Source organism: Salvelinus namaycush, chromosome 41, assembly GCF_016432855.1.
Source record: "Salvelinus namaycush isolate Seneca chromosome 41, SaNama_1.0, whole genome shotgun sequence".
Classification (NCBI taxonomy): domain Eukaryota; kingdom Metazoa; phylum Chordata; class Actinopteri; order Salmoniformes; family Salmonidae; genus Salvelinus; species Salvelinus namaycush.
In genome coordinates, this window is record NC_052347.1 from 1,245,507 (window position 1) to 1,389,685 (window position 144,179).

The following is a 144,179-nucleotide window of genomic DNA, read 5'->3' on the forward strand; positions in this document are numbered from 1 at the left end:
TGGAATGCATTTCAATTAACAGGTGTGACTTGTTAAAAGTTAATTTGGGGAATTTCTTCCCTTCTTAATGTGTTTGAGCCAATCAGTTGTGTTGTGACAAGGTAGGGGTGATATACAGAAGATATTCCATATTATGGCAAGAACAGCTCAAATAAGCAAAGAGAAACGACAGTCCATCATTACTTTAAAACGTGAAGGTCAGTCAACCCAGGAACATTTCAAGAACTTTGAAAGTTCCTTCAAGTGCAGTCGTAAAAACTATCAAGCGCTATGATGAACTGGCTCTCATGAAGACCGCCACAGGAAAGGAAGACCCAGGGTTACCTCTGCTGCAGAGGATACGTTCATTAGAGTTACCAGCCTCAGAAATTGCAGCCCAAATAAATGCTTCAAAGAGTTCAAGTAACAGACACATCTCAACATCAACTGTTCAGAGGAGACTGCTTGAATCAGGCGTACATGGTCGATTTGCTGCAAAGAAACCACTGCTAAAGGACACCAATAATAAGAAGAGACTTGCTTGGGCCAAGAAACACAAGCAATGGACATTAGACCGGTGGAAATCTGTCCTTTGGTCTGATAAGTCCAAATTTGAGATTTCTGGTTCCAACCGCCGCGTATTTGTGAGACGCGTAGTAGGTGAACGGATGATCTCCGCATGTGTGGTTCCCACCGTGAAGCATTGAGGAGGAGGTGTGATGGTGAGGGGTTTCTTTGACACTGTCGATGATTTATTTAGGATTCAAGGCACACTTAACCAGCATGGCTACCACAGCTTTCTGCAGCAAAACCCCATCCCGCTTAGTGGGACTATCATTTGTTTTTCAAGAGAAAAATGACCCAACAAACTCCAGGCTGTGTAAGGGCTATTTGATCAAGAAGGAGAGTGATGGAGTGCTGCATCAGATGACCTGGCCTCCACAATCACCCGACCTCAACCCAATTCAGATGGTTTGGGTCGAGTTGGACCGCAGAGTGAAGGAAAAGCAGCCACGAGTGCTCAGCATATGTGGGAACTCCTTTAAGACTGTTGGAAAAACATTCCAGGTAACTACCTCATGAAGCTAGTTGAGCGAATGCCATGAGTGTGCAAAGCTGTCATCAAGGCAAAAGGTGGCTACTTTGAAGAATCTCAAATATAACATATATTTTGATTTGTTTAACACTTTTTTGCTTGCTACGTGATTCCATGTGTTATTTTATAGTTTTGATGTCTTCGCTATTATTCTACAATGTAGAAAATAGTAAAAATAAATAAAAACCCTTGAATGAGTAGGTGTGTCCAAACTTTCGACTGGTACTGAATATATACAAAAAATTGCAGAATATATATACAATTCTTGAGCAAGTTTTGCCTTGAAAAAACCCCCACTCAGTTACACATACATGGATCATTACAAACATTTGGAAACAGAAATCACTAAGGTCTTCAGCTGTTGGCATAGAGATAACACGTCTGAAATCAACTGCTGGAATTCTAGTGCTAAGTCAAATGAGAGGCTTCCGAGCTCACTTTGGGAGAATCTCAATTGCATACTCCTCGCGTCCTCTCTCATCACCTCCTTCGCTTTAAGCCACTGGATGAAAAAAAACAGAGATCCCACACCTCTGACTACAATAGAATTTGAGGACGATAGGAGAGAGGACAGGAGTATGCAATTGACACTCTCGCTTTGATTTTAAGGACATACACAATGTCAGTTACTAGTGTCAAGCCAGTGTTGGTCACATTTTGGTTGGCAGTCAACGTTGGTGCATGGGGGTTGGTTATTGGCGGAAAAAGACTTGGCTTTTAAGTTGGTTATGTACACTGGTCTTCTTTATTAAGTGCGTACACGTCATAATTATAGAATTTGGTGCCTGCTGATGGAATGCTTAAGAATTTGATGAAATGTTTACGGATTTATCTAGTTCGAGAATTTTCTGCCGTGAACAGTTGAGGACAATATCTGAGTTTGCGCTGGTGATGACGCAGCACATCTGCAACAGCTCAATTTGTGTTCCTGTGGCGTGTCTATAGTTGTGCTTTACCGTTAGTTGTTCGGTTCCTGTATGTCATACCCTGTCCTTTGGCCTGTATGATGGGATAACCCTTCAGATTTAGCACCGTTAACAGTGGGTTTGGCTTGCGTGTTAATTTGGCATAGATATGGCCAAGAGTAGACACCAAACAGTGCCCTTTTACATTTGCCAAACAAAGAAAGCTAAACTGGCAGAAAAGGGATGGCAAGCAGGTCCTAGGTCATTGTGCAATGACCAGGCTATAGTGTTGAGGCCCACAAAACACAGTGGTGTTTCGTAGGACTTGTGTTGTTCAGGTCTCATCACCTACATCATCAGGTGACTATCTAGTCCCTTTGTTTGCCAGAAAGTAGTTTTGCACACCAATTGCATTCCTAACGTTCCTTCTTTAATTTGTGTTGATATATGTGCTATTATAGGTGTGTACGAGTTCCAAGACTGTATCCCAACTCCCCACCTTTCTCCCAAAGTGTGCACTTGCACACTCCCCATCAAGGGTTGGTGGAAACTCCTTCCAGCCAATGCTTACACCAATCCCATTTTTTCCATGATGGGGAGTATGCAAGTGCACACTTTTGGATAAGGGTGGACAACTGGGACACACATAAGTGAATTAAGGCTGCAGAGAATAACCCTCTTCTGGTTAGAACTCTGTCTGATCCCATGGAGGTGGCCAACCAACACTGCACCCCCCACACTAAATGCAAACCGCTTCCGGACACCGACACACACACCGACCATGGTCTCTGAGAAGACTCTCGCTCTCCCCCATACCCTGCCTCCACCTTCCCAGCAATGTTGTAGCACTCTCAGACTCACACACACAGTGATTGCCAACCCTTGGTCCTGTCCCACCCTGTTAGCCACCCAAAGTCCCTGTCTGGTATTCAAGTCTCAGATCTGTTAGTGCTATCTTGCCAACTCCTACAGTGCATTCAGAAAGTATTCAAAGCCCTCAAATGATTCCACATATTGTTGTGAACGGCCTGAATTCAAAATTGATTAAATGTATTTTATCTACACACAATACTTCATAATGACAAAGGGAAAACATGTTTTTTCTTTTTTTTTGGCAAATGTATTGAAAATAAAATACAGAAATATTTAATTGACATAAGTATTCACACCCCTGAGTCAATACATGTTAGTCTCCTTTGGCAGCGATTACAGCTATGAGGTCTTTAAGAGCTTTGCACGCCTGAATTGTACAATATTTGCACATTATTCTTTTTTAAATTCTTCAAGCTCTGTCCAGTTGGTTGTTGATCATTGCTAGACAGCCTTTTCAAGTCTTGCCATAGATTTTCAAGCAGACTGAACCAGGTTCTTCTCTAATATTTTGCCCGTGCTTAGCTCTATTCCATTTCTTTTTATCCTAAAAAAGTCCCTAGTCTTGCCGATGACAAGCATACCCATAACATGATGCAGACACCACCGTGCTTGAAAATATGAAAAATGCAGTGGTCAGTGATGTTCTGTGTTGGATTTGCCCCTAACATAACACTTTGTATACAGGACATAAAGTTAATTTCTTTGCCACATTTTTTGCCGTTTTACTTTAGTGCCTTATTGCAAACAGGAATATTTTTATTCTGTACATGCCTCCTTCTGTTCACTCTATCATTTAGGTTAGTATTGTGGAGTGCCTACAATGTTGTTGATCCATTCTCAGTTTTCCCCTATCACAGCCATTAAACTCTGTAAATGTTTTAGTCACCATTGGCCTCGTGGTGAAATGTCTGAGGAGTTTCCTTGAGTTAGTTAGGATGCCTGTATCTTTGTAGTGACTAGGCGTTGCATGTATCAATACACCCAATTAATAACTTCACCATGCTCAAACTAAGCACATTTTTACTCCTGAACTTAAGCTTGACATTAAAAAAAATAGGGTTGAATACTCATTTCAGATTTTCATTTTTTTTATAAATATGTAAACATTTCTAAAAACATAATTCCACTTTGACATTAGGCCACTGACACAAAATCTAAATTGTATCCATTTGAAATTCAGGCTGTAACACAACAAAATGTGGAAAAAGTCAAAGGGTTTGAATACTTTCTGAAGGCCCTGTATTTCATCATCACCGCTAACACAAACAGATCTGGGACTTGGCTACTTTTAAGACACCCCATGTCCCCATAAACCACAAAAATATCCCCTTAAAACACCCCTGATGCTGAGTAAGCCCATTCCTGGCCCTTCTCTTCCTCCATTTGCCCTCTGGCTCAGTACTCCTGGCCCTGGTAGCCAGCGGAGCCGTCAAAGGCTGGCTCTGTGCTGGCCGCGGGGTCAATGTCGGCGGCGTAGCTCGTGTAGTCAGTGCCCATGGGGGACGCGGCGTTGGGGTCGGCGGTGGGGTCAACATACTCCTGGGAGAAGAGGGCCGAGTCAGCCCCCAGCTTGTACTTCTGAAAGCCCAGGAAGGCCTGCACCGCCTTCAGAGTAGAGAGGGTGTTATGCGGCGGGCGAACAATTGAAAAGGGAATGGGTAATAATATAGAGGCGATAGCAAAATAATGTATGCGTGGAGAAGGGAAGAGGGAGCCCAGACCATAGGGGGCAGCGAGCGATTGGAAAGGGGATGGGCAACAACATGAAAGCAAAAGCAAAAAAATATGTTGTGGGTGAGGGGGATAAACAAGAAAAGTGGAGACATGGGGTTGTGTGGGTGGGATTTGAATATGACAGATGAGCAGAATGAGATGACACAATAGATGCAACCAATGGTAGTGGGGGAGGGGGGTATATCAGGTAACATGCCATTGATTAAAAAAGGTACGAAGTAAGGTTAGGAGGATGAATGGTAGTTAGAAAAGAGTGGGATAACGAGAGAAAAAGAAGGGGAGAAAGAAGGAAGAGGGGAGGAGGGTTAAGTCTGTTAGTCGGTTTTAAGTGGGGAGTGTCAAAACAGATACAGTCAGTGGTCTTGGAGTGAAGTGAGTAACCTTTCACCTGATCAGGCACTGTCTTTGACTTATTTCATTTTAATACAACAATAACAATTTATCATGAATAATAAACATTCACAAATCATCCCAGTGTCATATATAAAGCAAAAATACCCCCCCCCCCCCCAAAAATGTATTTTAATCCTAACTCATAATACAATATAACAGACAGATTCACATAGTGGTTGCAGCCAGCTGGACCTGGTAACACTAAATGCATGTCATTAAGCTGTAGTAGTTAGCTACAGCTGTGGGATGTGTGTATGGGGAAGCATAAGGCTAGATTAGGGAGAGGAGGTGAAAAGAGGTCATAGCTTTTCCTTCACAGATTTGTAGTGTTGGCATTGAAATAAAATGTGAACAATTACTACATATCTAAGATACAATCTAACAAGGTTTGGGGTCAAATTGGTATGAACTCTGTACATTTTTATCACTTTCTAATAATTTCCTGATTGATCCCAACCATGCAAAGTGGCCCTACAGAAAATGTTCAATCTAAATTGAACGGTACCATGAAATCAAATGATTTTATCAAAATAATACTTTACATTAAAATGAATTGAGACAACCAGCAAAGGTGAACATAGCTAAAATGGCGGATTACTATGCCAGGCAATGAGAACCTGATATGTCAACAGTAGAGTACCACTGTTTTAACCCCACAAAGACACTCATTTTTGGCAATGGTTTGATATCAAGGCACGTTGGAAGGGCAATCTGAATCTATCAAGCGGATCCTAGCTGTAAACACTAGCCAATCATGGTAAACAAACACAAGGTACTCCTTTCAATGTGTTTGGCCATCTAAGGAGGACATCATTCAGACACAGCCTGGATGGGAAGTTGGTGTGAGCGAAATAAAGAAAGTGAGGGTCAGGATATCTATCATTAGGCGGTGCGGTGGTGTGGGCTACGGAATGAACAGTTTGTCGTACTCTTCTTCGAACGACACTCTCTTTATCCTCTCCAGGGACAGCATTGTCAGAGCACCCTAGAGAGAGACAGACAGGTCAGTTATGGGATAGAAAGGGTGGTGAGGGTGGTGAGGATGATCCCAATATTCACCAGATACAATCCTTCCATAAAGTTCTGTATCATAACAACCTTTTTAAGCTTTTTCTAGACTGAGACGGAAGCAAAGATTAAATTGGCGAAGAGGTAGAAACTTAGATCTGAACAAACTAAAAACAGAGATGAAGCATTATTGTATACAAAAATACAGCATAGACAAAGATTCAAATTGAGAAAATTAGGAATCTAAACAGACCCAGAGAAGATAAAATTGGGAGAGAAAAATGTACATCCGGGTTACAAAACTGCAGAAAAACAGAAGACAGTAGACACTTCTAAATATGAAGAAAAAGCAGTGTTAAACAGAGCTAAGTTAAGACTGACAAAGAGGAGCAGAATGTTATGACCCAGCTTCAGACGGAGCAGAATTAGAGCCTGATGAAGAAGGCAGAGGTGATATGTAACCAATTTAATTGAAAACTTTGATATGAATACATTTTGCGTAATATACATATTTTCTATTTTGTAGATGCTTAAATGGCCATTACGCCAGACAGGAAGGCTGATGAAATGGAGGGCTGTTGTACTGTACGTACCCAGGTGAAGATGGAGAAGAAGGCAAAGGTAATGGCGGCTCGGGCTGCGTCCGCACCCTCCCTTAGAGGGTTGTCCTCCTCCTTGGCAACCTGCCACTGGTTGGCCAGGAAACAGAACCCCACAAACCAGACAAACGACCAGAATGCTACAGGAAGGATGGGGAAGGAGAGAGAGAAAAAGGGAGGGAGAATTACAAACGAAAACCATTAATACTATGGGTGGTAAAACTAAAGACAAAAATCTGTTCTTGAAATGTAATATCATACTCAGTAATACCACATTACAAATGTCATGCCAATAACAGACTGACATGAGTATGTTTGTGCATTATGAGCAACACCACAAATGTCATGCAACAATATAAAAAAACATATCAACTACTGATACACAACATATTTTGCAACCATTTTTACAAGCCTCAATAGCCTCACAGTAATCAAAGCCGAGCCTCAAAGGTCATAATGAGTTTGTTAGGGTTCATCAGCCACACCACAACTAACCAGAAGGGGGCACCTGTGCACATACAAAATGGCTCCTATAGAACTCAAGTCCGCCAATGTCTTAGAGCTGTGATTCAAATTCCAGGGCTCTGTTCCAATACTATTAATATGCATTCTTCTTTAATCCTTTCCTTGAAGTAATCACCCATCTGATATAATATAATTGGTGAGAGCAATGCAGTGAAAAGCTTGCTTCTATGCCAATCCAGTCACGTTGGAGTGATTACGTCAAGGAAAGGAGGAAGTAGGGATTATACATTTTAAGAGTATACAAACAGGGCCCAGTATGCCTAATGGCTATTGAAGAAACAAGACCTTTATCAATGTCCATGTATTGATCAGTGTTTCCTAAGAGTTTAGAAAGGCTAAAGACAAAGGCCACATCCACCTCCCCACCCCTGAACCGAGTCTTCACAGAGCACCCAGAACCGTGTGCCTCCAAACACACTCCAAACTCGTATCATGACCAACTTCTCAACTAAAACAACCCCTTTCTTTGCTGTTAACGAACACACAATCACCTGCCGCGCATCCCCCAGTCAAACTCACACCAACAAGCCAAAACAACATTCTTCCTGTGTGGGGTGAAGTTGTCCGTAGACGCTGATCTGTGGTCAGTTTTGCATTTCCCCCAGTAATGGTTAAGGTTCGGATTGGGGGAGGAAAAGCTGTTCCTAGATTGGTGCCTAGGAGAAACTACACCCCAGAGCTTACCAGACACTCCAATGTCAGCAAGCACAGCCTTCTTGCGGTCCTTGACGCTGCTGATCTGGGGGAAGTAGACGTCCAGGACCAGGAAGGCAGCACAGCTTAGGAAAGCCAGGGTTCCCATCCCCACTGCGTAGTTACAGGCATTCTGGTTCCTGTTGAAGATGCAGAACTCCTCAATCTCGTCAGGCCGGTTCACATAGCCCTCGTTGGCTATACAGCCAAAGATCACGATGGAGAAGAGCTGGGGGAAGAAGAGAGGGAGGGTGTGACAAAGAAGTTGATTGAGGAGAGAGGGTAGAGTAGGGAGAAAAGGAGAAATGCATAGGAGCAAAAGCCTGCAAAATCAGTAGCTCCAGGAGGACAGTTGGCAACTGCTGATCTACAGCATATGGTAGTAAAATCAATGTGGATGGTACATCATTTGCACAAGCTGATCCTTTTTGCATCCTATGTAAATCTGTTACAGGCATTTGGAAAGTATTGTCATGACATGACAATCATTAATTCAATGACTTATCTTATCAAATCAATTAACTATGTTTAATTAATTACATGATTAAATTAATCATGTAACAACTCAGTAACTTGGGGCACCACGGTAAACGTATTTAAAGAGTTATTATCTCCCGAATTAAACTCTTATAAGATAATATATCTATAGATAAGTCACTTATAAATGTATTTTTTACCTCATATCAGTCTCATTCTGAACGTCATAATATTCTATAAATCTGCACGAACCCTAGTCTACATGATGACTCAGCTTACACAAATTGGCTTAATTATTTATTTACTAACTAACTAAATAATTACACAGAAATACACACAGTATAGGTTGAATTGATTACTAACATAATGCATTGAAAAGTTCCCAGTGCACTAACCCGATATGACGGCTGGTTACACAATGAAAGGGGCGGGGAAAGAAAGAATGGGAGAAGAAGAGACAAAGGAATTCAACTATCGTACATAGTTGAATAATACGCTCATCGTAAAAATTGATATTTAGCATCCTAACAACCGCTCATTCGGACTTAGAAATGCAATGCAAATATTGACGCTTGTTTGTCTGTCATCTTGCTCTGTTGAAATCGCCCGATCCGTCTGTGACGAATAGTTCGACAGAAAGTCTCTGGTATTCCACCAGAGATCACCATGCCCTTAGTAGTTGTAGTAGTAGCTTTCTTCATTCTGGAAGTGTTCTTTAGACTGGATACATCAGACATTCCAATGATCGTTTGTTAAGATCTTCCTTGTGTCTTTGGTCAAAGTTCTAGACTACTTTACATGCAGAGCGGCAGGCGGTGCATGTCTTAGTCTTCTTCTCTCGTCGAGTCTCAGGAGGGTCTTGTAATTTTAGACCATTTGTCACATATAAAGCTTGCGCTGCATACTGGTCTAGTAGTTTTAAACCATTTTACACGTCAGTAGCAATCAGGCAATGTAGCTGTGTAGCCACCGCTCCATGCTGTCTGGTCTAATCTACATTTTGTTAGGAGTCCTTTAGAAGTACTCTGGAAAAAGGGTCGTTCCATCCTTTTGGCATAATGTCTGTGCTCATGTAGGCGTGGTTACCGACTGGCAAAAGTTTAGGTAGAAACAATTCTCATTTAGAAGGCTAAAATCACATTTACTCTTCCCACAAACAGTTTCATATTTAAATCATGAGCTTAACAACATTTTACAACCTGACAACTGGGACGTATACATTTGTAGAGTTACTGTTATTTAGTTATACCGTTCTTAATGAAATCACAAAACAACAACTGATTTGACATGATTATTGTTTGGAGCCCCAACAATCATTTCCCACATTATTTGCGTTAGAAATATTGTTTTAAATGTCCAACCTTTTGATGTTAAAGTTTTGGGGGTAGAGTATCTCTCTACACACAAATAATTTTTGACTTCTCCATACTGCAGTGCATGAGACAGGAAGTTTACGACCGGTCGTTAAAGTCCTAGAACCAGCCCCACTTCCCCCACTTCATATCTGGTGGGAGAGAGAGGGGGGACTCTTTGATCCTCACCCAGGAGGGAAAGTCATGAGAGTATTCAGACCCCTTGACTTTTTCCACGGTTTGTTACGTTACAGCCTTGTTCTAAAACGTACAAAAAAAATGCCTCATCAATCTACACACAATACCCCATAATGACAACTCAAGGACATTCAGAGACTTGTCCTGACACCACTCCTGCGTTGTCTTGGCTGTGTGCTTAGGGTTGTTGCCCTGTTGGAAGGTGAACCTTTGCCCAAGTCGGAGGTCCTGAGCGCTCTGGAGCCGGTTTTCATCAAGGATCTCTCTGTACTTTGCCCCGTTCAGCTTTCCCTCGATCCTGACTAGTCTCCCAGTCCCTGCCGCTGAAAAACATCCCCACAGCAGGGTGCTGCCGCCACCATGCTTCACCGTAGGGATGGTGCCAGGTTTCCTCCAGATGTGACACTTGGCATTCAGACTAAAGACTTCAATCTTGGTTTCAGACCAGAGAATCTTGTTTTTCATGATCTGAGAGTCCTTTTAGATGCCTTTTGGCAAACTTCCAGCAGGCAGTCATGTGCCTTTTACAGAGGACTGGCTTCCGTCTGGCCACTCTACCATAAAGGCCTGATCGGTAGAGTGCTGCAGAGATGGTTGTCCTTCTGGAAGGTTCTCCCATATCCTCAGAGGTCACCTCCCTGACCAAGGCCCTTCTCTCCCGATTACTCAATTTTGCCAGGCGGCCAGCTCTAGGAAGAGTTTAGGTGGTTCCAAACTTCTTCCATTTAAGAATTATGGAGGCCACTGTGTTCTTGGGGACCTTCAATACTGCAGACATTTTTTGGTACCCTTCCCCAGATCTGTGCCTCGACACAATCCGGACCTCATGACTTGGTTTTTGCTCTGACATGCACTTTCAACTGTGGAACCTTATATAGACAGGTGTGTGCCTTTCCAAATAATGTCCAATCAATTGAATGTACCACAGGTAGGCTCCAATCAAGTTGTAGAAACATCTCAAGGATAATCAACGGAAACAGGGTGCACCCGAGCTCAATTTCAAGTCTCATAGCAAAGGGTCTGAATACTTATGTAAATAAGGTATTTCTGTTTTCGCTTCATCATTATAGGGTATTGTGTGTAGATTGATGAAGAAAAATATTTATTTAATACATTTTAGCACAAGGCTGCAACATAACAAAATGTGGAAAAAGTCAAGGGGTCTGAATACACTGTAGTAATGTATGGCGTCATGCAGAGAAGTCACAACATGATCACATCATCACACTTTGGGGTAAAATGAATCCAGAACCTACAAATCCACAGTCACATTTTCACCCAGTTGTCTACATTCAGATACATGTATGGCAGTACCTGATCTGACACGAGTGTAGATGAAGGAAGATCCTAATGACACATCATGTGAAACAGTAAACAAAGTCAAAACTGGCCCATCTTGCACCAATGCCAGTAACTACATCATAAAACCATCTAGCATTATAGCAGCATTAAAAACTTCTACTAATTTAATTCACATACAGGAGAAATATTATCAAATACTGGAGTACATCCCAACTGCTTTAATCCAGGTTCAGGCCAGGATTGATGTTTGTTTTGTTGATGATGAGATGGGATGATATTAGGGGGCTTGTGTATACTACTGCATCTATTGCGCTCAGGCACGTGCACAGTTGAGTCAACCTGTGCCCAGCGTATGCCCCTTTGAACACCCATTCGACAAGTGCCCTTTTGCGTGGTACTATAACTATTATTTTATGTATAAGGTTTTTTCGTTGTTGTTCTGAACCCATTGCCCGCAAGTCGTTGTGACGTTGTCAAGTTCGCCACCCCCCAACCCGTCTGTTGGTTGCACCTGATGGTCTGCCCTGTACTGAGATTGCACACGCCCGGTATCCAAACATGTCACCGGTCGAGTGTGTGTAGCAAGTCAACTCGTTTAAATATCAACAGTGCTGCCTCAGTAGATAACATTTGATGCACTTCTCTAGGGTACGTGAGACGGTAGCGTCCCATCTCTTCAACAGCCAGTGAAACTGCAGGGCGCCAAATTCAAATACAGAAATACTCATTATAAAAATTCAGAAAACAAAACATATTTTACATAGGTTTAAAGATTAACTTCTTGTGAATCCAACCACGGTGTCAGATTTAAAAAATGCTTTACGGCGAAAGCATACCTTACGATTATTTGAGAACATAGCCCAGCAGACAAATCATTACAAACAGTAACCAGCCAAGTAGAAGAGTTACACAAGTCAGAAATAGAGATAAGATTAATCCCTTACCTTTGTTGATCTTCATACGGTTGCACTCAGACATTCATTTACTCAATAAATGTTCCTTTTGTTCGATAAAGTCTCTTTATATCCAAAAACCTCCGTTTTGTTTGCGCGTTTTCTTCAGTAATCCACAGGCTCAAACGCAGTCAAAACAGGCAGACAAAAAATCTAAATTGTATCCGTAAAGTTCATAGAAACATGTCAAACGATGTTTATATTCAAGCCTCAGGTTATTTTTAGCCTAAATAATCGATAATATTTCAACCGGACAATAACGTCGTCAATATAAAAAGGTAAACAAGAAAGGCACTCTCTCGGTCGCGCGCATGAAAAAGCTTTGTGACACTTTAGGGTCCACTCATTCAGACTGCTCTTACTTCCTCATTTTTCAGAATATAAGCCTGAAACAATTTCAAAGACTGTTGACATCTAGTGGAAGGCATAGGAACTGCAATTTGAGTCCTAAGTCAATGGATACTGTAATGGCATTGAATAGAAAACTACAAAACCCCAAAAAATACTACTTCCTGAAAAGATTTTCTCAGGTTTTCACCTGCCAAATCAGTTCTGTTATACTCACAGACACTATTTTAACAGTTTTGGAAACTTTATAGTGTTTTCTATCCAAATCTACCAGTTATATGCATATCATATCTTCTGGGCCCGAGTAGCAGGCAATTTAATTTGGGCATGCTTTTCATCCAAAATTCCAAATGCTGCCCCCTACCCTAGAGAAGTTAACACTTGATTTACATAATTATTAATATTTGGTCTGGTTGGCTGATACACGAAGCAGAGAAAGGCAGGAGAGGAGCAGCTGCATCAACGACCCAACTCCATCCCTTCCTCAGTCGTCAGCAGCAACCCAGGTAGTCTAGACAAGCTAACCACCCTGTACTAAAATATCCACACAAGACACCATATAGCCATATATCTAGAGTTAGAAGATTATGAATATTATATTATGAAATGATCTTTAAGTGCATTTAAGATAGCTAAATCACAAATTAGCAACAAAGAAAAACCAGCTAGTAAACAAGCAGATTTATATCAATCATCAAAATCAAATGATCAATTGATAGGCCTCCCTCTTTTTCCAATGTCAGTTTAAGCACCTGCCCACTGAATGATCTGTGCACGGCCCTGACTCCACTTGTGGTGTGTGTATAATGTGTGTGTGTATTGTGTTCCCCACCACAGGCAACCCCATCCAGCATAAGGCATGTGAGGAGGTAGCGTGGGGGCCGTCCTGGCAAAGTCCTGCGGTTTTAACAGCTGGCCTCTTTAGACTGTGTGTGCGCGCGCAATCATATATGTGTGTATGTGGGAGAAAGAGAGAGCATGCATGAGGGAGTGGGGTGGTGGTATGACAGAGCGTCTCTGATGTAATACTGTATGTGTTGGTGAGCAGCGAGTGAGAATACAAGTGTGTGTGGCTGGCAAGCAACCAGATGAGTGGATAAAAACACAATATGTAAGAGAGAAAGAGGAGAGCAGAGAGAGAAGAAGAAGGCTAGAGTAATGGCCTTTAGCCTTCTTTCAATGTGCATCTTTCCCAACTATCATTAGCTGTGCTGAAGCTGGCCCACCTTGGTTGGCAGGAACTCCCCCAACACCTCAGGCTCATAACCTACTGAGTGCTGTACGTTCACTGCTCTTTGCCTAAACTAATATTCACATTCAATTTGAATATGCTACTGTCGACACATACACAATATACACTGCTCAAAAAAATAAAGGGAACACTTAAACAACACAATGTAATTCCAAGTCAATCACACTTCTGTGAAATCAAACTGTCCACTTAGGAAGCAACACTGATTGACAATAACTTTCACATGCTGTTGTGCAAATGGAATAGACAAAAGGTGGAAATTATAGGCAATTAGCAAGACACCCCCAATAAAGGAGTGGTTCTGCAGGTGGTGACCACAGACCACTTCTCAGTTCCTATGCTTCCTGGCTGATGTTTTGGTCACTTTTGAATGCTGGCGGTGCTTTCACTCTAGTGGTAGCATGAGACTGAGTCTACAACCCACACAAGTGGCTCAGGTAGTGCAGCTCATCCAGGATGGCACATCAATGCGAGCTGTGGCAAGAAGGTTTGCTGTGTCTGTCAGCGTAGTGTCCAGAGCATGGAGGCACTACCAGGAGACAGGCCAGTACATCAGGAGACGTGGAGGAGGCCGTAGGAGGGCAACAACCCAGCAACAGGACCGCTACCTCCGCCTTTGTGTAAGGAGGAGGAGGAGGAGCACTGCCAGAGCCCTGCAAAATGACCTCCAGCAGGCCACAAATGTGCATGTGTCTGCTCAAACGGTCAGAAACAGACTCCATGAGGGTGGTATGAGGGCCCGACGTCCACAGGTGGGGGTTGTGCTTACAGCCCAACACCGTGCAGGACGTTTGGCATTTGCCAGAGAACACCAAGATTGGCAAATTCGCCACTGGCGCCCTGTGCTCTTCACAGATGAAAGCAGGTTCACACTGAGCACATGAGCACATGTGACAGACGTGACAGAGTCTGGAGACGCCGTGGAGAACGTTCTGCTGCCTGCAACATCCTCCAGCATGACGGGTTTGGCGGTGGGTCAGTCATGGTGTGGGGTGGCATTTCTTTGGGGGGCCGCACAGCCCTCCATGTGTTCGCCAGAGGTAGCCTGACTGCCATTAGGTACCGAGATGAGATCCTCAGACCCCTTGTGAGACCATATGCTGGTGCGGTTGGGTTCCTCCTAATGCAAGACAATGCTAGACCTCATGTGGCTGGAGTGTGTCAGCAGTTCCTGCAAGAGGAAGGCATTGATGCTATGGACTGGCCCGCCCGTTCCCCAGACCTGAATCCAATTGAGCACATCTGGGACATCATGTCTCGCTCCATCCACCAACGCCACGTTGCACCACAGCCTGTCCAGGAGTTGGCGGATGCTTTAGTCCAGGTCTGGGAGGAGATCCCTCAGGAGACCATCCGCCACCTCATCAGGAGCATGCCCAGGCGTTGTAGGGAGGTCATACAGGCACGTGGAGGCCACACACACTACTGAGCCTCATTTTGACTTTTTTAAGGACATTACATCAAAGTTGGATCAGCCTGTAGTGTGGTTTTCCACTTTAATTTTGAGTGTGACTCCAAATCCAGACCTCCATGGGTTGATAAATTTGATTTCCATTGATAATTTTTGTGTGATTTTGTTGTCAGCACAGTCAACTATGTAAAGAAAAAAAGTATTTAATAAGAATATTTCATTCATTCAGATCTAGGATGTGTTATTTTAGTGTTCCCTTTATTTTTTTGAGCAGTGTATATTGTATATACGAACAATATATATACACAATATGTCAAAGTTACAAGGTGAACTGAAAGCTGGATACTACTGTATATAACCAGATCCCTTGACAGAAGAGAAAGCAAGGGGGCACTTCATGTTATTACATTCTCAATGCTTTAAGTGCTCACATGCTTTGTTAGCATCTCTTCACAATGCCAAGTTCCAACCGTCCAGTATTAACAGTTGAAGTCGGAAGTTTACATACACCTTAGCCAAATACATTTAAACTCAGTTTCACAATTCCTGACATTTAATCCGAGTAAAAAAATCCCTGTCTTAGGTCAGTTAGGATCACCACTTTATTTGAAGAATGTGACATGTCAGAATAATAGTAGAGAATTACTTATTTCAGCTTTTATTTCTTTCATCACATTCCCAGTGGGTCAGAAGTTTACATACACTCAATTAGTATTTGGTAGCATTTCCTTTAAATTGTTTAACTTGGGTCAAACATTTCAGGTAGCCTTCCACAAGCTTCCCACAATAAGTTGGGTAATTTTGTCCCATTCCTCCTGACAGAGCTGGTGTAACTGAGTCAGGTTTGTAGGCCTCCTTGCTCGCACAAGCTTTTTCAGTTCTGCCCACACATGTTCTATAGGATTGAGGTCAGGGCTTTGTGATGGCCACTCCAATACCTTGACTTTGTTGTCCGTAAGCCATTTTGCCACAACTTTGGAAGTATGCTTGGGGACATTGTCCATTTGGAAGACCCATTTGCGACCAAGCTTTAACTTCCTGACTGATGTCTTGAGATGGTGCTTCAATATATCGACATCATTTTCCTTCCTTATGACACCATCTATTTTGTGAAGTGCACCAGTCCCTCCTGCAGCAAAGCACCCCCACAACATGATGCTGCCACCACTGGGGATGGTGTTCTTCGGCTTGCAAGCATCTCCCCTTTTCCTCCAAACATAACGATGGTCATGATGGCCAAACAGTTCTATTTTTATTTCATCAGACCAGAGGACATTTCTCCAAAAAGTACAATCTTTGTCCTCATGTGCAGTTGAAAAACATAGTCTGGCTTTTTCCTTGCTGAGCGGCCTTTCAGGTTATGTCGATGTAGGACTCGTTTTACTGTGGATATAGATACTTTTGTACATGTTTCTTTCAGCAATTTCACAAGGTACTTTGCTGTTGTTCTGGGATGGATTTGCACTTTTCGCACCAAAGTACGTTCATCTCTCGGAGACACAATGCGTCTCCTTCCTAAGCGGTATGACGGCTGCGTGGTCCCGTGGTGTTTATACTTGCGTACTATTGTTTGCACAGATGAACGCGGTACCTTCAGGCATTTGGAAATAACTCCCAAGGATGAACCAGACTTGTGAAATTTGTGGAGTGGTTGAAAAACGAGTTTTAAATGACTCCAACCTAAGTGTATGTAAACTTCCGACTTCAACTGTATATGAAGATTACATCTTTGTCTCCTTTCCTCCAAGTTCTGAAATACAAGAGTGCTGCCATCTGCTCCATAGTTTCCTGCTTGTTTCCACCCCATTATTTGATATTTGCTGTCATTTTTCATCCCAAACTCCTCTTAACCATGCTTTATAGCTCATAATGTAAGCATTTCATTGAACAGTTTACACTGTATCCTGTGCGGATGACAAACGTTGGTTTGAAAATGCAAAGCGGATAGAGATTTGTTTGTGGACATGATCTTTGGTCAGGATCTGGTTGTAAATCTGTGAGTTCGCTACTCTCTAGTTGTCTGCTGGCGTGGTCTCCCTCCTGGTCCATTCGCCTACTCAGATATACAATTACCAGGCTAGCAGCACAGCTCTAGTCCTGTCTGGATCACAAGGCCCCAGCACCTCATAGACGTATGAAAGCAGACATTGTGATTGGCACCACGTGGGGTCCTGATCTTGTGATCATCAGCAGCCTTTCATGCTCCATATTAAGCCTGAGGGAATTTAGTGTTTGTGTGTGTGTGTGTGTGTGTGTATGTTTATCATGTGATAAAAAAAAAAAAAAAAAAACTTATGCATGACTTTCTCAAGATGAGCAGCACTGGCTTTCTGTTACATTTTCACTGCTGCACAACTACCACAGCCTAACAATTAAATGCATCCAATAGATACATGCTGGATTACTGTCAGAGTCCCAGTGTGTGCCTATTAGTGTGCAGGATGTCTTTCAGGCAGGCCTACCAGTCAATAAATCAATCAGGCTTTGCACACCATTACAGCTAGAGCCCCTTAGCTTTGCTGCAAGCTACAACCGAGGTCTACAGAGGCACTATGCTCTTGCGGTCATAGCAATACTGTGAGCAGACTGCACTGGATGCCCCCTCTCTCTCTCTCTGAATCTGCTTGTGCTAGTCTCCCTCAGTTAGTGTATTCTCCTCCATCATGGAGTACCACTGATACAGATGTTGATTGAGATGTACACAAAGGAGTCCTTGACAAACAAACATGAACACACACACACACACACACACACACAGCTTGCTGGCCGAGCACCACATTTCTGCCCTCCCCCACAATAATTTCATTTTAATCTCTGTGACCTTGTGTTCACACACACAGAGAGACAGAGAGAGAGAGAGAGAGAGAGAGTGAAAGGCAGAACAACCAAGACTGTCAGATTCTTTCAGTCACAAGACCGGAAGTCTTTCTCCATACTAATGCACACATTGGTACTACCAGGAAACCAGAAATGCCAACTCCCTATTTAGAGATGGCTAGCTGAATATAGGCCTGACGAAGTTACAGGTGTGCATGTTAATGCACAAGTAGCATACAGCTCAACAAAAACACAGGAGGAAAAGGCACATCTATCCTAGACAAACCAACCATCAAACCCAATGTTTGCTGTGGAAATAAACAGAACATTGTTATCAACTGGTTACAGTAATTTCAACGAAAACAGTGCGAAAACAGAATGAAAACCGGTTACAAAATGAAATCCGATTGCTAGAGCAAGGTTGGTAATAGCAACTTCAAAACAAAACACTAAACGGTGTTTTTGAACACACCACTACAACCCTGTTCCTGGAAAGCTAAGAGAGGTCCATATTCTCCACTGGTCTTCTCGGAGTAGATTGGCCTCAGCTACTTACATCATAAGCCCGTATAAAATTTCCCAGTCCATCTGTACCTGAAGGCTGTGGTGAAAACTCTGTGCGCAGGAGAGCTCTGTGCGCATCCAGTTGCTGGTTTTGGCAGGAGGAACAACTCAATGACACTAATGTCATCCTTGTTTTGGGTAACTGCATTTGAGCTCCGCTCCAACGAGCCGCGTACACACAGAATCAGAGGTCCTCGCCACACTACGGTACAGCAGCTACATGTCATTCTAAAGCTGCACTTCACCTCCACAATAGCAATGCCATCTTTCTCTCCTCTGTTATGAGCACTACATTCCCGACAGCGAATCAAAGAACAAGAAGGAGAGAGGGAAGGAAAGGAGACGGCTAGTCGGGAATGTAGTGCTCATAATAGAGGAGAGAAAGATAGCATTGCTATTGTGGAGGTGAAGTGCAGCTTTAGAATGACGTTTAGCTGCTGTACCATAGTGTGTACATACATTCATGGCACACACACACACACACAATTCACTCTGTCAAAAGAAAAACAGAACAAATGTTATCAATTTGCTAGCTGAACAATAACAGAGATCATCCAAAACATGAACACTAGATCACATTTCACCAGGTCAAAGTCCCAGCAGAGTCTTCTGGCTTATTAGCTCAACAGCTGCTGTGAATTATTAGATATCCTACCAACATAAGACTACTACTAATACTCTACAGACTTCCATTTGATCGACACATTTCGTGGTATCTCTGGCCTCTAGTTAATATGTGAAAAAGAAATCGCTGCACACTGGGGCTCTTGGTAACTCCAACAAGGTTTAATGGGTGTCAATCAACGTTTCGGTCTAATGAGACCGTGGTCAATCAGGGTCATGTTCAAATCAAATAAAATTTTATTTGTCACGTTTTGTTAAGAACAGGTGTACACTAACAATGAAATGCTTACTTACGGGTCATTTCCCAACAATGCAGAGTTACAAATAAAATGTCATCAAAAGTAAATAGTGACACGAGGAATAAATACACAGTGAATAACAATAAAAAAATAGCATGGCTATATAGTACCAGTACCGAGTCTATGTGCAGGGGTACGAGGTAATTGAGGTAGCTATGTACATATAGGTAGGGGTAAAGTGACTAGGCAACAGGATGGATAATAAACAGTAGCAGAAACGTATGTGGCAAGTGTGAAAGTGTGTGTGTGTGTGTAAAATAGTTAGTGCAACAACAACAAAAAAGGTAATGCAGTCAACGCCATTTGATTAGCTATTTAGCAGTCTTGTTTAGCAGTCTTACGGCTTGGGGGGGGGGTAGAAGCTGTTCAGAGTCCTGTTGGTTCCAGACTTGGTGCCCTGGTACTGCTTGCTGTGCGACATAAGAGAGAACAGTCTGCAGCAGGACACACTGTAGCAAAACGTTTTGCAACAACAACAAAAAAAAGTTCCAGGTTTTAACTCCACATTCAAAAAAACATTTCTCCTTACTGAACATGGTTTGGAAAGCAAGTAGAGGAGAGGAGGTCAAAAAGCTCCACATCCAAACCCTGTCACCGTTTTAATCTTACATACCAAACAAACATTACGCATTGGCTGGAGAACATTTCAAATATGTTCTTATGTCCCCAGCATCACTGCCAAACACTGGTGCAAAGCCTGACCGTGGAAATGCACTAATAGTCCTCCGGTTATAGTGACTTTGACATCTGAATGAACATCACACACACACACACACACACACACACACACACACACACACACACACACACACACACACACACACACACACACACACACACACACACACACACACACACACACACACACACACACACACACACACACACACACCTAATGCAGTTCCATCAACTATGCTGGATGCGTCATCAGGCCAGTGCAGTAGAGTTTGGCTCGGTTCTGCTCATTATTGTGAATAGGGTATAAGTGTCTATTTATTTTTATTGTGCCTCTGTGCCTAATTGGTCAATTAAAATCAGTTGCTAATTACAAGGTAATAACATTGACAAAGTAGCAGACATTGCAGCCTTCCAGGACCGGAGATCCACCAAAAGAAGATACTTCTTCATTTCCAGGTCTCCATCTACTGTATTAGCTCAATAAAGCTTGTATTGATCTGGTGACTGAGGAGTTTCTCAAATGGGACACCATCACGTGTCATCATCCAATATCACTCGACAGATCCCAGTGACATCATTAACAGGGGCACTAGAGAAAAATAACCAGGTTAATTCAGAGAATGCTTCCATGGAATGAAGAAGAAAAAAACCAGACAACTCATTCCACATCCCCTCATGACTCGCAAGGACATGACTATTCTATTTGCTCAGACAAAGGCTTCACACTGAAAAGGCAGCAGATGATCGGACGAGGAAAAGAAAGCTGAACTAAAAAAGGGGGCTGAAAGGATGTACTAAACTGTCACGTCACGTGACCTATAACACCCCTAGTTACAAGGTCGCCATGATACAAAGACCCAGCCATTCTAAAGGCCGTCCCTGTCCACTTCCTCTGGTGTATAACGTACTTGTGTCGTGAGCAAGCCTCCTCTCATGTGTCCCCATTCCTCCCTCCCTCCATCCATCCCTTTCTCATGAGTGGGCTTGCCGGTGACATCTTTCCGGTGGTCTCTGACAGTCGTCATGCCAACGCAGCAGACCTCAATCAGCCAATCAGGATCTCGGTTGGGGGGGGGGGTCCGCCTCCCTCTCATCCTGAAGGGAAAGCTGTGGTCCAGCAAGTTAATACTAACCTATCATCATCATCATCACACGGAGGGCTACAATGGCAGATTTTAAAATGGGAGGGGCTGAGCTTACATTCCCCTTCTCGATATTAAAATGGCAGATTTCTCTCCAAGACAAATGTGTTGGTGTCCATCTTTGTTTTGTTTAGCCTTAGTATTCATGAAAGCAGGTTGTCTGATCACACATTTCTGGATCTTAGCTGAATGAGGAATAAAACCTCTCCATGATCATTGGAGTTCCCTCCCCAATCTGCTGAACATCAAATATGCTGCATTCCTTTATAGTGTTGTACACCTTTTCTCTAATCACTATGCTTGACAGACAGACAGACAGACGTGGGAAGGATTTGTTACATGTATTTGAAATATGTTTTAAATGACTTCTGAGTATTTTGTCATTTGTATTGCACTGGATCACACTACACTCCAATGTATTTTGTAACAAGATAGTTTCGAGAGTTGTCATTTGTATTTTCAAAATACAAAATACTTTTCTATACCATTTATTTTTATTTTTATAGCGGTTGAACATTTTGTGGCCCCCTTTTACCCTGCATTGGTATCAGAAGTCTGATACAACTATGGTGTGATACGAGTGTATGCTAAATGAACTAAATATAAAATGTACCTGTAAAAATGAACAATTGCAAAGCATGCTGAGTATTATTCTAATGAGCCCCCCCCCCCCCCCCCCAAAAAAGCCTAATAATAATAATAATAATACCCAGTGTGCTCTGCAGTTAATTTAGGTAGGTTAATTTTCACAACTACATTAGGTAATTTAGCAGGCACTCTTATCCAGAGTGACTTAGTCACTGCATTCAACTAATCTAGATTAACAACATATCACAGTCATAGCAAGTAAATGTATCTATAACCACCACTGAGAATGTTGTTGCTGTTTGGGCTGGCTACTTGCAAATGTATTTCTGCATTTAAAAACATACCAAATACATGTATTTTAATGAAATACATTTCAAACTAAAAGCAATTTGTAGTTTATTTAGATACATTGATCTTTATGGTATTTTTTCCCCCCATCACCCGCACTCACACATACACGCACTCTTGAGAGATGCTGTGTCTCAGGCTTGGCTATTGATTACTACAGTTATTGATTAGGACTATTTGGAAACATCATGCATGATGCAGGTCATTTCTCAGATCTAAATTAAACACCAGTACAAGAGAAAATCAATTATTTTTGTCTCTCTGTTTATTTTAGATACAAAACAATAGCCTTCATGTCCAATTACATCTGTTGGCAACAATAATGGCCTGAGAACCTGCACGTGTAGCCTACAGTAGACAGGAATCTTTGGCTCCAGTAATTGAACCTTACGGTCCGCAGGCACTGACGAGGCGCCAGGCTCGTGCCGCCACTGTATCTGAGGTTGTAATATACAGCCTACAAAAGCCTTGTCCTTACTAACACTTTAAATCCTAAGCTTGCTGATCATTGTCTGTGTAAATACTAGCCTACAAAAGGCCTTGTCACTACTAATTGTGCTCAAAGAGTTCAATAATAACAATAACGTTAAAGAGATACTTCGGGATTTTGGCGATGAGGCCCTTTATCTAGTCAGATGAACTTGTGGATACCATTTTTATGTCTCTGTGTCCAGTATGAAAGAAGTAGAGGTAGTTTTGCGAGCCAATGCTAACTCGAGTTAGCGCAATGACTGGAAGTCTATGGGTATCTACTAGCATGCTCATTGCTAAAATCCCCAAATATCCCTTTAACGAGAGGAAATCAAGCTCTGGTTATCACATTGATTTGTGGCGGACTGAAAATCCTTCCATGCTTGACTAATGAGTTCTGCGATGGTTCCAAAATAGCCTGTCTGCATTTACACAAGTAATGGTCTTTTGACCAATCAGATCAGATTGGTCAAAAGACCTATTAGTGATTAAAAAAAAAAAAAATCAGAATTGACCTGCCTGTGTAGGCTGGTCTCAGACTAGACGTAACATGGTAAACAAAAATATGTCCCGCTCAAATTAGTATGATATGTTACGTTTGGTACGCTTACCAGTACTCAAATTTCCTGGTGGTATTGATGGCCCGACAATCCCCCCTTGTGTGACTGAACATATTAATAATAAATCCTTTCTCCTGGCTGCCAATCACCCTGCTCGGAAGCACCTCTCACTCATATGGCTCTCTCAGAAATTTCTATTCTTATTAACCAATGCCGGTCACGTGATCAGGGACATTCTCACAGGCATCGCCGCTCCGAAGTAGGCTACTAGTGAAGACAGAGATATCGGGGATACAACAGTGTGCGTCCTTCTTGTTCTGTGCTTGAAATATTACAAGAAGACTCTGGGACAGGTGTGGGATGATAGAGCCCAAATTAATACAACCACTGTACATCAAAAAACACTTTAAAAGCAATGAGGCTGATGCAACAGATCAGATCGTTTAGCTTAAAATGTTGATAAACTATTAGACTATTTCTTCACATTATAATGTGTTCTTAAGTGACTTGCCTAGTTAAATAAAGGTTAAATAAAAAATAACATTAAATAAATATAAGTGCAGCAATGTGCACATGGCAGTAGGCTATAAGCGTGAATGTTCCAAAATGCAATTAGTGGGAAAACACTGTTCTACAAAGCGCACCACATGGGTTGTTAATATGTACTGTAGGATTGTGTCTTTGGCTGCTGGACAACAGGAAGTTGAGAACATGAAAGAAATACTGGTATCAATGGGATATGAGGAAGTGTTTATAAAAGAATCCCCTTAACATTCCTTTGGTTGAAAGTAGGGATGTACGATATATCGGTGAAGATATCGTAATTGGCCGATGTTAGCTAAAAATGCCAACATCTACATCGGCCCGATGTCTAGTTTAACGCCGATGAGCAAAACCGATGTCAAAGCTGACGTGCATACCTATATAACGTAGGTACATGACGTAATGACACCACGTAAAATGTAGAGCTACACGTGCAACACAGAATTCCTAACCTAGCCCACAATGTCTGCTGTGTGGATCGAGCAGTCAACATGTCGAGCAGTCATTTGAAAGAGTCAGAACATTTCAGCGAGACAACTCAAAGGCGAAATCCATTAACGCCAAGATAATGGAATTCATTGCCATTGACAATCAACCGTTCTCTGTCGTGGGTGAAGTTGGCTTTGGACAACTGGTCGTCACTGCTATTAGCTCACGACTGACATTTGGACCAGTGATATCAGCCCCATGAGCATGCTGAGTCTGACAGCACAGTGTGTCATTGAGGATTTCGTACTGAGAAAAGTCGTATTTCATGCTCATGAATGTTGTCGTTCTCATACCGCTGCTGCCATTTGAGAACATGTTTGAAACTCGGAAACATGAACACACTAGCTAGCTCCATTCGAACAACTGAGTCGAGAAATAAGCTCATCAACTGCGCCTGCAGCAGACGTGTCATGGCATTGAAACGCCTGCTTAACAGGCATTCTCTCTTCACTGTGTCGCCACCATGCTCGATGCTATGTACAAGGACCGCTACTTCGATGCAAACAAGAAACAGGGTTTACGTGAAATGTTATATACACAGCTGGACAAGATGGAAACGGACACAGTGACAGTGCGCACTGTGGAAGAGAGGCCATGGACAGACAGAGCTGAAACTTCACTGCTTGACATGTATGATGAAATCCTGGTTGAGAATTAAACGACTGAACAAAGGAACAACGAAACAGCACAGCAAGCTGGGCCAGTTGTGCACCACCCTATGGGACTCCCAATCACAGCCGGATGTGATACAGCCTGGATTCGAACCAGGGACTGTAGTGACGCCTCTTATACTGAGATGCAGTGCCTTAGACCGCTGCGTCCATGTGTGTGTGTTAACTATTTGACTGTACTAGAATGCTTAAAAAGCTGCAACATTTTTAAATATCGGGTATCAGTATCGTTTTTTTTTTGCCAAGGAAAATATTGGATATCGGTATCGGCCAAAAATGTCATATCGGTGCATCACTAGTTGGAAGAGGGTAAGATATTCCTCATAAAATAAAAAAACTTCCAGGTTTTAAACAGTTACGTTTATGATTAAATAGTTTCAAAATGTTGACTCCCTCCAATCAGATTGAAAGGTGGGTGATGTTACGGTGCACAACAGGCACTGGCCTTTCTCTTCTATCTGAACTTACAGTGCCCTCTATTATGACAAAAATCAAGCATTTAGATGTAAATATAAATTCTGACCTACACTTTTTTTGCTACTTTGCAACTACTTAGCGTGTTAACTAACCCTTCCCCTAACCTTAACACTATAACCTAACTCCCATTCTTAACATTAGCCACCTAGCTACCAAGCTAATGTTATTGGAATTCGTAACATATCATACATATTGCAAATTCATAACACATTGTATTAACTGCAATTCGTAAAATATCGTAAATTGTAATTCATAACACATCATACGAATTGTAATTCGTAACATATCATACAAAATAGATGGACATCCACAAATTAATAAATACTATACCAAACTTAACAATTCATGCTTATTTCAATGTCCCGGATTTTGGTTAAATATGTTACGTCTACCACTGATTCCACGTTGGCCTGTGTAAACGCAGCCTATGTTAAAAGGGGCAATCTGCAGTTACTACATCCATTTTTGGACAAACAAATGATTGATATGTACCTATTGTTCTTGAGGAATATAATTTATAAAATGCCCCATGAGCGTAACTCAACTGTCAAAATATAAGCTTTTCTTACTCCAATGTATTTTGTTTACAAACACTATACAGCCTCAAAAAATGGTTAAAACTATAATTGTGATTTCATGGATGGTCAGTCCTTGCATCCATAGCTCGGTCTATGAATTTGAGATTGGTTACATTACTCCAGCCCCATTCCTCACCTTTTTAGCGAAACAGTGGCTGGGTGTGTGGCTTTGTTATTGTTTCAACTACTGATTGCTACTTTAACTGACATTTAGTAGTCTATAAAATAGGGGTCTTTAATTCAGTGATAGCCATAACATTTTTATTGAACACATATGGTTTTCAAGACAAGGTAGTTATAGTCAGTAGTGAAATATTATGATAGTCTGAAAACAATCATATTTATTCTGTGCGTCCCATTAACGTCCTTCCACTCAAATGTGTGCGTAAGCAGGGTATATAGCCTAGCCTATGGGGTAAACAGATTGCCTACGAATCAATCGGTTTGCTTTTAAATCCTACACATTGCTCGACTGTTTGTAGATATTTTGCTGTACACACACAAACCACCCCTGTCATCCACTCTTGAATTGTTAAAACGACATGCTCAAATAAACAACACAAAACATGACCACTCACTCACCCAGCACACAAGCCGAAGGATCGTTTGAGGCTGTTGAAAGAACGTCAATGGGTCGAAGGCTCCTCCAGCCTTCCCCGCACCGTACGCTTGCATCCCCTGCATCACCCCCTCCATCTTCAGTTGCTGCTGGTGGTGATTTCCCCGTCTCCGAATTCAGTACCCAGTCTAAAACGTTAAATGACGTGGGTTTGTGCGCTCGTTCAGTGTTTTGACCTTGGTATTATTATAACGCTGCCCGTTGTAACGGGATTGACTCGGTTTTAATTGAATCTAGTCTCTGCTCTGCCCTTTTGCCAATCCAAAACCTTCCGACCGTGGCTGCTTTCTGTGGTTTTGAAGCTAATTTATTTCCCTCAACAGCCTCTTCCCCTTCTCCCTATCCCTTTCTCATCTAAAGGGTTGAGAGAAAGAAGCCGAGCAGACACGCATTCTTGTGAGTAGCGAGCGAGCGAGCGCGCGCATACGGCACAGTCAAGTTTTTGACGCGCACTCACTCTCGACAATCGCGTCAAGCTCCTTGCCATTTTATTTTTACTGAGGCGCGCTCCTAACAGAAAACATGATCTTATTCAATAACGGAAAAGAAACCTATCACTTAAAAAAAAGAAGCCTACACGCTAGGATTTAAAGTGGGAGAAACAAGCCCACTCACTACATGCTCACATATTTATTATATGCATGGCAGTGGCGTGCCGTGGGCCTGGGCCTTCAGTGAGGTACTACATAGTCCCACCCGAATTAATCCACCTCTTATTACCATCATTATGATGCCATGGCTCTAGACACTATACATTTAGACAGAAACGCATTATAACCAGGCGTTGCGTCACCTTGAAATTGACAAATTGACATTTTTGGGTAAACAGTGTTTACCCAAATCAGGATTTGTACCCAAAAACATGACACAATCAATGAGTCTTTTCAATATTTCCCTTCACCTTTTCATTGTGCAGCTCCGTTGCCCTGCGCGCTTGTTCGTTGAGCTGTAGATCCACTCCGGTGTCCCCAAAAGTTTTCAAAAGCACCATTGCTTGTAAGTGCCCAGCCGTACTTTGGTGTCTCGTTGCTGCCTTGGTTAGACAACTCAAGTTTGCAAAGCCAGTGTGGCTCCAAACACCAAATCGATCACTTGCAAATAATAGGCATTCCCAGCAGTACAGTTTGCAGTGCTTCTCGGAGCCTGTGAGCCATTGATAGCGCTCGTAGTTGGAACCCCTTTCCCGCCTGTGACAGGATTTGTAGCGTCGGCGTCGGGCGACCTCTCCTTACAATGTCTAACTTTTCTTGAAAAGTTCGTCTTGAGAATGGCGTTATAATTATATCCTCGACCAAATCGATATCTTCTCCTCCTTCCGCCATTGTGGGTTGAAAAAACAGCTTAGTAGTATGCGAATTAATTTGTTTATCAAATTCAGTTTCCTAGATCTGCATAGACCTGCCCATAGGACCTGCCTCTCAATATTGGTAATCCAATCAAAAGATGTGCACGCACTACGCCTGCTAGCTGGCTCCTGTGTAACACTGGAGCCAGCTAGCAGGCGTACAATAGCCAACTCTAAAGCTGATTGGTTGACACTAAATTTTCATTTCCATTCACTATAAGCTACAAGCGCCCACACTGTTGATTCTGAAGGCCTGAGGGCAGATTTTAGACCCCTGGCAACACATGATGGCTGAATATGATTGGATAAAAGATCTAACATAAAGACCAGCCCTCCAAATCTCAACCTGGGGCTGGAAGCAGTGCAACCAAGAGGAAAGCTATGAAATGAAGAGTATAACTCTTACTCTGGGGAATAATTTATAATAATTTAATTTATATATTTGTGGGAAAATATATTTAAAAAAAAATTATATTCTGATGATGTTTAGGCCAGCAGAGAAGGCCTTGCTGGCCCTGACGGCCCACCACTGATGCATGGGTAATCAGCGATCTCTTCCTGATTTACAAATTGGATCAACTGCTTTGCTCAATCTGTTCGTCTCCCCAGTCTACCTTGTAGGAGAGGCCTATGCCACCTGGCGGATAACTATTGGCAGTGGCTCTCACTAGGCAAAACATTGTTCATGACTATGTATTGTGTTGTGTATAAATCTAGAATGTATCGTTCAAGTAATTTACTGACTAGTGTTTTTTAGTCCAGGGCCTAAAGATGAGTAACGCCTACAAATCCCGAGGTATAATTATATTTCATGAGAAATTGTGACATTACCATGAAAAGATAGACTTATAAGCCTATTGCTTTTTCTTCTTCAGAGCCAACTGAATGACATTAGGACAATAAATAAATAGAACAACTATTGTAAGTGAGCTGCTGATGCCAATCACACAGTACAAATTCCAAGCATGCAGATTACTTGTTAAATGCTTTAATTATTTGATTGTATATTAACATTATTAATAACAAGCAATAAAAGTTAGCAAAGATTTGCCTCAGAAATATAGATCTGAGAGGGAAAGGAGGTGGCACCAGTTTACCATAACAGCACATCATCCCTCTGGCTGTTGCCTTGGAGACAACAACTGCCCTTGTATAAGCACTCAAACAGTAGGCCTATAGGAATTATGTTTAGCCAGGCATTCACATATATAAAAAGAACTGTGTAAAAAAGTAAACAAAAAAACCTTGCTCAAGTCATATTTATTCAGAACACAACACACCCCATTTACACCGTTTAACTTCTACCTGTGTTTCCAGCACTGACACCATTGTGTGGTAGGCTGTGATTTGTCAGAATTCACAGATGCTGCACTTGCTAATATGGGGAGTTTCATCAGTGGCTTGCCCTGCACTGACAGAGGTGGAGAGACTTGACACACCTTCAAAGCTCTGACTGCCTTGTTTATAGACATCAAACACCAGTATTATCCTTGACCTCAGAACAATTTCTGATGACACATTTAAAAAAAAACGCTCATTGAATTGAACACGCCACATAGACCACACAATTCAGTAGTGCCTCGTAGGGCCAATAGAACTATTAGCGTTTTTGTGCCAACCTCATCCCTTAAATGACATAGGACGTTAACTTCATCCCAAAAACATACCCTGGACAAAAAAAAGAAACAAACATAAAATCTATGAAATAGTCTAAGTAGATTCCATATCAGAGCTGAGCTGGTTTATTCACAGAGACAGGTGGCTCAATTCTGCAAACTTAAAGCATCAAACCATTTTGAAGGTGAGAGAAGAGGATTCTATGATGAACAAAACAAAACAAAAACACAACAGCACAAATGCTCATGAGAGGAGGAACATGCGTGTTTGTTGTGATCCTGAGTCTCAAACCACAGGGAAACCACTTCACATAATAGTATCACCCCAGTAAATCAAAACATGGCAAGTATCAAGCCTTAAAAAGAGACTTTCAAGGGTCATTCACATACATTAGAATGGAGAAAGGGGGGAAAGAGAGGTGACAGTGTTGTTATCAAATAAAAACATATGTGGGTTTACAACATGGATTGTGACAATACAGGTTTGAAATCCAGAGGACCATTGCTGTGCATCTTAGGCAAGGTCCTAAACCTCATTTGCGTTATGCCGTGCTGTATATTAGTCCACAAGGCAACATGATAGAAGTTCAACTGGACTTTATGAACCTGATAGCGAGTGTTTGGCTTGATTGCCTTCAAATGACCCCTGGTCATGAAGGTTGAGTGCTGTTCGTTAAAAATCAAAGTCGATTAGCTAACAATAGCTTGACATTGTGTGTGACTCAATATCATGACCTGAAAATAATGAGTAAAACTTGTTACAGAGTATGTGTTAAACCCTTTGTTTAGCCAGTAGCTTTCTGAATGGTTGTACAATGTTTGTTACGGCTGGGTTTACATACCGATGCCTTGAATCCAAGCCATTCTTTTTTATGCTAAATGAAGGCACTTAAAAGACTAATTGCTTGGTGTGATTTGTTGGACATGAACATTTTTAGGTCTGACAAAACCTGGACGGATTCCTGTCTTATTTATCTGAAGGCTAATAATTAGATGTTTTGAGAAGATGAGCCAGTGGAGATTACTGGCAATCTAATATGGCACAGTTTATGGGAACATTAGGTAATTGTGATTTCCACTCAGTCAACTCAGTGTCTTTTCCTTTCGCAACATCGTTCAAGTTTGCAATAATACCCAATTATTCCGTTTTTTAAGCTTTACATGTCTGTATCGTCCAATCCATGTCTGACTATAAATTGATACTGCAACAAAAGGTACAGACTTGTAATGATAAGATAACCAAAATGTTCTAGCAAATGTTGCTGTGATGCTCTAATTTGTTTCCAGCTACGTTGCATAATGAACATTTCAAATAATTTAGTCAGGTACATGCTTCCATTGATGTTAATGTTACAAGACAGCAGGTTAGCAAAGCAAGACAAAAATATGACTGTAACATATTCTGTCAGTAAGGAAAATGACAACCAAAACGGTTTGCATTATTCTCCAGGCTTCAGTGATAGTAACGTGGAGGTGGTTTTCTGCCGTTATCTCCAAGGAAATTTTACAGTACAAAATGAAACAAAAACATCGTTGTAAACCCTGGGTTTTAGGACTTACTTATTAGGATTTCACAATCAAAACAGCAACCTTTTCCCCAATGTTTAATACATCGATCCGTCTCCTCAATGACATTAAGTACCACTCAGTCATAAAAAGAAGGCCATCTGATCTGTTAAAAAGAAAACAAGAGTAAAGAGTGAAACAAAAATACTAATTAATTCCACTATTTCCATCAGTTCTGGCCAGACAGTCTTGATTTTCCATAGGAATCAAATGTTTCTGTTTGGCCAGCTGACGTCTCCCAAAAGGTCTGTAAAAATTACTTGAGGTTAATGCTAAGGTAACAGGAAAATCTGATAGGTAACGCTTCCAAGGAATTCTACTAACAGCACAGCGGAGAAAAACATTGTTGAGCATTTCTCAAGAATCTCAGAATTACCAACCAGTCAGAGGAACTCTCCCACTTGTTCCTGTGGGCAAACAAACACCATCCACATGCTTAGGGATCATGATTTTGGTAATAAATAAATCCACAGCCATGTGAAACTTCTAGAGATACGGATATAGCTACTGGTCTCAGTGACATTTTTAGAGATGCAGATATAGCTACTGATCTCAGTGATGACTACAAGCCAAAGTGGGACTACAAAACACCTGGTCCTTTCACAATTCATGTGACAATTGTGCTTGTTTGATTTCCTTTCTCACTTCATAATCTCTTTCACACACGTCTTTCTCTTTGTACTCCAAGACAGACCTCTCACATTCACTGCTCTTCTTTCTTCTTCCTGGCGTTCCTTGACACAGTGGTTCTTCTCCCCCTGTTCTCTTGTAGCTCAATGTTCCCTGAGAGCCCAAGGTCTACCTTACTTCCATACCATGAGGGGTCTCTCCTCGCGCTTCTGCCAGGGACTCTTCTTGTTCCCCTCCTCGTCTTTATCGTCGGCATCCTCCCCGTCCTCGGGGCTGGTGGCTGAGTCCCTGCGTGTCACCTCACCGGTGGAGGTAGTGGTGGTACTGCTCCGGGCGCTGTTATCCCGGCTGCGGCCCTTCCGAGGGAACGTGCCACCGCGGGTGGTCGCCTCTGGGGCCTCGTCCAGCAGCGGTGCCAGAGAATTGTCCTCTGGAGAGTACATGGCAGCGTGGCTCTCGCTGCTGCTGCTGGGGGGGTCTGTGGTGTTGATGCAGGGGAGTTTAGTATAGGTCTTCCCTGCGTGACCTTTCCTCTCAGCCGCCGCTGCAGCCTCTTTTGCTTCCTTGGCCTTCCTCTCCTCCTTTCCCTTCCGCTGCTTTATGTTGGCTTCACGAGCGACGTCTACCCTGTTGTCATGATGACTCCCCGTGGCTCCTCCACCTCCCCCTCCTCCAGGGATGCTGAGAGATTCTCCCCCCAGCTCGATGTAGGAGTGACGAACCAGGGAATTGGAGCGACCATCCAGGGAGACGAACCAGGCCCGGGGTTGCGGCTTCACCCCCAGCTCAAGAAGCTTCTTCTCCGTCAGCGCCTGCAGCTCTCCGTTCATCTGAGAAATGGTGTTGTCGTTGAACAGGACCGGGATGCGGACTGGAGCCGCGTTAGGGTCCGAGGCCCAGTTAGAGTGTCCCTCTGAGTCCTCCCTCTGCTGGCCTGGTTTTTCCCCTTCCTCATCCTCCTGTTGATGATTCTGTTGTTGCTGGTTCTGTTGTTTCTGCTGCTGGTTCTGGTGTACCTGTCCCTGCTGCCTGGGAAGGGTCATGCTAACCTGGATTCCCTCCATGTCATGCTGCATTTGTTGCTGCCTCTCCAGGGCCTGCTCCACCGCCGACAGGTCCGACGACAGGCGCATGTAGTGGGCCGGGATGACCAGCGTGGGCACCACACTCCGGTACATGCTCTCCTTCATCTGGTCCATGGAGTGGCAGAAAATGAGCTGGCCGGGCTGGGTGTTTAGAGAGTTGGGCCTGGCTAGGAGGTCCCCGGTCTGGGACGCTGAGTACTCTGGGGGCAGGCCAGAGTACTCCTGGTAGTGCCCAGCGAAGGGAGGCAGTAAAGGTGGTGGAGATGGTGGATCTGAGGAGTAACCCTGGTTGTCGTTGGCATTGTGATTTTGGTGGTTGTGGCGATGTCCAGGATCATGGGTATTATCCTCCGCTGAGCTGAAGCTGCGGGTGTCGTTGCGGAGCAGCAGCTGAGGATCCAAGTTGTTAGTGTTAGTAGAGCGTGTTGTCACCTTCATGGGAAAACTCTCCCCACCGCCACGCCTGGTGATATTGTCCGTGTTCACCTTGGCGTGGCGCTTGGCCTTTCCTGGGGGCGTGTGCCGGAAGAAATCCTCCCTGGAGCTGTGGAGATCCCGGGTGGAGGACAGGTCTGATTTGAGGGCGTCTGGGTCACCCCCGGTGGAGGAAGCTGTGTCGATGTGGATGTGGCCTGAGCTGATGAGGTTGAGGTGGGACATGGAGGTGCATTGATCTCTCTTGGAGCCGTCCAGGCCGGAGGACACATGCATCTTGCCGTGACGGTACTGTTGCCGCGGTTTCAGACATCTCCGCCTTAAACAAAACATAACAGAGAAGGGTAAAGGGAGAATGCAACCAAACACACATTTTAACACCCAGTAGACAGGAAATGAAACAACAAATAGAGTCCTGGAGTATCCCGGATTGGTTATTTTTTTCTTCTACATTTTTAACCCAGCCCAGTAATAACACCACTGATTCAACTAAGCAAGTGCTTGACATGGTTCAATTCCATTTAAATTCCAGTCAATTCAGAAAGTAGTTCCATATTCCTTGTTGAAAAGCATTGAAGAGAATTGGCATTGGAACTTCAGTGTACTTCCTGGATTGACTGGAATTTAAATGGAATTTACCCTAAACCTGGTGATTGACGACTCGTTGAGCAGCTAGTTCAAAACTAGTGCTGGGTTGGAACAAAAATGTGCTACACTGGGATTGACTACTCCAGGACCTGAGTTGAGACATGCTGGGCCTGATACCAACCTGCAGTAGTAGAGCAGCAGACAGAGCAGCACCAGCACCAGCAGAGCCAAGGAGCCCAGGATGGTCAGGAGGAAGACGGTGTGGTAGGTGGTTATGTCTCGCAGGCCCGTGGGGTTTAAAGCTGAGCCTGCAACATAGGGGTACATCGTAAAACATTTCCTGTCATTTTTATAGTAAATTACTGGCAGCACAGTAGCCTGTAGGTTACTGTAAATCTACAGTAAAATACATGCAGCTCAGAAGCCAGTAAATTACTGTACATTTCCAGGACCTTTACTGAAACACACATTTACAAAATATTACTGTAACACTTGACTACAGCTACATGCTGTATTTCCTGAATATACAGTGCATTACTGGAAGCATAGTAGTTAGTAAACTGTTGCACATTTACAGTGCAGGCAGCTAGCGCCAACGATGGGCAATATTTCTGTTAGGTATTTCAATAGTTTAAATACCTATTTAGTCATTTGTATTTCACTGGCCTGAAGTACAATTCATGTATTTTGTAACAGTTTAATTATAATACATGTATTTTGTATTTTCTAATACAAAAATAAACGTGCAAGTAGCCCGCTTAACGACAACACCATTCTCGTTTAAGAGTGAATTACCAAAATGTAAATGTAAAAATGAACACTTGCAAAGCACACTGCAGGCATTATTCTAATAAGCTTCGCCCCCCAACAAGGCCACATTTGATAAAAATACAAATTGTTTGAGGGCGGAGCTCACGAGAATAACACCCAGTAGTGTGCTTTGCAAGTGTTCATTTTTAAATTGATATTTTAGGTCATTTAGCAGACGCTCTTGTCCAGAGCTACTTACAGTCAGTGCATTAACTAAGATTGATAAAAAAAACACATATCACAGTCATCGCAAGTAAAACGTTTCTGTAACTGTTACTGAGAATGTTGTTGTAGTTAAGGATACATTGGTCTTCTATTTGTAACAAGATACCTTTTGATGTATCTTTTCCCACCTCTGGTTAGTGCCAATATTACGTTACTGTAATATTCACAGTAACTTGCTACCAGATTCCTGTGAGTTACTGTAATATCAGTGCAACGATACAGTACAATACTGTAAGAAAGTAAATGCTACTGTAATCGTAAAATTGGTATTTTACTGTAATTACATGGGATTGGTGCAAGCAGGTTGGCTGCTAGGTATGTGTATATTACAGCATATTTATGAATATTTTGTGTTTCATATCACTTGCACTTCTTGAGGCCTAAACAAAGGCTTCCAAACTGGCCGTGATTCAAGTATTGATGTGGATACTAAGCTTCTTGAAGCATTGAGGCTTTCCAGACAATTCTGTCAAAAACAGGTTCATTGTTCACGGCTTTGATCAACACGGCATACACTAGTGGCACCTGCTGGTCAAAATAATTCAGAACAGCCAAATTATATAGACGACGTCTTCAACCAAAACAGGTGGCTGTTCGACAAAATGAAGCTTTGGACGCCATTGATCACGTGCTTCTGATAAAGAGATACAGGCACCCTGCTTAGTGATTTCGACGCACGTATTGGAGCGTCGGTATCAAACATAACATCGCTAGATTACAGGGCAAAACAGACTTGGCAAAACACTCAAACAGTAAAGGTTTAAGACTTGCCACTCTGACCTGTCCCTATACACATTACATTGTTAGGGCACTACTTCCACATATTAGTTCAATTGGTACAGCAGTCTTACAAACAGGTGCAAAAATATAGCTGCTTACAAGGCATGCCTCGAAATATGTTAATGAGACAAATATTCTTCCCCTCCCACAGCATTTTTCCACAGTGCACCATCATTTACAGAATGTTGCAGTAAATATATAATATATTAATATGTATTAAAACAGCAATACAATACTTTATTGTTAAATTGTATTGTAATAAAGTTACAGAAACAGTGAATATGTAATTATATATTACAGCGTACCAATGAATAATTGGTGCATTATATCACTTGCAGAGGCCTTAAAAGACTTCTAAACTAGCAGTGACTACAGAGCAAAACCGATCAAAAGGACATAGCTAAACAATCAACCATTAAAGGTTTGAGATATATTTGACTAAAGCATAATAATTTCAAACCTTGCTGACATTTGTATACAATCACATATCTTGCTCTATTATCCGTGGGAATACTTTGGAATAGATTTCCAAAATGAAAAATGTATTTTTTTGCTCAGAAAACTTGGGAGTCCAAATAAAATCACCTGCGGCCCGCTAGTTTGGGAACCCCGTCTTAATCCTTGTGTGGTGTTCATGTTTTTGTTTTTCACCCAGTGTTCTCTGGTCTGATGGACCCACACCATTATTGGGATTTTTAAAACAATACAGCCATAAGAATTTACATAAAAATATTTCATACTTACATGTTGACTTATATCAATTGCAAGCACTATAGACAGCATACATGGTTAATATTTGCCATTTACCTCTGCTAGATCACATTTATCAATAAAAGCTCTGTTCGTTTGTTTTATAAAATGTGATTTTTGGAAACAAAAATCAATTATAAATCAAGAAATGGGTGGAATAAATCATGTTAATCTTGAACAAATGATAAAACAAGGCTTTCATCACTATTGATGTTTATTGCTTTGAAATGAACAAATTGAAAGCACACATTTTACGGAAATGATAAATGAGCCCCATTGAACACAAATTAAGGCCGGTCTACACACCACATGGGGGACAGAGTTTTACTGTGTGTGTTGCAAATGTATTTCTTGGACTTCATGCATTTGTACTGTGTCTTCTTGTCCTTCTTGGGTCCACACACATCGCAGCGCTTCTTCTTGTGTTGCTGCAATCTAGAATGATGAAAACACTCAGCTCAGGAATTTTACTAACATCTCACTCACTCACACACATGTATATAGTTACAGCAGGCCAAGGTAGGAGAGTCAGACACACACACGTGCAACAACATCACTCACACTTACTTCCTGTATTGGAGTTGTTGGTTCTGTTGGTCGGGCGGATGGGGCACCAGCATCCTCCTCCTGAATCCTCTTCACGATGGCTGCAGAAGATGGGGTCCCTTGGATATGTTGGCTCCTCTGGATTTGAGGTCTTTACCAATGCCTTGCCCAGCTCCCCGAGAAAGAGCCGTCTCCTCTGGAGCTTCCCTCTGTCCCAATCTGGGTTCAATGCCATCCAGGTAACAAACGCGTTGTATGCCGAGATGTCAAATATGTTGAAGAATATCACAGGTGGCCAGTGTAGGGTTCTTCTTTTGCAGCTGTAGCCAGTCACCAGATTGTCTAAATTGTCCACCACTCCTTTTGTGGCATTGTAATCCATTATGATTTCTGGTTTTAGATGTTCGTGGCCATAGATTCTCCCATCCCTATGCAGTGTACTCATGAGTACAACATTTTTTGCCTTTCTTTGGCATGCCTTTCTTTGGCACTAGGGACGTGTCAGCCCGTGAACACAAACTTAGATTTTGATTTAAGATTTTCTGGATGGTGTCTGGGATGAACAGTTCAAAAGAAGACTTTATGTCTTGCATATGAGTAACCGCCATCTGCGTCAGCCCTGGTTGCATCCTTATCACATTGGCAGCCATGCGGGGTGGCTCATTCCTTGGGCAAGAAAACTATTACATTTCACAATTTTTTGACATCTGTGTATTTTCCCTATGCAGGCTGCTGATGAGCTGGTAGGTGAAGGGCTGGTCTTGGGGCTGGCTGAGGGTCAATCTCATCCTCTTCTTCCAACTCACTGTCAGAATCCGAATTGACAGAGACATGCTCCTCATATTCTGAAAATTCTTCATCTTCCAAAGTGGAAGACGCTCCTTCCACCCTAGCTTCTCTCTCTGCAAAAATAATTTCTAAGGCCTTCTGAGCAGAGATTCTTTTTGCCATACTGATTGATTGTGGTAAAGAGCCACACGTGCAAAACTATTTATTTGTTGTGTCCCTCCCCCAATTTGCACCTGGCTGTGGTAGAGTGTGGGAAAATACAGATTTCTTTACAATGTATCGAAATAACGTATTGTAATAACATTGTGCAGGTTCCCACAATATTTCACACACTACAAAGGGTAAGGAGAGCAAGAAAAGTGGGACACAGGCAGACAGGTTCTTGGTGCTATGTTGAAACAGCAGGCCCCGGGAGGAGGAAGACAGAGTGAAGGCACACAGCAAACCTTTTGTTGAATTTGTACTTGTTTTCGAACACCACACAAGGGTTAAGGGAACCAAGATGACAGTGGGGCTATAGAACAAATGTCAGACTGATGCAGTCCCGAGCTATGTCAACATTGTTGACATAGTCTGGGACGGGCAAAAACTACAAAATACAATTACAAAATACCATAAAAATCAATGTATCAAAATAAATGATGAAATACATGTATTTTGTCATGTATTTCATTAAAATATGTATTATGTGTTTTAAAATAAGAAAATTAATTTGGAAGTAGCTGGCCCGAACAGCAACAACATTCTCAGTAATGGTTACAGAAACGTTTTAAATTGCTATGACTGTGATATGTTGTTTATCTACATTAGTTGAATGCACTGACTAAGTCACTCCGGATAAGAGTGTCTGCTAAATGACCAAAATGTATATGTGATAACGATCATAGTATAATGAAATGCAAAGCACACTGGGTATTATTATTGGCCTTGTTTCGGGAACAGAGCTTATTAGAATAACGCTCAGCATGCTTTGCAATTGTTCATTTTTACATATACATTTTGTCATTTAGCAGATGCTCTTATCACACTATAGTGCCATCAGGCTTCCGATACCAATGTAGGGTGAAAGGGAGCCACAAAATTGTGAACAGCTATACAAAATGGTATAGAAAAGTCTTTTGAAAATGCAAATTACAGCTCTCGAAAGTATCTTGTTACAAAATATATTGAGAGTGTAATAGCAGCCCAGTGTAATACAAAATGTCAAAATAATCAGAAGTAATTTAAATACATATTTCAAATACATGTAACTGAAATACTGTCCATCTCTGGACATAGTTACCGTACCTGTGGTTGAGGGAAAGGCAGCCAGCCAGTATCCTAGCTGGTTGGCCACAAAACTCCATGTCAGCTGTGCTCCTTCTTTCTTGATATATCCGGTTCCTTTCCTGACCCAGAGTCCTGTTGAAGTAAAAGTCAACATGAGGACAGAATTAGTTAAGAGTAGAGTTGGAATTACATTAAACATTGTATGTCAACTTCCTTAACAATTTCAGAGATGTGTGTGTAGATTTCCATTAAGATCCTTACCAATCCAAAATATATTTCTAAAACTGAAAATTTATATTTTTGTGAGTATCCTTGCTCTGCACTAACAATAGTGATTTCCAACCTATTTTTTGCTTTTTTGCCAATGCTTGCTCAAAATCCCTGTACACAATCATTTCAAGGATAATCAGTACATTATTTTAAATCCTGGAGTGAGCAGATGGAAGAGCTCCATAGTTACTGTACTGAACGTGTGCTGTGAATCTATCGCTCTACATTATAAGTCCAGGCGGTGTTATGCATTCATATCCAGTGATGTCTAGCTTGACGGGATAGAACATACAAATGATGAGCGAATAACGTGATTCAGGGAAGGAAGACAGCTTTGAGTCCGGGCGGATGCTTTCCGACCCGAACCACAATAATGAAAGAGCAATAAAAAAAGGAAAAAAAGAAGAGAACAAAAAAATGACAAAACAAATAAAAACTTGGCCATAAAAAAAAAGACAAAAAAAAGAAGACATTTCCCATGATGCCAGGTGCCCTGAGGAGAGGGTCAGGATTCGGTAGCTTAATGTGTTTTGACAGGGTGACCTTGGCCCACAGTACACCCAAGGTCCCCCTTCTACATCATCCTCCCTCGCCTAAAATAGTTTTCATTTCTGTCATTCTCGTTAGCATTTTCACTTTGCAGAAAACATAAACGCAGAGGCAGGTTACGATTAGGCCTACATGTTACTTATGCAAGTGTCCTGAATGATTTGAACACATTTGTAGGGGAGAATGGAAACAGTGGCCTAAAATAAAAAAATGTCAAGCTTACAGTAAGATATAGCTTATGATTAATAACATATTTGAAAAAAATAAACATAACATTGCCTTTCAATTCGAATAAGCAATATGACTATAACTTTAAATAACTATTAGATCAATATCATCTGTTTCCCTTAAGACTACAAACATTTGCTGGACTCCTCTTTTAGTGCTAATAACAGAGGCAAGGGAAGTCTGTGAATATACTGCCTTTGTCATCATAGCAGCAATACAACCAGGTGCTGGATTAATCAAAAGTGTTTATCTAGGATCAGGTCATCTTATTCATTATGATCTAAAAGTCAAAACTGATCTTAGATCGGCACTTCTGACGCTTTGTGAATACAGGCCCAGGCATGAAAATCCATTAGGGCTCTATCTATTAGTCATGTCTGACATCTCTGCTGCCCATTGGCTACAGCTATTATTAGACATTAATAGACGATCTGGCATCCACCACCTCAAACATTGAACCACCTGAGAAGTCAACCTAGGACTTCTAGGCTACACTTTTGAGCCAAGCTCTAATTAACACATCCAAAGTGGTGTGAATAGAAACACACTTGGCTAAAATGGTATATTCAAAAATCCTCTAAACTAGGGGTAGAAGGGAGGTGAGAGTAAATTGAAGTGTGATTGTGTGTCATGCCAGGTCACTTATCTCTAGGAAGTGCCCGACCATGGATGTAGTGTTAAATGTCGACCACTAGGGGTCATCATGCACACAGACGAACAGTAGTAGGGGCTTTTGTTAATCTCCTCATCATAAGGCAGGGGGATTTCCAAACCCCCCCCCCACTACCCCCTGACAGAGTATGCGCATTATACAGCCTCTGCAGCCTCTGTCTTTCTGCTGAGTCTGTGTGTGTGATCCGTCTCCAAAACAAACACAGACTCATATCCTTTCCTCTGTCTCAGCTGAGTCAGGAGAGATAATGGAGCCTCTGATCTAGAGTCTCCTGGGCTATATGGAACAAGAAACACTGTGTTGTCCTTCTTCCTCCTCCTTTCCCTTTTAAAGACGCCTTGAAGGAGGAGGATGGGAGGAGATCACATAGGAGGGGTCATCAAGGACAGAGAGAGAGAGAGAGAGAAAGAGAGAATATTCCTCTTGACTGACGAAGGGGTCATGTTCAACTTTGATTCAACTTTTTGGACTCATCATCACACTGTTCTCTTGTACTTGTGCAAATATGCAAATGGTTATGCACAGACTGTACGCACACCCACATATGCACAAACTTGTGATTCAGTCCAAAACAAATCAATTTCTCTCTTCAGTGGCAGCTCACCCTGGCCATCCACCCACACCCAATATCCACCCATGCTCCATATTTCCCTCAAACATCTAATTTCATCTCAGTCGCAATCCTGACTGACAGTCAGCAGCCTTGTATTACAGCCCACTTAGCTCTCCCTTGATAGTCCTGTCATAGTGCCACAGTGTTCCAACAGCGTTCCTCTGTACCCACCAATTAAAGGCTTCCGCTGCAGCACCTGATTCTATTTGCTAGAGTGTTCCTGGCAGGTGTCCCCAACCTCCCCAAACATCTACAAAACTCATGGTGGATTTAAAGTCTTGCAAGTGTAACCTGGCACGCTGGAGGAGTGGAGTGTGTGTGTGCGTGTGTGTGTGTGTGAGTGAGAGAGAGAGAGAGAGAGAGGGAGAAAAATCTGGTGTCAAAGCTGACTCTGGAAAAGGCCCAGGCATCCAGATTTACAGTAACTCATAAATCTAGAGGAGCCCCTTGGGATACTAGACTAGAGGCCCATTTTTCTACTCAACACTGATCTAAAGCTGCACAGGAGTATATTTTATTGCTCTGTGTGGGATTCTACATGTCTCGTATTTGTTGACATTGGGTGAACCTGCGATGTTACTTGATTTGTTTTGAGTAGAAACTTTCCGGTTTACTGCTTCTGCAGAGGTCAGGGAAAAGAAGAAGGTTACTTTGTTGGACGCAAGTTAAACCCATGACGGATACAAAAAATGATTTATGCCTAAATGCTGTCATCCAGAAGTTAACCAGCTTTTATGAATACAATATAGACTGAAATACTGTATAGAGCACTTGAGACATAGGACAGTACTTGCTGCAGTACTACATGAGGGTCAGTGGGGGACATTCTCCCTCTTAAGCAAATAAAAGCCCATACCCCCAGAGCTCTCTCTCTGTGTGTGTGTGTGTGTGTGTGTGTGTGTGTGTGTGTGTGTGTGTGTGTGTGCGCGCGCGCACACGTGGTGGGATTAGCGGCGAAACATTTAGAGATGACACAGTTAACAGCACATCCACCCTAGTGTCCACATTATAAATCAGTAAGCTTCTCACCACCTAGCTAACTGTTCATTCGTTACTGCAGATAATGAGATAGGAGCTCTGCGCTGGCTGAGCCTCCCACTTAGTGGACGGTTGAATAAAAACCCATACGGTTAAATAATGCATGAACCTAGCGCTGCAACGCTCTGTTTGACTAATCCGTTTGCTTAAATCCTGTGCTGTATTGTAATGTTTTGATTTTAATCTCAGCTACTGTACAGAGTAAAACATGTCCATACATCGAATTTTTAGCAAACTACTAAATTCAACACCCACAAATAACCACAATATAAGCCATGTAGTGGAGCGAGAGAGTGAGAAATGTTTTTTTTTTTCGCGGGGGGTGCCCAGTCAATTGGCAGTAACCTGTTTTGGCCCAATACTGAATGTTAGGGTCAGCACTAAGTACAGAGAGTCACAACCATTAATCCTCACGTCATCTTAGCCATCCTAACATGACGTGAGCAATAGCCTACAGCTAACTCCAACAGACAAGCTCATCACACTATTCAAAATCTCGCCCTCCACGACAGTGTTGTTGTCCCCTTTCTCCTCTACTCAAAAACATTAACCCTCCAAATCCTCTCCTCCCTCCCTCCCACCTATGTCTCTGTTTGCATCTCATAACATGTTACCGTGGCAACGTGAGACCAGAGAGGTGGGGAACATTGCCTCCTCTCTCCCAGGTTTCCTAGAGCTACATAACAGGACTAATCACATCAGGCTTTGGGACAACAACACTCTACAACTGCAGTTTTACACAAGAAGCTAAAAAGGGATGTTGACACAAAGTCTGTTGTCGTGTTTTCGGCACGTTGAACCCACAACTACGGTATCCGAATGAACACACCCGTCTTGATCCACCGATCAATGCATGTCCATGATTTCTGAAGGCGATAGTTCCCGAGTCGCGCACGCACATTGCTCTCCGTATTTAAAGATACCACCACAGAAGGATGCAGCGAATCCAAATGGATCCTGCCAGATAGGTGCTTCATCATCTACCCTTGGGAAGACATATCCAGACTGGTTGGCTATGACTTTTTATTCATTAGGCTTGCTCTTCTCAGTTCATTGTGCACTGTACCGTCCTTGAAATCCCAATTCAAGAAGTTGAGGATATCGTGGAGATCTGTAGAAATAGGCTTGGGGCTCCGTTAACAACGCTTCCTATGAATACCCTCTTCATAATGCACCGTAAAGCACATTTAGAACGCCCGAGCTATGAATCATGCACAATAATGCACGACATGGGCACTAATAACGGCTCATAAACTTCTATGACTAAACACACCATGCGTTATGAACATGGCATTCGTAGGAAGTGTTTACCAGGGCTTCAGCAGCATAGTGATGTTAATGTGAATCTCGGGTAGGGAAATGCCAGGCATGTCAACGAGATCTGCAGTGATCTGCGTGTCCCGGTTCAGACACACTGGAACGATAGCTACCATGGGAGGTCCGGAACGTTTGTCAAGACAAGAAACAACCCTGGCCTGGTGTTTTTAGGCATCGGTTCCACAAAGCAAGGGGGGGAAGTGAATGTATGAGAGAGAGAGAGAGAAGGAAAGAGATAGAGAGTCAGAGAGAGAGAGAAAGAGGGAGAGAGATACAGAGTGAGAGGGGGAGACAGAATGACAGAGAACAAGAGAGAAAGACAGAGGGAGAGAGTGTGTTTGTGTGTGTGAGAGAGAGAGAGAGCGAGAGAAAGAGACAGAAAGAGAGAAATGTGTGAGAGAGAGAGAAAGAGAGAGAGAGAGAAAGAGATGGAGAGAGTTGTGTGGCTCCCTCCCTGTGAAAGCATGCACAGCAGTTGTATAACAGTTCTGTCAGCCAAGTGAACTGCAATATTCCAGACACCGAGGAGCAGCGAGGAGGAAGATTAACCCCATGTGAGTCCGGATCAGCTAGCCTGGGTATACCACACTGAACTGAGGAAAACACTGCCGAGCACAGTGTTCAGGCTGGTTGAACCAGGCTAGCTGTGACCAGCTGGGAGTCCAGGCAGCCATAGTTAGAGCAGATGGACTAGAGGTTCTTCTTATTCGTCCCTTTCCAAGCTCAGACCACTGCCATTTATATGCCTTAGAGTGGATTTAGCTGGGATAAACGATTTGTGGTTCGACGGGCGGTGGCTTACTGCTTAATGGCAGTTTTTTATTGACAGGCATTTTTATGTACGTATTTCAGTATAGCAGAAAGCCCACTGTTGATGAACAAATGAAACTGGCAAAGTATGTACGAGGATGTTTCTGTATGTGTCTGTATACAAGGATATTTTTTTTAGGGAAACCATTTTCAACTGACAGCCCTCAGAGTCGGCACTCTATCAAACAAATTGATGACACTTGTACATGGAGGGCTCTCACTATTGGTTAGCTATGATGGTGGGTGTTTCCCCTTACCTGTCTTGTCGTCGAACCTCCACACGGGGACACTGGTGGCTGTCTGCAGGGGTGTGTCTAAGGGCAGGGGGATACAGATATGGACGGGGTCCCACACCTGAACACCGGTTCCGTTACGACTGAAGAGCTGGGCATTGACCGCCGCCACCGCCGTCAGCTCCACCCAGCTACTATTAGCCCCTGGGGGGAGACGACACAAAGGACTTTAGACCACACACCAGTGTGGTGTAGAACCCAACAGTAGAAAATCCCCAAACAAGGCTTGCTACCATGCTAATGCTACCATCATCGTGCAAACATCACAATATTCATCATCATTGTCACGGTTGACCTGGTCAGAAGAGTCTTTCCAACAGACACTATCCATTGGCTTCTCATCATTCATGACACTCAGACATAATACTATGTAATCAAACTTTCCCCTGGTTTCCTGCCATCACTTGTCATCATTTCGGACTTTTTGACAGAAATCTATTTCGGTCAAAATCTCTCGATTTTCCACTTGAGCAATTCTACTTTTTCAGCCAGTCTTTTACCCATGTACTTTCCCTCCCTCCATCCTTTCTTCTCTTCCCATCTCATCTCATGTTTCCCTCCTTCCCTCTCCTTTTCAACCCTCGCTGTTCTCCTCCCTCCTCTCTCCCTCCCTCCCTCCCACCCTCCATCCCCTCCCTCTATGTCTCACCGGTGGCATTGCTCTCCAGGCCCAGTGGGTAGGGGAAACCTCCTATCTCATACTGACTCTGTGCGGAGGTCAGCACAGCAGAGAGCTCTGGGTTGGTAGAGTTGAGGGCCAGAGCCACTGCTTTCCTCTGGAGCTGTATCCATGGCTGGTTTTTGACACCTGGAGGGGGGAAGGGGAAAAGTGGGGGAAGGAGGGGAAAGAGAGAGAGGGAGTCTGTGAGATTGGGGGTGCAACTGAAGATGAAGCATACAGGTTACAGCATTGCCGTGGCAATCGTACGGCCTATGAAAGTTGATCATCCAAAGTGAAGAGTTGAAGACAGTTGTCATGAATTGAAGACAGTACTGTTTATAATCCTAGTAATAATCAAATCAAAAATATTTCCTCCCCACAAAGCAGACACTAAATCATTTATCTACAATTTATTCAGATGAAACAGAAACAACCACGGGGCCAACCCAACCCTCAAATTGAAAATGACAACCGAGCACACATACAGTACAGTAGGAGCATCCAGGGATAGTGTCAGCTAGCAGGATTTGCTGTTCTATAGTAAAACAATAGAGACTAACCCTGCAGGTTGGACAACAGTCCCCTAGTCTCCCTGCCTGTCATACTATAATCCCATTCTCCCTGTTTGATTTGGCTTGCCACAAAGGAAGGGGCCTAAAAATACACTGGCACCTCGTAACGGCGCCACATGTCTGATATAATTAGTATTTGGTGAGCATGGGGCCTGATCTGTGCAGACAGCAAGGTAAGCGTGTCCATGCAGCGGGTCTATATACTATACTGAACACCCCAGGCCGGCTGTATTGTAGCATCCATCTCTATCTCATCTCTCTTTCTCTACTGAACTGTGTGTATCCATTCCATGCCTGTGCTCACCGTTCCATTCCACCTCATCTCTAGAGTAGCTTGTTGCCACTTCTTTTCTCAGGTTCTCTTTGTCAATCTCAGTAAAACATGTGACACTTTCCCTGTCCCTGAATTGGACATTACATCTCTCACTTATCTTTTTTTCTACTCTCATTACGGGTTCACAGCATAGTTGTTGTTGTTGACATTGTCAAATAACTCAAGCATAGATTGGTCACAATTGTTCTAATTTGGCACACAGAAACGAGATGCCATAAGTAACTTGGTCAAAAAGAATGCCACCGATTGCTATAAGCGGTCTCACTTAAACCCTCATATCTAAAGACTTGAAACTTTGTATGTAGGTGTCTTTCCTCATCCTGAACAAATTTGCCTCAAAGACCCATTAGGTCTGTCAGGATGGATTTTCCTCCATCTTGGAACTTCTTCTCATGAACCATAAGTCCAAATAACACAACATTTGGTATGTAGGCCCATGGTACATCTCTTTACTTAATTTGAAAAAAGCTTGGTTAAGATATGGCTGAGTTATTGAAAAATCAGGAAATCTGACTTTACGTGTCTATTTATACTGAACAAAAATAGAATTGCCACATGTGAAGTGTTGGTCCCATCTGAAATAAAATATCCCAGAAATGTTCCAAACGCACAAAAAGCTTATTTCCTCTCAAATATTGTGCACAAATTATCTATGGGATTGAGGTCAGGGCTTTGTGATGGCCACTCCAATACCTTGACTTTGTTGTCCTTAAGTCATTTTGCCACAACTTTGGAAGTATGCTTTGGGTCATTGTCCAATTGGAAGACCCATTTGCGACCAAGCTTTAACTTCCTCACCGATGTCTGGAGATGCTGCTTCAATACATCCACATAATTTTCCTGCCTCATGATGTCATCTATTTTGTGAAGTGCATCAGTCCCTCCTGCAGCAAAGCACCCCCACAACATGATGCTGCCACCACCATAATTTTTTTTTTACATCCCTGTTAGTGAGCATTTCAACTCTCACCATCGCACCTGCACATCATCAGACTCACCTGACTCCATCACTTCCCTGATTACCTTCCCTATATATGTCACCCCCTTTGGTTCCTTTCCCCAGGCGTTATTGTTTCTGTTCCTGTGTCAGTTCTGTGCGTTGTTCGTGTTTTCTTGTTTTATATTATGTTACATTTATTTATTAAAACACTAAATCCCTGAACTTGCTTTTTTCTTGTTTCGGTGGGAATGACGTCAGGTCCGGGAGCTGATACAGGCTCTCATGCCTCAGCCGGATCGCCAGGCTTTCATGCCTTTGCCGGATCGCCAGGCTGCCTGTCAGGTTCCCGTGCCCTTGCCGGAGACAGGTTCCCGCACATCAGCGGGGTAACCGATCCGCTCCTTATCCCCGGGATCGTCCCTTTGGTTGGCGCCCTGCGGCTGGAGCCGAACGTGCCGGAGAGGGGGTACCGTCACGCATGCTCTCTCTCCGGCGCTCTAGGTCGCCATGCTCCCACGTCTCAGCCGGACTGACAGAGGTGCCTCAGCAGAGGTGACCAGTCCGCTCCTGATCCCCGGGATCGTCATTGATGTCGGCGCCTTGAGGCTGGAGCCGCGCGTTGGGGAGGGGGTACTGTCACGTGTGCTCCCTCTCCGGCCTCTAGGTCACCAGGCTGCTCGTTATGGTGCATCCCTGCCACCATCGTTACGCGCACCTGCACATTATCAGACTCACCTGGACTCTATCACTTCCCTGATTAACTTCCCTATATCCAGTTGAAGTCGGAAGTTTACATACACCTTAGCCAATCACATTTAAACTCAGTTTTTCACAATTCCTGACATTTAATCCAAGTAAAAATTCCCTGTCTTAGGTCAGTTAGGATCACCACTTTATTTTAAGAATGTGAAATGTCAAACACTTCAGGTAGCCTTCCACAAGCTTCCCACAATAAGTTGGGTGAATTTTGGCCCATTCCTCCTGACAGAGCTGGTGTAACCAGTCAAGTTTATAGGCCTCCTTGCTCGCATATGCTTTTTCAGTTCTGCCCACACATTTTCTATGGGATTGTGGTCAGGGCTTTTTAATATTTAACTTCCTCACTGATGTCTTGAGATGCTGCTTCAATACATCCACATAATTTTCCTGCCTCATGATGTCATCTATTTTGTGAAGTGCACCAGTCCCTCCTGCAGCAAAGCACCCCCACAACATGATGTTGCCACCACCGTGCCTCACGGTTGGGATGGTGTTCTTTGACTTGCAAGCCTCCCCCTTTTTCCTCCAAACATAACGATGGTCATTATGGCCAAACAGTTCTAATTTTGTTTCATCAGACCAGAGTACATTTCTCCAAAAAGTACAATCTTTGTCCCCATGTGCAGTTGAAAACCGTAGTCTGTCTTTTTTTATGGCAGTTTTGGAGCAGTGTCTTCTTCCTTGCTGAGCGGCCTTTCAGGTTATGTCGATATAGGACTCGTTTTACTGTGGATATAGATCATTTTGTACCTGTTTCCTCCAGCATCTTCACAAGGTCCTTTGCTGTTGTTCTGGGATTGATTTGCACTTTTCGCACCAAAGTACGTTCATCTCAAGGAGACAGAAGGCGTCTCCTTCCTGAGCAGTATGGTGGCTGCGTGGTCCCATGGTGTTTATACTTGCGTACTATTGTTTGTACAGATGAATGTGGTACTTTCAGGCGTTTGGAAATTACTCCCAAGGATGAACCAGACCTGTGGAGGTCTACAATTTTTTTTTCTGAGGTCTTCGCTGATTTCTTTAGATTTTCCCATGATTTCAAGCAAAGAGGCACTGAGTTTGAAGGTAGGCCTTGAAATACATCCACAGGTACACATCCAATTGACTCAAATGATGTCAATTAGCCTATCAGAAGCTTCTAAAGCCATGACATCATTTTCTGGAATTTTCCAAGCTGCTTAAAGGCACAGTCAACTTAATGTATGTAAACTTCTGACCCACTGGAATTGTGATATAGTTAATTATAAGTGAAATAATCTGCCTGTAAACAGTTGTTGGAAAAATGACTTGTGTCATGCACAAAGTAGATGTCCTAACCGACTTATCAAAACTATAGATTGTTAACAAGAAATTTGTGGAGTGGTTGAAAAACAAGTTTTAATGACTCCAACATAAGTGTATGTAAACTTCTGACTTAAACTGTATGTCACTCCCTTCGGTTCCTTACCCAGGTGTTATTGTTTCTGTTCCTGTGTCAGTTCTGTGCGTTGTTCGTGCTTCTTATTTTTGTATTATGTTATGTTTATTTCTTAAAACACTCACTCCCTGAACTTGCTTCCTGACTCGCAGCGCACATCGTTACATCAACTTTGACAAGATAATCCATCCACCTGACAGAGGTGACACATCAAGAAGCTGATTAAACAGCATGATGATTACATAGGTGCACCTTGTGCTGGGACAATAAAATGTGCAGTTTTGTCACACAACACAATGCCACAGATGTCTCAAGTTTTGAGGGTGTGTTCAATTGGCATGCTGACTGCAGGAATGTCCACCAGAGCTGTTGCCAGATAATTTAATGTTAATTTCTCTATCATAAGCCGCCTCCAACGTCGTTTTAGAGAATTTTGCAGTACGTCCAACCGGCCTCACAACCACAGACCACGTGCAACTACTCGAGCCCAGGACCGCCACATCAAGCTTCTTCACCTGCTGGAATCATCTGAGACCAGCCAGACTGCTGATTAAACTAATTTCTGCACAAACTGTCAGAAACCGTCTCAGGGAAGCTCATCTGCATTCTCGTCGTCCTCACCTGGGTCTTGACCTGACCGCAGTTCAGCATCGTAACCGACTTCAGTGGGCAAATGCTCACCTTCGATGGCCACTGGCACGCTGGAGAAATGTGCTCTTCACAGATGAATTCCGGTTTCAACTGTACTGGGCAGATGGAAGACAGAGTGTATGCCTTTGTGTGGGCGAGCGGTTTGTTAATGTCAATGTTGTGAACAAAGTGCATAAACTACAGACAACAAACACAATTGCATTTTATCGATGGTAATTTGAATAAATAGAGATACCATGACGAGATCCTGAATCGTACTGTCGTGCCATTCAGCCGCCGACATCGCTTCATATTTCAGCATGATAACACGCGCCCACATGTCGCAAGGATCTGTACTCAATTCCTGGAAACTGAAAATGGCCCAGTTCCAGAGTATGTCACCCATTGAGCATGTTTGGGATGCCCTGGATAAACATGTATGACAGCGTGTTCCAGTTCCCGCCAATATCCAGCAACTTCGCACAGCCATTGAAGAGGCGTGGGACTTGTCATCGCTATCATGGACAACTTGTCATCGCTATCATGGACATCCCTAAAATGAACCACACCGAATTCGGTATTGATTTCTCGAAACACAAGGAAACTATTAACAACGCATGCTTTGCATGTATAACGCTAATGCTCCAAATCATCTGCAATCATCTCCTCATGAACCATATGTCAGATTCACTACGGATTTTGTATTTAGACTCATTACATCAGTCTTTAATGTTTTTGAGAAAAAATTGTTTCAGGACCGTGGACAGATACGTGATCCATCGCAGAGAAAGGTGCTCACCTCGATCCAGCACCATGGGTGGAAAGCACCACTCACTGGCTTAGTGGGCTAATCAGCCTACAAGTTTGAGATGAGTGGCGCAGGCCTGCAAGCCAAGGGCATGAGAATGCCATGTTCCTAATTTGAAATTGTTCCCATTCCCCGTTCGCCAAGTTTAGAATTGTAAACTAACAGAAAATAGCCATAGAAGACTATTGCGACCACTGCTCCAGATCACTTGATATCCACCACAAGGGGAAGAGAAGAGGGAGAGAGGAACAGAGAGAGAGACAGAGAGACTTGACTCAACTCAAACTAAACTGTCTATCGTACAGCATAATGTGTGTGTCCGACTCCAACCCCCACAACTGAATAGATTAGAGCATTAATCATGAGCGCACCGCTTACAAAACAGAGCTCAGAGCTCTCCATGCAGAATACGGCCTGTGCCACCCAACTAAATCCAGCAAAGTGGACTCACCTCCCACCAAAGCACACAAGCATTAGAAATAATACATTGCAGCACACGATACATTATGTTTTACATGTGTTTTAACTTTGTGTTGTCTATGTGTGTCATTTATTTAATTCAATTGTATTTTAATACAAACCTTGGTTGTCATCTCCCACATGACGCTGTCATCTCTCAGTGTCCTGACCCATTCCCTCAGCACATTGGCAAATTCGAGGGTGCCAAATGCACTTGCCTTGGTGCTCTGTATGGTCCTGGCTACTGCCTCACAGGGCCCGAACAGTGTTTCCCACCACAGTATGCAAAAGTACGTTATTTCCTTGATCGCCTGTTTGTGCAGTCCCCTCATTTTTGCACTTGTTTCCCCCTTGACACTCTTGTCACTCTTGTCATCCTTCAGAATGTCAAGTGTGGAGAGGAGAGTGCTGTATGCGGAGAAGACACGCAAGATTGGCTTTGGGTGCGCATGCACCACCTGGTTGGACACAGGCCACGGATGTTGGTCACTACTTCTTCCACAGCAAAAAGTGACCCGTACAACTGTTGGCGCTTGTGTGACTCCCGTATGACAACTGCCACACCCTGCACAAAGTTCAGCGTGTCAGCCACAAGGCTCACCTCACGTGCAGACTCACATCGCGCGCAACTTCTTGCTAAACCAGATCCTGGGAACGCAGTTCACATAGGGTCGAGGCTGCACTCCTGAAAAGCGGTCTGTCGTTAATTGCTCCATCAAAAGCAACCTTGGAGACGTCACACACAAGAACAGAGTTTCAGCCGTAGAGTCGGTGGCATTATAGATCCCCCAAAACCTGGTGTGACTCCAGGTTCTGGTCGACGTACTGGAGATTGCATGAAAATTGTTCAGTGGTGCCATTCAGTTCATAGAAGGCACACTCTGGTACACAATCTCCCTCTGCATGGCGTGAGACAGTTGTTGAATGATCTTATTCTGAATGGTATCCAACATCCAGTTGTCTTTTCTCATAACTCATTCCCGTTCCTTGGGTAGATTGTACGTGTGTTCTATGATCAACTTGTAAAGCACACCATTACGAGTTGTGTTTCGTCTATGAACACGACTCCCTTGTAGGCTTGGGCGGTATCCAAATATTCATATTGTCATAACGTCCTTCTCTCATCCCGGGATTTACGTTATTACCATTATTGCATACAAAAACGTAAGAAACGCCCATTGGGCCTCTATTACCAGAATGCTAACAAAACTTATAGAGAAATCACATAGATGCTGTTAGCTAAATGCTAACATAAATGAATTGCAAAGGCAGGCAAATCCAGCTCATGAAGTTATACAAGCATAGCTAGTAGCTATGATGGAAGAGAAGAACGTGTACACAAAGCAGAGGGGAGATGATTGGAGGAGAGAAAAAAAGCACAGGGAAAAAATGCCAACTGTACATATAACTCATCTAGCGCTCTTTGACTTCTGGCAGAAAACCATTGTAAGATATCTAATGTCAAACATTTAGTACAGAATTGCATACAAGTGTAACTTCAACACCTCATGTGCGCCGCACAATAGACTCGCCGATCGATAGATAACGCTATGGACCAGATCCCGCTTTCTCCCATTGTGCTATTTACAGACAAATGTACCTGGCTCAACTGTTCCGGGGAACTATGGTAAACTTCATAATGTAAAATAACGTGACAGGTGAAATGAAGAACGGAATCTGCTTCATCTCCTAACATATGGCACAAGTTGACTGCAGGTATTTACTTAAAAAGTAGCTACAAATATTCAAATGTAAAGAAAAACTCATAAGAAATAGTTTAGATGGTATTGACAGTATTGAAAAACCATCCTGTGGCTTTTTCCAAATACCATGGTATGTGCTCAAGGCTACTACTTGCTTGTGGCCAAGAAATCAAAGCGATCGAAACAATACCCCTGTTAATTGAGCTGTGCACATATTAACTCTTTATCATTGGGTCAGTGCCACTTGAAACTTTGTTTTTTGGACAATAATTTGTTCCTCCAGGTTAGATGGACGTCATATTGTACAATTTGTGTCTCCCCTTTTCATAGGCCTAGATTAGATGGTTGCAGACAAGGTCGTTATTGATCTGTTTATCAGAGTCAGCCGTAGCCTATAGGCCTATACTAACCTGCCATTTTTGTTGTATTAAAAAAGACTCTGCTAATGTCTCCAGTCATATAAAGTGTAGTAGAATAGCATTAATTGTGTTTATATACACAAAAAGAAAGGAGAAGAAACTGATATAGCCTATAGCCTAGGCCTACTCTACACCACTACACACTCAGTCATGCATTGAACATTGCAGTCTTTTTTTGTGAACACTTATTGAGTTATACTATTAGCTTAAATGATGACTATCTAATCTACATTAAGAATAATAGGCTATTTTACATAAATCTGCAAATGTGATGATAGATAGATGTATGAAACGCTTTATTTATTATAATATTCCCTAATATACCAATATACTTACACTGAAAATGTTTCACTAATCCTAAAGGGATACTTTGGTATGTTGGCCATGATGCCCTTTATTTACTTCCCCAGAGTCAGATGAACTCATGGGTAGATTTTGTATGCCTTTGTGTCCAGTATGAAGGAAGTTAGAGGTAGTTTCGTGAGCCAATGCTAACTAGCGCAATGGCTGAAAATCTATGGGTATCTGCTATGCTATAAGATACCCTAGGTCTATGGGTACATGCTAGCAGATACCCATAGAATTACAGCCATTAGCGCAACTACATTTAACTTAAAATCATACAAATGGTATCTACGAGTTCATCTGACTCTGTGGAAGTAGATAAAGGGCTCCTCACTGCAAAATGTAAACATAAACCATTAGGCAAATTGACCCAGAATTGGTATATGTGACCACCTGGATTCGGTCTTATGTAGCAACATTTTAAATGGTGTTTTTAACATTGGATAAAAGTAGAGACTCAGAGCTAGAAAATGGTATATAATACATAGCATTTTTTAGGAACAATGGGAAAGTAATTCTGCTTTGAAAGTTCATAAACGTGTAAACTCACTTTTGAGAAAATGGCCTTTGAATGTTTTGGTATCTAGTGAAGAGCTCTTCTTTGTCTACACCCATTCAGCATCGTTCACACCCTCTTAAGCTATAGCCCCACACATCTCGTTTTGCTCTCGGAGCGTTCAGAGTGCACACTTGACGATTTGGCCAATGATTTGTTTACCTCTGGATAACATGAAAACAGCCTAACCAGCTCTGCTGGCAACACTTTCATTATGCTTTTACTGACACCGGCCATATTCAATGGGTGTTGTACACTTTAGCTTAAGACATGTAGCTAGCTAGCTAGGTACGCAATGAACCTAGCTAGGTAAATAACGTGTAAGATCACACACGTCACGTAACGTTAGCTTACGAGTCAGCCAGCTAATGTTATCTAGTTAAACAACAATGAACATAGTGCCAAATCATGTCGCTACTACCCAGAATGAATCTCCTGGGAGCTAACCAACCAGGTTCAATGTTAGCTAGCTAACATTAGGCTCTAACTAGCAAAGCAAACGGTTCTGGGATACGAATATTAACGTCATACACTTAACGTTGGCTAGGGAGCCAGCCAGCTAACGTTAGCTAGCTAGCTAACAGTACACTTTAGCTTGAAATGAAACCCCTTTCTGTCAATATCATCATGCATGATGGACGCGTCTCCCTGTCATGGATGCCATGCCACGGTTGCCCTTAATTTGAAGATGTAATCCAGAGACAGGTGTTTTCTCCATCTCTTTAGCTATCATACTCTAATTCTACTGATTTCAAAACTTGATCCTCCAGAAAGTGGAGAGCAACACTTATGCAGCTCCACTACACAATAAAACATTTTAAAAGCCGCGTTTGTCAAGATTACCAACACAGACTGACCAGCTCAAATAGACAGAAGCCTTCTATATCGCAGACCAATCCAAACTCCTCTCTCGGCATGTCCAGCCCACTCATTATCTTAGCCCATCATGGCTAGTGGGAAGGTTGCTGACTTTTTCTGTGGCTTAACCAACAAGGCTTGTAATTTAACAATTGAATTCGTATTTACAGATGGCATACAAGTTTGTTGTTAAGGCACATGAAAGTTCACATGTTCCAGAAGGCATTTCTGCCCCACCCCCCAAAAAACATTAAAATGGCTCTCCTGTGAAGTTGTGACTTGTGACATATGCCTAGTTTCCTGATCAGGTCACATATAAACACAATACATTAAGTAATGGCTTTAAGAATGATTATCTTCTGAATTCAGATCTACAACACTAAACTAAACTTCACTTGTGTCGTCATTTTGATTTCACTGATTGCACATACAGGAAGATAGTTTCTACATGATAGAGTGCTTGCTTTGTTATCCTACATGTTTTTGTGTCCTTTCTGTCATCCTGTGAACCCCGTTCGTTGCTGCTCGTAGCATTATTTTGTATTTACCTCTCCACCAACACTAGGCATTGCTCTATGTCGCTCATCTTCTGTGAACTTTGACAGAGGGTCACATTACCGCATGGTGGGATGACAGTCACATGCTGGAGAGTTCATTAGCTGATTGGAAACAGCATGTTTCATAATAATTAGGTTAAGTTGTGCATGTATGACTGTTTTCACCCATATATAATATACTCATGATACAACCCATGCTCAAATGTGAAACTACCTCAAAAGCGCAAGGGCTAATGTTTAATTATAATGTATTTAATTTCCCCTATACAACCATTCTTTACATTGCATAGCAATACTCATCATGTTTGCAATATGCTGTTCAAAATGTTCAACCAAGCATAATCATTTTCACTCTATATAGTATCAATGCCAATGCCAATGACATAAGTAACCTGAATAGATACCCCTATCCACCCAAACAAACTGTCACTCAGCTCAGATCAAGTGAAGAACAGACAAACAAACCAGCGATATTACTGGACAATGCAGGAACTGCCAATTCACACCAAATGACTCAATTCTTTACGCTTACGGTAAAGAAATGAACATTCAATTCTCTGGTAACAGCTCTGGTGGACATTCCTCCTGTCAGCATGCCAATTGCAAGCTCCTTCAAAACTTGAGACATCTGTGGCATTGTGTTGTGTGACAAAACTGCACATTTTAGAGTGGCCTTTTATTGTCCCCAGCACAAGGTGCACCTGTGTAATGATCATGCTTCCTCTTTATATTTTTGTTCAGTATAATTATATGGTCCTGTGACTAGTGGACTTCCTCACAGAGGCCAGAACACTCCTTATCAGACTATGTCCCCTCAGAGCTGTGCTTTAACTTGTTATTCTCCACCATTTCTTTCCTGCCTCTCTGCTCCCTCCTTTCCGTAGCCCCCCTCCATCTGAGAGGCCAAGATGCTGCCCTTCCTTCACTGAAGCCAGCCCAGGACATGGACGTGATCTGGGGCATGGCTCTAGAAAACACAGAGCTGATTGGTTGGGACAGGGGTTGCTCTCTGGGTCCTTTCTGAGCCCTGAACAGTGCCCGTCTGTTAAGCAGAGCAGGATCCCAGCCAGACTGAGGAGGAAGCTATGGCATAAAGGAAAGATGGAGAGAGAAGATGACTGAGGAGAGGGGAGTATGACGACTCTCACAAACAAACCTCAAAGGACTATGCAATGGCCCTGAAAGGCAGGCAGACTGGGTCACTCCTTGGGTTCTGCTCTGAGAGAAGGGGAAGGGCCAAGGAGGGAGTGGTGGGGTGGTTGCAGGGGCCTAAGGGGGAGAGTGGCAGTGGGGGTCCCAAGAGAGAACATGTGTCATCCATCACCAAAATGTCCCCCCGCTGAAAGCCTGGTTGAGTGAGATTAAGAAGAGACCCCCAGAGGGAATAGGACGCTGATTCATTCCACCCAGCCATTCATCAGCTAAAAGTACTGCACTCCATTTCACAAAGCGTGTTGGAGATTCATTGGGCCATTTATTCACCAAAAGTAAGGCCATGCAAAGAAGATAGAAGACTGCATTAAAGGCGCAGGCATACAGCTGATTGCTTTTGACCTTGAGGGGGTACTGCCATCAGAGGTGACAAATTAATGGCGGTGCCCTGCATTGTGTGATCTCATCTTATTGATGCTGCCCAGAGCCAGTTGTTGGCTGTGGGTGAAAGTCCAGCCGAAGCGTGCCATCTGTCAACTAGGCTGGAAAACACATGGGAGTGAGGACTGGGGAGTGTCTCTTTGTGTTCTGCACTGTAAAGCCAATGCTAACGCTAACCCCATTGAGTTTAGAGTTCGGTGGCTGGCTGAAGTGCCTGTTATCTGGGATGGTTTGGCAGCTTCCCAGTGTCTGTCTGGAGGCACTCTCTCTAGGTATTTTATCATGCTGGACACACCGTGTCCAAGCTCCCATGGCATGGGTCGATTGGCAGTCTGGCAATTCTGACAAATACCAGAAGGACCATCTTCTATTACGGTAATGCCCATAGACTTTTACTCCCCAATAAAAAAATACAATAAAAATAATAAATATATACATATACAAGTACCAGTCAAATGTTTGGGCACACCTACTCATTAAAGGGTTGTTCTTTATTTTTACTATTTTCCACATTGTAGAATTGAAGACATCCAAACTAAAAAATAACACATGTGGAATCATCTAGTAACCAAAAAAGTGTTAAACAAATCAAAATATATTTTATATTTGAGATTCTTCAAAGTAGCCACCCAAAGCTGACGACAGCTTTGCACACTCTTGGCATTCTCTCAACCAGCTTCATGAGGTAGTCACCTGGAATGCATTTCAATTAACAGGTGTGCCTTGTTAAAAGTTAATTTGTGGAATTTATTTCCTTCTTAACCCTTGTGTTGTCTTAATGGTAAAAAATGACCCGCCACTATGTTTTTACAGCAGAGAAAACCCCCTAAATTATATTTTTTCAACTTGAAATTTGATGACTTTTCCTTGAGTGACACCAACATTAGAAAAAGTGAAACATCGCCTTTGTTCATATTTCCAAGAAAGCTGTACACCACCTGGGTATTAAGATTGTCTTAGGGTCATTTTTGACCCGGCAGTTATAAAATAATTTACACACCACAAAAACCATAAAGACACACACACACACACACACACATACACAATGATAAATTGAGATTAGGTGGGCAACTGATTGAACTCAGCCAGCAGCTCCTGAAGAGGAAGATCACCATGGTTTGGCACAGTTAGAAAGAACAAGCCTGAGCTCCCCCCTGCACTCCTCGCAACATGGGGGAGAGAGGCCTTCTCATTAAAGTTTGCCTTCACCCCCACCACCACTCTAGTTTCTTACCTCCCAAAGAGGAACAAGAATGTGGTCCTCCTGAGCACACTGCACAAACGACTGAGATCAGTGATCGTGAGGACAGGAAGCCAGCCATCATCCTGGACTACAACCACAGGCGTGGACAACCTGGACAAGTTGATTGGAACTTACAGCTGCAGGAGGATGACCGCCCGCTGGCCCCTGGTCATCTTCCATAACATCATTGATGTGTCCTCATACAATGTCTTCGTGATATGGAACAAGAGAAAAGGCACTTGTAACCCCACACATTCAAAGAAGGGCGCACCTCCCCCGCACAGCTGCCACTGCAGCGCTTGTGAAAGCTGTTCAGGGGGCTGAATGTTGTCCTGATCCACCTGAGGCTGCAGCTGGGTTAGGCAAGAGGAGGATATGCCATTTCTGCCCCCCAAAGAAGGACTGTAAAACAAATACAATGTGCTGCACATGTGAGAAATACATCTGAAAAGTCCATCCACACATACTTGCATAAATGTGCTAATTAGAGTTGATTGATTTATGTTCTTCACATTTTTGTTTTGTATCTATTATCTTATTTTATTCTTATTTATTGTTGTTGTTTATACTTGTGGGTGGGGGCAATGATAAAAAAATGGGAGAAGACTAGTATTTTGTAGTTGAATTCCTCATTGTACAGTATATCAGAATATATCACTATGTTGCAAAACAGTTCAAGATTTATTGTTTCCCTTCAATAAAATGCATTCAAAACTACTTTCTGCACATTTCTGCTACTTCCTTAGGCTATACAAGTGCTATCTCTAGTTAAAAAATATATGTTTACACCTATGCAGTACCTTTAGCAATAATAATAATAATAATAAACCTCTACTTTAATAAACAAAACAATTATGACTAAATGCAGTCTTTCTGCATTGTGAAGAGGGAAAACCCAAATATTCACAAAGTTTGTGATGAATGACAGGTTGTTTCTTCATGCAAAATATATTTAGGGTTTATAATTAAATTAAGCTGCTTTATTTTAGAGGTTTAGTGAACGTGGGTCATTTTTTACCCTTAGGACAAGGGGAGTATACAGAATGTTAAGACTACACAAGAATGAATGCATTTGAGCCAATCAGTTGTGTTGTGACAAGTTAGGGGTGGTTAGAGCTTCAGAAATTGCAGCCAAAATAAATGAATGAGTAGGTGTGTCCAAACTTTTGACTGGTACTGTATACAGTTGAAGTCAGAAGTTTACATACACTTAGATTTTTTATGTCCATTATAATAACATCAATTTGATCATAAATACAGTGCAGACATTGTTAATGTTGTAAATGACGATTGACCTGTAAACGGCTGATTTTTTATGGAATATCTACATAGGCGTACAGAGGCCCATTATCAGCAAACATCACTCCTGTGTTCCAATGGCACATTGTGTTAGCTCATCCAAGTTTATCATTTCAAAAGGCTAATTGATCATTAGAAAACCCTTTTGCAATTATGTTAGCACAGCTGAAAACTGTTTTCCTGATTAAAGAAGCAATAAAACTGGCTTTCTTTAGTCTAGTTAAGTATCTGGAGCATCAGCATTTGTGGGTTTGATTACAGGCTCAAAATGGCCAGAAACAAGGAACTTTCTTCTGAAACTCATCAGTCTATTCTTGTTCTGAGAAATGAAGGCTATTCAATGCGAGAAATTGCCAAGAAACTGAAGATCTCGTACAAGCTGTGTACTACTCCCTTCACAGAACAGCGCAAACTGGCTATAACCAGAATAGAAAGAGGAGTGGGAGGACCCGGTGCACAACTGAGCAAGAGGACAAGTACATTAGAGTGTCTAGTTTGAGAAACAGACACCTCACAAGTCCTAAACTGGCAGCTTCATGAAATAGTACCTGCAAAACACCAGTCTCAACGTCAACAGTGAAGAGGCGACTCCGGGATGCTGGCCTTCTAGGCAGAATTCCTGTCCAGTGTCTGTGTTCTTTTGCCCATCTTAATCATTTCTAACTTTTGAACGGTAGTGAATATACAAATGAAATCGGAAATTTACATACACCTTAACCAAATACATTTAAACTAAGTTTTACACAATTCCTGACATTTAATTTTAGCAAAAATGCCCTGTTATAGGTTAGGATCACCACTTTATTTCAAGAATGTGAAATGTCAAAATAATAGTAGAAAGAATGATTTATTTCAGCTATTATTTCTTTCATCACATTCCCAGTGGGTCAGAAGTTTACATACACTCAACTAGTATTTAGCATGCCTTGAAATTGTTTAACTTGGATCAACCGTTTCAGATAGCCTTCCACAAGCTTCCCAAAATAAGTTGGGTGAATTTTGGCCCATTCATCCTGACAGAGCTGGTGTAACTGAATCAGATTTGTAGGCCTTCTTGCTCCCACACGCTTTTTCAGTTCTGCCCACAAATGTTCTACAGGATTGAGGTCAGGGCTTTGTGATGGCCACTCCAATACCTTGACTTTGTTGTCCTTAAGCCATTTTGCCACAACTTTGGAAGTATGCTTGGGGTCATTGTCCATTTGGAAGACCCATTTGCGACCAAGGTTTAATTTCCTGACTGATGTCTTGAGATGTTGCATCAATATATCCACATAATTTTCCTGCCTCATGATGCCATCTATTTTGTGAAGTGCACCAGTCTCTCCTGCAGCAAAGCACCCCACAACATGATGCTGGCACCCCCGTGCTTCACGGTTGGGATGGTGTTCTTCATCTTGCCAGCATCCTTTTTCCTGCAAACATAACGATGGACATAATGGCCAAACAGTTCTATTTTTGTTTCATCAGACCAGAGGACAATTCTCCAAAAAGTACAATCGTTGTCCCCATGTGCAGTTGCAAACCGTAGTGTGGCTTTTTTATGGCGGTTTTGGAGCAGTTGCTTCTTTCTTGCTGAGTGGCATTTCAGGTTATGTCGATATAGGAATCGTTTTACTGTGGATGTAGATACTTTTGTACTTGTTTCCTCCAGCATCTTCACAAAGTCCTTTGCTGTTGTTCTGGGATTGATTTGTACTTTTCGCACCAAAGTACATTCATCTCTAGGAGACAGAACGCGTCTCCTTCCTGAGCGTTATGACAGCTGCGTGGTCCCATGGTGTTTATACTTGCGTAGTATTGTTTGCACAGATGAACGCGGTACCTTCAGGCGTTTGGAAATTGCTCCCAAGGATGAACCAGACTTGTGGAGGTCTACCATTTTTTCTGAGGTCTTGGCTGATTTATTTTGATTTTCCCATGATGTCAAGCAAAGAGGCACTGAGTTTGAAGGTAGGTCTTGAAATACATCCACAGGTACACGTCCAATTGACTCAAATTATGTCAATTAGCCTATCAGAAGTTTCTAAAGCCATGACATAATTTTGTGGAATTTGCCAAGCTGTTTAAAGGCACAGTCAACTTAGTGTATGTAAACTTCTGACACACTGGAAAAGTGATGCAGTGAATTATAAGTGAAATAATCTGTCTGTAAACAATTGTTGGAAAAATTACTTGTGTCATGCACAAAGTAGATGTCCTAACCAACTTGCCAAAACTATAGTTTGTTAATTAACAATAAATGTGTGGAGTGGTTGAAAAACTAGTTTTAATGACTCCAACCTAAGTGTATGTAGACTTCCGACTTCAAATGTACTGTCACGATCGTCGTAACTTTGAAGAAGAGTGGACCAAGGCGCAGCGTGATTGAAAGACATCTTCTTTTATTATGAAGACGAACAAAACAACAAACAGACGACCGTGAAGCTATTCAAACAAAATAGTGCTGACACTAAACACTACACATAGACAATTACCCACCTACAAACGGTGTGAACAGCCTACCTTAATATGGTTCTCAATCAGAGGAAACGTCAAACACCTGCTCCTAATTGAGAACCATATCAGGCAACACATTGAACCCAACATAGAAACACACAACATAGACTACCCACCCAGTTCACGTCCTGACCAACCAAACAAAGTTAAACAAAGGAAAATAAGGTCAGGAACGTGACATGTACAGTCGTGGCCAAAAGTTTTGAGAATGACACAAATATTAATGTTCACAAATGATGTGATGGCAATATGATGGCAATTTGCATATACTCCAGAATATTGTGAAGAGTGATCAGATGAATTGCAATTAATTGCAAAGTCCCTCTTTGCCATGCAAATGAACTGAATCCCCCAAAAACATGTCCACTGCATTTCAGCCCTGCCACAAAAGGACCAGCTGACCACATGTCAGTGATTCTCTTGTTAACACAGGTGTGAGTGTTGACGAGGACAAGGCTGGAGATCACTCTGTCATGCTGATTGAGTTCGAATAACAGACTGGAAGCTTCAAAAGGAGGGTGGGGCTTGGAATCATTGTTCTTCCTTTGTCAACCATGGTGACCTGCAAGGAAACACGTGCCGTCATCATTGCTTTGCACAAAAAGGGCTTCACAGGCAAGGAGAGTGGTTCAATTGTTGTGAAGAAGGCTTCAGGGCACCCAAGAAAGTCCAGCAAGCGCCTGGACCATCTCCTAAAGTTGATTCAGCTGCGGGATCGGGGCACCACCAGTACAGATTTTGCTCAGGAATGGCAGCAGGCAGGTGTGAGTGCATCTGCACGCACAGTGAGGCGAAGACTTTTGGAGGATGGCCTGGTGTCAAGAAGGGCAGCAAAGAAGCCACTTCTCTCCAGGAAAAACATCAGGGACAGACTGATATTCTGCAAAAGTTACAGGCACTGGGGGGCACTGCTGAGGACTGGGGTAAAGTCATTTTATCTGATGAATCCCCTTTCCGATTGTTTGGGGCATCCGAAAAAGAAGACAAGGTGAGCGCTACCATCAGTCATGCCAACAGTAAAGCATCCTGAGACTATTCATGTGTGGGGTTGCTTCTCAGCCAAGGGAGTGGGCTCACTCACAATTTTGCCTAAGAACACAGCCATGAATAAAGAATGGTACCAACACATCCTCCGAGAGCAACTTCTCCCAACCATCCAGGAACAGTTTGGTGACAAACAATGCCTTTTCCAGCATGATGGAGCACCTTGACACAAGGCAAAAGTGATAACTAAGTGGCTCGGGGAACAAAACATCGATATTTTGGGTCCATGGCCAGGAAACTCCCCAGACCTTAATCCCACTGAGAACTTGTGGTCAATCATCAAGAGGCTTGTGGAAAAACAAAACCCCACAAATTCTGACAAACTCCAAGCATTGATTATGCAACAATGGGCTGCCATCAGTCAGGATGTGGCCCAGAAGTTAATTGACAGCATGCCAGGGCGGATTGTAGAGGTCTTGAAAAAGAAGGTTCAACACTACAAACATTGACTCTTTGCATCAACTTCATGTACTTGTCAATAAAAGCCTTTGACACTTATGAAATGCTTGTAATTATACTTCAGTATTCCATAGTAACATCTGACAAAAATATCTAAAGACACTGAAGCCGCAAACTTTGTGGAAATTAATATTTGTGTCATTCAACAAAACTTTTGGCCACGACTGTATATACTCAATAAAAATATAAACGCACATGTAAAGTGTTGGTCCCATATTTCATGAGCTGATATAAAAGATCCCAGAAATGTTCCATACGCATAAAAATGCATGCCCCTACCTCATCCAGAAACAAAGACAGGGCTTCGTACTAAATTGGTGCTGCTGAATAATTGTGCTATACGCCACAGCACTAATCAACATAGAAAATGGCTTGATGCTGGGACATGGCTTGGCTTAGAGACAGCGGAATGAGATAGGACAAGTGTGATTTTTGTGAACGCTCTGTACCCTTTGTTCCCTCATTTCCATACCAACAGACAAGGCCCAGGTGTTCCGTCCGACATCACAGAGCAACAACAGAAACAATGGAGGGGGCAGAGCATATGGAGGGAGGCATGATGGGAGAGCGTGACTACCGAGTGTAGCCACTAAAGAGCAGCATATGCCAGAGGCGGAGGCTGCTGTAAATAATGTTGTGTGTGTGTGTGTGTGTGTGTGTGTGTGTGTGTGTGTGTGTGTGTGCGTGCGCGTGTGTGCGCGTGCGTGTGCTTGTGTGTGTTGTAAAAACTTGACATTTGAGTTAGAAGTGCAGCTGGGATGCGGTGATTGAATCACAGCATGATTCATGTTAGCTAGGTTGCAGTCACTAACTGCTGACACTGTATGTGTTTACCCATTTTTTGAGGCAACCAATTGACTTTCCCTGGAGGTTTTTCTGTCGATGTGGACACATCATGCTCAATGCCATAGCTGAGAAATAACCTTGTCGATAACCCTGCTATGGTCTCTATCATGAAGCACACAGATGAGACACACAACTAGATGAGTAAAGGTTTAGACACACTTCTAGGGCCTATGACTGGCTAACAACCACTCATAGCAAAGTACCTTCAGAGCCTGAATATGGCTCCGCCAAAGGACTGTCGAGGGGATAACTAAGCCTCCCGTGTTGCTCCAATTAATTGTGTGTAACACTGCTTCATCCCCAGTAACGCGTTATTATAACGTCTGAGCCAAGAGACTTAACACACGGTATGCAACACAACATATAGGAGAGTCAACTCAACCATGGCCTGTTTCCGGAGCTCTGTTCTGAACCCACATGACAATGGGGGGATTCTGAGAGAAAGAGAAATGTAGGCTTTATGGGCAAAGATAGAGTGAGTGTTATTTTGTATTTATTTCACCTTTATTTAACCAGGTAGGCCAGTTGAGAACAAGTTCTCATTTACAACTGCAACCTGGCCAAGATAAAGCAAAGCAGTGCAACAAAAAACAACAACACAGAGTTACACATGGGATAAACAAAAGTACAGTCAATAACACAATAGAAAAATCTATACACAGTGTGTGCAAATGGAGTAAGGAGGTAAGGCAATACATAGGCCATAGTAGTGAAGTAATTGCAATTGAGCAAATTAACACGGGAGTGATAGATGTACAGATGATGATGTGCAAGTAGAGATACTGGTGTGCAAAAGAGCAAAAAAGTAAAGTAAATAAAAACAATATGGGGATGAGGTAGGTAGTTGGATGGGCTATTTACAGATGGGCTATGTACAACTGCAGCGATCGGTAAGCTGCTCAGATAGCTGATGCTTAAAGTTAGTGAGGGAGATATAAGTCTCCAACTTCAGCGATTTTTGCAATTCGTTCCAGTCATTGGCAGCAGACAACTGTAAGGAAAGGCGGCCAAAGGAGGTGTTGGCTTTGGGGATGACCAGTGAGATATACCTGCTGGAGCGCGTGCTACGGGTGGGTGTTGTTATGGTGACCAGTGAGCTGAGATAAGGCGGAGCATTACCTAGCAAAAACGTATAGGTGACCTGGAGCCAGTGGGTCTGAAGACGAATATGTAGTGAGGGCCAGCCGACGAGAGTATACCGGTCGCAGTGGTAGAATATGGGGCTTTGGTAACAAAACGGATGGCACTGTGATAGACTGCATCCAGTTTGCTGAGTAGAGTTTTGGAGGCTATTTTGTAAATGACATTGCCGAAGTCGAGGATCGGTAGGATAGTCAGTTTTAAGAGGTTATGTTTGGCAGCGTGAGTGAAGGAGGCTTTGTTGCGAAATAGGAAGCCCATTCTAGATTTAATTTTGGATTGGAGATGCTTAATATGAGTCTCGAAGGAGAGTTTACAGTCTATCTAGACACCTAGGTATTTGTAGTTGTCCACATATTCTAAGTCAGAACCGTCCAGAGTAGTGATGCTAGTCGGGCGGGCGGGTGCGGGCAGCGATCGGTTGAAGAGCATGCATTTAGTTTTACTAGCGTTTAAGAGCAGTTGGAGGCCACGGAAGGAGTGTTGTATGGCATTGAAGCTCGTTCGGAGGTGTGTTAACAGTGTCCAAAGAAGGGCCAGATGTATACAGAATGGTGTCGTCTGCGTAGAGGTGGATGTGTTATGTGGTTAACGTATATTGAATCATCTTTAAAACAATGTAACAAAAGAGGAAAACATATCAAGGTTGTACAATGATGCCTTTATTGCAGGCTGTCTTTGAATGATATACAGTAGCTGCTAGTACTTGTGCAATGATGTTTCAACCATAATGTCAATAACACTGAGTGGAACAACAATTAAACAAGGTTACAATGTTGACCAAATACTAAACATACCTTGTGATTACACAGCTTAATTACACCAATCACGTGCTGCATGCTTTCAAGTACACAGCCACACTAACAATCCCATTCTACCAAACACAGCATTTTGGGTTTTGTCAAACACAGCTTGAAAAGCACCTCCCTCTCCTCTCCCCCCTCATTGGCACTCCTCCACCTCTTCAAAACTCTTTCGTTTCCTGCCACCGGTTGTCTCCATGGTGACCAGTCTTAGCACTGAGAGCTGCACTTTCAGATGGCCTCTCATCAGTTCCAATCCATCAGCACAGGGATCTACTGTCTTTCTTCTCCCTGTTACTAGGGCCCTCGTCGTGATACACTGCCGTGCTTAGTCCTTCTGAGAGACTCGGCTCTACCGCTTAAAGAGACAGCAGAGAAAACGTGCTAAACTGCTCCTCGCTTAACTGACTGAGCAAGAATACTCTGGAGGCATTGGGAGAGAGCGGGAGAGAGTGGGAGAGCCTGTGTGAGTGTGTGTGTGTACGTGTAAGTGTGTCAGCAAAACGACCACATCCTCCATTCATGTCCCTCTATAAAAGTTGCCAGATGCTCCAGCATGTTAACAAGAGAGTTGTGTAACTGTATCTCATCCTGATTCAATTAAGTAGTATTCAAACCTGACTAACTAACTAAGAACACAGGGGTAGCTGGTCATTGGAGCCGGTTTGGTATTTTTTGCATTTTAATAGGATCCCCATTAGCTTTTGCGAAAGCAGCAGCTACTCTTCCTGGGGTCCACACAAAACATGAAACATAATACAGAACATTAATAGAAAAGAACAGCTCAAGGACAGAACTACATAAATAAAAAAATGGCACACATAGCCTACATATCAATACATTCAATACACACAAAATATCCAGGTCAAATGGGGGAGAGGCGTTGTGCCGTGAGGTGTTGCTTTATCTGTTTTTTGAAACCAGGTTGAGATGGAAGGGAGTTTTATCTGGATTTGGGGACAGTGAAAAGACCCCTGGTGGCATGTCTGGTGGGGTAAGTTTGTACAACAGTTGTCCATACAACTACGTCAGGTAGACCCAAATCAATTGAACAAGTAAAGGATGCCTCTCCTTGCCACAGATCGTCAACACACTACTAAAACCCCACAGGGGGGTGGAGTAATATGTAGTCAATTATGTCATGAAAGACCCTCTTGACAGAGGGACGAGCAGAGGAGGAGAGACAGCTGTCCGGGGCATAATTAAAGGGGACAGACAGGGCTCTCATTGAGGCTGTTGGTACAGAAATCAATGTGCTGCAGTCACAATAAATGCCTCTCATCCTGTCACGCACACATACAGTCAAGTCGGTCCCAGATTCTGGGATCGTTAAGGAGATAAGGGAAAACTGCTGGGTCAGGGGCCCTGGGCATGACAGTTCAGAGAGGAGGGGGAAGAGAGAGAGAGAGAGGGAGAGAGAGAGAGAGATATATAGGAGGTTGGGGAGGTATGGAGATTCAGTTGATAGACAGTAGAGAGAATGTGTGTTGTGTGGGTCTGAGAGAAAGGAAGAGAGAGAGAAATAGAGAGAGAGAGAGCATGAACTACAGAGAAAGTGTGAGCATGTCACGTGTACAGCTTTCCTAAGGGGCCTTGTTTGGAGCGGATTACATCATTCTGGCTCACTCATTGGACTGGACAGGTGACAGGACGTTGAGGGATGACGCCATGGTTATATATTTAATTCACTTGGCTGTGGCACCACGTACAGCACTGTACTGTCTGCGTAAGCAGAGAAACTGACAGAGATGAAGAGAATGAGGAAGAAGGAGGGCGAGAAGACAGGGAGGTGTACACTGTGATTATTACTAACACCTCATACTGTATATCTAAGAGGAATATAGACGTAAAGATAGAACATTATTTTCTTAAATTAGCGGGTACTGTTCCTACCCAGCATTACCCGAAACACATACCCCACATCCCCAACTGCAGGTCATGATTGTTTTCCTAGCCACTGTGCGTCTGCCTCTGCATTGCTTGCTCTTTTTGGCTTGAGGCTGGGTATCTGTAAAGCACTAGGCGACAACTGCTGATGTAAAAAGGGGGTTGAAAATACATATGATTGAATTCGATTTTCACACCCAGAGGCTAGCATTAAACAGAGACTTATCGATCACATCCCATAATGTGGGCTATAACAACACAACAATAGTACGCACTGCTGCCACTGTGAAAGCAATTATTAAAATCATACGGAAATATGACTGGTGAATCCATAGGTCTTTCTTGAATTTATTTCATAGAGATGAACAAAGCATGCACTTTACACCCAGCCCATTCCTAGACAGGTGTAAATTCTGGAAGACATTTATAGCCTGTTTGGTTTGCCTACAAATGCCTCGAGGCAGATAGAGTGTTGCATCTAGGTCGATTTAATTTGCATGCTTCATCTTCTGTATTGCTGGTTTATTGGCACTGTCAATAATGTGGAAAGTTACGAGTGTATTTTAACGGATCTGAGTAATAAACACACACACACACAAAACCGTGAACGTATGTACACACACGTGCACACACACACCATCCACACACACACGCACGGATGCCCGCGCGCACACACACACACACACACACACACACACACACACACACACACACACACACACACACACACACACACACACACACACACACACACACACACAAAACTAAGAACTGCGATTAGCTGATTTGGCAATAAGAGCCTGTTTCTCTTTTGCTGTAGTTTAGCGGCCGGGTGATGTACTAGTGATGTAACTGGCTTTGAATACAGAGAGGCTTGTTAGCTCCATTTGTTCTGCCACTTACTCTTCAGCTCCACTATACGCGTGTCGCTGTTGCATTTTACCTGCTACACAGAGCTTTGTTTTGAGAGTGGAGAGGAGCAGAGGGGGAGAGCATCTTGATTCTATTTTGCCTAATGTACTATATTCATTGATTGTGCGTAAGTACTATAGCATTGGTCCAGTTTTTCACAGGTACTCATTAAATCTACAATATGTAACTTTTTGGGCGACCTGACCAAATTCTAGAGTTATAGATCTGTCATTCTCATTGAAAGTGGTAGATCTGCTCTACAGTATGTGCGCTATTTCTGTGCTTCCCATTCTTTAGTTTTGTTTTTGCGTTCTTTTACTTTTGGTTATGTACGCCACCTTCAAAAAGCTGAAAATGCAAAATTTTAGGTTATTCAAAATATATTTCACAACAGTTTAGATGGTACAATGATTCCCCGCGCTTGTTTTGTCACAAACTGAATTTTAGCAACTAGGAAATGGCGGAGTGATTTCTGCATAATGCACTTTTAAATTGTTGCTAGTGGTTGTCCTAAAATATCCTCTAATTTCACAAGTTGCTTTTGTTTACATTGTGAACCTAGCTAGTCAATGTAGCTAGCTAGCTAGTAGAAGCTTCTTCTTCTTCTAGCTTCTTCTGACATCATTATTTCAATTCACATGATAAAATGAGCGCCCGCGTCAGACATCAAGATTTTGTAGAAAAACATTTACCCCAGGCTGTAGCAGTGCCGCAACACTGTGATGCAGTGCCTTAGACCACTGCGCCACTCGGGAGGCCAGACATAAAAAATGTTACCTTGCCGATCTTGAACTTGGGATGCTGTCATTGGACATGACGCAAGGTGAAAGCAACACGGGCAGTGAAGCAGCTTCCATTGATTTCAAAGGAAGCATTTCCTCAACGGTTGACGGCTGATGGCAACGCCGTACGCCCGGTGGCTATAGTAGGGCCATAATACAGTATCTGTTCTGTCTGTGCTAGGGTGCACTGAACCCAATGCTAGGCTTTATGTGTTATATCAAGCACTGCTACTACCCTAACAGTCCACTGTGAAGATATATTTGGGCCCTCAAAATGTGTGATTACTGATCTAAGGCCATATTGAGAAGAGTTGAAAAGCCACAAGCCAGACATTTTGTAATGAATATTTTCCTTTGGAAGAAGAGGAGAGAAGAGGAGAGATATGTAAAAGTAGACCGTAAGTATAGTGTGGAGATAGGTATATATTTTAAATTTTTGTATACGCCATTTAGAAGACGCTTTTATTCAAAGTGACTTACAGTCACGCATGCATACATTTCACAAATGGGTGGGCCCGTGAAACAAACCCACAATCCCAGTGCTGCAGGTGCCATGCTCTACCAACTGAGCCAGACAGAACCACATACAGGACCAGGCAGACCAGGTATAGTATGTAGAGACTCACCTGGGGATCCCAGCAGCACCTGGACTATGTCATCATACAGGATCAGGGTCGCAGGCCGCTGGGGGAGCAAGTAGAGGCTGACTGAAGCATACACTGAGGGAGAGAGAGAGAGAGAGAGAGAGAGAGAGAGAGAGAGAGGGAGGAAGGAAGGAAAAGTGAGGAGGAAAAGGGAAAGAGAGAGGAGAGAGAGGAAGAGAGAAACAAGACAAACATGAGTTAGTTATGACAGATCAGTCATCAATCAGACACACCTGTCTCTGTTGACTGCTGTGGTATTGTCCTCACCCCCCCCCCCCCCCCCACCCCCCCAGTCATAACAAAACAATGTTTATCAAACACAGAGAGACAGTCATGACCTACAGTTCTCCCTTCGCAAAGTGTTTCCAGCTATGCAGCAAGACAACAATGCACCTGGCGTGGGGTTATATAACGAAACCAGCCCGCCTCCTTCCTCAGCGGTCCACAGAGTGTACTATATACGTATAGCGAGGTGAGGAAATCCTGGCGCATCCCACCTGAGAGTTCCCTCCCTGTCAGTCAGACTGTAAGGAGTGTGTGCTCGTGTGTGTGTGTGTGTCTGCAACCCGAGTCCACCAGAGGAGAGACAGGTAATGAGCAACAACAGTCTCCGTTCGTTAACATCTGAGCTTCTTTTTGAAAGGGCGATTGTGACGAGGCATTGAAATCCACCCAGAGGGAAAGCGCTCAGGATAGATTCAAAACACTCTTGACATTGACAAGCCTCTCTATTCTTTCGTCTGTGTTCAGGGGGGTGTGGAAGGATGTGTGCTGTCTTGACACTCCTGACATGTGTATGCTTTGCTGGTCAAGAGAGGTATATCTATTGGATTATATCTCGAAAGGGTGTAGACCAGTGGTTCCCGAACTTTTTATAGTCCTGTACCCCTTCAAACATTCAACCTCCAGCTGCGTACCCCCTCTAGCACCAGGGTCAGCGCACCCTCAAATGTTGTTTTTTTGCCATCATTGCAAGCCTGCCACACACACACTATACAATACATTTATTAAACATAAGAATGAGTGTGAGTTTTTGTCACAACCCGGCTTATGGGAAGTGACAAAGAGCTCTTATAGGACCAGGGCACAAATAATAATATAATAATAATCAATAATTTTGCTCTTTATTTAGCCATCTTACATATAAAACCTTATTTGTTCATCAAAAATGGTGAATAACTCACCATTGGTTAATAAGAAGGGTGTGCTTGAAAGGATGCACACAACTCTGCAATGTTGGGTTGTATTGGAGAGAGTCTCAGTCTTAAATCAGTTTCCACACACAGTCTGTGCCTGTATTTAGTTTCCATGCTTGTGAAGGCCGAGAATCCACTCTCACATACAGTAGGTACGTGGTTGCAAAGGGCATCAGTGTCTTAACAGCGAGATTTGCCAAGGCAAGAAACTCTCACAGAGCGCAACCCTGTCCAGAAATATGACAGTGGCTTCTGATTAAATTACATTTTCACAGAACCGCTTGTTGCAATTTTGTGGAGGATCTCTTGTTCAGATATCGGTAAGTGAACTGGAGGCAGGCCATGAAAGGATTAACGAATCCCGTTGTTTCTGTCGTCCGTTTCGGGAAAGTACATGTGCAATTGCGCACCCAGCTCACTCAGGTGCTTCGCTATATCACATTTGACATTGTCCATAAGCTTGAGTTCATTTGCACACAGAAAAATCATTCAATGATGGAAAGACCTGTGTGTTGTCCTTGTTAATGCAGACAGAAAAGAGCTCCAACTTCTTAATCATAGCCTCAATTTTGTCCCGCACATTGAATGTAGTTGCAGAGAGTCCCTGTAATCCTAGATTCAGATCATTCAGCAGAGAAAAAACATCCCCCAGATAGGCCAGTCGTGTGAGAAACTCGTCATCATGCAAGCGGTCAGACAAGTGAAAATGATGGTCAGTAAAGAACACTTTAAGCTCTTCTCTCAATTCAAAAAAACATGTCAATACTTTGCCCCTTGATAACCAGCACACTTCTGTATGTGGTAAAAGCATTACAAGGTCGCTGCCCATATCATATAATATATCATTGCATAATGCAGAAAATACACTAGAGTTCAGGGGCCTTGCTTTAACAAAGTTAACCATTTTCACTGTAGTATCCAAAACTTCTTTCAAGCTGTCAGGCATTCCCTTGGCAGCAACAGCCTCTCGGTGGATGCTTCAGTGTACCCAACTGCCGTCGGGAGCAACTGCTTGAACGCGCGTTACCACTCCACTATGTCTCCCTGTCATGGCTGTCATGACATTTGATGTCACAAATCTGTCCAGTACTTTAAAAATATCCTCTCCTGTAGTCCTGGTTTCCAGTGGTTTGCAGAAGAGGATGTCTTCCTTAATTGACCCCCCATAAACGTAACGGATATATACCAGGAGCTGTGCCAGGCCCGCCACATCTGTTGACTCATCCAGCTGTAACGCATAGAATTCACTGGCATGTATGCGAAGCAGTAATTGTTTCAAAACATCTCCTGCCATGTCACTGATACATCGTGAAACAGTGTTGTTTGATGAAGAAATTGTCTGTATAGTTTTTTAGGCCTTTTCTCCCAGCATTGTCCCAGCCATATCCGCGGCAGCAGGAATAATTAAGTCCTCCACAATAGTATGGGGCTTGCCTGTCTTAGCCACTCAGTAGCTCACCATATAAGACGCTTCTAGCCCTTCTTATGAATGGTATCTGCTGCTTTTATACATGACTTACTACTCGAAAGTCGTCTTAATTCTCGCTCAAAAAACATCCATGGCTTATTTTTGAAATTGGCATGTTTCGTTTCTAAATGTCTGCCCAAGAGTGAAGGTTTCATCGAGTTGTGAGATAGTACTTTTGCACATATAACACACTGTGGCCCGAGGAAAGGCACTACTCCCAATATAAGTGAACCCCAAATCAATCTAGTTCTCATCATATTTGCGCCACTTCGATGGTTCAACATCCCTGTCTGTTGTTTGATTCTTTCCTGGGTAAAGGGGCAGCAGCTCTTCGGCTGCATCAGATTCACAACTGTCAGTGTCCATGCTAGCTGGGCTAGCAACAAAAGTAGAATTACTGATGATAGCATTGGATGTGCTTGTGGAAGCAGAACAACTGCTGCTGGTAGTAGCAGTACTACCAGTAGAGCTGGCATGTGTCTCTATGGATGCGGGCCTTACTTCCTTTAACCATTTATCAATTTTCGAGCAAACGGAATGAGCAGCAGCTACGTTTGGCTACATACGGACAACTTGTGATAGATAGTAAGTTGAAAGCAGGACTGAGTTTTGGGGTGCCCCTCGAGCCCCATAGTGTGGGAACCACGGAAGTAGAGTAAGGTTATTGAATGGCATTCATTACTTGGCTCAGCATCAGCAGGAATGACAACTCAACTGTTTGGCATTTGGACATTGTTTTCTCCAGAATGTGGGATCTGACTATACCCACTGACCAGTATAGCCTTGGGCTGTCTGGACCCTCTGAAGCTGTAGCAAGTGATGGCTACTCTCCAGGACACATTATCATGTTGGCTGGAGTAAGCTGCAGTGCCCAGTGCCTATCTAGCCTGGTTTAACCAGACTGAACCCTGAATGCACCATTGAGAACAGTGTTCAGTCTGGGTTAATCCAGGCTAATGCCCATCTGTTATTGAGAAGAAGCAGGGTGTTGCTGCTACTGATGTACCCCCCCTGAGCTATAAGTCTGTGTGCATAAGGCAGCAGCGGAGACATCATGTACTCAAGGACTCAAAACATTTTTCACGCTTTTTGTGAATTTTGTTGTTGCACAGATCCTCACAGTAAAACCAGGTGCACACTCATCTGCATCAATCAATTGGTATACAGTTGTCATTTGCTTGATGCATTCTGCAAGAGCTAAAAATACAATAATTCAAATTATCATTATTTATTTTATGTTATTGGATGCACAATACGTATGTCTACAGCTTGGTAAGATATAGACTGTGTACTGTACGTTAAATGCTGATCATTCCATAAAGGGAAAGCTTTGTGTGCAGATGTCTATATTGAAGTCACTGTGGTTTAGAAAGAAAGTCGATGCAGCATGCATTGTTTACACCGTTCCCTGCAGCTTGAATTATTAGGCTGTATGAGTATGCCCTTCGAGTGGGTGGATGCTTTCCAAGAGCTAAGAGCTACTGTTAGAGTGAGCCTGGCAGGTTACACCACCTCAGGTTCATAGACACTGCTTTAACTGAGATAACTGGGACATTCACCCCTTTCTCTCACGCACGCACACACAGACACGCACGCACACACGCACACAGATTGCAAAGGGACACATGCACACCACACACACACTCAGAGATCCCACACGCATACACACACAGATCCCAAAGTGCTTAATATTCTCCACCATGGGAAGCAGAAAGAAGGAAAGGTGACTGCTTGTCAGAGCAGAGCATATACAGCATTGGGCCTGGGGAACAGATGTGGGGAGAGACAAGAGCCAGAGCTAGAGCCAGAAAAGACTGTGGCAGAGGGATAAAAAAAGCGGTGCATTTGACACAGGGGAGAAGGAAAGGGGGATGGGGAGGAAAGACAGATGGAGATGGAAAAGTGAGAGAGAGCGAGAATCCACATTAGGGGACAGAGAGTCAACATTACAATAAAACAATGCTAAAATGCCTCCGAGACATCAGTTGTATCATCCATCCTTCCAGGATGTGTCCAGTTCAGGTTTGGCCCGCTGACATCAGCTGAGTCAATCAGAGCTGTGAGCAAGAGGCACCTCGTCTCGTTGCACAATGAAACATACAGTGCCTTTCGAAAGTATTCACCCCCCTTGGCATTTTTCCTATTTTGTTGCCTTACAACCTGGAATTAAAATTGATTTTTGGGGGGTTTGTATCACTTGATTTACACAACATGCCTACCACTTTGAAGATGCAAAATATTTTTTATTGTGAAACAAACAAGAAATAAGACAAAGAACAGAAAACTTGAGCGTGCATAACTAATTCACCTCCCCCAAAGTCAATACTTTGTAGAGCCACCTTTTGCAGCAATTACAGCTGCAAGTCTATTGGGATATGTCTCTATTAGCTTGGCACATCTAGCCACTGGGATATTTGCTCATTCTTCAAGGCAAAACTGCTCCAGCTCCTTCAAATTGGATGGGTTCCTGCTGGTGTACAGCAATCTTTAAGTCATACCACAGATTCTCAATTGGATTGAGGGCTTTGACTAGGCCATTCCAAGACATTTAAATGTTTCCCCTTAAACCACTCGAGTGTTGCTTTAGCAGTATGCTTAGGGCCATTGTCCTGCTGGAAGGTGAACCTCTGTCCCAGTCTCAAATCTCTGGAAGACTGAAACAGGTTTCCCTCAAGCATTTCTCTGTATTTAGTGTCATCCATCATTCCTTAAATTCTTAAAGAATTTAATTGAATAAAGTTTCCCAGTCCCTACCGATGAAAAACATCCCCACAGCATGATGCTGCCATCACCATGCTTCACTGTGGGGATGGTGTTCTCAGGGTGATGAGAGGTGTTGGGTTTGTGCCAGACTTAGCGTTTTCCTTGATGACCAAAAAAGCTCAATTTTAGTCAGAGTACCTTCTTCCATATGTTTGGGGAGTCTCCCACATGCCTTTTGGCGAACACCAAACGTGTTTGCTTATTTTTTTCTTTAAGCAATGGCTTTTTTCTGGCCACTCTTCCGTAAAGCCCAGCTTTGTGGAGTGTACGGCTTAAAGTGGTCCTATGGACAGATACTCCAATCTCCGCTGTGGAGCTTTGCAGCTCTTTATTGCCTCTCTGATTAATGCCCTCCTTGCCCGGTCCGTGATTTTTAGTGGGCGGCCCTCTCTTGGCAGGTTTATTGTGGTGCCATATTCATTCCATTTAAAAAAAAAATGGATTTTAATAATGCTCCGTGGGATGATCAAAGTTTATGATATTTTTCTATAACCCAACCCTGATCTGTACGTCTCCACAACTTTGTCCATGACCTGTTTGGAGAGCTCCTTGGTCTTCATGGTGCCGCTTGCTTGGTGGTGCCCCTTGCTTAGTGGTGTTGCAGACTCTGGGGCCTTTCAGAACAGGTGTATATATACTGAGATCACGTGTCAGATCATGTGACACTTAGATTGCACACAGGTGGACTTTATTAAATTAATTATGTGACTTCTGAATGTAACTGGTTGCACCAGATCTTATTTAGGGGCTTCTTAGCAAAGGGGGTGGTCACATATGCCCGCACCACTTTTCCGTTTTTTTTTCTTCCAAAATAAGTAATTTTTTTCATTTCACTTCACCAATTTGGACTATTTTGTGTATGTCCACTACATGAAAACCAAATAAAAATATATTTAAATTACAGGTTGTAAAGCAACAAAATAGGAAAAACGCAAAGGAGGTGAATACTTTTGCAAGGCACTGTATCAGTGATTGCAGTGAGTCATCCATCCCTGGGACTTGCATGACAACCACAGATTATGGAAGGGCTGGAGGGGATGGCCTAGCCGGGCTGTTTCTCTTAGACCGACGATAATAAAATATGCAAGGAGAATAGAGGGTCAAACATAGTCAGTGATGAACAGAACACTCCAGACGGAGACTGTTGAAGAGACATCTCTCAAAGGGGGAAAGCGTTTTGGGTTTGAAAGCATAAGGGACAAAGGATGCAGGGCCGACCCACATCCTCTCTCAGATTGTTGAGTCATGGTTATAGTACATTAACAGTTATTGTTTAATTTGTGTTTACACACATATGGTAGTTATTGTGATAGGGACTATACGGCGGTATATCTCCAGCTTGGTCCCAGATACGTTTGTGCTGTCTTGCCAAATCCTACCCTGTGATAACGATCATATGAGTTGACTATATAAACAGATCTGGGACCAGGCTAGCATCCCTCTTCAGATTTCTGCAATGTCATAATGGCTTAAAAAGTGTCTATAAAGTTTGTGAAATGCAAACAGACCGAGTGGATTCTCATTATCACAATCATCAAAGACATGATTCTGTTCTGTTGTCAGCACTCTGCAGCCTTCTCCAATTTCCCATACAGTGCCTTATTAAAACGGCTCAGGAATTTAAATGGATATACTGCAATTAAATAGAATAGGATTATAGTATTGACCTATAGAGAATAAATAGATGATGAAATATATTCCAAATTAAGAAAGCTTAATCAATCCAGTTCACTTCAGAATGATTCCAGAATCCGTGGAAACTTCATTGGGGTAATAGGCAGGGCCCAGGGGGATAACTTGGGAACATTGAAGTTTGTCTATTTCTGTATACCCATAATTACCAAGTTAAGTCTGCTGACAGTGTGTGTGCTCTGTGCAGAGAACTTGTTGACAGAGACAACAACGGCGGGGGACAAACGCAGGCGTGAAATGGAAGAGCAGTTAAAAAGGTTTGTGAAAAGGAGAAACACAAAAAGAAACACAAAAACACAAAACAAAAATAAAACCAAAAATCCAAGAAAGAGGTTTACCACTTGGATGAACATTGTTTCTCATTCAATCATTTTGACCATATGTTATTGAATGTAGGCTACAGGATCAGAGAGAGCAGGTTAAAAAAAAGCGTTGGAACAAAAAGGTGCTGTTGGTGTAACAGAGGCAAGAGCTACAGTAACGCTCCATCCCTTCTGAGGCAGCTCTCCGCCCGCAAATGAATGGCAGTTAAAAGCTTATTGGCCTTTTAAAAGCTTGGAGGTCTCAAGAGAGACTATCAACAAGAAATGTGTGCTGGATCAATCCGCCCGGCTGTTCGAGTGACAACAGATGCTTTCGGAAACATGATCAACTCAAATGGCATGAGGTATGAATTACGACGAAACAAGAGGAAATATTCCCACCACCGTCTAAGGTAAGGAGCCAGATCAGTGAAGGGATCCAACAGGGTTTGGAAGTATTCTTTTTCAAGTCAGTCAATTCAGGAAGGAAACTTATATTCCAACGCCAACTTTATATTCCGATACTAACTTAAACTTTACTTCCTGAATTAACTGAATTTATAGTGTAATTGAATCCAACCCTGGGATCAGAGGTTGGGGTACACTGCTTAATTTGTAAATTGGGCGGTCCCGGAACACATAGTGAGTGCGAGAGAGGGCGTTATCCGGGGGGCTCTGAGGTACCGGTGTCACGTCTACTCCCGCTCTTCCCCTCCAGCATTCATCAGGAGAATATCCCCTTCTTCATTACTACTGCACCAGATCATCCTCGGCCTCCCTTGGCTTCAACACCATTACCCCAAAATCTCATGGTCGAGGATGAGAATCAGACTGGTCACCCGAATCCCATTCCCTGTGGTTCCATGTCAGTTGAGAGTCCTGCGGTTGCACTTCAGCCCAACATCCCGGAGGTATACCAGGACCTGCGCGAGGTATTCTTCAAGACCCGCGCCACCTATCTTCCTCCTCATCGCCCCTGGGACTGTGCCATCGACCTGCTTGCGGGCTCAGCGTCTCCGCGCAGACGCATCTATCCTCTGTCGGTGGCTGAGGCCCAGGCCATGGAGGATTACATCCAAGAGTCGCTCCAACAAGGTTTCATCCGCACATCCACTTCTCCTGCGTCGGCTGGTTTCTTCTTCGTGGCCAAGAAGGATGGAGGGTTACGTCCATGCATTGATTACAGAGGACTCAATGAAATCACCACGAAGTATGAAGTGCCTATTCAGAGTACAGAACAAGTTTGTGAAGGAAAAATGTGTTCCTACCTTAGTTTTCTAAATCTCCCACAGTGACTCTACCCATGTCAAGTCCATTTAACTCCTAACAGTCCGTTTCTTGCTCAAAGCCATGACGTTTAGACTCCTTGTAAGGCTGTTCGTAAGATTCTGGCTGTTGCGTCTATTTTTCTATTTTGAATGTTAACTATAACCTGGGTACCCTCTTTCGCCTTGTCTACAATGCTTGCTGCCACCAAATGCACCTTGGATTCAGGTATGTTCAAAAACTTGTATTTTTTTACGTCGGCGGCAGAGGACGTTACTGTGCATTCCACCTACTCTTTTGCTAATTTAATCCCTCCCGTCTTTTCTAGACCCAAGTTCCCTACTGTACCTTTTTGCATGTTGTACAGCCCAGCTTTGCATTTTGCATGAAAAGCCAGGGGTTACACGTTTGCCTGCTCGTGAACTGAGCTTCTGTCCAAACTGCACCTGCTCTGAGCACTTCATCAGTAGATTCACTGTCCAGCTCCCCGTCCCCCTCTCCCACCGAGTCTGACTCGCTAGTAGGCCTACTAGCTAGTGGAGGTGCCAGTGGTGGTGCTGAACAGGTGGGATTAGCGGCGCTGCTAGCTAAGGCATCGCAATCAGGAGCAGTTTGCCCCTCACTCCTCTCCTCTGGCACTGACAGTTCCCCGGCTTGTTTCGGGTTCGATTCACCATCTTTCTCTTGATTTTTTTTACTTCAAAATTTCATCAAACTTGATTTGTCTTTTTTAATCCATTTTTTTTGTTTCATATTGAGTAGGAAGATGACTAGCCTAGGCTAAGTGACGAGATTACATAGGGACCTCTTCACTAGCTCATCACCACTACCAAGACCTGTGTCAAGATCAGTTTCTTACCTCACCGGCCCTCCCCATAACCTCCATGTGAAAATATGAGCGCAGGTCTGTAATCAGTGTGGCAGGATAGGGTGATTACACAGAAGGATCCCTGCGCTTTGACATGATGGTTTTTCTGGGGGAAGAAATAACGAGGAGGCAACTTGACTAAACTCTGATCACTTTTATTAGAATGTTTATAGTGCGAACTGTGGAAAAAGTTATAAATCATGCCGTGAGAGGTACCGGATCCTGGCAAACAGGTGCCGGAACAAACTAAGTAAAATCTGTTTTGGCAGGATCCGGGTCAAATTAAGCACTCTATAAATGAAGTATAAGTATAAGAAATCTAAGATGTGTCAAATAAATGATATCCAGCTCAGGGCTCCAGCTATGCATTTGGTTCGCTAACTTGCTAGCTAAGTGGCTAGATGTCAAGATCAAGCTTCTTTGTTACAGCAGAGACATTCAAACCTCTCCTGAATAAAGATTCCTGTTGCTTAAATTGTTTGGTAATAATATATATATATATATATATATACAGTATATGTTTTTTATAGCACTCCTTGTTTGCACATTCAGTAATACATATACCCTGGTATGGTACAGAAACGGTATAAGAGTATGAAAATCTGGATACTGCCCAGTAGGCTTGAGCGATGTACAGTTTATATCGTATACCGGGATATTTAGAAAAACAGTATGGTTTACACCACTGCTTATAAGTTATGTATAACTATAACAAATCTAAGCGGTATGGTACAGAAACGTATGACGTATGAAAATCTGGATAGCGCCCAACCTTACCTTGCGTGTCGTCTTTTTGATTGCCCGGCCATCCCGTCTTCAGTTAGCTGTTTGTTCCACAACACAAAATGATAAAACTGGCTCGTTTGTTTAACCGATTTACACGGTTATTAAAAAATCGTCACAGCCCCATCCATGGCATGATGGCATTGGCATCCATGCAATTCTACCCTCAAGAACCAGTGCCATGTCAGAGAGGAGACGCTTAAAAGAAAAAACACCACAGACATGGGGCTGCATCCCAAATGGCACCCTATTCCCTACATAGTGTACTACTTTTGACCAGGATCCATGAAGCAGCCGTGGGGTTACTTAAAGGCTTAAAGGTGGATGGTGGAGGACAACATACAATTCATACAGGTCCGGACTCCTGTCACTTTTTGGCCCTAATGCTAAAAGTAGACCAGCACTAACAGCTAAGTGGCTTCCAGCCGCTGGTGCCGACAGGACAGCTCTTTCCCTTACGGATGAATTTGCAGCTCAGAGGGTGGGATATAACTACAGCAACAACTGGGTTAGATGGGGTGGGCGGGTGGAGACAGATATACTGCATACGGTGGGAGTCATCTGGGGTGTGCCAACGCAGGGGTAACACCCTGGCAGTGGACCCAGAGAGGAGGAGGCAATGGAGGGGAAATGGGGTGGGGAATTTGAGGTTAAACAACAACTGGGTAGGACTGTCCACAACCCCACAGAGGACAGATCGGCAGAGACGGCTTGTTGGACATTCCTTTATGATGGCATCCTGGCCTCTGATTCCATCAAATGTCCCAAAGGATTCTGGTAATTATTATTGTAATTCATCCATTACTTGCATAGTTTAGCCATCAGTATTTAAAATATAACTTTGTGAGGATGAAGTTAACGTGACCGCACAAAGTAGTGTGATAGTTAGGGATGAAACACAATACTCACAGGGGATGCGGCTGGCATGCCAGGGGGCGGAGTTAGTGACAAATCCCTGTTTTGTTGCCGTGACAATGACCCAGGTGCCAGGGCGGTACAGGAAGGTGACCATGACGACGCCATCTTTGTCAGCCTTGCTGGATGCCAAGGTAGACTGGTTCCCATAAACATCCACTGCAGCCTCTGCCAGAGGTGAAAGGTCACTGTTGTCAAACACCTGGACTCTGACGAGCACCTCTGTGGAGACAGGAACGAGAATTATTAAATTATTCAAACTAAATCGGAAACCTACAGGATAATTTGCAATGAATGCACAAAAGTATTGTTTGGTTTTGATTCAAAGTTGGAGGCTAAACTTGTCGGCCATCGTACAAGTTCCACAATGAACTCTTATTGCAATCTGAGAGCACACAGATTGTTCTGCTTTTTCACATATAGTTGGGTTGTAGTTTCTAAGTTCCCTTGTAGCTAACGATAGGAAATGTGTTGTTCTTATATAACAAATTCAAGTGTCATCTCGCACTACATTAAGTAAATGACAGGGCAAGCGTGTCTCTGTTCAGGTGTTCTAGTTCTCAGCTGACAGGGCATGACGACTCATCGTTGTTAACCATGAGATCAAAAAAGCATTTAATAGAGTTTAGGGGTCTAGTGCCCGAACCCTATTAGGACATGCTGGGACCATCAGAATCGATTGATCCTCCAAACCCAAGCCAAACTGTCTGGAGGGATAGAATGGTGATTCCACTGCAATGACCATGTGCTTTCTAGTACCCATGGTGATGACCTGGATCATACAGGCATACTCCTCATGAGCTGTTCAGAACAATTCTAGTTATTGAGTTCAAGAATATATTCCATGGAAAACATCCTCTCTCGTGATCATGAGATCACACACACACGGTCCAAGGTCTATTGACAGAAATGTTGCAATTAACAGTTGATTTTATTGGCTGTGATAGACTCTTTCTCAACATACTGTGATACGAACTCTGTAGGGGGTAACACTAACACTATGTGCTTCTCAGAGTAGTGTGTGTGTGTGTGTGTGTGTGTGTGTGTGTGTGTGTGTGTGTGTGTGTGTGTGTGTGTGTGTGTGTGTGTGTGTGTGTGTGTGTGTGTACCCTAGCCCATTCACACAACCATTGACTGGCCCAGTTCACATTTTCACATGCTACAGAGAGAATCCTTCATAAAACCAAGTTCACATTTCCACATGCTCCAAAGAGTCCTTGAGAAAACCCAGTTCACATTTTCACATGCTCCTAAAGAGTCCCTGAGAAAACTATTTTGATTCTAAATGGGTCAATGGCTCAGTTGATGCATGTTGCTATGGATACTATGAGGTGTCCCCAGAAAAGAATGTTGGGAAAATGGGTCGCTTGGCAGCTCCATCTGGCGCGGAGGACAAGGCCCAGTGATGGTGGCATACCGAGAAGATGATATCATCTCCATAATTAACATACAACATGAATCAACAAACACAACAACCCACATGAAGCTATTAAGGGAAATCACATTGCATGAACTGGTACTCAATAGGGGTACTCAATTCCTCTACGTGCCCACATTACAAAAAACGTTTCCTCTGTGACTTCAGTAGGTTGTTGGTGGTCCACCAGATAGTGCTAGGCAGAATATTATTTATTGTGCCAATGCAGCAAGCTGCGGCTGTTGAGAGTGCCTCCTTGATATTTGGGGATACAACGCCAAGAGCTAAAAGGCTGAAATCATGGCAGGAAATACAATGAGATGCCAATTAAATGTAATATTAAACCTGCCACTGAACTGGCTTTACAGTACCCCCCTCTCTCTCGCTATCTTTCCCACCACCCTCTCTGGTACCGATCACGTTGGTCCTTTTTACAGTGATGAAAGTTGAAGGAGATGCTCGAGAGGTATCAAACAAAATCCTGAGAATGGACTTATTACTGTAATGTAAACTTGCAAACCCTGTCACGTCTCGACCGCAACCTCCTGAAGTTGTGCACGACACTCGCACCCTCTCCAAGCAGGGCAATATAAACAGAATTGTCTCGTTGAGCCCGACACTGGTGCAGTAAAAATAGCAATAGCACAACAACGTTTAATGTTTATGAAACCACTGAAATGTATAGACATGTTCATTATATTCGAGACTTGTTTTATTGCAATTTCATCTGAAATTATTAAGAGAGAGAGGAGTACCAGAGAGGGAGGGCGGGAGAGAGAGAGAGGGTGGGGGGGCTATTCTCATTGACGAAAGTTGAAGGAGAGGCACCGCAACGAGATTTAAATTGCCATAATATGTACATACACTTTTCAATTTATACATCACACCTTTGCCAAGAAACAAGAAATACAACCCTTTCATTGATGGCATATGGTTGTGAATTGTTGCGTTATTCAAGAGTGTAATAGCGTTATGTTTTAGATGAAAAGTTGCTTGCGGGAATCAGTGTGCTTAGCTTCCTCCACTGTCCAATTGCCCCGTACTGGTCTCGAACCAGTGATCCTCTGCTTCGCAACACACGTGGCCGCCCTCCTTGACAACGTACCAACAGTTTGAGACACCTAAACGGTACTGATCGGACGGCTCCGTCCGCAACATTTCCAGCTAGCTCTGGAGTGAGTTTGTGGCACATTCTTAACTCTATTACACTTGGTTACTGGCTAGTGGCTACTGTGAAGTTTACGGTAAATTGGATCAGCAGAGCAAGAATGTCATGTTGCCAGCTACAACGAAAGGTAAGGCAAAGGTGTGATGTATAAATTGAAAAGTGTATGTACATATTATGCCAATTTAAATCTTGTTGCGGTGCCTCTCCTTCAACTTTCGTCAATGAGAATAGCCCCCCCACCCTCTCTCTCTCTACCGCCCTCCCTCTCCCTCTCTCTCTCCCCCTCCCCCTCTGGTACTTCTCCATTTTTCCCACCTCCCTCTCTCTCTATCACTCTCTCCCTCCTTCCTTTCCTCCCTCTGCAGATGGGTATTCAGGAAAGGGTGAGGGAAGCCGAGCAGCAGGGTGGCCTTGGAATAGGAAGATAAGTATTCCTGCATTCCAATAACGTCCCATTTCCATGTTTTCTCACAGCCAGCTCTTCCTGTATGTACAGTAGGCTCATTTCCATTCCATTGCTTTAACACACACATTACCTACCACGATCTGATCTGAGCCATCTCATTCTGGCTACGGGCCAAATCTCATCTAGGCACTTCACACCTCTCTCACACTACACAGCTCAATATAAATGAGTGATTTTTCCGATTGAGGTACTGTAGGCTATTTGAATAGAAATCAGCTGTTATTCAATGTTCACACACTTTCTTTCTTTAGCCTCCCCAGACATGATGCACAAACATATTCAAGCATACGTGTGAGTTACTAATGATGAGGTTCAGGGGGTGTGAATGAGTGACATTTGCGGTCGGTGACATTTAAAATGAGCATGGCCTTATTTCTATTACAGAATATGACTGTCATTCATATTCCATTCACCCAGCTCAATGTGACATCGATAGGTTTAGGCTACAACATGATACTCAAACTTCCCTATAACCATCATGAGGTTGCTACAACCTAACTTAGCCTATGAATGAAAGTTTACAACATACTGTAGGCTTGCTTCCGTTTAAGAAACGTTTTTCAATAGAAACGGGCGGAATGAATACACACTTGATCACACGCAAACACAGTTCACTTTCATAGCAGCCACATACAAACAGCATGATAATTTTTGTTCGCGGTATAACTGCTTCTCGCATCTACGCACTCTCCTTCTCTCACCTTTGCCCTTCGCTTGTGGACTTCGGTGCACAACACATCCGCTGTTTCAAATCAGGCGAAAAAACCTTTCCAAGCCAAACCTTATCATAATAGATGTTCTACTACAATGTTTGTAAATAAAATCAATGATGAGAGAATAGTCAGATTAACTGATAACTAAAATAGTATAGTTGTCTAATGTTGGTGGGGCATATTATTCTGTTTTAATGTTACTCCTGAATCACTATGATAAATATAATCACTTTTTTGAGTGTATTATACAAAGCTGAGATTTACTTTGAGGTCCAAAGTGTAGGAATATAGGTGAAATCGGAATGCTCGGAATGCTGTGAACCAAGAGGTTGTGAGTTCAAACCCCAAGTGAGGACGTTGAGTAATAATTACTGTGTAAATAAACATACACATTGTTAAAATGTGTCATATGTAAGTGAGGAACACTGCAGCTATTCTATGACGTTCCCTGGGGCTTCCTAACAACTTTTTGTTTGTAGGGCATCATGTTAACATTTTTATCCATGAATCCAAAATTTGTGATCACGTGAAAATCCACATGTGAAACCTCATGTGAAATAGCATCACAAGTGAAGTTTTCCAAAGCCACATGGTTTTATAATTATTTACAATAATAATAATTACATTATGAAATAAATTGTTGCATGTGCAAAACATGTGGAAATTTCACACGTGAAATCATGTTTTGTTTTTTTTCCCCCATAAGGGCTTCATCAATCTGGACAGCTTTGTAAAGCTGTTTTGGGGAGTTTCCTGAGAGGGCGGATCGGATGGAAGACTGACGTGTCACAATCCCAGTCTGTCCTTCTCCTATGAGCAAGGTCAAACCTCCTTGGAAACATTTTGATCTAAGGAGACTCGCTCGTAACCCAAATGAAACACAAAGGGTTTGAGGTAGAGGTATCAAGGGCGAGGATAGAGTTAAGAGGAGATAAATCTAACCAAATCACCTCCACCTCCTTCCTACTCGCATACACCAGCTGGAAGTCATCATGAGGGACTTCCTCAGGCTGCACATGGAGGGGAGAGGAGAGACAGAGAGAAAGAGAGAGAGTGCAGAGAGGGAAAGAGAGGGGAATCCACAGCTGGCGCACATCAGTAGAGAGGGTCTCTCTCAGGCCTCTGTTGTCTACCAGTGCCCGGAGGGAGAGTTATATGGTGTGTGAAGGTTTTTAGGGGTCCATAAAGTTGGGTTACAACTTTGAATGTCTTTCAGCTTGAACCCTACCACCTACAAGGCGAGATAAAATAAGCTACCTTTGGTTACACACAAGAAGGGCCCCGAAAGCACTTCATGTGTAACATTGGGATCTTTACCAAGGCATTTCAGAATAACTAGAGTTCCACTATCCACTAATAGCCAGCATGAATTGTTAGCTTAGAAAGTCAATGGTTTGGTGCTGTTGTCGTAACATGCGTATACGTTTCTTACTAACTCAGCAAGCGATGATAGCTTAGCTTGTTGTTACTTAGCTTGTCATTACACGTGTCAAGGTTTCGATTCAATCAAAAAGATTTAAGCTTCCTCAGCAGCAGGTTGACAGTACAGTACACCCAGGTTGATATGTTAATAATGGATGATTTCCAAGTGTTATAAACTACTGCTGAGTGTCCCCAGAGAGGAAACCCATCCACCATTTAGACCGTGTTGGCCCTGGTGCAGGGCATTGTTCCGTGTGGAATCACAGCCTCACAGGACACATCAAGGCTGTTCTAGAACAGGAAAACACAGTTCCACGTTTCAAGCCAAAGTCCACAAACAGTTCCCCCTACTGTGATCGCCTTTAGAGGCAGGATCCCAGTGGACAAGAGGCTAGTCCCCTTGATTATCACAGAGGAGAAAGGAGAGGACACTACATACACTTGATATGAGAAAACAGGATAAGACACATCAACAAACAGATGGCACAATTTCTGATTGATAAAGTAGAAAAATAACTGTTACAATCAACTCAGAGTTAACACAAAGTCCCCGCTTTTTTTTTTTACCGGTGTCATCCTTTTCCATATGAAACCAATAGTAATTTCTGATCTGTAATTATGAACAGTGAACCATATCATTAAGGTGTCATTGCTTTTCATTCCTGGGTAACAGTAATTGTTTCTGCTCATTTGCACAAGAAAGTGGTGAACAATCGAACAAAATCACAAGATTTCACCACAACTGAGTGGCGTGTAAATTACCGATATTTCCATAGTTCACAGTCACGAATCCACAGAACCTAACGTCAACACAACAGGCTGAAATGCGGAAATTTGTTACCATGACAATCATCCAAGAACACGTTCACCCGCACCCGCACCCGCAACCACACAAAACACCGGCTAGTACATATTAATGGTATCAAACGTTTTTGTGTTACATAGTCATACATTAGTCACGGAAGATTGTTGAATCTATGTGGTGTTCAGGCACTCATAGCACACTGAGCAAAAGAGTGGTATCTGAATCAAACAGCTGCTGGAAAGGAAAAAACACAAATGCACGATCTGGTTACACTAATCTATGATCAGAGTGAGGCCACGGGCAGGTTGCTGGGATGCAGTAATACAACTTGGTCATCATGTCCAGATGTTGTAGATCTCTGCAGCCTAGCCAAGATGTTTAAAGCTGGCCTGGGACATCACATTGGCTTATACTGTATGTGGTCAGTGAGAGGATTAAGAGGAGTAGCTAGAGAAACTATCATGTGGAGGTGAATTACATACACAGAGCCTTTCATACAGTATCTCCATATAGTATATGGCACTGACATACAGCTGAAGTCAGAAGTTTACATACACTTAGGTTGAAGTCATTGAAACTCATTTTTCATTTTTTTTCATTTTTAAAAATTTTAGCCCCTTTTCTCCCCAATTTTCGTGGTATCCAATCGCTAGTAATTACTATCTTGTCTCATCGCTACAACTCCCGTACGGGCTCGGGAGAGACAAAGGTCGAAAGCCACGCGTCCTCCGAAGCACAACCCAACCAAGCCGCACTGCTTCTTAACACAGCGCGCCTCCAACCCGGAAGCCAGCCGCACCAATGTGTCGGAGGAAACACCGTGCACCTGGCCCCCTTGGTTAGCGCGCACTGCACCCGGCCCGCCACAGGAGTCGCTGGAGCGCGATGAGACAAGGATATCCCTACCGACCAAACACTCCCTAACCCGGACGACGCTAGCCCAATTGTGCGTCGCCCCACGGACCTCCCGGTCGCGGCCGGCTGCGACAGAGCCTGGGCGCGAACCCAGAGACTCTGGTGGCGCAGCTAGCACTGCGATGCAGTGCTCTAGACCACTGCGCCACCCGGGAGGCCTGAAACTCATTTTTCAACCACCCATTTGCAACCAAGCTACAACTTCCGGATTGATGTCTTGAGATATATCCACATCATTTTCCTGCCTCATGATGCCATCTATTTTGTGAAGTGCACCAGTCTCTCCTGCAGCAAAGCACCCTCACAACATGATGCTGGCACCACCGTGCTTCACGGTTGGGATGGTGTTCTTCGGCTTGCAAGCGTCCCCCTTTTTCCTCCAAACATAACTATGGTTATTATGGCCAAACAGTTCTATTTTTGTTTCATCAGACCAGAGGACATTTCTCCAAAAAGTATGATATTTGTCCAGATGTGCAGTTGCAAACCATAGTCTGGCTTTTTTTAATGGCGGTTTTGGAGCAGTGGCTTCTTCCTTGCTGAGCAGCCTTTCAGGTTATGTCGATATAGGACTTGTTTTACTGTTGCTATAGATACTTTTGTACCTGTTGCCTCCAGCATCTTCACAATGTCCTTTGCTGTTGCCCTGGATTTGGCTAAGGTGTATGTAAACTTCCGACTTCAACTGTAAATACAACAACCTTGTACAGTGTCAGTATCTCATGATTTACTTATGGCTGATCATGCGTTAACCTAACATAATATATCAAGGAAAGATATCATGATGGTTATACGACAATGTAGCTCACTCAACCTCACACCGAGAAAGGGTAGTTGAGAAACTGACAACATTATTGTGTCCATAACTTCCTGCAACTCTTTTGTATTTTCATTGCAATGTCATAAGGCGGCATGTAAGAGTCTTGGGCCAGTAACTGAAAGGTCGCTGTTTCGAATCCCTGAGCCAACTAGGTGAAAAACCTTTAGATGTAGCCTTGAACAAGGCACTTAACCCTCATTGCTCCTGTAAATCGCTCTGGATAAGAGCGTCAACTAAAATGGGTTATTCTCTTACCAGTCTTTTTGTGTCATTCTTTCTTTACAAAATATGTTGTGCTCCAACTGTATTTTCTTCGGACATTTTCTAAAATGGGTATATGTGGCAAATAGGCTTACATGCCAAATTAGTCAACTGTTCTCAAACATAATCCAGATTAAAATGTGGAAGACCACTTAACAGATGTGAGATAATACAGTATAAACAGAAAATAATGAGGGGACTTAGCTTTAATTGCCAGTCGACAAAGGATTTGATATGGTTTCTTACTGAAAGCCTTTCAAAACATCCAATTTCCCAAGGAGCAGAATTTCATCCATTACTAAGGGCAGGAAAGTTGTATATGAACTGTGAGTATCCTAGCCAAACTGAAAACTATATAGGAAGTCAATCGATATATTTAAGTATTGTTTGCTGGCAGTCCTTGTTTAGAGACAAGGCAGGCTGTTGAGATTTTTTCAGGCTCACTTTTGATGTAAATTAGTCTCATTCCAGAATAACTTGTCATTAGGAGGAAAATAAAGTCACGAGGAAAGAGCCATGGTTCAGGGATCCACCCATTGTGTGTTAGGCTGTCTATATTTCCAAAGGGGTGCTATGCTGTGCTACTATGCTATGTCTAGACAGCTCTACTAGTATCCTCTGAGACGAGAGAGGGTGTTAGGTGTCAACAGTCGGATTCCTCCCACTGTACAGCTGCCTGAGCAAAAATTCCTCGGCAGACAGCCAGCCCACCTTCAATAGGCTACCACTACAGAAAAACAGCCTGGTTGGTCCTGGTCCACGATGCTCTGAATCCTAATACAGGATGTCAGTCAGAGCAAAATTCTATGAGTCAGACAGACCCAATCTTTCTAGCCTGGTCCTAGATCTGTTTATGCTGTCTTGCCAACTCCTATGGTCATTGTGACCATATGATTTGGCAAGACAGTACAAACAGATCTGGATCCAGGCTACCACTCTTCAGTAGAAACCAACTAATTTGTACATGCCTCAGCTCCACTCCCAGCAGTAGAATGTATAATTAAAAAGAAATGATTGAATTGCTAATTAGAACTGACCTCTTCTTGACATTGCTTCCATATTTAACATAACCATATATCTACTCTACACTGCCTGCTACTTCCCCTGGACGGTTTAGTGAGACAGCATTTTCACATCACAATATAGCCAGCCATTTTTGAGATTCTCAAAAGATCCACAATCCAGATTTTTAGTGGCTAATTATCAAATAATATGACCTGGAGACGTTGTACAGTCGTGGCCAAAAGTTTTGAGAATGACACAAATATACATTTTCACAAAGTCTGCTGCCTCAGTTTGTATGATGGCAATTTGCATATAGTACAGAATGTTGTGAAGAGTGATCAGATGAATTGCAATTAATTGCAAAGTCCCTCTTTGCCATGCAAATGAACTGAATCCCCAAAAAACATTTCCACTGCATTTCAGCCCTGCCACAAAAGGACCAGCTGACATCATGTCAGCGATTATCTCGTTAACACAGGTGTGAGTGTTGACGAGGACAAGGCTGAAGATCACTCTGTCATGCTGATTGAGTTCGAATAACAGACTGGAAACTTCAAAATAGGGTGGTGCTTGGAATCATTGTTCTTCCTCTGCAATCATGGTTGCCTGCAAGGAAACACATGTCATCATCATTTTTTTGCACAAAAAGGGCTTCACAGGCAAGGATATTGCTTCCAGTAAGATTGCACCTAAATCAACGATTTATCGGATCATCAAGAACTTCAAGGAGAGCGGTTCAATTGTTGTGAAGAAGGCTTCAGGGCGCCCAAGAAAGTCCAGCAAGAGCCAGGACCATCTCCTAAAGTTGATTCAGCTGCGGGATCGGGGCACCACCAGTACAGAGCTTGTTCAGGAATGGCAGCAGGCAGTTGTGAGTGCATCTGCACGGACAGTGAGGCGAAGACTTTTGGAGGATGTCCTGGTGTCAAGAAGGGCAGCAAAGAAGCCACTTCTCTCCAGGAAAAACATCAGGGACAGACTGATATTCTGCAAAAGGTACAGGGATTGGACTGCTGAGGACTGGGGTAAAGTCATTTTCTCTGATGAATCCCCTTTCCGATTGTTTGGGGCATCCGGAAAAAAGCTTGTCCGGAGAAGACAAGGTCAGCGCTACCATCAGTCCTGTGTTATGCCAACAGTAAAGCATCCTGAGACCATTCATGTGTGGGGTTGCTACTTAGCAAAGGGAGTGGGCTCACTCACAATTTTGCCTAAGAACACAGCCATGAATAAAGAATGGTACCAACACATCCTCCGAGAGCAACTTCTCCCAACCATCCAGGAACAGTTTGGTGACAAACAATGCCTTTTCCAGCATGATGGAGCACCTTGCCATAAGGCAAAAGTGATAACTAATATTTTGGATCCATGGCCAGGAAACTCCTCAGACCTTAATCCCATTGGGAACTTGTGGTCAATCCTCAAGAGGCGGGTAGACAAACAAAACCCCACAAATTCTGACAAACTCCAAGCATTGATTATGCAAGAATGGGCTGCCATCAGTCAGGATGTGGCCCAGAAGTTAATTGACAGCATGCTAGTGCAGATTGCAGAGGTCTTGAAAAAGAAGGGTCAACAATGCAAATATTGACTCTTTGCATCAACTTCATGTACTTGTCAATAAAAGCCTTTGACACTTATGAAATGCTTGTAAGTATACTTCAGTATTCCATAGTAACATCTGACAAAAATATCTAAAGACACTGAGGCAGCAAACTTTGTGGAAATTAATATTTGTGTCATTCAACAAAACTTTTGGCCACGACTTTATATACTCAATAAAAATATAAACGCAACATGTAAAGTGTTGGTCCCTGTCACGCCCTGGCCTTAGTTATCTTTGTTTTTCTTTATTATTTTAGTTAGGTCAGGGTGTGACATGGGGGATGTTTGTGTGTTTTTGTCTCGTCTAGGGTGTTTGTATTGTCTAGGGGGTGTTTGTAGAGTTCATGGGGTTGTGTTCAGTGTAGGTGTTTATGTAAGTCTATGGTTGCCTAGATTGGTTCTCAATTAGAGACAGCTGTCTATCGTTGTCTCTGATTGGGAGCCATATTTAGGCAGCCATAGTCATTAGGTAGGTTGTCGGTAATTGTCTATGTGTAAGTTGCCAGTGTCTGCACTTATTTGTTTTGTATAGCTTCATGTTCGTTGTTTTGTTAGTTTGTAAAAGTGTTTGTTTCGTCTTCATTAAAAAGGAAGATGTATTGTTATTACGCTGCGCCTTGGTCCTCCTCTCTTTCTCCTGACGATCGTGACAGTCCCATGTTTCATGAGCTGAAACAAAAGATCCCACAAATGTTCCATACGCATAGAAATATGCATTTGTATCATTCTCAAAACTTTTGGCCACGACTGTAGTCCTAATCCATAAGAAAATGGGGTCCCCAACGACCACAATGAAGGAAAAACTCCAGAATAACTGTATATGGTGACTGTAAAGCTTTTTTTGGACCAAAAACAAACCAAAAGGTTTGGGCCCACCTGCCGCCTGTTGCCATCCCCTGCCATAGAGGCTCAAAGTGCAGCAGTGTATAGATATGGACACTATACAGAACAACCACCCTGTGACTGAACGACCCCATGACATCGATAGAAAACGAACAAGAAAATGTACAATTTTGCTTAATAAAAACACAATAAAACCTAGATCTCAGGGTACAGAAGGGACAGTACTGCCAAACAATTACGAATCTGAACAATTATCAATTTGAGATTGTATGGTTCACCTGCCCAGGGGCCGTGGAGAGAACACAAAGCAATGGCAGTCAACTCACATTAGACCCTTGCCTGGCCAGGCCTTAGCCGGCTATTGTCCGCACACCGGGGCAGGCTGCACAGGTTATCAGACCGATTAGGACAGTCAGGTGTTGCTCATGCAGAAACAGCCCAAGAATAACACATTGTTCATGCTTTGGTTGTTGCTTTGGGCAGTGGGCACAGTCAGTCCGCAAGATATACACAGCTGATGCTTTTACATAAACCTCTGATCTCAACAACAGCAACACTGCCTCCATCCTCACAAAATCGTTTTTTAAAATTAACCTCAGGCGCTAAGTGGCCAGCAATACACCATAGATGTTTGATAATTCAAGGAGACGTACCATAGAAGGATCAACGATCGCACGAGTATCTCAGTTGTGATGGCGCATGTCATTATTAGGGTTTCTTTCAGCCTTGAATGACAGACAGCACCTGGCTCTTGTAAGACAGGTAAACATGACCTTCAAAAAGAAAGCCACAAATGGACGTGTGACAAATCGCCTCAACTGGGTAGGAGACAACATGGAGGTCACTGAGAGGGGAAGGGGCAGGATTCACCATGGACAGATTACCATGGCAATAACATAATGTGACAGAGGGTGGACAAAGAGAAGACACGTTCCACTCAGTCACTCTGATCTGCAGAATTCAGCATGAAATAATGTTAAGATAACCAAGATCAGTGTACATCAAACTGAAGATGACCTTGTATCAAAAAGTTCCCTTTCAGGACAATAATTCAGATATGAGGATTTCTGATGTCAGTGAAAGGTCCATTTTAATTTATTTAAATGAGACCATTTTCATATATAGTATTTCAAAGTACCCTTAACTCCTCTAACATACAAACCTTCTCTCTGGGGATGTCAGGCTTACATTGAATATTGCGCTATTAGACTAAATTATAATGTTATTCATTGAATAAATAACATCCCCATGGCTGGGTTCAATCCATTCTTAATTCATTTCAACAGTATATCATTAATATGTATGCCTTGATTACTGATGCTGCAGAGAGTGTGTACCGAAAAAGCGGCATCCCAAATGGCACCCTATTCCCTATGAAGTGCACTACTTTTAACCAGGCCATATCAGAAATTGGGTGCCATTAGCTGGGCCATTTGCCCAACATCTACCTGTAACTAAATATGCATCTTCAAAAGGAGCTGAGCTGATACAAGAAGAGAGTCTGGCACAATTTGACAATGTCCACAGCATCACCCTCCACTGATCTCTGAATTAATTTCCTTTTTCTTCCTAGACCAAGCATTTAATTGGTAATAGTATACTTTGTTTGATAGGTTGTGGTGATTCATCTCGTTCTTGCTGAGCTACTGAGCCGAAAGAACATTGAAGTCACTGTGCCGTTAAAAGAAAGGAATTTCAACTGCGATAAAAAAAGTCAGCCCAAGCTTCACCGGCCTCAACTCAATCCACAAGCGCCAAATTCTTTCAGCTACTCGACTTAGTTTACCACCCAAGCTCTCTGACTGCTTCAAAGGGACCTTTACTTCTGAGGAGAGATTGAGGTCATGAGCTCTATGGTAAAGTAATGAAAGAACACAGTCTGACAAATCAATATGAGGTGAAGGTGCGGTCGTGGTTGACGACAGCACCTTCAAATGAATGAATCAACATTTCCTGTCTCTCCAGTTGGGATACTTTTTAATCAACCCATGGTGTAATAGCATTATATGATGACAAGGTGTTAGCGACTTTGATGTGATTTCCCGTTTGAAAGTGTTTCAAGAAAGTTTAATCTATACAGCTAAACTGCAAGGCAGTGGCCATTTTAGTATGTAAATCTTGGTGGGGCAAAAAAACAACTAAGTGGGATGTATGCCAGCAAAGCCATTACACATAAAAACATAGTTGATATGGCAGACTTGCTTAAACAAATGTGGATTCTACTGACAATTGAGATGTACAATCTATGGCATAAGGGGACGACAAGTGGATAAGAGGCAATCGGCAATTTCGATTAAGACACTAATGAGCAAGCGACGACGGACGTAGTCAATATAACTATTTGTTCAGCACTTTTGAAATGTACAGCGACAGAATTCAGAACATGGGCCATTCTTACAGTGTCCTCCCTGTACACGTCAGAACCGTAGGATAAATAAATGGGGCATATAAACAGACAATGAAAGCTCTTACAATATTCTATGATTACATTTCTCTAAAACAGGTTATAGGCTATTTGTGCACCACCAAGTTCGAACAGTAGGCGAAATTAGGAGGTAAAAATAGACCAAATTATTAGGATGGGGCATATTGAGCGCCGTTTGGGTCTTTGCGTATCAAAAAAGATGCACGTCATTTAACATTATTTGACGCGTTAAATAAGCTTTAAATTTGACACGTCAAATAGCACAAATATATTATAGAATATTGTGTGTAATGAATTTGCACACGCAAGCCAAGCACCACAACTACTATCAGTAGCACTGTCAAAGCTGTATAAAAAAAGCTAGCCAAACAATCACATACTGGGCCACGAAGGATGTGTTTACAATACCGCGTTGGTGAAAATAGACCAAATTATTAGGGTGAGGCACATGGGCTAGTAACAGCGTACTACACAATATAAACCTAGTATTACTTTCTTAGCTACAGCATACATTTCTCCCTTGCATATTACATCATTTATGCAGCAGCATACAATACATTTTTGGACTCACCTTGTTAAGGTGGCACAACCGTTCTTTGTTGGCAAATTTTGTCATCAAACTTTGTCATCAAAGTGGATTTATGGTGGGAACTTGGGGGAAAAAACACATCCACTCCATTGAATAGCAGGCTAACGTTAGTGGTTTCTTTGAAACGCTCACAGTTAGCCACTGATTCCTTCCAATCGACTCATTGTTGAATTTGCAATTTAAAAAAAATCTATTATTTCTCTTCAAGGATTAAAAAGGATTTGCCAGTAGATTGTCGACTTGATGACAACTGATGATGACTGCTACCTAAGACTTTGAAAGTAAGATGTTGACATGTTGTCCAATCAAAGCTACTGTAGATATAACGTGATTTGATGTCATTCTATCTGTGGCCAATTACCTTGAGCCTTCTTCTCTATGACAGAACCCAAGCGCATAACATTTTTGAGCTCTAACCTTAGAATTGGGCATGACGTACTGTCCCATGAGTGACAGAAAACGGAGCCAATCGTGGCAGAAAACTGAGCCAATCAGGCACAACGCTCTGTATTTTCTGCTGGCTAGCCCCACCACCACAGGAAACACTGAGCTAGGCTGAAACACAAGCATTTTTGAGCTGCCTTACTCAAAAAAAGCAAAAAAAATACCATGTTTGTATGCGGCTTTATCAACTCAATTACATTTTATTATTTTACATTGTTTGCAAACTGATATGTGACAAGCAAAACAGGCAAGCCCCCCCCCCAAAAAAAATATTATTATATATATTTTTTTAAATGTATTTTTTACCTAAAAGTGTGCTGCTCAAAACCCCACCTGCCCTGAATGACGGGTCGCCACTGCTGCAAGGCTAAACGATTAGACCAACCACAACCAGTTTGCTCAGTCGGTGAAACTAGTGGTATTCACATGGATAATCTATGATTATTCATAGATAACATTAGAGAAGCTAAAAGATTAAAGTACACTGAATTTGACATGTATGGGTTAAGACGCTCTACCCATCTTGACAAGCTTGTCCAAAGCACTAAGCAATAAGCACATCTTCCAGAAATAGGGGTCTTTGGTTGCAAAAAACTTAGCTAATGAAATATAGATAATGGACACAACTTCTTAAAAGCCTGCTTAGCTATAAAAAGAGGCAAGGAATTGCAACATATTGAAAGCATTTGAACTAAACCGTGCTTGGCCCAGTTGAAGGATAGGGAACTGTATGGGAGAGGGAGGCTAAAACACTACCAAGCATTGACACGAGCATCCACTTCAAGCACCATAGTCTACTGTCCCAGGACAGCCTATTTAATAATAATAATAATAATATGGGAATAAAATTGTGAAAATATTCCTGCAGAGAAACTGAATTGAAATAGGATAAATGAAATGTATCAAAAGTCCTGGGAACCCAAAACAAACATTGTTCAAATGATAATGTCCTTTGGCCATTCATGAGGCCTCTTGGGACATAACAACAATGTCAACAATGGGTGCGTGCAGATGACAGTAGCCAAAACAAGCTCGTCGACCATCTGGCATTCCCAAATGCACATGAGCTCGTGCTATACTCTTATTGGCCTATTTTTCTAGCATGGAATGATTTGATTGATTTTGATTTAAAAAAAATAGTTCTACTAACCATTGGTGTCTGACGAATGACCATTTGCTAATTGAACATTTCTAGTTGGGATCTTCCAGAGTTACATAAAGTTAACGGACTGGGCATGGATAGAAGTTTGAACTAAGCTGACGCCTCATCGTAGCCTAATTGCTATCGCCCAACTCAGATCGCACATGGTAACGGAATAATGCAACTGCTATTGATAGGCTATATAGCCAAGCGTTAGGTTAGATTGACCTACAGATTGAACCTACAGACAGCCCATAAGGGAAGGAGGCTGCAGTTCGGGATCCTTTGTTTCAAAACGGAAGCCCTATTCCATTCTCGAATGCAAAGAAGTAGCCACAAGACTAGAGCAGGCGGCGACTAAATTGTATCCATTCGTGCAATAGCCTATTATAGCTGAATAAACGCGACGGTTACGTAATAACTCATCCTCATCACTGACAAGGGCCACAAATAATAACAACAGCCAATGCGTTAGCTGTAGCAGCCAAATAATTCACCACAGACTTTCCCCTCAGAACTCGAATCTTGCCGAATCTCTACGAATAACTCACCAAGCGCTCCCTGGTCCAAAATGGATTTAGCAAGTCCTTCCCAAAGATTGCCGAGAAAAAGAAAGAGAACAAGAAGACGAGGTGTGTGCGGCGGTGGCATTCTTACTGCGACATCATCAATTCCACTTAGGTGGCCATTCATCCATATTGCTTTTGAGGTTGGCATTGAGTGCTCCCTTTTCGCGCTGCCTCGGATGCCCACTCCTTGCTCGGCTCGCGCTCCGGAGTGGCTTCACAATTCCATTGTGCTACGTGGGAGGGGACGCTTGCTCTGCCTTGTTGGTGGTCGTGATCGCCCCCTGACGGTACCAAAGTAGAGTGTGTTCACAGATGGGCCCCCATGAAGGTCTATGGGCCCTTATAAGTCCATCTCAAACCCCATTAGGAGGACAGCGTAATTACAATGTAAGTACACAGTGTTCCATTTCACTTAAAAGTAGGCTACCTATCTGTTTGCCTGCACAATAGCCACTATTCATTCAAATTTGTTTTGAAATGCATATAAAATGTCGGTGTAACAGAAAACCACCAATAGGTATAAGTACTGTACCCTTCTTGCCATATCTGGGTATTTATTTCTTATTATTTTTTTCGATGAGCTGCATAAACACAGGATTGCCTGGTCTATGCATAGTCACTTCACCCTTACCTACATGTACAGATTATACAGGTACCCCTGTATATATCCTCGTTATTGTTATTTTATTGTGTTACTTTTATAATTTTTTACCCTACTTTATTTTGTAAATATTTTCTTAACTCTTCTTGAACTGCACTGTTGGTTAAGGGCTTGTAAGTAGACCTTTCATGGTAAGGTCTACACTTGTTATTCGGCGCATGTGATAAATAACATTTAATTTGAGCGTTATTGTCACTCTAGGGTCTCCCCTCTACAATAACAGGAAGCTGGCTCAGCCTTCAGTGAGTCATGATGGTCTCCCTAACACAATGGTTGCTTATAGAGCATGCCGATGCCATCACACTAACAAGGATATCCCCTCTGGAAGGCAAGTTTGGCTTCAAAAGGACACAGAGTGTTAAATCAAGATGGTAAAGATGATATGTTTATTTTAATACAAAATAGAATAGCTACAAGATACCCTTTAAAAAAACATGTTATTTTTTAAATGGTGCATCTTCAGAAAGTGTGCAGTTATAGGGAGTAGAACAAGAAGCCAATTGCAACATTTACAAACCATGTGAAACGGTTTAAAACTCATAAAATGGGTGGGTGTCTGTCAAAACAAATAAATACATAAAACACCAGGGTGATACAGTAGTTGTTTATTCTTGCTTGTCCTCTGTGTTTGGGGGCATCTCAGCGTATTCAGGCTGTCCAGCCCCAGCCAGCTGCTCTGCATTGTCATCATCATCACACGGGGGGACGGTTGCGATTAAAGAACCCCACCTGAAGCATAAACACGAAACATTTACATTTACACATATTATTTTCTGATTCAGGTTTCCTGTGTGTCATTCTCCTTTATGTCCCCTCCTTTTTTGTCTCCATTCGAACCAATAGTTACAGGTTTGAGAAAAACATAGAATTCAAAAAGACTGAGCGATCAATACTTAAGTGATAGCTGAGTAGCGCCATCTAAATGCTCCCCAGTTATGGGGCCCAATCTTGCGCCACCTGCTGTTTGAACTATGTCAGTACATTACCTTCCAGAAGATCAGAGCTAGCAGAGCGAGGAGGAATAGGCCAGAGAGCACAGCCACAGCGATCCACCACACCGGCACTTCCTTCTCTCCATCAGGAGCCCTCCACACCACACTGGTCTGGGTCTACACACATATACACACATGGTCAACTGGCTCCAATTAAATTTGTCCAATGACTACTGAAGAAATGGTTGCTTTGAGAGATATGGTCGTGTGTATATGCCTCAAGTAATTTACGTCAATAGTAAATAAATGTTGTCTACACACCTGCAGAAGTAGAAAGGGGAAACGTTGGTTAATTTTTTTACCTCAGCCTGTCCACTTGGCAGCTCTTCAGGCTGGATCTTAGAGGGCATATCTATAACCGCATAGCGTGCTATAGAGTGGAGGACATAATTCTCATAAGGCCTCTAGGGGAAACAGAATGAGGGTTTCATAATCATTACGGAATAATATCAAAGTAGTAAGATCCTACAAAATGCTATCTCAATTTGATGCAGAGCTGTCTTGGAGCGCTTTTCCTTTCTGCCTATGATTGTAGCTATAGTGATAGATTGTGTGGAAAATATGTCACTGTGATATGCTATAGGCTCCCGTATTAGCCTCTCTCTCTCTCTCTCACCTCCAGGAAGGTTTGTACCCAGAGTCGGGACATCACCTTCACCACAGCGCTCCAGCCTCTTTCCAGACCTTTGGCCTCACACACAAACCTCAGACAGGTATCTCCACTTGTGCAATTCTGTGGAGAAATCGAGAGAGGACCACACCGAAGTGTCAACGTTTTTCCCCCCATGACACATCAATGGAATGTCCCCATCCACCTGAGAGATGCAATATTTTGTTGTACAACCCCCTCTTGTGGCATATATAGAATATTGCAAGTTATCTCTGAAATTACAGTAAAGTGGAACTAGCCTACTGTACAGCATCAAGTAAAGACAAGACAGTTTGATTGTACACTGATGCACGTCATTATGTTAATCGCAGGAAGCGACACTTGTTTACCACGTGAACGGTCTCTTTGCGCTGAGGCTCCAGTCGTTCCACCTCATTCTGTTTAACCTTGTACACTGTACCAACAGTAGCATTCCCGGTCTTAACCAACTGCCAAAACAAAAGACTATACTCCAGTTTCATATAACCAAAACATCAAAAGAATAATAGAAAATATATTTTTTGCTTTCCCTTTAAATAAAACATAATGAATGGAAAAACATGTTTTTTCCGTTATAGAAAGATTTGCTGTCTGGCACACTGCAGGGCCACACCATGGCTACCTCTCTCACCTGATATGGGTCGATGTCAGGGGAGTCAGTGTGGCAGATGAGGAAGTCCTCGGAGGCGTTAGCGAACGCATAGAGAAGTAAGTCTCCATGGTGATGGGTGGGGAACTCTACTACCACCCTGGCGTTGACCGTGCTCGGACCCAGGTTTCTCAACTGAGTGTTTCAACACAAAAACACATGCTTTCAGATTTCACTCACTAACTTGTATCTCATTGTCTTTGTATAAATATGAAATAATGTATGCAAACACTCTATAACGGCCTTATGGACTCTTCAAATAGATGTTATGCATTTTGGCCTAGAACTGCACCAACCTCAGAGAGACAAATGTCTTAAACGCTTTGTTTCTTTTCTGAGTGAACCACTGAGTGAACAATATAAGGTTACCTCATAGACGTGTTCCACTAGCGGGCCAACCTCATCCAGGTCGTCAGGCTGCTCCTTCTGTTCCCACTTGGCAATGGGCAAGACACACTCAGGTGGAGAGGAGCCCCTGTCCAAAAAACAACAGGCTACAAGGGTGGACCAAATGTTGAGGACTACACTGAGAACATTAGCCTGGTCCTAGATAGGTTTGTACTCTCTTGCACTGTCTTGCCAACACACATATGGTTGTTGTCATGCATGGTAGTGCAGACAGTAGATCTGGCATCCGACAGATGGCCTCATTTCTCACTGATCTTAGTGGGATATAGGGATCAGACTGCTTCAGGATGCTTAATTTGCACCTCTTACTCATATAGTTAAGTAGTCCTGGTGATAATTAGTAACTACATGTCCGGGGAAAGCCAATAACTACAAGGACAAGAGGAAACCATGCTGTTACTGTACCGTAATACGCTCGCATTAGGACAACATCGTCCAATGGCAAACATCACTAATCCCTTTTGGATACTAGATATTCAGTCTGCTACTAGTCTGGCAAGGCAGCTCTGAATTGTCACACAGAAAGTGTGTCACAGGAGGAGTGCTCGTTTCCATGGTAGAACAAAACAGCACAGTTTATGGCTCTGATGATAATTGGAGGACAATAAGGAAGGCCCACCCACCCCCGCATCTCCAGAGCTGCTTCAGCGCTGACATCGATCCTCAGATGGGCCACATTACTGTCAGGATTCTGGCTGTTCTTGCTAGAGATTATAAAGGAGGGAAGAAGCTGAACGAATGTTGAACATTTCCCTTGTGTCATTAGAAAAGCCATGAACCTTCAGCTGACACCTTGAATGTCTAAAATACAGACAACTTGGATTAACAAGCATGTCAACTATATGTATCTCAGAGACTCCAAACGTGCCTTACATTGTGTTGATTTCCCCATTAAAATGTTGTATTAACAACACAAAAACAATGCCTTGGTAGCATCGAGGGCATTAAAATCACAAGACGGGACGAAAGTGTTGTTCTCAACCTTTTGATCTGTAATGTGAATGACACGTGGCTCTCCACCTTCTCCAGGTTCCCCACGCTGAAGAACAGACCGGCCTGGAGCTACGACAGACAGAGAGAAAAACATACTGTACAGTATCATTCAGACCGACAGGATAACAGCGCTACTGCAAACACATAGTCACATGTCATCCACGTCCGTTGACAGTAAAGACCCAGAATGGCCGGAAGCCTCCTTGATGCTTTCACACATTCACAGGAACCCAGAGCACACAGTGACATGTCTGGGTGACACATTCACACCTACCCCTCCCCTTGCACTAGCTATGGTTAATCCTATTGAATTACTATTATTCTATGTGCAACTCTATGCCAACTCAGTGTGTCCGGCCAGAGTTTGGAAGGCTGGGAGTTCGATCCCCGGCCAAGTTATACTACAGACTGTAATAATTGGATCTGATGGGTCTCTGCTTGGCACTCAGACAGCATTAAGGAGATTGGGGTTAAGGCTCTGTGATAGATTAGTGTCCTGTCCATCAAGCTGCCTCACGCTACAGAAACAGGAGATAGGCTCCTGCTCCAATGAGCTGTTCTGGCTCGTGCAAGGGTTTTTACTTTCACTATATTTAATGACATGGTGGTTACCTTCTGGCCCTGCTTCATAGGGTTTCCCAGCTCACAGATCACCACCACCGTCTGGTTCTCCTTCTTCTGAGCGCAGATCAACCTGCTGAAGCCCTGGGAGAGTTGGAAAACTCATTATATAGCACACTATTTTTGACCAGGGCCCGTGAGGCTCTTGTCAAAAGTAGTGCACTACTGTGTATAGGGAATAGGGTGCCATTTCAGACTCAGACAGTGTGTTTTACATAGGGCCAGTAGGTAATGCTGACCACGTAACATGACCAGCAAAACTCTGGGCTCATAGTTTTTCCTGTAGGTCATATGCGTGGGACAGTTGATGTCACTCTGTTAACAATTCCCTTTTATTATGAGCAGGAGAGTGACAGTCACCTCTCTGTCAGTCACCATACTCTGGTAGTGTGTGTTGGCAGGTGGGCGTATCTCCAGCTCGGTCTCGTAGGCCCCCTCTCCTCGGTTCTCCACTGTGATGACCAGCAGAGCAGGGTGGTCATCCCCTATCAGAAGACGGCCGGTACCTCTGAGGATGGGTCAAAGGTAGAGGCGTAAAGGCCTGTATAGTAGACCGGAATAAAATGCTCTGACTAGACAATCATTTCCCTGATATTCAGTTACCTGCATGGTTCGTAGTACAAATAAAAAGTCAAATGTAAGCCTATTTTCCCTCACACTGATCCCATGAGATATCACTTGGCCAATGTCTTGAAAATGTAGAGTGACCACGAAAACAGATGACACTACTGAGTGATGTGGAACTCAGGGGAGTTTGACACTCACGCTTCAGAAGTCAGCCTCAGGTCAGGGACACAGACATTGTCCTCTCCGCAGTCCAGAATGATCCTGGTCTGCACAACACACAGATACATACACACATTTGTATACCCAAAGAAACAAACACATTTGCTAATTCATAGGTTGCAACTATGTAATTACCACTTATAACATGTTATTCCTTTGCAAACTAAAATGTATTAATACATTAGGAATGTAATGTGTGATGTCACCTGTGCGACCACAGCTCTCTGGCCATGCAGCATGGTCTCCTGGGAGTTGGAGTTGGACAGGCTGTAGTTCAGGGAGATGAAAATGGGGCTCAGCTTGTCCTTGAACTCTGACTCATGCTGGAAAGAGAGACACGATGCAGTACTGACATCGATGCAATTTACCCTCGATTCAATTTTAAATTCAGTAAAGATCTACTGCAGTTTAGTGGATCACGTAGTGTTAAGACAATATCAATCTACTCCCCTTTCAGGTTTTTCCTGTTACCACTGACAATGGCAGTGTTCACAACATTTTTGTGAGGTTACTAATTGTATTGTGATTGGAGCCTGTTGTAGTGTCACGTCAATTGAATGGCCACTTGGGAGCATCAGCCTGATAAGAACACTGCTGCACCATTATGGTTTTATTTCAGGTTTTGAGCTCTGACCATTGTAATACAAAATACAGGCCTATAAATTGGCTAAATTGGCACAAGCAACTCACCCTTAGGTAAGCGGTTTGGTTCCTGCAGACCACTCCCACATCTCTCTGAATGGTTAGCTGGAAATACTCTTGGGGCAGATTTGTGTGCAGCAACAGGGTCCTCCTGGCCATTGGCTGTTTCATCTTGTCCAGCTGAAGCTCTGCATCTAGAACTACAAGTGTGGATTTAGAGTATCTTGAACAAGGAGAATATATATATGTTTCCTCAGGAATAAATGACTTCAGTATGCGTCTCCTACCTATCTCCTCTGGAATGCTGTGGCCAGACACACTAATGCACATCATGACTGTGAAGCTGTAAGGAGAGAGACAGACCGCATCAGTCATAATGTCATTCTGAATTTACAATAACAAATTCACACGACACCACGGGAAAGATCAGTCTAACACAACCAGGAACTGTCCAGGCATGTCACACATCTCGATAATATGTTAGGCACCTAGGACACTACAGGAATTCGACATAGTGCCAATACGTGCATTCTTGCCGTGCCCACCAACATTTGTCCATCAGAAATGTTCTTCCCAGTTGGCCAAAAATACAATAACATTCCTGCAGCAGTGAGTTGGGTTAATGACATAGCCACGGGAAGTAGGGGTGCTGAGGGTGCTGCAGCACCCCCTGTAAAATCAGAATAAAAAATAACATTGATAAAAAAAGTATTGCACTGGACCTTTAATAGTGCTGTATTAGCGGACCGATAGTGTCTGTAGTGAAGGGCACCACCCCACCCCTCGAAAAAAATTAAATATCAAATATACATCATAATTAACGCAGCACCAAACAACTTCGAGGCTATGGTTAATGCCTACACTAGCGGTATGATACTCTGGTATGAGAATAATCCTTACCAGGCCACAGGCTCGTTGGTGGTGGTGCGCTCACACTCCTTCACATCTGGGTTCAGGAAGTCAGGGTAGAGGGAGAGTTGGGTCTTTGCCATCACCACGGCTTGAGCCCTGGTACCACCCCATACAGACAGAGAATAGACATTCTGGGTACATTGTGAATGCAAAATGTTAAACTTCTACAGATAACATTTCTCAAGTTATTTTAAAGTAACAAATAAACTGTTTATCTCACACTACTGTACCTGTACACAGCAATCTTATTGACTCCCCATGCACCAACAATTAGATCTGTGAGGCAACAAAGATTGATAGTAACAAGTTGCAAGCTCTTCTTTTTCTAGTCTTGAAACATAAGAAATATAGGGTCATGAAACAGCTTTGGGGAAAAAGTGACATTATCGATAGCACTTTCTCATGAAAGGGTACCAAAAAATAGTCCATGGGATTGATCGCCCTTTGGTAACAGCCAGGACCTCTGCTTTCATATCACAGTGACTCCTAAGAAACTAAAAGTAGGAAACAAAACTATTTAAGGAAAGAGGTCAGCTGGAAAAAAAAGAAATCGTTTTCACAGTGACCAGTTTGTCTCAAAGAGTTGAACTGTCGCGGGCTCACTGGGGAGTATCTTTAAAAGCCAGAGGTGTTGCACATCAAAAAGCATTGCTGTGTTGAGTAGCTCACTAGTCTCCAAGAGACACCAAATGTATCTCCATTTAGTTCTCTCCCCCGACAAATTTCGGCCCCTCCACTGGATGAGTGGCCTTTCTGTTTCTCGCTCGTGTGTCCAAGAAACTTTGCTTTTGCCTCCAGGGGACGTTTTTACTGGGACTGAAAGGAACAAGGACTTTGTTAAGTAGTGGCAATATGTCCTTGGGTAGTAGTCAGCTACAAAGAAAAGGACAACAGCAATCTTTGCTGCTGCTGTTGAACTGCGCCAGAGGCTGATAGTGGAGACGTAAGGGAACAGAGTGACCTCCAAGTGATCTTACAGTTTGACATCTCCAAGTGGTCTTGGCAGGATTGACACTGTGGCTTGACAAGAGAGGTAGGGACATTGTTGGGAATGGTTGGCGGAGTAAGGTTTGTTGTTCCATAACTTCTGAAATCTTGATGAGATTATTATTTCACGATTTTGGGCTAGAATCAATTATTCAAGTCAAAACACATGTATAACCCAAATATAATCAAATCCACATCTATTCTAAATCAAGGTAAGCAAGCCCACAGTTTCCGAAGAGTTTGTTTTCAGACTAACCTGGGTAGCCATTTGAATCAATGTCAGTGGCTCCTCTCAGGGTGAAGCCAAACTGTGCTGGAGAGGGACCTAGGGACCGGAAGGGACTCTCAATGACCTGGGTATACTGGGGAGACAGTCCATCGCTAGTCCCCATGTAGATGAAAACCCTCCCTTCAATGCCTGAGGATGGGGCTCCCACAGCAACATCTGAGAGAGAGGGGGAGAGCGAGAGAGACAGAAACGCTTTCCAGTGATGAGTAATCCATGGACAGAGTGCATTGAAACACTGCTATAACAAAAGCATTCCCCACCATTAGAAAATGGAGCATTTCAAGAGGGAATCATGAAATCAAAAATTGCCCCTGAGGCAGTTACTATATTAGAAGGGAAGATACATATATTATAAGTCAAATGACTGTATATCAGAGCTTCACCATTAAAACCGTCATTGTCCAGGTCACTGAGGGGGGCGATGGTGCTGCCAAAGCGTCCGTACACCTGGGAACCTGTCAGCTTCTGGTCTGGCTTGGAGTGGAAGGTGGAGCGCCCTCTCTGCAGGTACACACTCACCTGGGAAAGGATTACACACATCCATTATCTCGGAGCAAGTGCTGGGTATAAAAACAATTGTTAATTAAAGGTGAATGGAGACTGCACACTATGAACATAGATTTATTTGATAACCTGATGAGCCCTGGGTGGTCGAAATGTTTTCACTCACCTGGCCCACCTCCTGCAACTGCTGGCCCGACACACGCTCCATGAAGAGGGGCGCCCCGAATAGGATATCATCTCGTCTGTAGTAAACAGAGGACAGAGCAAGAATGGCTGGACATTTGATTTATTTTTCATGGTTCCTCGAGACAGCAAACCGGTGACCAGTGGCTTAGATGTTATCAGATGGTTAATTCATGTTTAATGCTTCAATGATTATGGACAAAAAAAAAGTAAGAAAGAGAGTTCTGACATACCCATCATTGTTAATATCAGTCACTGCAACGCTGTGGCCAAAGTAAGAGGCCACCTGCAAGATAAGTTGCATGTGGTTTTGAGTGGACTACGTTGCTCATCACTCAGATATCAAAACAAAGCCCTATCTGTATAGACATGTCACATAGTGATCACTTCGTCACTCTCCTGTAAACAAGTAAATACAAATAAAATATGATTATGTAAGTATAGTCTCACCTGAGAGCCTAAGAATGTGTGTTTCACTCTCAAAAAGGCAAGTGTATTTCCATTATAGATTTTGACCTGGATAAAAAAACATTAGCTTAGATCACTCTCTAATAAATTAACATGAAAAGTAAATGATCATAACACCATCGGGAGCCCTTACTGAGCCTGCTGTGTTGCGGTCATTAGGCACTCCAACCACATAATCTGAAACAGAAAATACATACTTGTACTGGATTTTAAACACAATAAAACAGACTTAATTCATTAAGTATTAAGAAATGTTTCAACCTTTTGCATCTTGTACAGCTGTCACTATCTCTACCAGTTACTAACAGTGTAATTTCCTAGCCTGGGCACCACTCTGTGGCCCAATGTGCTAACATTCCATTCCTCGTCATGGCAAACATGAACAAATGTTTGGCATGACAATGAGTTGGAATGATAGTACAAACTGGGACCAGCTTAGTAATTATCTGGTTGTGTGGACACTTTTGACGGAAACTTTCTCACCTGGTATTGAGTCTCCAGTAAACTCGCCAGCGGCCACAGAATACCCTGTTGGTGAACCAGTGTAATGCATCAACCTTTCTGGTTTATTGAACTAATGATAAAGTCGCTGAATATCATTGGACCGAATATTTTAGGCCAGTGGTTCTCAAACCTCTTCTCGGGGTAGCACACCTGATTCAACTTGTCAACTAATCATCAAGCCCTTGATTAGGTGCATTTGGTTTGCTAGAAGTGGATGATTCTTTATTTACTCAGAACACCAAACAAAACAACAAAAGAATAACGAACGTCACATTCTGTAGGCTTCACAGAGCTAACAAAAACAACATCCCACAAAACTAAGGTGGCAAAACAGGCTGCCTAAGTATGATTCCCAATCAGAGACAACGATAGACAGCTGTCCCTGATTGAGAACCATACCGGCCAAAACATAGAAATAAAGAACATAGAGTTTCCCACCCGAGTCATACCCTGACCAACCAAACATGGAGAATAAAAAGATCTCTACGGTCAGGGCGTGACACAAACAGCATTTGGAGAAGACACTTTACTAATGTTTACACATATTTATACATATTTATTTCATAATATTCCACGGTAATATTAGTAAACTAAAGCAGACAGGTTGCCTCCCACATTAACAATGTTTGACATTATTTACGAGACTAGTAATTTGATAATTCATCATGCTCAGTCATCATCAACCTTCCTGGAGACATCCTAACAACAGGGCTATTAATGTACACATTTATCCTAGGAGTGTTGATGAATGCAATAATGGAAGCCACCATAATTATGGAAGCCACCAGCCTAAGAACCATAGATGGTGACATTTTATATTTCTTGTATTTTACTGTTTGTCCACCCCATTTTTGGTCATAGCTCCAGCTCCAGCAGCAGAAGCAAACGACCCCCATTCCCCAGCAGCCTCAGCAAGTGTGGCATCCAGCTCCAATGACACAGCAGCAAATGTTATGCCCCAGCAATTTTATGTCCTAGCAGTTTTACATCAGTGTGGTAGGCAATCTAGTTTAACCAGGCTAATCATTTTTTTTTACACACTACGAAACACCAGATGGCACATGTTACCTTGAAAGTAGTAGCCTCCAGGGGCACCAATGAGGAGCCTTCCCTCCTAGAATAGAACAGCAAGAAACCAATCAAATCATTGTTATAGATGGTATCATAACACTGTTGGTGTAATTACTACCTTACAGTATCACAAACTATGTGGATCTAACCATTACTGATCTAATCTGCTACATTACTGTGTAATATATAACCTTATATGAATCAAAAAGATCAAGTTTGATGAGAAATGTTTGGAGCGCGGGCACCTTTGTTATGTCGGAGCTAAATCCCACTTCACAGTATCGTCTGTCGTTCTCTGAGAATCAAGATTAGGATGAAAGATGAAAACACACAGAGTAGAAGAAAAAAAACAGCAGACAAACGTGTGAACATGAAGTCAACTGCTGTTTTAAGAAGGAATACATTAGTAGTTCTGTGGCATAGCAGGGACAATAATCCTCATTTACCACCACAGTTCTGACTCGATGCTTGTTTGGCTGCGTTTACACAGGCAGCCCAATTCTGATCAGAATTGGGCTGCATGCATAACCGCAGCCTTTGAGTTTTGAGTGGACAACAGAGGAACCTGTTACTGTACTGTACAGGTACTACTGGCATGACTAATATCTCTTACTGTACTTCCGGGCTTTGTAAACCTTCTCAGTCATGATGTCCCTGCAGGGGGAGAAGTTGACCGTTTCCCCTGTCAGTGTGTTCAACACTAGGCAGTTCCCCACTGGAGTGTTCTGGGCCTCATCACGTTCACCCACGTCTACCACGTTCCAGTGGAACAGGGGGGCACAGGCCTGGCGCAGGGGGATGGAGGGAGAGAGAGAAGGGAGGAGAGAGAAAGAGAAAGAGGGGGAGAAGGAAAGTGATATAGAGATAAAGAGAAGGGTAAAACAAAGTGATGTAGGGAATGACAGCAAGAGAAAGAAAGTAAATTAAGAAGGACCAGAATCATACAAACATTGGTAGAAAAAGATAGGGGCTCGGTGGTTGGGAGAAACAGAATGTTAGAAGGAGAATGACAGTGCGAGAAGAAAGAAAATAAACGACGGGAGGGAGAAGGGTTGTGTAAAAGATTTCGAGGATCGATATCTGATACATTCTATACTGCACGGTGACTGTACACAGCGGCCTTCAGACTCAGCACAATGAATGACTGGTTTATGAGGATTCAAAGAGTCGGAGACAGTGCGAAGAGTAATGTGCTACAATGGCTGGAAAAACTCACCACAATGTAGTTTCCAGAGGATCGCACAGTAGCGCCAAACCACTGGTGGGACTTTGAAGACCTTATCACTAAGTTCTGGTGAGGATAAACCTCATCACCTGTATTGACATCAGACAGCTCAGTTTGTCAACCTGTTTTTTAATTGAGCCCAGAATAAATAAATACCTACTTTACTTACTTACTGATCTACAGTATGCTAATATGTTCACAGCATTAATTTAAAAAAATAGAAATGCATAAATAGGACTTTTGATACTTAAAGGATTACCTTTTGTGTCAAAGGTCATGGTAGTACAGGCCCCTCCTGTCTGTGCCCAGGGACAGAGATACACAGCCCCTGCCTCAGTGACTCCTGGCTGACTGGTGTTTGCTCTGGGGGCCCCAACCACAACACTGATGCTGTGGGACAGAAAATACTAGGGTTAAAATAACCTCTTTGGGATTTCAGACAAGCATCTGATGAAAAGCCATTCAAACTCCACATACCTTGCCCAATTTAATATAAGAGTAATACCAGCATATACACTACATGACCCAAAGTATGTGGACACCTGCTCGTCAAACATCACATTCCAAAATCATGGGCATTATTATGGAGTTGTTCTCCCCTGTGCTGCTATAACAGCCTCCACTCTTCTGGGAAGGCTTTCCACTAGATGCTGGAACATTGCTGCAGGGACTTTCTTCCATTCAGCTACGAGAACGTTAGTGAGATTGGGCACTGATGTTGGGCGATTAGGCCTGGCTCACAGTCGGCGTTCCAATTCATCCCAAAGGTGTTTGATGGGGTTGAGGTCAGGGCTCTGTGCAGGAGAGTTCTTCAACACCGATCTCGACAAACCATTTCTGTATGGACCTCGTTTGTCAATGGGGCATTGTCATGCTGAAACAGGAAAGGGCCTTCCACAAACTGTTGCCACAAAGTTGTAAGCACAGAATCATCTAGAATGTCATTGTATGCTGTAGCGTTAAGATTTCCCTTTACTGGAACTAAGGGGCCTAACCTGAACCATGAAAAACAGCCCCAGACCATTATTCCTCCTCCACCAAACTTTACAATTGGCACAATGCATTGGGGCAGGTAGCATTCTCCTGGCATCCGCCAAACACAGATTCGTCTGATGTACTGCCAGATGGTGAAAAGTGATTCATCACTCCAGAAAACACATTTCCACTGCTCCAGAGTCCAATGGCGGCGAGCTTTACACCGCTCCAGCCGATGCTTGGCATTCCTCATGGTGATCTTAGGCTTGTGTGCGGCTGCTCAGCCATGGAAACCCATTTCATGAAGCTCCCGACAAACAGTTATTGTGCTGATGTTGCTTCCAGAGGCAGTTTGGAACTCGGTAGTGAGTGTTGCAACCGCGGACAGACCATTTTTACGCACCACGCGCTTCAGCACTCAACAGTCCCGTTTTGTGAGCTTGTGTGGCCTAGCACTAGCACTTTGTGCTCCTAGACGTTTCCACTTCACAATAACAGCACTTACAGTTGACCGGGGCAGCTCTAGGAGGGCGGAAGTTTGACAACTCCCTCACCTAAAGGAAAGTACCCTCACCGCAAGTGAAACTGTAATCCAAATTTCTTGCCAAATGTGTTCTTCCTATGTGAGTAATTCTTATCATCTTCGTTTGTTTTCCGCAAGGCAGGGAACTTACACAGTAATGTCGAGAGGGCTGTCATAGATAGTGCAGAGTTGTTGATGTGAGTTGAAGGATTATTTTCTCGCTAAGCGACACGTATTTGCGGCTCTCATTGCATTGCAGTGAGTGGAGTGTAACTAACTGCTTCCTGTATATAGGACTTTGCAGAGAGTATTTTGCACAATGAAGTGAAGATATGTGAGTCTGTCAGGACAAAACTGCAGCTCTCACACACATGAGCACATACATTTAAAGAGTTATATTAACTTGTAAACAATGTCGCTCATATAACATAAATTGAAAAAAAAAAAAATGCATTAAGTACACGATTCAAGAGTGTGCGTAACCAACGTATAAAACTATCTTGAGGTGGATCCAAATACAATGTTTTCAATTTTTTTCTCTCAGTTGGGAGCGAGAAAGAGAGGGAGAGAGAGGGAGAGAGGATGACAGAAGCACACACAGACACACGCACAGGGCGGGGTTGCTGGGTTTGAGAGATTAAGGAGACAACGGTCAATTACATCCAACCCTTTCCTTCCCAGATGAGTCCTCCCCAGGGCTTGACAATTCATGGAAACAGATGGAAAATGTGCGTGGGTCTGACACAAAATGACTCCTGTAGCTTCACACTCCCTTAATACCCTGTACACATGGTAGGATGACTCATACGTTTGGTGTTTTCAGCTTTAATAAACTCTCGCACAGAGGACATGAAAAACATTACAGTATGTTCAGTTTCAATATAGTGAAAAAAAAAAGTTAAATGATTTATATAATAAAGAACATTTTACTGAATCATACAGTTATCATTTAAATATGTATTACAGGACAAACCCCATGATAGCGGTATATAAAAAGACATATCATAGTGATCTGTCCCATAATGTGAATGATTACACAACTGGTACCCCTACTTCAACTGACCTGATTGAAATCACCTTGGACACTCATTAACATTTCTAGGCTTTGGTCTGAATATAAATTCTCTGCTTCTACAGATGGTTCTACACCTCAGAGGTACAAAGATGCACAAAATGAAGTCAAACTGACAAATAACATGATTGTGAAGAACCTGAGATGGTGGATTAGTGTTTTGTTCAGTTGAACAAAACACTACACACAAAACACAAAACAATATTTCAGAACTAGCCGGAAAGGAAACAAACAGTGGACAAATACAAAAGAGAGGAGAGAGCTGTCTCCCAGAAAACACAGCAGAGTATATTATTATAGCTTAATTGTAGATGTGCATGAATACTGTAGATGTGTACAACTTTCAGGTTTCTTCACTCATCAGTACTTATGTACACCAGTGGTCAGATATCGGTCACTGGTCAACTGTGGTCAATGGTTGGAGAATTATTTCCATCTCTACTACTCCACGGTGTGTTCCAAGGTTTGTTTGGGTCCTTCGGAAACAGTTCTTTAAAATCTGCAATCCAGTCACCAGGGAAACCCCATCGTGTAGAGAGAGAGAGAGAGAGAGAGAGAGAGAGAGAGAGAGAGAGAGAGAGAGAGAGAGAGAGAGAGAGAGAGAGAGAGAGAGAGAGAGAGAGAGAGAGAGAGAGAGAGAGAGAGAGAGAGAGAGAGAGAGAGAGAGAGAGAGAGAGAGAGAGAGAGAGAGAGAGAGAGAGAGAGAGAGAGAGAGAGAGAGAGAGAGAGAGAGAGAGAGAGAGAGAGAGAGAGAGAGAGAGAGAGAGAGAGAGAGAGAGAGAGAGAGAGAGAGAGCTGGGTTTGAGCGATTAAGGAGACACTGGTCAATAACACCCAACCCCTTCCCAGATTATTCCTATTTTGGGCCGGACAACTTCTGTAGGACGACTCAAAAGTTTCAGTTTTAATAAACTCTTGCACAGAGGACATGAAACACATTATTCAATTTAGCGAAAACAAATCTAGAGGTGGAAGGTAAAGAGAGAGTGAGGGAGAAAAAGAGAGAGACAGAGGGGCATAGGAAAAAAGTAAAGATCTACAAAATGTTTTAATTGGCAAAAATCATCAAATTACCCATGGTCAGACAGAATTAGAACTAACACAAGTAGGATCTGGCATCTTCCTTACCGCTACTAGATTTCCCAAAGTGACAGACAAGCCGACCACTACAGGACCCAGGAGGTGGAAGGCTGATTTGGGTCGAGATGTGGCGAGGACACAGACTACCAGCTGAAAGGTGATGGCTGTTTCCACTGAGAAGGCTTGGCATGGGTGGACACCCAAGGCTACCTGGAGAAAGATTTTTTTTTACAGATATCAGACCTGTACTCATTGAGTAATGTATTTTTTTTTAGAAACACCCATAATCAATTAAGCCCACACAAAAATACAAAGACATTTTTGGCAAAACATTTCTAATAATGACTTTTCGTAAGCTATAATAACACAGAAAAACAATACTTCACTACAACCTGGAATCAAATAAAAATGAATTAGACGTGACTCACCTCGTTCAGTACCCAAATGCCCTCTGAGCGGGGCAGGCACCATTCCCATGAGAAGGGCACAGGCACAGAGTGCACTGAGGAGCTATGCCCCCACGTAGAGGACAGCTCTCCAGGGGCTCACCCTCAGTCCTGCAGCCAGAGCCAGGGTCACAGCCGGGTTCAAGTGGACCACTCCTCCAGAGGTAGCAGAACCCAGGCACACAGTCACCAAAGCCACAGAGGCCCCAAACGCCAGGGCCACATGCAGGGGGTCAGGGTGGCACTCGGAGAGGGACTGGGCGTCCGAGAGAAAGGATGGGTCTGACTCGGAAGACAATCATGCAGATGATGATCACAGGTGGGACTGGAGAGGCTCCCATCCCAGGCTGGAAGCTGGGGCCATAGCACCACCGAGGCCAGACTGGCGAAGAGGAAGATGGCAGTGCCCACAAATTCACAGAGGAGGTCCCAGAGGAAGGAGAGTGTCCAAATGTTCTTCAGAACCAGCACCAGACTGGAAAGGACTTGCATGATGGATCAAATCAAATCAAGTTTATTTTATATATAGCCCTTCGTACATCAGCTAATATCTCGAAGTGCTGTACAGAAACCCAGCCTAAAACCCCAAACAGCAAGCAATGCAGGTGTAGAAGCACGGTGGCTAGGAAAAACTCCCTAGAAAGGCCAAAACCTAGGAAGAAACCTAGAGAGGAACCAGGCTATGAGGGGTGGCCAGTCCTCTTCTGGCTGTGCCGGGTGGAGATTATAACAGAACATGGCCAAGATGTTCAAAATGTTCATAAGTGACAAGCATGGTCAAATAATAATCAGGAATAAATGTCAGTTGGCTTTTCATAGCCGATCATTAAGAGTTGAAAACAGCAGGTCTGGGACAGGTAGGGGTTCCATAACCTCAGGCAGAACAGTTGAAACTGGAATAGCAGCAAGGCCAGGTGGACTGGGGACAGCAAGGAGTCATCATGCCCAGTAGTCCTGACGTATGGTCCTAGGGCTCAGGTCCTCCGAGAGAGAGAAAGAAAGAGAGAAGGAGAGAATTAGAGAGAGCCAAGATTTTCAAAATGTTCATAAATGACAAGCATGGTCAAATAATAATCAGGAATAAATGTCAGTTGGCTTTTCATAGCCGATCATTAAGAGCTGAAAACAGCAGGTCTGGGACAGGTAGGGGTTCCATAACCGCAGGCAGAACAGTTGAAACTGGAATAGCAGCAAGGCCAGGTGGACTGGGGACAGCAAGGAGTCATCATGCCCGGTAGTCCTGACGTATGGTCCTAGGGCTCAGGTCCTCCGAGAGAGAGAAAGAAAGAGAGAAGGAGAGAATTAGAGAGAGCATACTTAAATTCACACAGGACACTGGATAAGACAGGAGAAGTACTCCAGATATAACCAACTGACCCTAGCCCCCCGACACAAACTACTGCAGCATAAATACTGGAGGCTGAGACAGGAGGGGTCAGGAGACACTGTGGCCCCATCCGATGATACCCCCGGACAGGGCCAAACAGGAAGGATATAACCCCACCCACTTTGCCAAAGCACAGCCCCCGCACCACTAGAGGGATATCTTCAACCACCAACTTACAATCCTGAGACAAGGCCGAGTATAGCCCACAAAGATCTCCACCACAGCACAAACCAAGGGGGGGCGCCAACCCAGACAGGAAGATCACGTCAGTAACTCAACCCACTCAAGTGACGCACCCCTCCTAGGGACGGCATGAAAGAGCACCAGTAAGCCAGTGACTCAGCCCCTGTAATAGGGTTAGAGGCAGAGAATCCCAGTGGAGAGAGGGGAACCGGCCAGGCAGAGACAGCAAGGGCGGTTCGTTGCTCCAGAGCCTTTCCGTTCACCTTCACACTCCTGGGCCAGACTACACTCAATCATATGACCTACTGAAGAGATAAGTCTTCAGTAAAGACTTAAAGGTTGAGACCGAGTCTGCGTCTCTCACATGGGTAGGCAGACCGTTCCATAAAAATGGAGATCTATAGGAGAAAGCCCTGCCTCCAGCTGTTTGCTTAGAAATTCTAGGGACAATTAGGAGGCCTGCGTCTTGTGACCGTAGCGTACGTGTAGGTATGTACGGCAGGACCAACTCGGAAAGATAGGTAGGAGCAAGCCCATGTAACGCTTTATAGGTTAACAGTAAAACCTTGAAATCAGCCCTTGCCTTAACAGGAAGCCAGTGTAGGGAAGCTAGCACTGGAGTAATATGATCAAATTTCTTGGTTCTAGTTAGGATTCTAGCAGCCGTATTTAGCACTAACTGAAGTTTATTTAGTGCTTTATCCGGGTAGCCGGAAAGTAGAGCATTGCAGTAGTCTAACCTAGAAGTAACAAATGCATGGATTAATTTTTCTGCATCATTTTTGGACAGAAAATTTCTGATTTTTGCAATGTTACGTAGATGGAAAAAAGCTGTCCTTGAAACAGTCCTGATATGTTCGTCAAAAGAGAGATCAGGGTCAAGAGTAACGCCGAGGTCCTTCAGTTTTATTTGAGACGACTTTACAACCATCAAGATTAATTGTCAGATTTAACAGAAGATCTCTTTGTTTCTTGGGACCTAGAACAAGCATCTCTGTTTTGTCCGAGTTTAAAAGTAGAAAGTTTTCAGCCATCCACTTCCTTATGTCTGAAACACAGGCTTCTAGCGAGGGCAATTTTGGGGCTTCACCATGTTTCATTGAAATGTACAGCTGTGTGTCATCCGCATAGCAGTGAAAGTTAACATTATGTTTTCGAATAACATCCCCAAGAGGTAAAATATATAGTGAAAACAATAGTGGTCCTAAAACAGAACCTTGAGGAACACCGAAATGTACAGTTGATTTGTCAGAGGACAAACCATTCAGAGACAAACTGATATCTTTCCGACAGATAAGATCTAAACCAGGCCAGAACTTGTCCGTGTAGGCCAATTTGGGTTTCCAGTCTCTCCAAAAGAATGTGGTGATCGATGGTGTCAAAGGCAGCACTAAGGTCTAGTAGCACGAGGACAGATGCAGAGCCTCGGTCTGACGCCATTAAAAGGTCATTTACCACCTTCACAAGTGCAGTCTCAGTGCTATGATGGGGTCTAAAACCAGACTGAAGCATTTCGTATACATTGTTTGTCTTCAGGAAGGCAGTGAGTTGCTGCGCAACAGCTTTTTCAAATTTTTTTGAGAGGAATGGAAGATTCGATATAGGCCGATAGTTTTTTATATTTTCCGGGTCAAGGTTTGGCTTTTTCAAGAGAGGCTTTATTACTGCCACTTTTAGTGAGTTTGGTACACATCCGGTGGATAGAGAGCCGTTTATTATGTTCAACATAGGAGGGCCAAGCACATGAAGCAGCTCTTTCAGTAGTTTAGTTGGGATAGGATCCAGTATGCAGCTTGAAGGTTTAGAGGCCATGATTATTTTCATCATTGTGTCAAGAGATATAGTACTAAAACACTAAGTGTCTCTCCCGATCCCAGGCCCTGGCAGAGCTGTGCAGATCCAGGACAGCTAAGCCCTGGAGGAATACGCAGATTTAAAGAGGAGTCCGTAATTTGCTTTCTAATGATCATGATCTTTTCCTCAAAGTAGTTCATGAATTTATTACTGCTGAAGTGAAAGCCATCCTCTCTTGGGGAATGCTGCTTTTTAGTTAGCTTTGCAACAGTATCAAAAAGAAATTTTGGATTGTTCTTATTTTCCTCAATTCATTTGGAAAAGTAGGATGATCGAGCAGCAGTGAGGGCTCTTCGATACTGCACGGTACTGTCTTTCCAAGCTAGTCGGAAGACTTCCAGTTTGGTGTGGCGCCATTTCCGTTCCAATTTTCTGGAAGCTTGTTTCAGAGCTCGGGTATTTTCTGTATACCAGGGAGCTAGTTTCTTATGACAAATGTTTTTCGTTTTTAGGGGTGCAACTGCATCTAGGGTATTGCGCAAGGTTAAATTGAGTTCCTCAGTTAGGTGGTTAACTGATTTTTGTCCTCTGACGTCCTTGGGTAGGCAGAAGGAGTCTGGAAGGGCATCAAGGAATTTTTGTGTTGTCTGAGAATTTATAGCACGACTTTTGATGCTCCTTGGTTGGGGTCTGAGCAGATTATTTGTTGCGTTTGCAAACGTAATAAAATGGTGGTCCGATAGTCCAGGATTATGAGGAAAAACATTAAGATCTACAACATTTATTCCATGGGACAAAACTAGGTCCAGAGTATGACTGTGGCAGTGAGTAGGTCCAGAGACATGTTGGACAAAACCCACTGAGTCGATGATGGCTCCGAAAGCCTTTTGGAGTGGGTCTGTGGACTTCTCCATATGAATATTAAAATCACCAAAAATTAGAATATGATCTGCTATGACTACAAGGTCCGATAGGAATTCAGGGAACTCAGAGAGGAACGCTGTATATGGCCCAGGAGGCCTGTAAACAGTAGCTATAAAAAGTGATTGAGTAGGCTGCATAGATTTCATGACTAGAAGCTCAAAAGACGAAAACGTAATTTTTTCTTTTTGTAAATTGAAATTTGCTATCGTAAATGTTAGCAACACCTCCGCCTTTGCGGGATGCACGGGGGATATGGTCACTAGTGTAACCAGGAGGAGAGGCCTCATTTAACACATTAAATTCATCAGGCTTAAGCCATGTTTCAGTCAGGCCAATCACATCAAGATTATGATCAGTGATTAGTTCATTGACTATAACTGCCTTTGAAGTGAGGGATCTAACATTAAGTAACCCTATTTTGAGATGTGAGGTATCACGATCTCTTTCAATAATGGCAGGAATGGATGAGGTCTTTATCCTAATGAGATTGCTAAGGCGAACACCGCCATGTTTAGTTTTGCCCAACCTAGGTCGAGGCACAGACACAGTCTCAATGGGGATGGCTGAGCTGACTACACTGACTATGCTAGTGGCAGACTCCACTAAGCTGGCAGGTTCGCTAACAGCCTGCTGCCTGGCCTGCACCCTATTTCATTGTGGAGCTAGAGGCGTTAGAGCCCTGTCTATGTTGGTAGATAAGATGAGAGCACCCCTCCAGCTAGGATGGAGTCCGTCACTCCTCAGCAGGTCAGGCTTGGTCCTGTTTGTGGGTGAGTCCCAGAAAGAGGGCCAATTATCTACAAATTCTATCTTTTGGGAGGGGCAGAAAACAGTTTTCAACCAGCGATTGAGTTGTGAGACTCTGCTGTAGAGCTCGTCACTCCCCCTAACTGGGAGGGGGCCAGAGACAATTACTCGATGCCGACACATCTTTCTAGCTGATTTACACGCTGAAGCTATGTTGCGCTTGGTGACCTCTGACTGTTTCATCCTAACATCGTTGGTGCCGACGTGGATAACAATATCTCTATACTCTCTACACTCGCCAGTTTTAGCTTTAAACAGCACCATTCATGGATGAATGAATCTCTGTTTCTCTGTTGTCCTGTTTCTCTGTTGGTTTGTTGCTCTGCCATGAAACACATCCAGGAGTCAGCAGCAGCAGAACCAAACAACCACAAGGGACTGCAATGGGAACCTATATGGAGAGGGAACCTACCGCTGTGTGACGCATATATCAGGAAGGTGGCCTCTTTCTTTTCCCGCTGAGATGATTTACCTGTCCCCTCAGTATACTGCTTGTATTGTGATGTGTACTGTAGGTGGGTAAGGCTGGAGGAGAGGTGAGGAGGCTTACATTTGCTTAGCCAATGCATATTTTGGCTTTCTGCTTTTCCGTACTCTCAGATGGCTGCCGGTTAAATGTCGAGTGGTGTCTTCTTTCCGGGGGGCCATAGATTTACTCATAGGTAATAAGGGGCCACTAGCTAGGGGCCGCTAGCTTCTGGTCTCTCTTTGCAGCTGGGGGTCGCCCCTCTTCCTTCTCCCTTCTTCTAACTATCTCATATACACCCTTGCCTTTCTCAAAGAAAAGTGCTTCACCACAGAGGATTATAGGGTTACCTGAAGCTTTCTATCTTTCAGATAGAAGAGGGGTGTGGCTGAGGATTGAGCTGAACAAGCCAAAGCCAACTAACTGATTTGCAATTAGTGATGCCCTGGGATTCATCCTAAATGTGTACTTTCCTGACCTGGGGTCCACCAGAGTTTAGGATCAATTTATGTAATTTTACATAAACTGATCAAGATACTGTATATTCTGTCCACCCCAAAACAAGCCAAATACAGCATTTTAAGCCAGCGTAGGAGGTAAAGGGTGCCAAGAGAGGGAGCTCTCTCATCACAGAGAGGGGCCAGGGAAGTTTTACTGTAACAGGCTGACTAAGAGAGGGTGGGGGAACTAAAAACGACCACAGTAAAGCATGTAAAGGTCAGTTAGGACCAATGGCAGTACAGTTATACTGAGATTCCCCTGCAGAGATAGCTTCCTACCAAGGTCATGGAAATTGACACAGTAGCTGAGACTGGTTGAGTCAGGACAGGGATAAATGTGTAAAATATGGTAAGGCGAGATTGTGTTTCAACAAAATGTGGAGATGGGGATGAATGTAGATGACGGGGAATGTCATAGTAGGAGACTACAGTATGAGCCTTTAGACTACAAAGTATACATGTGTGTGTGTGTGTGTGTTAATTAACAAGGGGAAGCTGTTGAGGCATGCATTTCTGAAATGTTCTTCATAGAAAAACATGAGGTGGGCATCTTCAAAAGGTAGCCTACTGTCACGCCCTGGCCTTAGTTATCTTTGTTTTCTTTATTATTTAGTTAGGTCAGGGTGTGACATGGGGGATGTATGTGTTTTGTATTGTCTAGGGTTTTTTGTATGTTTATGGGGCAATGTCTAGTCTAGGTGTATGTATGTCTATGGTTGCCTAGATGGGTTCTCAATTAGAGACAGCTGTCTATCGTTGTCTCTGATCGGGAACCATATTTAGGCAGCCATAGTCATTAGGTAGTTTGTGGGTGATTGTCTATGTCTAAGTTGCCTGTGTCTGCACTTATTGTTTGTATAGCTTCACGTTCGTTGGTTTGTTGTTTTGTTTAGTTTGTATAGTGTTCGTTTCGTCTTCGTCTTCAAATAAAGAAGATGTATTGCTATCACGCTGCGCCTTGGTCCTCCTCTCTTTCAAAATACGACGATCGTGACACCTACAGTCTTTTTTTCCTTATAATTAGAACAAAATTTAAGAATGGCTAGGTGGAATTCATTGTATCCTACTGTGAAGATACTGTGCAATGCAATACAGTATGAATTGAGTTAGTGTAGAATCTGCTGTCCTTCAGTTATTAATCATCTTTCCATTGTCACATTTCTCCATCATCTGTAATGATTCCTGCCTCATTGTCTCCCCATTCTCTTGCTTTCCTGTCTTAGTTCCTTAGTTCCGACCACACGTCATCGCGCACATGCACGGCAACTGAGTTCATCTCTTTTTTACCGACGCAGATCTTTTCAGCTCGTTCAGTCAAAAGACTGAATCAGACATAATTATAACAGGCAATATCTGCTCTACTCCATTCAGAATCACTGGAAGCAGCAGACAAGGCGATCCAATTTTGCCTTTGCTATTTTTATTATCCATAGAACCCCTGGACTAGGCAATTCATCAATAGAAGGAAATAAAAATTTCCGCTAATATCGACCTGCCTCTTGCCTGCCCCTTGTTGTACAATAAATATCGGACACTCAAACCATCTGCCTCCTGTGTCTGCATCTGTGTCTCGCCCTGTGTCGTTATAGTACGAACTGGTCATGACAGACCCAGCAGACTCGGACCAGCTCCACAACACTGTGTCCATGCACAGAGTCACTATTGGAAGACATGAGGAGCTTCTTCTGAACCTAATGGAGGGGTTCCATTCACTCGCGGAATGCCACGACCAGGGGTTCAAGATGTTACTGGAGTAATTACGTGGATTTTCTCAAAGGCAGGATGCCACAACGGAGACCTCCCAGTCGCTCAGTAACTCCCCTACCAGTGGCGGGTTTGTACAGCCTACCCTGGCTCCCCGAAAACCCCACTTACTTCCTCTGGAGCGATATTATGGGGATCCTGGAACCTACCCGGCGTTTCTTTCTCAGTGCTCCCTCATTTGTGAGTTGCAGCCATCTTCATTCCCTTCGGATTGGTCGAAGATAGCGTATCTGATTATGCTAATGGCTGGAAGGGCGCTCTCCTGGGCTATGGCAGTTTGGGAGCAACAATCCACTATTTGTCGTCATCTTGAAGATTTCATGGCGGAGGTGAGGAAGGTGTTCGATTCTCCGGTATCCAGGAGAGAGGCTGCCCGAAAACTACTTAGATTACGTCAAGGCTCCAGTAGTGTGGCAGACTACGCAGTAGATTTTCGCACGTTGGCTGCCGAGAGTGCCTGGAATCCGCAGTCCCTATTCGATACCTTCCTTCACGGATTGTCGGAGGAGATAAAAGATGAGCTCGCAGCTCGGGAATTACCTTTGGACCTTGATTCCCTCATTGTCTATTGTCTACGCAGGAGGGAGAGGGGTTCTGTTCTTGGTCACACACGCTCCTTCGCTGCTGCTTGCTCCCTTCCCGAAGAAACCCAGAAGTCCACAATGTCTGGATTTCCGAGAGGAGCCGAAGCCACCCGAGTCCCCTCAGGAGTCATCGGCGACGGGGGACTCGTGTACTCCGGAGCGTATGCAACTGAGCAGAGCTTGATTATCGCCTAAGGAACATTCACGAAGGGCATTACATAGCCACCTCCCCAGTAAAGAGACCAGGCTTATTAATAGGAACGAGTACACTGGGGCCCCAGACTGGGAGTTCTCTAACTAGCTCAGCGACTCTGGGACAGATGAGAGTTTTATGGATGCTTCCCTGGTATCTGAGTAAGGTACAGTATCCCCACTCAACTCCTCTCCGTTCCCATGGACGCAAGAGCTCTGGACGGCCGCTCCATTGGCAATGTCACGCACAGCACAGTTTCCCTTAATCTGCAGGTATCTGGCAATCACAGCGAGTCAATACAGCTTCTCCTCATTGAATCTCCCCACGTCCCTGATGTTTTGGGATTTTCTTGGCTCCAGAAGCACAAGCCAGATATTGACTGTACCATGGGTTCAATCCTGGGTTGGAGCCCGTTCTGTCACTCACGTTGCCTTAAGGCGGCGCAGACTCCCCCTGGAACGTCCTCCTCCAGGTTTAAGTAAAGCCTCAGATCTCTCTGCCGTTCCCGCAGACTACCATGACCTCCTGGAGGTATTCAGCAAGGCTCGTGCTACCTCTCTTCCTCCACATCATCCCTACGATTGCGCTGTTGACCTCCTCCCAGGCACCACACTTCCTCGAGGCCGGCTATATTCCCTGTCTGACCCTGAGACTGAGGCCATAGAGGAGTATATTGAGGACTCTCTGGCTGCTGGGAGCACTCTCCCTTCTGCCTCCCCTGCCAGTGCAGGGTTCTTCTTTGTGGGAAAAAAGGACAAGACCCTGTGTCCCTGTATCGACTACCGGGGCCTTAATGACATTACATTAAAGAATCGTTACCCCCTGCCACTCCGCTCCTCTGCTTTTGAACCTCTCCAGGGGGCTACCATCTTTTCCAAACTGGACCTGTGGAATGCCTACCACCTTGTTCGAATACACGAAGGAAACGAGTGGAAGACGGTCTTCAACTGTCACGTTCCTGACCTTATTTCCTTTGTTTAGTCTTTGTATAGTTGGTCAGGACGTGAGCTGGGTGGGCATTCTATGTTTTGTGTTTCTATGTTGGGTTTGTTGTTTGGCATAATATGGTTCTCAATCAGAGGCAGGTGTTTGTCATTTTCTCTGATTGGGAACCATATTAAGGTTGCCTGTTTTCACTGTTTGTTTGTGGGTGATTGTTTCCTGTCTTTGTGTTCTGCACCAGATAGGACTGTCTCGGTTTTCACGTTTGTTATTTTGTATTTTGTATAGTGTTCACGTTATCGTCTTTTTTTGTTATTAAACATGTTGAACACTAGCCGCGCTGCAGTTTGGTCCTCCTCTCCTTCATCCCAGGAAGAAAGCCGTAACAGAATCACCCACCAAACTCGGACCAAGCAGCGTGGTAATGGGCAGCAGCAGCAGCGAAGTCAGGAATTATGGACATGGGAGCAGAATCTGGACTACACTACTTGGGAGGAGATAGACAGGTGGGCGATCGACCCAGGGAGAATGCCGGGGCCCGCCTGGCATCTCTGGAGTTATTTTGTATTTTGTATAGTGTTCACGTTATCGTCTTTTTTTGTTATTAAACATGTTGAACACTAGCCGCGCTGCAGTTTGGTCCTCCTCTCCTTCATCCCAGGAAGAAAGCCGTAACATCAACACTGCCAGTGGACACTATGAGTACCTGGTCATGCCGTTTGGACTCACCAACGCTCCCGCTGTTTTCCAGGCCCTGGTCAACAATATGCTCCGGGACATGTTGAATTGGTTTCTGTTCGTCTACCTCGATGACATCCTGGTTTTCTCCCGTTCTGCCCAATAACACGTTCTCCATGTCCGACAAGTCCTTCAGCACCTCCTGGAGAATCAGTTGTTTGTAAAAGCAGAGAAGTGCGAATTCCACCGCTCCACAATCTCCTTTCTAGAATATGTTATCGCTGAAGGAAATGTCCAGATGGATCCGGATAAGGTGAGAGCGGTGGTGTATGGCACCAACCCATATCCAGCGTGCAGCTACAATGGTTCCTGTGGTTTGCTAATTTCTACCGCTGTTTCATTCGGGGCTACAGCACCCTGACGGCTCCCCTCTCTGCACTCACCTCTCCCAAGGTACTGTTCACATGATCCCCAGTAGTAGACAGAATACAGGATCCATCAGGAGCCCTTCCCACGTCACGCCGGATCAACAGGGTTTTATGCCTCATCTCGCTCGCCAGGCGTCCCAGCGGGATCATCAGTTTGGAATGGGATGAGGTTGGGGTGGAGGGTCACTTCTTTTTTGTTTTCTTTTCCTGTTTATACTGAATGTATTATTACTTAAACTCTGTGTATTTTTTCCTGTTTTGTCTTTTTTTCACTTTTGTGTCAGCCTACGGGTACATGTTTTATCAACTTAAAAATGTAAATGGATAATGTACTTGTAAACCCCCAACAAAAAATGACAAACATAATAAATTATTTCATTCAGTATTGGCTAGACCCCCTAGCAGCAAACTAAAAACTTAACAGAATCATGATTCTACAAGCCTCGTTCACCATAGTTTTTTTTTGGAGCTGTCATTTGTGACACTTTTTAACGAGGGATTCAAACAATGTACATTTGTGATACATACAAAAACAGTTATTTATTGATAGCTTTGAAACAAGGTCTAGATGTTGCTGCATCCGGACTAGTTTGTGAACGACTCTCAGGAGAATACTAGTGATGGGACACTGGATACCGATGCTCCAATGCAGCTTTCAAAGCACTACTGATCCGACACAATGTACTGATGCTCGTTTATAGTAAGATTACCACGTGAACAATGATGTCCAAAGCTTTGTTTGATTCATGCTTTTTCGTAACGTGTCTTGCAAAATGAGAGATCGCATGCTTTCAATGCCAAGTTGCTTACACATATAGTTCCGATTTTTTCCCAGTCAGAGCACCTGAACGGCAGCTCTGATAGGGTCGTGCAGCATAAAACTCTTAGACATGGGTTTGAGTCCCCACCAAATCAAAACTACACGGCAGAGAAATCTATCTTGAAATCCCAACACACTAATATCAAATCTTGAGAGAGCCTATTTAGATTTTTTTTCATAAACAGTGATTGTAAATTAATCAGCTCTAGGTGTTATTGGTAGGCTAATTATTTAACTAAAGTTTTTGTGAATATATAATGGTGAGTTGAAAAGTTATATTCAAAAGGAAAGTTTACAGGCAGTTACCGCGTGATAAATTATATAAAAAGCTTCGATTGATCCAACTTGTTGCTTTGAAAACATAAAATGCTGTTGGATTTACAGATTAATCTAGATATTCTTCTCCATCACTTGGCAGGTGGCTCAGCCTGTAGAGCAGCGGAGAGTCACTAGGGATATTCTTGTCATGGGGAGTCACAGGATTGGATCCCCATATTGGCTAAAATATATTTTAAATTATCCATTTTTGACAAGCATAGGCAGTTAATATTTTTTTTATTTAACACTGTAATTCATGCAATGGCGCCACCGTCTTTAGTAAATGCGTAAACTTGTGGTAAAAAGCAGGTTGCATGTTTCAAAGTAACATTACCACGTGATCAATGACGTCCGACGTACTTTTTCGAAATGTATGTTGCAAAATTCCAAGATCCCACTAAATTTGTTTTGGTGTTGGTACTAGAGCCGAATTGCTCTCAGACTCCGACATTTAGTGAAAAAGAATGTCAGCACATAAAGTACATTCAAAAGGTATTCCTTGACTTATTCTGCATTTTGTTGTAATAAAAAAGTTATTAAATAGATTTGTCACCCATTTACACACAATAACCCATAAAACACAGTGAAAAGATGTTTTTAGATTTTTTTGCAAATGTATTGAATATGAAATACAGAAATATCTCATTTAAATAAGTATTCACACCCCTAAGTCAATACTTTGCAGAAGCAGCTATGGCAGCGATTAAAGCTGTGAGTCTTTCTGGGTAAATCTCTAAGAGCTTTCCACACCTGGATTGTGCAACATTTGACCATCATATTTTTTCTTAAATTCTTCAAGCTCTGTCAAATTGGTTGTAGATCATTGCTTGACAACCGTATTCAGGTCTTGCAATAGATTTTTAAGTAGAAAATCTGTAAAACAAATACAATAAAATTATATAATCTGTACCTCGGCAACTAAGGAACATTCACTTCATTCTTCGTAAGAAACTCCAGTGTATATTTGGACTTGTGTTTTAGGTTATTGTCCTGCTGAAAGGTGAATTCATCTCCCAGTGTCTGTTGGAAAGCAGACTGAACCAGGTTTTTCTCTAGGATTTTGCCTGTGCTTCGATGACAAGCATACACATAAAATGATACAGACACCACGATGCTTTAAAATATGGAGAGTGGTACTCAGTAATGTGTTGTATTGGATTTTCCCCAAACATAATGCTTTGTATTCAGAACAAAAAGTGAATTGCTTTGCCACATTTCTTGCAGGATTACTTCAGTGCCTTGTTGCAAACAGGATGCATGTTTTGGATTATTTTTATTCTCTACAGGCTTCCTTCTTTTCACTCTGTCAATTAGGTTAGTATTGTGGAGTAACTACAATGTTGTTGATCTATCCTTAGTTTTCTCCTATTACAGCCATTCAACTCTGCAACAGCTAAGAGCTGCCCAGTGACACGAGCCTACCAGATGAGCGAAGTAACTTCTATGCTCACTTCGAGACAAGTAACACTGAAACATGCATGAGAGCATCAGCTGTTCCGGACGACTGTGTGATCACGCTCTCCGCAGCCGATGTGAGTGAGACCTTCAAACAGTTGAACATTCACAAGGCCGCAGGGCCAGACGGATTATCAGGACGTGTACTCCGGGCATGCGCTGACCAACTGGAAAGTGTCTTCACTGACATTTTCAACCTCTCCCTGTCTGAGTCTGTAATACCAACATGTTTAAGCAGACCAAGAACACTAAGGTAACCTGCCTAAATGACTACCTACCCGTAGCACTCACGTCGGTGGCCATGAAATGCTTTGAAAGGCTGTTCATGGCTCACATCAACACCATTATCCCAGAAACCTTAGACCCACTTCAATTTGTATACCAAACCAACAGATCCACAAATTATGCAATCTCTATTGCACTCCACACTGCCCTTTCACATCTCGACAAAAGGAACACCTATGTGAGAATGCTATTCATTGACTACAGCTCAGCATTCAAGACCATGGTGCCCTCAAAGTTCATCACTAAGCTAAGGACCCTGGGACTAAACACACACCCCTGAGGGGACCCTGAGTTGAGGATCAGCGTGGTGGATGTGCTGTTACATACCCTTACCACCTGGGGGCGGCCTGTCACGAAGTCCAGGATCCAGTTGCAGAGTTCCCTCTGCAGTTCCCTCTGCAACTGGATCCTGGACTTCGTGACAGGCCGCCCCCAGGTGGTAAGGGTATGTAACAGCACATCCACCACGCTGATCCTCAACTCAGGGTCCCCTCAGGGGTGTGTGCTCAGTCCCCTCCTGTACTCCCTGTTAACTCATGACTGCAAACCAGGCATGACTCCAACACCATCATTAAGTTTGCTGATGACATAACAGTGGTAGGCCTGATCACCGACAACGATTAGACAGCCTATAGGGAGGTGGTCAGAGACCTGACCGTGTGGTGCAAGGAGAACAACCTCTCCCTCAACGTGATCAATACAAAGGAGATGATTGTGGACTACAGGAAAAGGAGGACCGAGCACGCCCCCGTTTTAATCGACGGGGCTGTAGTGGAGCAGGTTGAGATCTTCAAGTTCCTTGGCATCCACATCACCAACAAAGTAACATTGTCCAAGCACACCAAGACAGTCGTGAAGAGGGCATGACAAAACCTATTCCCCCTCAGGAGATTGAAAAGATTTGGCATGGGTCCTCAGATCCTCAAAAGGTTTACAACTGCACCATCGAGAGCATCCTGTCAGGTTGCATCACTGCCTGGTATGGCAACTGCTCGGCCTCCAACCGTAAGGCACTACAGAGGGTAGTGCGTACGGCCCAGTACATCACCGAGGGCAAAGCTTCCTGCCATCCAGGACCTCTATACCAGGCGGTGTCAGAGGAAGGCCCTAAAAATTGTCAAAGACTCCAGCCACCTTAGTCATAGACTGTTCTGTCTGCTACCGCATGGCAAGCGGTACCGGAGAGCCAAGTCTAGGTCCAAGAGGCTTCTAAACAGCATATTGACTCTGTACCGGTACCCCATGTATTTTCCCCCGCTACTTTTATTTACTGCTGCTCTTTAAACATTTGTTATTCTTATCTCTTACTTTTAAAACATTTTGTTTGTATTTTCTTAAAACTGCATTGTTGGTTCAGGGCTTGTAAGTAAGCATTTCACTGTAAGCATACACCTGTTGTATTCGGCGCATGTGACAAATAAAATTTGATTTGATTTGGTGAAATCCCTGAGCGGTTTCCTTCCTCTCCGGCAACTGAGTTAGGAAGAATGCCTGTATCTGTATATTGACTGGGTGTATTGACACCATCTAAAGTGTAATTTATAACTTTACCATGCTCAAAGGGATATTCAATGTCCGCTTTTTACATTTTCACCCATCTACCAAAACTGTAGGTGCCCTTCTTTGCAAGACATTGGAAAACCTCCCTGGTCTTTGTGGTCGAATCTATGTTTGAAATTCACTGCTCAACTGAGGGACCTTACAGATGATTGTAAACTCAGCAAATAAAGTAACGTCCCTTTTTCAGGACCCTGTCTTTCAAAGATAATTCGCAAAAATCCAAATATCTTCACAGATCATCATTGTAAAGGGTTTAAACACTGTTTCCCATGCTTGTTCAATGAACCATAAACAATTAATGAACATGCACCTGTGGAACGGTCGTTAAGACACTAACAGCTTACAGATGGTAGGCACTTAAGGTCACAGTTATGAAAACTTAGGACACTAAAGAGGCCTTACTACTGACTGTGAAAAACACCAAAAGAAAGATGCTCATGTTCCCTGCTCATCTGCGTGAACGTGCCTTAGGCATGCTGCAAGGAGGCAAGGGGACTGCAGATGTGGCCAGGGCAATAAATTGCAATGTCCGTACTGTGAGACGCCTAAGACAGCTCTACAGGGAAACAGGACGGACAGCTGATCGTCCTCGCATTGGCAGACCACGTGTAACAACACCTGCACAGGATCGGTACATCCGAACATCACACCTGTGGGACAGGTACAGGATGGCAACAACAACTGCCCGAGTTACACCAGGAACGCACAAACCCTCCATCAGTGCTCAGACTGTCCATAATAGGCTGAGAGAGGCTGGACTGAGGGCTTGTAGGCCTGTTGTAAGGCAGGTCCTCACCAGACATCACCGGCAACAACCTGGCCTATGGACGCAAACCCGGGCCAGACAGGACTGGCAAAAAGTGCTCTTCACTGACGAGTCGCGGTTTTGTCTCACCAGGGGTGATGGTCAGATTCGCGTTTATCGTCGAAGGAATGAGCGTTACATCGAGGCCTGTACTCTGGAGCGGGATCGATTTGGAGGTGGAGGGTACGTCATGGTAGGGCGGTGTGTCACAGCATCATCGGACTGAGCTTGTTGTCATTGCAGGCAATCTTAACGCTGTGCGTTACAGGGAAGACATCCTCCTCCCTCTTGTCGAAACCTTCCTGCAGGATCATCCTGACATGACCCTGGAGGGGTCATGCTGGAGCATGACAATGCCAAAACGCACAGAACGAGCATTATGACTGATTTCCTGCACGACAGGAATGTCAGTGTTCTGCCATGGCCAGCGAAGAGCCCGGATCTCAATACCATTGAGCATGTCTAGGACCTGTTGGATCAGAGGGTGAGGGCTAGGGCCATTCCCCACAGAAATGTCCGGGAACTTGCAGGTGTCTTGGTGGAAGAGTAGGTTAACATCTCACAGCAAGAACTAGCAATTTTGGTGCAGTCCATGAGGAGGAGATGCACTGCAGTACTTAATGCAACTGGTGGCCACACCAGATACTGACTGTTACTTTTGACCCCCCCCCCCCCCCCTTTGTTCAGGTACACATTATTCAATTTCTGTTGGTCCCATGTCTGTGGAACTTGTTCAGTTTATGTCTCAGTTGTTGAATATTGTTATGTTCATACAAATCTTTACACATTAAGTTTGCTTAAAATAAATGCAGTTGATAGTGAGAGGACATTTCTTTTTTTGCTGAGTTTATGTGTAGGGTACAGAGATGAGGTAGTCATTAAAAAATAATGTTAAACACTATTATTGCACACAAAGGGAGTCCCTGCAACTTATTGTGACTTGTTAAGCAGATTTTTACTCCTGAACTTTTTAGGCTTGCCATAAAAAAGTGGTTGAATACTTGACTCAAGACATTTCAGCTTTAAATGTTTGATTAAGTTGTAAACATTTAGAAAAACATAATTCCACTTTGACATTATGGGGTATTGTGTGTAGGTCAGTGACAAAAAATCTCAATTTAATACATTTTTACTTCAGGCTGTAACACAACAAAATGTGGAAAAAGTCAAATGGTGTGAATACTTTCTGAAGGAACCGTAAACATCAAATAGGCTGAAATGTATTCCTGACCAGCCAATGTCACTAGTGTATGGATGCCCATTCCTGCCACCCATTGTTTAAAATATAAACGTCAATACTATCTCAAAATGTCGAGGTGGGAAGTTATTCTCATGGGGCCCAGAGTTTTTCCTGATCTGGTAGGCTAACCTAAGCAGGTAAAACTCTGGACCCTAGTAATAAATCAGCTGTGTAATGTTTTTATACGGGCAAACGTTATAAATCCTGTTGAGCTGACAGCCATTTTGAATTGTTTATCTATGGTTTTAGTTATCAATCCAGCAAGAGGGCAATATTGTATTAATCCTAACTCAGTTGCTGGAGACGAAGGAAAGCCCTCAGGGAATTCACCATGAGGCCATTGGGAACTTTGAAGGCCATGATAGAATAAAACTGAGGATGGATCAACAACACTGTAGTTACTCAAAAAAAACTAACCTAAAAAAAGAATGAAGCCAAAATATGCATATTGTTTGTAATAAGGCACTGAAGTAAAACTGCAAAAAATGTGGCAAAGAAATGAACTTTTCCCTGAATACAAAGCTTTATGTTTGGGGCAAATCCAACACAACACATCCCTGAGTACCACTCTTTATATTTTCAAGCATGGTGGTGGCTGCATCATGTTATGGGTATGCTTGTCATCCGCAGGGACTAGGATGTATTTTAGGATAAAAATAAACGGAATAGAGCTCAGACACTCGGAGATAAATTCACCTTTCAGTAGGACAATAACCTAAAATACAAAGTCAAATACACACTGGAGTTGCTCACCAAGATGATAGTGAATGTTCCTGCAATGTTCCCTCCTCCTGTGATTGCAGCATCCCCTAAAATACTGTCTCTTTCATTGCAGTTCACGCCCTCTGCCTCCTATATAAGCTAAGGTGCACATCTGTTAGGGCAGTTTGGGGAGCGGGAGTGTGCTGGAGTACAAGCTGGCAGGCCAAACTACAAAGGTCTGAGCAGGGGAGCTCTGGCTGGAGCTAGCTCATAGTGGCATCCATCATAGGGTTGCAGGCTATCGTTTGTAGTTCTTCACCCCTCCCTGTGCTCCCCCGTACTTGTGATGATGGTGGCTTCACCATGTAGATTTGTTATGATAATGACAATGTAAGTAAGTTATTGCTTTAAAAGTGACAGTAATGTCATTGTAGTCTTATTTATAATTATCGGAGTAGTTTTTAGATTTTTTTGTAAATTTATGAAGAAAAAATAAATAAATTGTATATACTGTATATATTTATTTATACAATATACACACACACCTTATTTACATAGGTATTCAGACCATTTACTTATGGACTCGAAATTGAGCTCAGGTGTAGCCTGTTTCCATTGATCATCCTTGAGATGTTTCTACAACTTGATTGGAGTCCACCTGTGGTAAATTCAATTGATTGGACATGATTTGGAAAGGCACACACCTGTCTATATAAGGTCCCACAGTTGACCGTGCATGTCGGAGCAAAACCCAAGCCATGAGGTTGAAGGAATTGTCCGTAGAGCTCCAAGACAGGATTGTGTCGAGGCACATATCTGGGGAAAGGTACCAAAACATGTCTGTAGCATTGAAGGTCCCCAAGAACAAAGTGGCCTCCATCATTTTTAAATGGAAGAAGTGTGGAATCACCTAGACTCTTCCTAGAGCTAAGTACAGATAGATCCCTGATGAAACCCTGCTCCAGAGTGCTCAGCACCTCAGACTGGGGCGAAGGTACACCTTCCAACAGGAAGGAATACTTTCCGAAGGCACTGTAGCTGTGTAGGAGTCCACCTTGGGGCCCTTCAAACAAAACACAATAATTTCATTGATACAGGCCTGGTTCGGGGCCCCTGGTTTGTCCTGGGTTGGGTTATGCCAAATGCAAACAGCTTGTAAATTGAGATCAGTCCAAATGACACCTGTTCCAATGTGCGGTTTATGGTCTGATCGTCTCTGATTACGTCTTTCTACTCGGCTGGAAATGCTGAGTCACAGGTTGCGTCTCAAATGACACCCTATATAGTGTACTTCTTTTGACCAGAGCCCGTAGGTCACTCCTACTTTTGACCAAGGGCTATGGGTGCCATTTGCGACGCAGCCAACATCATTTAGCAGCTGAGTTGTATTTTGTTCATGGCTTTATGACCTTGGCAGCAGAGTCAGAAGTCGTAACGCACACTGCCAGAACCATTTGAGGATGGAAATGGTCAGACCTAAGCGGAGCATTTATTATCGAGCTTCTCTGGCTTTTTTTTTTATTGCAGTTTAAATAATCTAATGAAGGAATCATAAACACTTTATTGCACGACTGGAAAGCTTTTCTGAAAAGGCTTCTGTGCTGTAGTAAGCCCGTCATAAATGTGGTAAAATGTCAATGTTGTTTCATTAACTTGTTTTCATGCAATGTTTGGTACACTAAACAATCATTGAAATCCTTAGCTATGCGTCAGTCAAGTACCCTTGATATTATTAATATGGAAACGAGGGACGGAAATGGATGACTGCTTAAAGTGTGTGTGCACGCACTTGTGCATACATGTATGCATAAGTGTTCTTATCCCTTAGTTTTCTAATGTCAGCCAGTAAACCAGCTTAAAAGGACACGTTGAACAGCATGCTTTAAAATACTATTTTCACTAGAGGGCGACGTTGCTTCTTTGAAACAGACCAACTCAGTCAGATATACTGTAGTAGTATTCACCAAAACTTGTCCCCGGAGAACTACAGTAAGCAGGCTTTTGCTCCAGCCCAGCACACTTAACTGAACTGATCATCCACTCATCAGGTCCTCTCTCAAAATACAATGTAGTTCATTAATCTGTTCTGTACTTTGATAAAGTGCTCCAGATTTGCTTTGCAAATAAGCTGTGCTAAAAACACGACGACCTATCCCTATCCTACAGTAAGTCTGCACGTAATTGAAATCACCTTGGTAACATCTGCATCATTTAAAACAGAGCTTCATCGCCCCCACCAACACGAAGCAGTGAGCCTAATCAAACAACTCAGGGTATCCATGATCTTGTTTAAGTGTACATGTCAATTTATAAAGATGACATGAAAAGCCAATTAATTGTACAATGTGTTAGTTAATTTTTCTTATAAGAGAGGGAAATGGAGATTGAGACAGGAAGAATCCAAGAGAGGCAGGCTGCTGGATAGAGAAAAGGCAGTGGTCCAGCAGAACACAAACAATCCTACGGCGCCTCACATACTCACATATTCTGACATTACAGTGAAATAAGAGCTGATGGGGAGAGAAGCTTATGTTGGCAGGCAAGTGGCATGTGACCAAGGCTCCAGGCGCCAAGGTCTCCAGTTTGTCCGGCTCTGGGATGATTAGTGATAGCCAGGAGTGCTCACGTCACATCACAATGACACTGGACCGGAACCTAATTGCTGAATAAATAGTAGTGTCGCTAAGGGGTGTTGTTCAACTGGTCAATTGTTTGATAAAGAGTGATTCCCATGGCTAAATGGTAGACGGTGATCATCAGCAGAAGCCCTAGAGAGGTTTTACAGTGAACTGTGGCAGAATATTAGGGCTTCTATCAGTCACTCCTCTCCATTCAGTTGCTTTAGTTACAGGGGTTGTGCTTGTCTTTGATATCTGTAAAATCCCTGATTTGGAACAGAGTGCTCAATAGTTCTTGAATAATACGTCCTTTTTTCACACTGTTCAAAACACTTACGTTCAATTTGCATGAGCTAAATACGGTCTGAAATTTCCAACTTAAATGGACATTTTCAGCATTAGAAGAACCGTTATGTCCGTGTTTGTAAAATGTCATATTCATCATTAAGACAAAAGTAGATACATTTGCACAATTATTCACAAGTATTCTGGTAGCCTTTGTCATGTTACATGTAGTCATTTTCGACAAAGTGCTAAAAAAATGTTTTTACGTTTTCCTCTATGGTCAAAGATACTAACCCTAACACATCCCATTAACCAACCACAATGTGCTCGCTGAGATACATTGGCCCTTTGGAGCCACTTTACGGTGATACTTGGAATCCTCCCTGAAGCTTCATATCACCATGAAGAGTCCAAGTTGAAATACAGTATATGACACATACTCCTTGTCTCACCGTGTTGGACGGACATTCTAAAATGATGGAATATTTAGCTAGACTCTCTCCTCGTAGTATACTGTACCTGCTGTCACGGCCCCTTTGCATTGCAGGGGCGGTTCCTCCTGCAGGCAGAGGGTCGTTAGTGATTGGAGCCACCTGGGCTCAGGGTATAAAACTGCTTCACTAATCACCTCTCTCTCTCTCTCTCTCTCTCTCTCTGCTCCTCCAGGTATGATCCGGTTTTGTTTGTTCCTTTGTAGTTTTGCATAGTTTTCACTCAGTCATATTCACACACACAGATTCATGCATCCATGCACTTTACATACACCTTACATTATGATACTTCCACACCTCATTCCTTTTTCTTAGTTTAAAGTTAGTTTGGTTTATAATAAAGAACATTTTTAATTGGCCTATACCTGTTGTTCGTGTCCCCTCATTTTTGTCACAGGCTATGAGCCGGCCTGTGACACTGCTGAGTTCCAGGTATGTACTGTATGCATACTATGCAATGACACTCCACTCACATAAATAATGTGTTTTCATTATTATTTCAAGATTGGGGAACCAAAAAATGTAGCAGGGACTCAATAAACCGCTCAGCTGGTCTCCAGATTGTTTATACTGGAGAGAGACTTATCTTCACCCTGTCCGTACAGGAGAATAGGTTAGTGTTGGACACCGGACACAGAGGATACTCCAGACCAGTCTTCTAGACCATTATTCATCATCTGGCTCTTCATGACCAGAATGACATTAAATCAGAAGGGATATTCAGGGCTTATTTCCAAAATGTCCTCAAAGAGTGAGGGCTGGAAATTTCAGTCAACCATGTTTATGTGGGAAAACAGGGAGGTGGGACCCTTTGATCCTGGAACCATTTCCTTTAGTGACGAAATGTTTTCAGGACTGGACTGGTTGTAGCGGTACATTTACTTCCTATGCACAGGGGTGCTCATGGGAATGGAAGATTTTTTTAATCACTGAGTTTGACCTTTTTGACCTGAAGATCACAAATGCATCCAAGCTACATACTTAAGTTTATTAAAGGATAAGAAGAAGAAAAATGTATGAAATTACATTTGAATTCACAATGCAGATATGATCCTGCGTATGACCAATGTGGTTACAGTACCACGTTGGTAAATAGTCATTTTTTTGTTCGACCGAATAGGAAAAAATCTGTGAGCATTTGAAATTAGATCAGGATAAAAAAAATGTTGTTAGGTAGTCCAACATTCTCCCCGACATGCAACCATCCCAGGGGCAGGGTAGAAAGGAAGAAGATCCGGCTGCTTCTGCCTGCCAGCCAGCCAGATCCCAAACAGTTGCACCTGATTCATTACAGCTAGTCAAAGTACAGAAAAATAATCAATCATTTTGCCAACATTGTCCCTAGTACTTTGACTTCGGTTTGCAGTCTGACAAAGTCACTCACAAATATCGTTTATACAGATGTTATTACCAAATTCTGGGGTAGCTACAGTGCCTTCCGAAAGTGTTCATACCCATTGACTTATTCCACATCTTGTTGTTTCCTCACCCATCTACACACAAAAAGTTTCTCTCAAATTTTCTGCACACATTTGCTTACATCAATGTTAGTGAGCATTTCGCCTTTGCCATCCACCAGACAGGTGTGACATATCAAGAAGCTGATTAAACAGCATGATCATTACACAGATGCACCTTGGACAATAAAATGCCACTCTAAAATGCACAGTTTTGTCACACAACACAATTCCACAGATGTTTTGAGTGAGTGTGTAATTGGCATGCTGATTGCAGGAATGTCCACCAGACATTTGAATGTTTATTTCTCTACCGTAAGCCACCTCAGTAGGGAAAGCTCATCTGCGTGCTCGTCTTCCTCACAGACTTCAGTGGGCAAATGCTCACTTTCGATGGCCATCGGCATGCTGGAAAAGTGTGATGTAAGGATGAATCCCGGTGTCAACGATACTGGGCAGATGGCATGTATGGCGTTGTGTCGGCGAGAGGTTTGTTGATGTCAATGTTGTGAACAGAGTGCCCCATGGTGGCGGTGGGGTTATGGTATGTGCAGGCATAAGGTATGTGTGGACAACAAACACAATTGCATTTTATTGATTGCAATTTGAATGCACAGAGATACCGTGACGAGATCCTGAGGCCCATTGCCAAAAAGATCATCAAGGACATCAACCACCCGAGCCACAGCCTGTTCACTCCGCTAACATTCAGAAGGCGAGGTCAGTACAGGTGCATCAAAGCTGGGACAGAGAGACTGAGAAACAACTTATCTCAAGGCCATCAGACTGTTAAACAGCCATCTCTAGCACATTAGAGGCTGCTGCCTATAGGCACACTGTTAATCACTGGCCACTTTAAGGAATGGAACACTAGTCACTTAATAATGTTTGCATATCTTGCATTACTCATCTCATATGTAAACTCAGGGGAAAAAAGAAACGTTCCCTCACTATCAACTGCGTTTATTTTCAGCAAACTTAACATGTGTAAATATTTGTATGAACATAACAAGATTCAACAACTGAGACATAAACTGAAAAAGTTCCACAGACATGTGACTAAGAGCAATGGAATAATGTGTACCTGAACAAATCGGGTCAAAAGTAACAGTCAGTATCTGGTGTGGCCACCAGCTGCATTAAGTACTGTAGTGCATCTCCTCCTCATGGACTGCACCAGACTTGCCAGTTCTTGCTGTGAGATGTTAACCCACTCTTCCACCAAGACACCTGCAAGTTCGCGGACATTTCTGGGGGGAATGGCCCAAGCCCTCACGTGCTCAATGGTATTGAGATCCGGGCTCTTCGCTGGCCATGGCAGAACACTGACATTCCTGTCTTGCAGGAAATCAGTCATTCTGCTCGTTCTGTGCGTGGTGGCATTGTCATGCTGGAGGGTCATGTCAGGAGGAGCCTGCATGAAGGGTACCACATGAGGGAGGATGATGTCTTCCCTGTAATGCACAGCGTTGAGATTGCCTGCAATGACGACAAGCTCAGTCCGATGATGCTGTGACACACCGCCCCAGACCATGACGGACCCTCCACCTCCAAATCGATCCCGCTCCAGAGTACAGGCCTCGGTGTAACGCTCATTCCTTCGATGATAAATGCGAAACTGACCATCACCCCTGGTGAGACAAAACCGCAACTCGTCAGTGAAGAGCACTTTTTGCCAGTCCTCTCTGGTCCAGCGAAGGTGGGTTTGTGCCCATAGGCGACCTTGTTGCCTGTGATGTCTGGTGAGGACCTGCCTTACAACAGGCCTACAAGCCCTCAGTCCAGCCTCTCTCAGCCTATTGCGGACAGTCTGAGCACTGATGGAGGGATTGTGCGTTCCTGGTGTAACTCGGGCAGTTGTTGTTGCCATCTTGTTCCTGTCCCGCAGGTGTGATGTTTTTCGATGTACCGATCCTGTACAGGTGTTGTCACACGTGTTCTGCCAATGCAAGGACGATCATCTGTCCATCCTGTCTCCCTGTAGCGCTGTCTTAGGCGTCTCCCAGTACGGACATTGCAATTTATTGCCCTGGCCACTTCTGCTGTCCTCATGCCTCTTTGCAGCATTCAGGCAGATGAGCAGGGACCATGGGTCTTCCTTTTGGTGTTTTTCAGAGACCGTAGAAAGGCCCCTAGTGTCCTAAGTTTTCATAAATGTGACCTTAATTTCCTACCGTCTGTAAGCTGTTAGTGTCTTAACGACCGTTCCACAGGTGTATGTTCATTAGTTGTTCATGGTTCATTGACCAAGCATGGGAAACAGTGTTAAAACCCTTTACATTGAAGATCTGTGAAGTTATTTGGATTTTTGCGAATTATCTTTGAAAGACAGGGTCCTGAAAAAGGGATGTTTCTTTTTTTGCTGAGTTTATGTACTGTTTTCTATACTATTCTACTATATCTTAGTCCGTTCCACTCTGACATCGCTCGTCCATATGTATACAGTCTTAATTCAATCCTACTTACATTTGTGTGTATTGGGTATATGTTGAGTAATTTTTTAGATATTACTGCATCGTCACTAGAACCTAGAAGCACAAGCATTTCGCTACACTCGCAATAACATCTGCTTATCACGTGTATGTGACTCCAGTGTAGATTTGGCCTTGTTTTAGGTTATTGTCCTGCTGAAAGGTGAATTCATCTGTCTGGTGGAAATCAGGATGAAACAGGTTTTCCACTAGGATTTTGCCGTTCCGTTTTATTTTTTATCCTGAAAAAATTCCCAGTTCTTAATGATTACAAGCTTACCATAACATGACGCAGCCACCGCTATGCTCAAATATATGGAGCATGGTACTATTGGATTTTCACCAAACATGATACTTTGTATTCAGGACCAAAAAAATATTAGTTATGCCATTTGTTTTGCATTATTACTTTGTCTTTTTGCAAACAGGGTGCAAGTTTTAGAATATTTTTTTATTCTGTTCTGGCTTTCTTTTCACTCCGGGAATTAGGTTAGTATTGTGGAGTAACTACCATGTTGTTGATCCATCCTTGGTTTTCTCCTATCATAGCCATTTAAATCTAACTGTTTGTTTTAAAAAGTCACTCACCATTGGCCTTATAATAAAATCCCTGAACTGTTTCCTTCCTCTCTGGCAACTGAGTTAGGAAGGACACCTGCATCTTTGTAGTGACTGGTTGTATTGACACACCATCTAAAGTGTAATTAATAACTTCACCATGCTCAAAGGATATATTCAATGTCTGCTTTTTATGTTTTTTACCCATATACCAATAGGAGCCCTTTGAGGCATTGGAAAACCTCCCTGGTCTTTGTGTTTGAAATTCACTGCTCGATTGAGGGACCTTACAAGTAAGTGTGCGGTACAGAGATGAGTTAGTCATTCAAAAATCCTTTTGAACACTATTATTGCACACAGTGAGTCCATGCAACTTATGTGACTTGTTAAGCAAATGTTTAATCCTGAACTTATTTAAGCTTATTAAATCAGGACATTTCAGCTTTACATTTATTCATTTGTAAAGATGTTGAAAAAAAATTCCACTGACATTATGGGGTATTGTATGTAGGCAAGTGACAAAACAAATGGGTGTGAATACTTCCTGAAGGCATTGTAGCAAACTAGCTTTAGCTTGGTACCTAGCGCTAGCACCAATGTAACCAACCTGAAAACTGCAATCATTTTCAATATTCTTAGCAATGATTTAGGAATCCATGTGACTGAGTATTAGCTAGGCAGCCACTTGTTCTCTTAATGAAATTAAACTTCAGTTTATGAAAATAACTAGCTAGACTGGGTCGAAGCCAGTAAAACGTGAAGTTGATCGATCCCGTCAAGTGAGGAGCAGATTTATTTTGTGTATGACAGTAAAACATAACTATAATATTTGTTGGCACCTTCATTTCTTGCACATTTATTCAAAGTATATTTCAGCCCTCAGGCAAATTTGCCGAACGACTAATCTTGTTACCAATCAGAACTCCCATACGTACCCCTCGTGATGAAGGCAGCCGATACAATGTAAACATAGCAGCTTGCATTTTCACAAGAGGCTGTCTGATGAAGATGAACAGATATAACTAGCTAGCTCCCAGACTGAAATAAGATAAATCTGTTTGAGTGCACTTGAAATATGCAGCTTTCAATACAAATTGTCTTGATCATATAAAGAGGTAACTCTTTGACCATTTATCCAATTTATTGAAAGCTAGCCAATGTTACAGACTAGCCTAGCCAGCCACTGTAAATGTACATTTGTGTTTCATTAGCTATCTCTGTCAGTGAATTCAATAGTTGACTCATGTTTTGTCAAGATTATACAGTGAGTCTCAATTCAAGTAACTAACTGCAGGCTTCAAGAAACATTCAATCATACATTGAGTGTACAAAACATTAGGAGAATTTTCCTAATATTGAGTTGCACACCTTTTTACCCTCAGAACAGCCTCAATTCATAGGGGCATGGACTCTACAAGGTGTCAAAAGCATTCCACAGGAATGCTGGGAGAGGTTGAATCCAATGCTTCCCACAGTTGTGTCAAGTTGTCTGGATGTCCATTGAGTGGAGGATCGTTCTTAATACACACAGGAATCTGTTGAGCATGAAAAATCCAGCAGTGTTGCAGTTCTTGACACACACAAACCGATGCGCCTGGCAGCTACTACCATACCCCGTTCAAAGGCATTTCAATATTGTGTCTTACCCATTCACCCTCTGAATGGCACACACACTCAATTGTCTCGAGGCTTAAAAAATGGTCTTTAACATACCTCCTCCCCTTCACCGACACTGAATGAAGTGGATTTAACATGTGACATCAATAAAGTGCCATGGCTTTCACCTGATCAGTCTGTCATGGAAAGAGCAGGTGTTCCTAGTGTTTTTAAACACTCAGTGTATACTTTGCATAGAAATCAAATAAAAGCATGTAGATAAAAATGTGTGTGTGTTTGCTAGAATGGTTTAAAAATGACAGCTGCATATGCATATTAGCCCATACATGTTAAGTTCCCCAGCAATAAAACCAAAAATGTCATTCAAACACCTCACTAACGAAGTGACACCGGTGCGGTTTACGTGCTATACTTGCTAAATGTCCAACCTCAAAACATAAATGGAAAAACTGAAACCTGTAATACATAGCATACCTTGCAATACAATGTGCTCTGCAATAAGATAACCAGAGTTAGATTTCTAATCCTGATAATCAACCATAACAGTTCCTAATACCATGGTGGGCATGCATGATGTTGGATGCATTGGAATATAATGTATGGAGAATGATCCAGAGCCCTTAAGATGATATAAAACGCAGTTGGGAAATGAATGTTTGAGTTTCAAATACTACATGTTCAGTGAATGTGAGTATATTTAGGTGGCTTAAATGAATAACTTTCTAACTAAAAGTGAACACTGCCAAAATCTTGCCAATCCATTCACTATTCTACTATGACAGATCTTTTCCATAATGAGGATTTCATGCATATACAAAGAACACCATCACAAATAGTGTTTTATGTATTGAGTACCGAAGCAAATAGCTAAGGTGTCTCAGGCAGTATTTGAAGTATCTATACTGAAAAACATATAAATGCAACATGTAACAATTTCAACAATTTTAATGGAGTTACAGCTCACATAAAGAAATCAGTCAATTGAAATCCATTAGGCCCTATTCTATGGACTTCACATGACTGGGCAGGGGCACAGCCAGGGGTGGGCCTGGGATGACATAGACCCACCCACTGGGGGGCCAGGTCCAGCCATTGAGAATGAGTTCTTCCTCACAAAGGGCTTTATTACAGACGGAAATACTCCAGTTTCATCAGCTGTCCGGGTGGCTGGTCTCAGACGATCCCGCAGGTGAAAAAGCTAGATGTGGAGGTCCTGAGCTGGCATGGTTACACATGGTTTGCGGTTGTGAGGCCGTTTGCACGTACTGCCAAATTGTATAAAATTATGTTGAAGGCAGCTTATGGTAGAAAAATGTACATTCAATTCTCTGGCAAAAGCTCTGGTGGACATTTTTGCAGTCAACATGCAATTTGCACACTCCCTCA

At 43.1% G+C, this 144,179-nt stretch overlaps 3 protein-coding genes across 3 annotated transcripts; all 3 read right to left on the reverse strand.

The window, feature by feature from the left end:
* Nucleotides 1-4,248: 4,248 nt before the first annotated feature.
* Nucleotides 4,249-26,631, reverse strand: LOC120033941 (synaptogyrin-1-like). The gene is made up of 4 exons (XM_038980345.1): nucleotides 26,530-26,631; nucleotides 7,797-8,034; nucleotides 6,582-6,727; nucleotides 4,249-4,458 (listed from the first exon to the last, which is right to left on the reverse strand). The coding sequence occupies exons 1-4, from the start codon at nucleotides 26,629-26,631 to the stop codon at nucleotides 4,249-4,251; spliced, it is 696 nt and encodes a 231-aa protein (XP_038836273.1).
* A 2,271-nt stretch (nucleotides 26,632-28,902) lies between these two features.
* On the reverse strand, nucleotides 28,903-98,982 carry LOC120034538 (protein FAM171A2-like). Its single transcript, XM_038981134.1, has 8 exons — nucleotides 98,804-98,982; nucleotides 82,208-82,435; nucleotides 70,943-71,035; nucleotides 45,441-45,599; nucleotides 44,756-44,935; nucleotides 39,019-39,132; nucleotides 34,013-34,139; nucleotides 28,903-33,562 (listed from the first exon to the last, which is right to left on the reverse strand). Exons 1-8 carry the CDS (start codon nucleotides 98,967-98,969, stop codon nucleotides 31,897-31,899), a joined length of 2,733 nt encoding a protein of 910 aa, XP_038837062.1. The 5' UTR covers nucleotides 98,970-98,982; the 3' UTR covers nucleotides 28,903-31,896.
* A 1,193-nt stretch (nucleotides 98,983-100,175) lies between these two features.
* Nucleotides 100,176-113,841, reverse strand: LOC120033942 (integrin alpha-IIb-like). Its single transcript, XM_038980346.1, has 28 exons — nucleotides 113,837-113,841; nucleotides 111,625-111,755; nucleotides 111,357-111,454; nucleotides 110,754-110,925; nucleotides 109,049-109,093; nucleotides 108,699-108,742; nucleotides 108,548-108,613; nucleotides 108,331-108,383; nucleotides 108,081-108,156; nucleotides 107,794-107,929; nucleotides 107,378-107,566; nucleotides 106,365-106,410; nucleotides 106,123-106,230; nucleotides 105,510-105,565; nucleotides 105,271-105,422; nucleotides 104,787-104,897; nucleotides 104,560-104,627; nucleotides 104,155-104,302; nucleotides 103,786-103,878; nucleotides 103,163-103,242; nucleotides 102,804-102,884; nucleotides 102,142-102,247; nucleotides 101,755-101,907; nucleotides 101,474-101,572; nucleotides 101,091-101,207; nucleotides 100,777-100,878; nucleotides 100,469-100,591; nucleotides 100,176-100,211 (listed from the first exon to the last, which is right to left on the reverse strand). Exons 1-28 carry the CDS (start codon nucleotides 113,839-113,841, stop codon nucleotides 100,176-100,178), a joined length of 2,694 nt encoding a protein of 897 aa, XP_038836274.1.
* Nucleotides 113,842-144,179: the final 30,338 nt, after the last annotated feature.

Coding starts and splice junctions, on each gene's coding strand:
- LOC120033941 (XM_038980345.1), bottom strand. CDS start 26,631: ATGCAGGGGATGCAAGCGTACGGTGCGGGGAAGGCTGGAGGAGCCTTC. Junction 6,728..7,796: donor TGCTGACATTGGAGTGTCTG/GTAAGCTCTGGG, acceptor TCCTTCCTGTAG/CATTCTGGTCGTTTGTCTGG. Junction 4,459..6,581: donor TCTTCTCCATCTTCACCTGG/GTACGTACAGTA, acceptor TCTACTCTGAAG/GCGGTGCAGGCCTTCCTGGG.
- LOC120034538 (XM_038981134.1), bottom strand. CDS start 98,969: ATGCCAACCTCAAAAGCAATATGGATGAATGGCCACCTAAGTGGAATT. Junction 71,036..82,207: donor GCATGCCAGCCGCATCCCCT/GTGAGTATTGTG, acceptor TCTCTCCCTCAG/TGTATGCTTCAGTCAGCCTC. Junction 44,936..45,440: donor CCTGGAGAGCAATGCCACCG/GTGAGACATAGA, acceptor GTCTCCCCCCAG/GGGCTAATAGTAGCTGGGTG.
- LOC120033942 (XM_038980346.1), bottom strand. Junction 105,423..105,509: donor CAGCATTCCAGAGGAGATAG/GTAGGAGACGCA, acceptor CCACACTTGTAG/TTCTAGATGCAGAGCTTCAG. Junction 100,592..100,776: donor TGCCAAGTGGACAGGCTGAG/GTAAAAAAATTA, acceptor ATATGTGTGTAG/ACCCAGACCAGTGTGGTGTG.